Raw genomic sequence first — 133832 nt, 5'->3', positions numbered from 1 at the left:
ACGTCAGCAGATTAGATTTGTGTTAATATTATTCTCTCTGTGGCAATAGTGGAAACTTATTTTGTAGAGCCGGACACTACTCTTGGTGTTTACAAACTTTTATGAAGAATTTGGAGGAGGAACCCGCCTTGCAATGCCGAAGACAATCTACGCGCCGGACTCGTCGTCATTGAAGCCTGATTCAGGGGCTACTGAGGGAGTCCTGGATTAGGGGGTGTTCGGGTAGCCGGACTATACCTTCAGCCGGACTCCAGGACTATGAAGATACAAGATTGAAGACTTCGTCCCGTGTCAGGATGGGACTTTCCTTGGCGTGGAAGGCAAGCTTGGCGATGCGGATATTCAAGATCTCCTACCATTGTAACCGACTTTGTGTAACCCTAACCCTCTCCGGTGTCTATATAAACCGGAGGGTTTTAGTCCGTAGGACAACTTCATCATACAACAATCATACCATAGGCTAGATTTTAGGGTTTAGCCTCCTTGATCTCGTGGTAGATCTACTCTTGTACTACCCATATCATCAATATTAATCAAGCAGGACATAGGGTTTTACCTCCATCAAGAGGGCCCGAACCTGGGTAAAACATCGTGTTCCTTGCCTCCTGTTACCATCCGGCCTAGACGCACAGTTCGGGACCCCCTACCCGAGATCCGCCGGTTTTGACACCAACATATACCCAACAGTTTCTTTAGGGTATCCTATGAAGACGCATTTTTCCGACTTGGGTTTGAGCTTTTCAGGTTGAAGTTTCTTGACATAAGCATCACATCCCCAAACTTTTAGAAACGACAGCTTAGGTTTCTTCCCAAACCATAATTCATACGGTGTCATCTCAACGGATTTCGACGGAGCCCTATTTAAAGTGAATGCGGAAGTCTCTAAAGCATAGCCCCAAAATGATAGCGGTAAATCGGTAGGAGACATCATAGATCGCACCATATCTAATAGAGTGCGATTACAACGTTCAGACACACCATTACGTTGAGGTGTTCCAGGCGGCGTGAGTTTTGAAACTATTCCACATTTTCTTAAGTGTGTGCCAAATTCATGACTCAAGTATTCTCCCCCACGATCTGATCGCAAGAACTTGATTTTCCTGTCACGTTGATTCTCAACCTCACTCTGAAATTCCTTGAACTTTTCAAAGGTCTCAGACTTGTGTTTCATTAAGTAGACATACCCATATCTACTCAAGTCATCAGTGAGGGTGAGAACATAACGATAGCCACCGCGAGCCTCAACACTCATTGGACCGCACACATCAGTATGTATGATTTCTAATAAGTTGGTTGCTCGCTCCATTGTTCCTGAGAACGGAGTCTTGGTCATCTTACCCATGAGGCATGGTTCGCACGTGTCAAATGATTCGTAATCAAGAGACTCTAAAAGTCCATCTTCATGGAGCTTCTTCATGCGTTTGACACCTATGTGACCAAGGCGGCAGTGCCACAAGTATGTGGGACTATCATTATCAACCTTACATCTTTTGGTATTCACACTATGAATATGTGTAGCATTACGCTCGAGATTCATTAAGAATAAACCATTCACCATCGGAGCATGACCATAAAACATATCTCTCATATAAATAGAACAACCATTATTCTCGGATTTAAATGAGTAGCCATCTCGTATTAAACGAGATCCTGATACATTTTCATGCTCAAAGCTGGCACTAAATAACAATTATTGAGGTTTAAAACTAATCCCGTAGGTAAATGTAGAGGTAGCGTGCCGACAACGATCACATCGACCTTGGAACCATTCCCGACGCGCATCGTCACCTCGTCCTTCGCCAGTCTCCGTTTATTCCGCAGCTCCTGCTTTGAGTTACAAATGTGAGCAACCGCATCGGTATCAAATACCCAGGAGCTACTACGAGTACTGGTAAGGTACACATCAATTACATGTATATCACATATACCTTTCATGATGCCGGCCTTCTTGTCCGCTAAGTATTTGGGGCTATTCCGCTTCCAGTGACCACTTCCCTTGCAATAAAAACACTCAGTCTCGGGCTTGGGTCCATTCTTTGGCTTCTTCCCGGCAGCTTGCTTACCGGGCGCGGCAACTCCCTTGCCGTCCTTCTTGAAGTTCTTCTTACCCTTGCCTTTCTTGAACTTAGTGGTTTTATTCACCATCAACACTTGATGTTCCTTTTTGACTTCTACCTCTACTGATTTCAGCATTGCAAATACTTCAGGAATGGTCTTTTCAATCCCCTGCATATTGAAGTTCATCACAAAGCTCTTGTAGCTCGGTGGAAGCGACTGAAGGATTCTGTCAATGACCACGTCATCCGGGAGATTAACTCCCAGCTGAGTCAAGCGGTTATGCAACCCAGACATTTTGAGTATGTGCTCACTGACAAAACTATTTTCCTCCATCTTACAGCTGAAGAACTTGTCGGAGACTTCATATCTCTCGACCCGGGCATGAGCTTGAAAAACCATTTTCAGCTCTTCGAACATCTCATATGCTCCGTGTCTCTCAAAACGCTTTTGGAGCCCCAGTTCTAAGATGTAAAGCATGTCGCACTGAACGAGGGAGTAATCATCAGCACGTGTCTGCCAAACGTTCATAACGTCTTGGTTCTGTGGGACGGGTGCGTCACCTAGCGGTGCTTCTAGGACATAATCTTTCTTGGCAGCTATGAGGATGATCCTCAGGCCGGACCCCGTCCGTATAGTTGCTGCCATCGTCTTTCAGCTTGGTTTTCTCTAGGAACGCGTTGAAGTTGAGGACAACGTGGGCCATTTGATCTACAAGACATATTGTAAAGATTTTAGACTAAGTTCATGATAATTAAGTTCATCTAATCAAATTATTAAATGAAGTCCCACTCAGATAGACATCCCTCCAGTCATCTAAGTATAACATGATCTGAGTTAACTAGGCCGTGTCCGATCATCACGTGAGACGGACTAGTCAACATCGGTGAACATCTTCATGTTGATCGTATCTTCTATACGACTCATGCTCGACCTTTCGGTCTTCTGTGTTCCGAGGCCATGTCTGTACATGCTAGGCTCGTCAAGTCAACCTAAGTGTATTGCGTGTGTAAATCTGTCTTACACCCGTTGTATTCGAACGTTAGAATCTATCACACCCGATCATCACGTGGTGTTTCGAAACAACGAACCTTCGCAACGGTGCACAGTTAGGGGGAACACTTTCTTGAAATTATTACGAGGGATCATCTTATTTAAGCTACCGTCGTTCTAAGCAAATAAGATGTAAAACATGATAAACATCACATGCAATCAAATAGTGACATGATATGGCCAATATCATTTGCTCCTTTTGATCTCCATCTTCGGGGCTCCATGATCATCGTTGCACCGGCATGACACCATGATCTCCATCATCATGATCTCCATCATCGTGTCTTCTTGAAGTTGTCTCGTCATCTATTACTTCTACTACTATGGCTAACGCTTTAGCAATAAAGTAAAGTAATTACATGACGTTTATGTTGACACGCAGGTCATAAATAAATAAAGACAACTCCTATGGCTCCTGCCGGTTGTCATACTCATAGACATGCAAGTCGTGATTCCTATTACAAGAACATGATCAATCTCATACATCACATATATCATTCATCATTCATCACAACCTTTGGCCATATCACATCACAAAACACTTGCTGCAAAAACAAGTTAGACGTCCTCTAATTGTTGTTGCAAGTTTTTACGTGGGTGCTATAGGTTTCTAGCAAGAACGTTTCTTACCTACGCCAAAACCACAACGTGAATTGCCAATTTCTATTTACCCTTCATACGGACCCTGTTCATTGAATCCGATCTGACTAAAGTGGGAGAGACAGACACCCTCCAGCCACCTTATGCAACTAGTGCATGTCAGTCGGTGGAACCGGTCTCACGTAAGCGTACGTCTAAGGTTGGTCCGGGCCGCTTCATCCCATGATGCCGCCGAATTGTAGGATCGAAAGTATGTCTAGAGGGGGGTGATTAGACTACTTGATCAAATAAAAGCTTAACCTTTTCCCAATTTTAGTTCTTGGCAGATTTTAGCTATTTTAGGACAAGTCAAGCAATCATCACATAATTCAAGCAAGCATGAAAAGAGTATATTGGCAGCGGAAAGTAAAGCATGCAACTTGCAAGAATGTAAAGGGAAGGGTTTGGAGAAATAAAACGCAATATGAGACACGGATGTTTTTCCCGTGGTTCAGATAGGTGGTGCTATCCTACATCCACGTTGATGGAGACTTCAACCCACAAAGGGTAAGGTTGCGAGAGTCCACACAGGGCTCCACCCACAAAGGGTAATGGTTGCGCGAGTCCACACAGGGCTCCACCCACGAAGGGTCCACGAAGAAGCAACCACCCACAAAGGGTCCACGAAGAAGCAACCTTGTCTATCCCACCATGGCCATCGCCCACACAGGACTTGCCTCACTAGCGGTAGATCTTCACGAAGTAGGCGATCTCCTTGCCCTTACAAACTTCTTGGTTCAACTCCACAATCTTGTCGGAGGCTCCCAAGTGACACCTAGCCAATCTAGGAGACACCACTCTCCAAGAAGTAACAAATGGTGTGTAGGTGATGAACTCCTTGCTCTTGTGCTTCAAATGATAGTCTCCCCAACACTCAACTCTCTCTCATAGGATTTGGATTTGGTGGAAAGAAGATTTGAGTGGAAAGCAACTTGGGAAGGCTAGAGATCAAGATTCATATGGTAGGAATGGAATATCTTGGTCTCAACACATGAGTAGGTGGTTCTCTCTCAGAACATACGAGTTGGAATGGTGTATGTGTTCTGATGGCTCTCTCCTCGAATGAAGAGGAGGTGGAGGGGTATATATAGCCTCCACACAAAATCCAACCGTTACACAGTTTTCCAATCTCGGTGGGACCGAATCACAAACTCGGTCGGACCGAAAATGTAAACCTAGTGACCGTTAGAGATTTTCGGTGGGACTGACATGCAACTCGGTAGGACCGATATGGTTAGGGTTTGGGCATAACGTAATCTCGGTGAGACCAATTACACAAACTCGGTGAGACCGAATTTGGTAATTAGCTAACCAGAGAGTTGGTCAGGCAAACTCGGTGGGACCGCTTTGCTCTTTCGGTGAGACCGAAAAGTTACAAAGGGGAAACACTGAATTTACATTGCAATCTCGGTGGGACCGATTCACTCTTTCGGTGAGACCGAAAAGTTACGAAAGGGAAACAGAGAGTTTGCAATCCCATCTCGGTGAGACCGAGATCCCTATCGGTAGAACCGAATTGCTAGGGTTTGGCAGTGGCTAATGACAAGTGAAACTCGGTGGCGCCGGATAGGAAGAATCGGTAGGACCGAGTTTGGCTTAGGGTTTAGGTCAAATGTGGATATGGGAAAGTAGTTGAGGGTTTTTGGAGCATATCACTAAGCACATGAAGCAAAAGGCTCATTAAGCAACACCTCATCCCTCCTTGATAGTATTGGCTTTTCCTAAAGACTCAATGTGATCTTGGATCACTAAAATATAAAATGAAGAGTCTTGAGCTTTTGAGCTTGAGCCAATCCTTTTTCCTTAGCATTTTGAGGGTTCCACTTTCACATCCATGCCATGCCAATCATTGAGCTTTCCTGAAATAATCATCTTGGAATAGCATTAGCTCAATGAGCTATATGTTGTTATGAATTACCAAAACCACCTAGGGATAGTTGCACTTTCATGAATCAAGATAAGACTAGTAACGGCAAGCAAATTGACAATATCGACGCCCACAACTACTTTGTGTTCTACTCGTGCATAGTAACTACGCATAGACCTAGCTCATGATGCCACTGTTGGGGAACGTAGCAGAATTTTAAAATTTTCTATGCATCACCAAGATCAATCTATGGAGTCATCTAGCAACGAGGGAGAGAGGAGTGCATCTACATACCCTTGTAGATCACGAGCGGAAGCGTTCAAGAGAACGGGGTTGATGGAGTCGTACTCGACGTGATCCAAATCACCAAAGATCCTAGTGCCGAACGGACGGCACCTCCGCGTTCAATACACGTACGGAGCGAGGACGTCTCCCGCGCCTTGATCCAGCAAGGAGGAGGGAGAGGTTGAGGAAGAGGGCTCCAACAGCAGCACGACGGTGTGGTGGTGATGAAGCTGCAGTACTCCGGCAGGGCTTCCCCAAGCTCTTATGGAGGAGGAGAGGTGTTGGGGAGGGGAGGGGCTGCGCCTTGGATGTTCCCTGCAGCCCTCCCCTCACCCCTCTATTTATAGGGGAAACACTACAAGAAATATGTCAACTTGTGACCACCACTATTGGTCACTGAATGGTCACAAATTTCCATTTTTGATCTTTTTGTGACCAAAAACATAAGGTCAAAAGCTGACCGTCATAAAATGACTATAGCAACCTTTCTTCTGGAATGGTCGAACACGTTTATGACCAAAATACGTCTACTGTGGCGTTTTGGTCACTAGCAACCTCCCCAGGCCACGTAGGCATCCAGCGTGGCAATCTGACGTGGCACAAGATTCGGCCCGGTCCAATTCGATTTTCTACATGGGCCTAGCCCAACAATTCAGCCTATTTGTGTTTTTTTCGCTACTAATTTTGGTGAACTACACAGGCCTAGCCCAGCAATGCAGCCTTTTTATTTTCTGGGCCATGGCCTTTTTGGCTCAACAATTCCAGATTTTTTATAATTACTTTTTTCTTTTTTTACGATGGGTCAATTAGTCAGATGGGTCCCAATTGTAAGTTCTGGTAATTGGTCCCATTTTTCAAGTTTTAGTAAGTGGGTCCCAATTGTCAAGGTCATATTCTTCAGATTTCAATTTCATAGTAAATAAATAGCATGTATTTAAATTGGCCAGACAAAAAAAATACAAGTAGTAATTCAAATAACAGCAGCCAAAATCAGTATGGAGCTGCTACTCTACAAATAACACATAATACATTTTCAATCACGGTTTTACAAGCTCTATGTGTAATAACTAGAGAATATACAAGCTCTACAAGTGTCTTCAATCTTCTTCAACATGGAGCTCCTTCGGAAGCACAGTTTAGAGAGAGCACAAACTGGGCACCTGCATCATCACAGGAAGGCAATTTTAGATCATAAAAGCGAATGTTCCAAGCACAGTTTAGAGAAAAGAACCAAGTAAATTTGCCCTCAATCATACAAACAAAGTTTAGAGAAAAGAACAAGCACTTATTATGCAGGACACATACATACACATGTCAGGAAAATCTCGGAAAGGGAGAGAGAGCAGCAGCAGCAACAGGGGGTTCAGACTTCAGAGAAGATAAGCAGCGAGGTGAGGAGAAGAAGAAGCAAGCATGGGAATGAAGAGAGGAGTAGCAGCAAGCAGCAATAAAGAGGTTCCGAGAAGAAGTGCAGCAGCAGGTTTAGTGGATTCAGAAATGGAATGCCATCATAAAAAACAAAGGACTTTCCATGGTGGTGGTGGACTGGTGGTGATGGTGAGAAGGAGCAGAGCGGCAAAACAAAGGGCATTTGATTAGGCGAAGGACAACCTGAAGAAGGGACAACCTATGCTCTCCTACAACTTTGACATCTGTGTTCATATGCTGAAGGAGCTTGACGAGGACACCGGGCACCAACGACGCCTTTGATGCAAATCCTTAAGCGCATTACTCTGCAATGTTCAAAGAGATTCAGCAGTTACATAAATCACATGAGTGTCTAAAGAATCAGAACCAAGCTAAGTTAGTTATCAGTTCACTGCTAGCCAACCTGGTCGGCTAGCCCTGTTCAAAAGTGAAATCCATGAACCCGGTTACAATAATGGCTGCAACTTTTCGTGAATGTATTTATAGGGAAACATGGGTCACAAGGAACTTAAAGCAGGAACCTCACAATAGCAAGACCGGCTGCATTTCCTAATATAACCGGTGAACCACAATAACAAGTGGATCAGCTATTGTTCCTTCCTGTTGGAAACCATCAGTTGTTTTGCTCCAGAGTGTTATGTCAGAACTATCAACAAGATGATGACTCGAGGAAAACAGCATGATGATATTCTAGCGCACAGAGTATATATACAAGTATATATATACAAGGATTCTAACACCACATCATTGACAGTAGGAAGCTAACTAGCATCTGATAATTTCTCGACAGATGATAATCTCATCTAGCATCTGAATCTAAACTCAAGCAGCATGCATCGATTGTAGGAGGGGGCAAGCAATTAAAAGCTACAGATAGAACACAAGTTATATGTACCTAGATAACAAAAGTAAGAAAGAAATTGATGAAATGTACAATGGAAATTTACTATTGTTACAGAGCAAACATTAAAAATCCATGCTCAGTTATAAACCAATTATTGCAACTGATGATGCTGCACCATTCATAGGCAATCAGAGATGAAGGAAACAAAGCAAAGAAATGTCATCACCTTAAGCTCCTCAAGGGTAAAGCCTCTGCCAGCCCTCACCTTAATGTTGTACTTGTGGGTCTGGCATTGCACGATGGGGCGAAGAGGTCCAGAGGTAGGGTAGGGGAAGATCTTCACAGCCTTCTTCTGGCGAGCTGTATACAAAAAAGAACAGAATGTAAGATGGCAATTAGTTAAGCAAGCACCACAATAACAGAAACATGTTGTCAGTGGATTGGATGGAAACACAAACATCTACTTTGTCCTGCTGTAACAAACATGTACTTAACTCCTTCATACACCAGTGCAAGTGTTGTTCACATGTTACTACTTGATTCGACTTTATACAGTTCAGCAACATGTTGTACATACAGTATGAGCAGCACAGGACAGTAAAAACAGTGAGCAATCTGCAACTCTATTTTGATGATGTGGGTGCATCCACATAATAGAATTTATTTATCCGTGTGCATCGATCACTAGTCAATTCGTATCCATTGATGACCACAGTGTTGCTGCAGCAGGAAACATTCAGTCAATGTTGGTGCAGTGTCACATAACAAGATTCTTATGTATGGACTGAATTTTTGTGCATATGTAACTAGAATCAAACTGTATCCAATAATATATGGCGACATGTCACAGCAGGAAATTTGAGCAGGGGTTGGAGAAGAAGGGCGGGCAGTCAGTACCTTGTAAGAAGAGATGTTGCTGGGCAGAGGCCTAGTCATGGATTACCCGTGGAGGTTCATGGAAGAAACATGGAGGGGATGTGAGAACACTCGTGAGATTGCATTAGATTGAAACGAGATGAATGGGATAGTGGAGTGGAGTGGATGCTTACGGGAACTCAATATCGAGGCGGGTCCTGCCGTCGTTGATGGCGGCGGCGAGGGAGCGGGCGGTGTCGGAGACGAGCACTTCGTAGGAGCGCGGCTTGTAGACGGACACCCCGACCCTGAGCTCCCCCACCTCCGCCTCCTTGGCCGCCTCCGCGCGCACCGACCGGAGCCGGCGGCGGCACCGGAAGCGCGCTGGCGCCCCGGCGAGGCGGGCGGGCGGGGAAGGGACAACGCGCGGAGCCGCGGGGGAGCGCAAGAGGTGGACGGCGGTGGAGAGAGGCGCCATGGCCGCGCGCGGAGGAGGAGGGGAGGAGGAAGAGGCGAGGCGGTGCTCTGCTCTGCTCTCCGCCAGCGTGTAGCCCGTTGGTCCTGGATTGCGCCCCTCCCAGTCGACCTCGAGGTCGGAGAGAGACGGATCTCGCAGCTCTGGATCTGCGAGGAGGAGAGGGGGAGGCCCGGCGGCGAGCTATGGTGGGAGGATGTGGTCTGAAACGGGAAGAAGGGGGCGGGGGCAACAGCGGCGGCGGGAATGGATCTCCTCGCCGCAGCGGGATGGGGAAGGAGGGGGAAGCGACAGGGGGGCCGTCGTCGTCGATCTGGAGTGAAAGAATGGAGGCGGGGGAGGGAGGAACGAGAGAAAGAAGGGGGAGGGGGGGGTGGGTGGAAAATGTGCCTGAGGACAGACCTAGGGTTTCGGCTCGGGTGGGTTTGGGCCATTGGATCCGAAAGCATCCGACGGTGGTTGATGCGTGATCCGCATGATATGCCCATGGCCCAATCAGAACACACCAATCCATTTGATGACCTTATGACCATATAAATTGGTCATGATCGATTCAAGATAAAAATTTTCATTCCATTTTTCAGTGCTCAAAATGAGTATTTTTGTGAAAGTCCTATCAAATATTTGTTCAAATGATATCATATTTTGCACAAGTTTACATCATGGATTTGTAAACAATATTGACAAAGGGAGTTTTTACTTCCTTTGCACGAAAAAATAATTTTCCATTTTTCGAGTGGCCAAAATAAGTTTTTTTGTGAAGGACCCATAATATATTTGTTGCAAAATTGGACCAAATCATTTTTATAAAATACTAGGCCATATTTAATGCACAATTGACCAATTGGTTGGGTGTAAAAGGTTTTGATCCACCTCTCGTGAAAAAGACAAATTTCCGCCGATTCAGCTGGAAGCGGGTCAAATTTGAACAGTAGCTGCCTTGTAGTTTGCTCTTTATTTTTCCAAAAATAATTTCTAGGTACATAAGTATCTATTTAATTAGAGAAACATCAAAAAAATTCGAAGACTCAACCACTAGCTAGGAACGGTCATTCCCGCCGTTTTGACCGCATTTTGAAACGGGCATAAAAAATTCAAAAAAAATCAAAAATTGGGAAACCTTCGCATTGTGTCATTATATGTGGCCAAGTTCCCAGGAAAAATAGTAAACTTTTAATAAGACAATTATTTTAAAAAGTGTTCTCAGAAACGAGCTATCACGTATGGAGATCAATGGCTTTCAAGCCAAATGATCAATCTTATGGCCACATTCATGGCATAGTTTGTTCAAATGATCTCATGTTGTGCACAAAGGTGCATATTGGAATGGCAAACAATATTGCCTAAGGAAGTTTTCACTTTCTTTGGACGAAAAAACCATTTAACATTTTTCGAGTGCCCAAAAGGAGGTTTTTTTTGTGAAGGACCTCGCAAATATTTGTTGCAAAATTGGACCAAATCATTTTTATAAAATATTAGGCCATATTTAATGCACAATTGACCAAATGGTTTGGTGTAAAAAGTTTTGATCCTCCTCTCGTGAAAAAGACAAATTTCCGTCGATTCAGTAGCAAGCGGGTCAAATTTGAACTGCAGCTGCATCATAGTTTGCTATTTATTTTTTACAAAAATCATTTCTTCTAGGTACATAAGTACCTATTTAATCAGAGAAACACCAAAAAAAATCCAAGATTCAACCACTAGCTAGGAACGGTCATTCCCGCCGTTTTGACCGCATTTTGAAACGGGCATAAAAAATTCAAAAAAATCAAAAAATTGGGAAACCTTCGCATTGTGTCATTATATGTGGCCAAGTTCCCAGGAAAAATAACAAACTTGTAATACGGCAATTATTAAAAAAGTGTTCTCAGAAACGAGCTATCACGTGTGGAGATCAATGGCTTTCAAGCCAAATGATCAATCTTATGGACACATTCATGGCATAGTTTGTTCAAATGATCTCATATTGTGCACAAGGGTGCATATTGGAAAATGGCAAACAATGTTGCCTAAGGAAGTTTTCATTTTCTTTGGACGAAAAAACCATTTTCCATTTTTTGAGTGCCCAAAAGGAGGTTTTTTTTGTGAAGGACCTCCCAAATAATTGTTGCAAAATTGGACCAAATCATTTTTCTAAAATACTAGGCCATATTTAATGCACAATTGACAAAATGGTTGGGTGTACAAAGTTTTGATCCACCTCTTGTGAAAAAGACAAATTTCCGCCGATTCAGCAGGAAGCGGGTCAAATTTGAACTGCAGCTGCGTCATGGTTTGCTATTTATTTTTTTAAAAAATCATTTCTAGGTACATAAGTACCTATTTAATCAGAGAAACACCAAAAAAAATCCAAGATTCAACCACTAGCTAGGAACGGTCATTCCCGCCGTTTTGACCGCATTTTGAAACGGGCATAAAAAATTCAAAAAAAATCAAAAAATTGGGAAACCTTCGCATTGTGTCATTATATGTGGCCAAGTTCCCAGGAAAAATAACAAACTTGTAATACGGCAATTATTTTAAAAAAGTGTTCTCAGAAACGAGCTATCACGTGTGGAGATCAATGGCTTTCAAGCCAAATGATCAATCTTATGGCCACATTCATGGCATAGTTTGTTCAAATGATCTCATATTGTGCACAAGGGTGCATATTGGAATGGAAAACAATGTTGCCTAAGGAAGTTTTCATTTTCGTTGGACGAAAAAACCATTTTCCATTTTTCGAGTGCCCGAAAGGAGGTTTTTTTGTGAAGGAACTACCAAATAATTGTTGCAAAATTGGACCAAATCATTTTTATAAAATACTAGGCCATATTTAATGCACAATTGACAAAATGGTTGGGTGTAAAAAGTTTTGATCCACCTCTCGTGAAAAAGACAAATTTCCACCGATTCAGTTGGAAGCGGGTCAAATTTGAACTGCAGCTGCCTCATAGTTTGCTATTTATTTTTTCCAAAAATCATTTATAGTTACATAAGGACCTATTTAATCATAAATACATGGTTTGGTGGCGATACGTCGAGGTTTGGGCGGTGGCCGAGGGCCCCAACTCTAGAGCGCGTAAACTCGCATGCCCGTCGCGTGGTCACCGCGTGACCGTAATGTTGCCATGTGTTCTGGGCGGCCTAGGCATGTCTAGTGGGTTGGGCACTCCCCAGGTTGGTGCTAGGAAGAAAATTACAACATAAGATTCTCACGAGGAGACCGATCGATGCTCAAACATGAATTAGCAGCCAAGTGTTTGATTAGCGGTACGGGAAATGCACATGGCCAATGGGCTTGAGTTTTGGCTGAGGATGATCATCTACTAAGGAGAATGTCTTCACAAATTTTTAGCTCAAAAGGAGGCTCCTAGGTGGTACTTGCTTTGCAAAGTACCACGCTGGACAAAAATATGAATGTTGAAGATGGGCTCAAAATAATGAATGGAGTGAGCTGAAATTTTGTGGAGGATGGTTATTTGGGCATAGGAAAGCATTGTAGAAAATTGATACCATTTGGACATGCCAAAGTAGTACTAACTTCACAATGCTCTTCTATGGACAGAAACTTGGGAAAACTAGTGAGAGAGATTGGATGAATGAAATGAGCTCAAAATTGGTGTAGGTAAGTTACTTAGGTATGGTCATGCGCTGGTAAATTTTCAGATCATTTGGGTAAGCCTAGCTAGTACTTACTTCACAAAGCTTCTCTCGAGGTAGAAACTTTGGAAATTTCCCGAGAAAGATCTACTAGGAAATTGAGCTGAATATTATCATGTGGCAATGATTTGGGTATGGAAGAGTGCCCGAAAAGTTTGAGGGTAATAGGAGGGGTCTATATAACACTTGCTTTGCAACGTGCCAATTTGGCCATAAAATATAAATTGAACCTGGGCTCACATAGATGATTTGACTGAGCTGCAATTTGGAGGAGGGTGATAATTTGGGCATATGAAGGAACTGTATAAATTTCATGTCATTTAGAGATATAAAAAAGGTACTTCCTTCACAATGCTTCTAGGTGGACAAAAACTTTGGAAATTTGCCGAGGAAGATTTGCTAGGCAAATGGAGCTGAATTTTGTCATGCGGTAATTATTTGGATAGGAAAGAGTGCCCAAAAATTCCGAGGGCAATCAAGAATATATAAATAGCACTTCCTTCATAAAGTGTTGTTGTGAACAGAATAGGAAAATGAATATTGTTGAATTAGTTTTGAACTAGGAAAGGAAGGTTTTTTACATATTTGATGAAGATATGCCCCAAAGAATTTATGAGATTTTTTTGGGAATTTTGGGAATGATAGAAATATAGGTTTCTTCACAACCTAGGGCAAAAACTGCCACATGGACATGACACATAGGCAAAACTGATGAGATGGCGCCTAGTCATCACAACCCACCACAATCTACAAGGCTATGACCATCTATATTGGTCATTAACAACTAGAAATAAGGCAGCGGACTAGCACTGTTTGCTTTGTGACCATTTCGTGTAAGGAAATTACGACCTTTCTGACCAAAATGGTCGCAATGGTTTAGGGTTTGGAGCCCCCTGAACAGCTTTTGACCAATTAGTCTAAAATGGTCATAAATTTATGACCAATTCTTCGAGGGTCACTGACAGAAGGTCATAAGTTGACATATTTCTTGTAGTGAAAGGTGTCGGGTGGTAGGTGCGACATATGCCAACGGGTGGCTTATCATTGTGGGAGCCAGTAAGACATCGCCGGTGCCTGGAAACGGGATAAGGCGAAGACATGCGCGTCGGCGGATCTTACCCAGCTTTGGGGCTCTCCGTGGAGATAACACCCCTACTGCTGCTCTGCGGGGTCTCCGCATGATCACTAGATGAACAAGTAGCTACACAATGCTCCTTGAGCTGTTTGGTGGGAGGAGGAAGAAGGGCACGGCTAGCCTACTTCCTCTCCTTGTGTGGTGTCTAAGACTAGCAGGGGGTCGAACCCTTTGCATGGGTGCCCCGGGGGGTTTATATAGGCCCACCCCCCGGGGGTACAATGGTAATCCGACTGGGCGCGGGGCCCAACCGTCAGTGACTGCGCTCGCCGGCTCCTGCGCCGGCTGCTGGGGCCTGCCGACTGGTGGGTCCCGCCGGCTGCCGGCCCCTTGGTCGACAGGCAGGCCCCACTGTCCAGGGCCTGGTCGGCGGCTGGGTACTGTGGCTCCATCTTGGTGACGTGAGCCTCGTCGTGGTAGGCGCGGCTACAGTGCCGCCGCCCGTCGGGCGATCGCTGTAGCCTCACCGCGTTTTGTCTCCTTAATGGGGCGTCTCCTTCGAGGGAGGCGGCAAGCCGGCTGCGGGGAGCCGGCTCTGTCTTGGGCCGACTAGTTGGAGGCGTGGCCGCCTTCGGGCGTCTCTCTGCACGAAGGGGCCCTCCGTCTGTGGGCCGCGTTGGCGGCCCGTCGTGGGTGACATCAGGGTCAACATGGCAACAGTGCCGCGCCGGACGGGTCATGGCTACTCCGTACGGCGCACTGTGCCAGGCGTGCTCCGGGATACGGGGGTGGCAGGCTTCACTGTAGCCACGCCCCGTCGCACTGCCGTTAGGTGGGTGCAAACTTTGAGGGTACGGTCTCGACCGCTTTATGGGAGCCGGCTTCTTGGAGTCGGCCTGCCCCTGGCCGGCTTCCCGAAGTCGGATCTCCCGTGGCTTCCTTCATGAGGGCTAAAGTCGGACCGCCTTCCGAAAGCCGGCCTGGGTGGCAGCCAGCAAGGGGAAGGCGGCTCCATGTCTTGGATTCTTGAGAGCCGGACGGGCTCATGATTTTTTCAGAAGGGCCAGGGGAAGCCGACTAGGCTACCCATGGCTATTTACTCCGACAGTAGTCCCCGAAGCTGATCGAGCTTCGAGGCGGACAAAGGGAAGAGAAGCTTGGTCAGCTTCCTATCCTGAAGAGCCGGCTTTGCTGATGTATGCCGATTTCAGGGAGCCCTGCGTCTTGCAGGCGGGAAAGTGGTCGACCCGCGTGCTGTCCGCGGGCCCTCCCGCGGGCCACGTGGCAGCGAGACCCTGCCGTCGCACGCGCGCGACGGGACGCCGCTGCAGGCCCGGGCCCGCCACTCCTAGGCCTCGGCCCGAACGCTGATCTTCTGCGGCCCAGGTGGACCGCTCGCCTTCCCGTGGCGATTTTATTTCGCCATTAGGGCGCAACAAGCGCAGGACGTGGGGGAGTGGGCACGATCGATCCCCACGTTTCCCCACGCCGCGCCTCCTCGGCTCCGCCACGCGAGCCTATAAGTAGGGGGAGGAGGGGGAACGACAGAGGTTCGCACGCTTCCTCTCGCTCCGCCCCCTCTCGTCCTCGTTTCTTCTTCTCGTTGCCGCCGCAGCCTCCCGTCTCAGCGCCGCCGCGCCTCCACATCGTCTCGCTCCCATGGCGCTGTCAAGCACGTGGGACGGCTCCAACGTCCATGAGGACCACGTTGAATTCCTCCGCCAGACTCGGCGCCTGCCCGACGCCAACCTCGTGCGGGTCCGCCTGGCTCCGAAGACGGAGATTTCGCCGGCGCCGGAGGAGGGCGAGCGGGTCGTCTTCCGCTCGCACTTCCTACGCGGCTTCGGCCTTCCGGCGAGCGGATTTCTGCGCTCCTTCCTTGAGTTTTACAACCTTCAACCGCATCACCTCACGCCCAATGCGGTGATGCTGCTGTCGGCCTTCGTCTCCCTCTGCGAAGGTTTCTTGGGGCTGCTCCCCACACTGGAGCTTTGGGGGGAGTTCTTCCAGAGCAAGCTCGGCACCGTCGTCGCAGGCGTGCCCGCCCCCTGCGGGGCCTTCATCGCCATGAGGAGGGCGAGCGAGAACAACCCATTTCCGCCCATCCCCCTGATCCAGTCGGTGAAGATCTGGCAGAAATCATATTTCTACGTGAAGAACGTCGCCGAGCAAGGAGACCACGTCAACCTGCCGGCTTACGTAGCCGGCCCGCCGGCTGGGAGGCAGCCCTCATGGAGTTTCCGGTCCCGATCACTGTCTCAGGCCGGGAACGCCGCCGTCTCCCGGCTTCGGGTGATGATCCAGTCGGAAAACCTGAACGGGGCCGACTTGGTGGCCGCCTTTGTGGAGCGGGATATCTCCTCTCCAAAGCCAGCCCCACATGATGTGCCAGATGAGCGGCCGCTTCGACCCAAGCCGGCTGAGCACCAGGGAGATGCCTCACGCGGAGGTATCGTATATGGTAAACTATATCTCCAACTGCAAGCTCGCCGAGGACTAGCGATATGGCAAGGCGCCGTATTCTCGCGCCAACCCTCCGCCCGTGGTAAGCTTTCTTTTCTTCCTTCTTTTCGTTGGTACCCGGCTTTATGATGGCCGGCTTCTGATCAGTCGGTTCTTCTTAGCAGAACCCCCTTCTCCCGCCGACGACCGGGTCAGCGGGGATAGAACGCCAGTATGCCCCCGACCGCACGGCGGACGACGTCGACGATCCGGACTTGGGGGCGGCCGCCATGGAAGACGCCGTCGTGGGGGACGACGCCGAGCCCGGGGGCTCAAGGCTCACCGCGAGCTTCGAGGACTGGCCGGACGATGCTGAAGCCAAAGTCGCCCCGCGTCGCCAGCCGGCGGCCGACCATCAGGGCGCGGGCTCGTCCATCGTGCCGGCTGCCGGTGGTGGCGCACAGAAGCGCCGGGCCGCTTCAGGCCTCTTCGGCAGTCGGCCGAAGAAGTCCAAAGCCTCCACCGCGGCGACCAAGCGAGACGAGGCGGCCGCGAAAGCGGCCCGCTTCCGCAAGGCGGTGAAGCAGCCTCAGGCGGTCTCAGCGTAAGTCGTCAATTGCCTTGTCGCATGCTCTTCATCATTCTCTTCTTGTTCGAGCATTCTTCTTAATTTCTTCCGCTTGCTGGACAGGGCGCCGCTTTCCCTTGAGCGTGGTCCGGGCGGCTCCGTAGTTGGGCCGACTGGAGGTTCTTCAAGCTCCCGCCGCATGGACCCCCGCGCCGATCTCAGGGAGGCCACAGAGCGGAACGCCCGTGAAGCGCGGGAGGAGCGCGAGGCGACGGAGAAAGCGGCCGCCCAAGCGGCGAGGGAGCAGGCCGACGCGGCGGCCAAGGCCCAGACGGAGGCGGCGACCGCGGAGCTGGAGGTGGAGGGTTCGCGCAACCAGCCTCCGCTGCTCGCCATTCCCCTCCGAGCCGTGGCCCCCGACACCCCATTGCCCTTGGCAGAGGAGATCGCCCTAGACCCGCCGCTGATGGAAAGGGGGAGGACCCCGTGGCCTTTGCGAGGAAAGCGCCGCCAGCAGCGCCAACCGGAGCGGGCCAAGGCAGCCAATCGTCAGCGGCGCCAGAGGGGCCGACCGGGGGTGAGCCGGCCTTGAGATGCAGCCGGTGACGGGCCGGCACGCAGGAGGAGGCGCCGCTCCGCCGGAGTTGCGCCGAGTCGCGGGCGCAGGCCAGTCGGCGGAAGATCTGGAGGCGGCCAGCACTGCCACGTCCGAGTGGACTCCCAGCGGGGGGACTGGCGAGCTGAATGTGGCAGCTCAAGGGGTCCGGAGCCGGCTGCAAGCTCAGGCCGCCCTGCTGCAACAGTTCACCCAGGAGTTCTTGTCGACGCGAGCGACCATCCGGGTGAGTCCTTCGTTCTTGGCTGCTTTTCTCTCTTAATTTCTTCCGTGGGGGCGTGTCAGCGCACCCACTGGGTGTAGTCCCCGAGATTCAGGCCGACTGCTGCGCAGTCGGGTCGGATCTTTCTTGACGGCTACCTTATTTTTGCCTCTTGTCTGAATTTCCAGGAATATCACAACCTTCGTGCCGCCGCCTTCAACTCCCAGGCTCGGGAGTTGAGCCGGAGGACCGACGACCTGGCCGACAGCCGAAGTAAGTACTCGATCTTGTCTGTCTCATGTGGGGGCGCGTCAGCGCACCCACTGGGTGTAGTCCCCGAGATTCGGGCCGACTGCTGAGCAGTCGGGTCGGATCTTTCTTGACGACTCTTTCCTTATTGGTTTTTCTTTTTCTTTGTCTTCAGGGGCCAACGCCGACTTGAGGAAGGAGCTCGGCGAAGCGAAGGCCGCCCTTCATACCAAGGACGCCGAGTACGCTGCCTTGGTCCAGGAGCGTGATCGCCTGGCCAAGAAGCTGGCCGACCAAGAGAAGAGCCACAGGGCGGCCCTGCAGGCGGCGGAGGATAGCGAAGCCGCCCTGAAGGCAGAGTATGAGACCGAGGCGGCGAGCTGGGCTGAGACCCGGCGAGCCCTGGATGAAGGCTTCGGCCGGATCGAGGATTTGATCGACGGTAAGCCGCCTTCCTCGCCCCTCTCCTGCCCCTTGCCGCCTAGGCTTTTGGCTTAACTTGAGCTGTTGCTTGTTTTTTGGTGCAGACTACTTCCCCGTCTACTCCGCCTTCGCCGCCCAAAGCATTGAGGCCCATCGCGAGGCGCGCCGCCAGGCGGGGGCCAACATCGCGCCGGATGCGAACCGGACGCTTGAGGAGCAGCTCTTGGCTGTCCAGGCGCGGTTGCAGCCGGCTCATCGGATGCTTCGCCGGCTCCAACGTGCCGGGGCGCAAGTGTTGGCCGCCCTCAGGCCCGGCGAGACGATCCCCCGCACCCCAAGCCGAACTGCCGACTGGCTAGAGGTCGCGGTCGGTCGCTTTGAGGCTTGGAAGGCGTCGGCGGCCCGCCTCGGAGCCGGGCGGGCGTTGGAGTTCGTTCGGGCTTGGTACCCAGGGCTGAGCCTGGACCAGCTGCGCACTTGGCGGATGGAGGCCGACGCGGAGCTGGAGGAGGTGAGGCCGGCTATCGCCCAGCGGGCTTCGACGATCACCGAGTGCACCGACATCAGCGTTTTCGCACCCGAAATCGATGATGACGGTGTTGCTCAGCCGGAGGAGTGGTTCGGGCTGAACCCGGCGGTGGGCGAGGACTCGGTGGAGGAGATTGCCTCCAGCAACGAGGGTGAGGATGACAAAGAGGAGGATGGCGAAGACGTCGAGCCGGCTGGTGGAACAACCGGCCGACCTCAGACCGACCGTGCCTCCAGCAACGAGGCGCATGGAAGCGCGCCCTCTGCGGGAGGCGGTGACCAAGCCGAAGTTCGCCAGCCGGCCGCTCCTTCAGCCGGCACGACCGTCTCCGCCAACCAGTCCGGCTCGTCGGTCGCTCCGTCAGCTTGACCTGCCATCTTTGTCTTTCCTGCTTGTTGTCTTTTGAACAATCTTCATTAAGTTTTCGCAGTTCCACCCACTGGGGGTGTATCCAAACTATGTTGAATGCTGGCCTCTCGGAGGTCTTTTATGTAAATATTATTATGTGCATGTTTGGTTTCCATTCGCGTATGCTTTTTATCCTTAGGCTTTTTCCTTTGCCGCCTTCCCTCTTTTGGGGAGGCAAGTACTTGAGCTTTCTTGGATTGAAGTGAAGTGAACGGAAACCGGCCGGCCGGCTACTCTGGTAGCCATTCGGCGGTGGGAGAAAAACCGGCTTTTGTTATATTAGTCCATTAGTCCCTAGCCGTTTTTTGTGTGGGCGCCCGTTCCTGCCTTTAACTCTTGCCGGCCGGACAGCCGGTTCTTCGAACTGCGACTTTTGGTGAGAGAAGGCTTGGGAGCCGGCACACTACTTGTCTGACTGCGGGTAGGACTTCTAATATAACTCCAGTCGGTGAGTCCCCGAGCCGACTAGTCGAACCCGGTGCCGGACGGAACAAGTAAATGAAATGACAAGGTCATAAGCATGATACTTTTCATTCATAAATAAGGGATGGCAGTCCCCGAGCCCTCCTCGGGGGGCCTATTGTTTCGAACTTAGTACAAAAGTTAGCGTGATACATACTGCATTTCAACTGTAAAATCTTCGAAGGAGGTTGGCGTTCCATGGTCGTTCCGACTCCTTGCCGGAGTCGTCTCTCTTGCGTACCTTCGGCTTCTGTGCATCGATCAGGTAGTAGGAGTCGTTACCTAGAGCTCTGCTGATGACGAAGGGACCTTCCCAAGGGGCTGAGAGCTTGTGCTGGCCGGCTGTTCGCTGGATCAGCCGGAGCACAAGATCGCCCTCTTGGAAAGATCTTGGCCTGACCTTCCGGCTGTGGTAGCGGCGCAAACCCTGCGGGTAGATGGCAGACCGGCTGAGGGCTAATAGCCGGCTTTCTTCCAGCAGGTCGACGCCGTCTTCCCGTGCTTCCTTGGCCTCCGCTTCCGTGTACATGGTTACTCGAGGCGAGTCAAACTCGATGTCAGTTGGGATGACCGCCTCGGCACCATACACAAGGAAGAAAGGGGTGAAGCCGGTTGACTTGTTTGGTGTAGTGCGCAGACTCCAGAGGACAGCTGGCAGCTCATCGAGCCAACAGCCGGCTGAGCGCTCCAGAGGTACGACCAGTCGGGGCTTGATGCCGGAGAGGATGAGGCCGTTGGCTCGCTTGACCTGTCCGTTTGACTGCGGGTGGGCGACGGATGCTAAGTCCAGTCGGATACCTTGGGCTGCGCAGAAATGTGCCAAGGCTCCTTTGGCAAAATTTGTGCCATTGTCGGTGATGATGCTGTGTGGCACGCCGTACCGAGTTGTTATGTCTGCAATGAACGTCACAGCAGTCGGCCCATTCAGCTTCTTGATCGGCTTTGCCTCAATCCACTTGGTGAATTTGTCCACGGCGACGAGCAAATGCGTCATGCCACCGCGCGCCGTCTTGAATGGGCCCACCATGTCCAGTCCCCAAACGGCGAAGGGCCAAGTGAGGGGAATGGTCTTGAGTGCCGAAGCCGGCATGTGTTGCTTGGAGCTGAAAAGTTGGCACCCCTTGCAATGTTTAACTAATTCTTTGGCGTCATCCAAAGCAGTCGGCTAGAAGAAACCATGGCGGAAGGCTTTGGCGACAAGTGATCTTGAGGCCGCATGGTGGCCGCATTCTCCTTGGTGAATGTCTCTGAGGATTGCAATGCCCTTCTCTTGCTCGACGCACCGTTGGAGGATTCCAGTGACACTGCACTTGACTAGTTCTCTGTTGACGATTGCGTACGCTCCGGCTCGACATTGGACCTCTCTTGCTTCTGTTTCGCCAGTCGGCAGATCTTGGTTTACTAGGAAGTTGAGGATAGACTGAGCCCATGACGGAGTCGCGACTTCTTCTACCGCCAACGTGGCTACCGCCACCAGGGTGGGCGGGCTGGGTGGTGAGATGCTGGAGTCGGTCGCCGACTGTTGTGCTGGTGCAGTCCCCGGGCCGGCTACCGCAGTCCCCGAGCCGGGTGTGGCAGTCCCCGAGCCGGTTGCCGAAGTCCCCGGGCCGGCTGCGGGACTCTCGGGGGCGCCTGCTAGGTTCTTCGAGTCGGACCCGGCCGCATCGGGGTCAGGCGGCATGAAGATGGAGTTGGACTCTGGAGACGGCTTGATGGACGGCTTGAGGAGGCGTTGTAGAGCGACGCCGGTTGGAATTGCTTGCCGAGTGGAGCCTATTCGAGCCAGGGCATCGGCTGGCTCGTTGTCGGCTCGCGGTACGTGGAGGAACTCGCATCCTTCAAAGTATCCGCTGAGTTGTTGAACCAGGAAGCGGTAGCTCTCCATGTTTGCGTCCCTGGCATCCCAGTCGCTGGATGATTGCTGGACCACCAAGTCCGAGTCGCCATAGCATAGGATCCGGCGAATGCCGAGTTCTTTGGCAAGCCGGAGCCCGTGTATGAGCGCCTCGTACTCGGCCACGTTGTTGGAGGCGGCAAAGTGAATCTACAGCGTGTATCTGAGCTTGTCGCCTTTAGGAGAGGTAAGGACGATGCCAGCTCCCAAACCGGTGCGCATCTTGGACCCGTCAAAGTGCATGCGCCAATGGGTGGAGTCAGGAGCCGGTGGCAGGTACTGGGTCTCGGCCCAGTCGACGAGGAAGTCGGCCAGTGCTTGGGACTTGATGGCGGTGCGGGGCTGGTAGAAGATCGTGTAGGGGGGAAGCTCGATGGCCCATTTCGCCACCCGGCCGGATGCGTCCCGGCTGCCTATGATCTCGGCCAGCGGGGCGGTGCATACGACCGTGACGGGATGCTCTTGAAAGTAGGGCTTCAGCTTCTTGGCGGTGAAGTACACGCCGTAACACATCTTCTGGTAGTGCGGGTAGTTCTGCTTTGAGGCGGACAGCACCTCGCTCAAATAATACACCGGCCTCTGGACCGGCTGGGCTCGGCCTTCTTCTGGGCGTTGGACTACGATGACGGTGCTGACCACCCGGCTGGTTGCGGCGATGTAGAGGAGCATGGGCTCTTTCTCAATCGGCGCCGCCAGAATGGGCGGCGTGGCCAGCATCTTCTTCAGCTCGTGAAAAGCTTGGTCGGCCTGGTTGTTCCACTCGAAGTGAGTGCTCTTCTTCATGAGGCGGTAGAGGGGGAGAGCTTTCTCTCCGAGCTGGCTGATGAAGCGGTTCAAGGAGGCCAAGCACCCGGTGAACTTCTGAATGTCTCGAAGCTTGGTGGGGATCGCCATTCTCTCGATGGCCTTGATCTTCACCGGGTTGCATTCGATGCCGCGTTCGGAGACCAGGAAGCCTAGGAGCTGGCCGGCTGGCACTCCAAACACGCATTTCTCGGGGTTGAGCTTGATTTGGAACCGGCGTAAGTTCTCAAACGTTTCCTTGAGGTCTCCCAGCAAGGTGCCGCGCTTCTCCGTCTTCACCACGATGTCATCCACGTAAACATGAGCGTTTCGGCCGAGTTGCTTGAGGAGGCACTTCTGCATGCAACGCTGAAAAGTGGCACCGGCATTTCTCAAGCCGAATGTCATAGTCAGGTAGCAGAAGGCTCCAAATGGCGTGATGAAGGAGGTCTTCAGGCAGTCGTCCGGATCCAGCTTTATCTGGTGATACCCGGAGTAAGCATCCAAGAAACTCAACAGCTCGCATCCGGCTGTGGAGTCTATCACTTGGTCGATCCTTGGCAGGGCAAAGGGATCTTTGGGGCAAGCCTTGTTGAGGCTCGTGTAGTCTATACACATGCGCCACTTGTTATTCTTCTTTAGCACAAGGACCGGGTTAGCGAGCCACTCTGGAAAGAAAACTTCCATAATGAAGCCGGCCGCCAGAAGCTGGGCTATCTCCTCCCCTACGATCCTGCGTTTCTCCTCCGACAGTCGGCGAAGGGGTTGTTTGACTGGCTTTGCGTCTTCTCGGACGTGTAGTCTGTGCTCGGCGAATTTCCTCGGAACACCCGGCATGTCCTTGGGGGACCATGCAAAGATGTCCCGATTCTCACGGAGGAAATCGGCGAGCTCGCCTTCCTATTTGCTGTTCAGACTTGCCCCGATGACGGCAAACCTCTCTGGATGCTCGGGGTCAAGAGGTATCTTCTTCGTCTCCTTGGCCGACTGGAAGGATCCTTGAGCATCGTGCTCCTTGGGGTCGGGGGACACGGCCGACTGCTTGCCGGCTATGGCCATGACTCGGTCCAACATCTTCTTTTCCTCGGCAATCACAAGGGACTCGGCCAGCCGGCTGCTGGCTGCCGCGCACTCAGAGGACTTCTTGTAATCGCCGGCTACGGTGATGACGCCTTTGATTCTTGGTATCTTCATCTTGAGGTACGCATAGTGGGGAACTGCCATGAATTTGGCCAAGGCAGGTCGGCCAAGCAATGCATGGTAAGGGCTCTCCAGGTCCACCACTTCAAACCAGATCGCTTCCCAGCGGAAATGCTCCTTGTCCCCAAAAAGTACATCGATCTTGATCTTGCCAATGGGGGTGCAGGATCAGCCGGGTACGATGCCATGAAACATTGTCCGAGTAGGCATGAGCTGCTTCATCTTGACGTTTAGCTTCTCGAGGGTGTCACGGTACAGGATGTTGATGCTGCTCCCGCCGTCTATCAACACACGGGAGAAGCGGGCGGCGCGTCTGTCCGTTGTAAGGGTGGCTTCCAAGACCAAAGCATAAGAGCCGGGAGACGGCATCACCTCTGGATGGTCGGCCCGACTCCAGCTGATGGGCTTTTCTGACCAATGCATGTGTCCAGCGGGGTTGGCAGCGAGCACGCTGACTTCCGGGTGCTCTCGGCGTTTGCTGCGCCGGTCTTCGGGCTGGCTGGTAAAGACAATGTAGGTTGCTTGCTCGTCGGGGAATTCGTCGTGCACGGCTCCGACTGCGGGCCGAGCGGCCGGAGGCGGCGGGCCGGCAGGCGGAGGTGGCACGAGCCCCTCGCCTTTAGAGATTCGGGTGAGCCAATGGCACTTCCGGGTTGTGTGGTTGGACGGCTTCGCGCCGCTGTGGAACTTGCATGGGGCGTCGAGAGTTTGCTCGTAGGAGAAAGCCGGCTGCCAAGTCGGCCGGCCGCCCTTGAGTTTCTTGGGCGCGGGCCACCCTTCAGGCGGCACGTCTTCAACTGTGGCCACTTGCCAACTGGCGGGAGGCGGCGCGGGGCCCTTGCGCTTGTGGTCGTTCGAGTGTGGGCGTCGGCCGGAATCCCCAGCCGGCGTCCTGGGCGCCGGGTTGAGTACTTTTCCAGACGCGTCTACCCGAAGCTCGGTCTTCATCGAGGAGTCGGCGGTGGCGTACTTGTCCGCTATGTCCAGCAGCTGGTCGAGGGTAGCCGGCTCGTCGCAGAGGAGCTTGTGCTTGAGGAGGGTGCCTTCTCGGCATCCGGCTGTAAAGTACTCGATGGCTTGCACCTTGTGCACCCCCTCGCAAGAATTGCGGAGCTCGGCCCAACGCGTGAGGTAGTCGCGAGTGGACTCGGCGGGGCCTTGTACGCACAAGGAGAGCTGTCTGGGCTTGGGAGTGATGCTGAGAGGCTTGAGGCTGTTGAGCCAGGTTCGCGCCGTGCCTTGCAGCATGAGGGGCACGTACTTCACGGCAACGCGCCGGTTGCCGTTGGCTATGCTGACCGCCGTGGAGTAGTCGATCAGCCAATCTTCCGGCTTCACGGAGCCGTTGTACTTGGGCGTCTCTCTTGGGAGCGAGAACCCTTTGGGGAAAGGCTCGTCGCGGATGCGGGGGCCGAAACAAGGCGGGCCGACATCGTCTTCTTCTTCCAACGCCAGGGATCGCGCCAGGCGGTCGATCCGATGGCGGGCGTCGTTCTCGCCGACTCCTTCGCGGCGACCTAGTCGGCCGCTGAGAGTCGGGTGCGCCACTGGCGGCGGGGTGGGATATCTCTCTCCACGGGGTCGAGGCGGAGGCGGGTTGCCCCGCCATTCCATGGCTCGGGGATGGCCGTCCGCGTCTCGCTCGATGTAGATTCGGGTCCGGCTGCGGCTGGCAGCCGGCTCTTTCTCGCGCCGCGCGCGGGTGTTGCTCGTAGCCGGCGTCCGGGACGTCGCGCCGTGATCTCGGCGCGGGGGAGTGCTTCCCACGCGGGCGTCTGCTTCGTGCCGCTGCGCGGCTGCATCGATCAGTTGCTGGATGTGCCGGATCATGTGGGGGAGGTCTTCGGCCTCCAAGCCGTCCAACTCGTCTACGACCGCCTGGGCGGCACGCAAGTTCTCGAGCGGAGTGGCATAGACCGGGCGGTCGACTCCCAGCGTGTCGGTGATGACGGCGCCGCGTTGCTTGACAAGGCCGGCCCGGCTTGGCCCGCTCGGGGCCGGCGTGCCGAAGGCGGCGTGGTCAGCTTCGCGCTGATAGGCCTCAGTGAGGCGTCTCACGGAGGCCAGCCTCCGGCCCTCTGCGAGGAGGGCGAGGCGGCGTGCCTCCAGTGCTTCGTCATCGGCATTGGCCAGGAGGGGGCGGACAAGTCATGGGCGCTCTCGTCGGCCGAGCCGCCGTGGCCAACAACCATCACTTCGGTGGCGACAGCATCGCAGCCGTCGGCTCGAGGAAGCGGGTCGTTGTAGATCGTGACGTTGGTGGGGAAGGTGTCGTAGGAGGCCGTGTCGGAGTCGACAGGCATTGGGTCGGTGGAGCCAACCGACTCCAGATCCGCAGCGGGCTCGCTGGAGACATGGAGCTGACCGAGAAGGTTGGCGAGGTGGTCGGTGCCTGCACCGGAGGCGAGCTCGTTGGAGATGAGGGTTTCGTCGAAGAGATCGGCGAGGCTACTCGCCGCGCAGATGTTGGTGACGCCCTGTAGCGCGTCGTGGCAAGCGCCATCGGGCGTGCCGGGCTGGCTACGCTCGCGGGGGAGGAAGAAGGTTCCCGTCCAGAACAGGTCTCCGGACGACGGTGCACCTGGCCCCACGGTGGGCGCCAAATGTCGGGTGGTAGGTGCGACATATGCCAACGGGTGGCTTATCATTGTGGGAGCCAGTAAGACATCGCCGGTGCCTGGAAACGGGATAAGGCGAAGACATGCACGCCGGTGGATCTTACCCAGCTTCGGGGCTCTCCGTGGAGATAACACCCCTACTGCTGCTCTGCGGGGTCTCCGCATGATCACTAGATGAACAAGTAGCTACACAATGCGCCTTGAGCTGTTTGGTGGGAGGAGGAAGAAGGGCACGGCTAGCCTGCTTCCTCTCCTTGTGTGGTGTCTAAGACTAGCAGGGGGTCGAACCATTTGCATGGGTGCCCCGGGGGGTTTATATAGGCCCACCCCCCGGGGGTACAATGGTAATCCGACTGGGCGCGGGGCCCAGCCGTCTGTGACTGCGCTCGCCGGATCCTGCGCCGGCTGCTGGGGCCCGCCGACTGGTGGGTCCTGCCGGCTGCCGGCCCCTTGGTCGACAGGCAGGCCCCACTGTCCAGGGCCTGGTCGGCGGCTGGTTACTGTGGCTCCATCTTGGTGACGTGGGCCTCGTCATGGTAGGCGCGGCTACAGTGCCGCCGCCCGTCGGGCGATCGCTCTAGCCTCACCGCGTCTTGTCTCCTTAATGGGGTGTCTCCTTCGAGGGAGGCGGCAAGCCGGCTACGGGGAGCCGGCTCTGTCTTGGGCCGACTGGTTGGAGGCGTGGCCGCCTTCGGGCGTCTCTCTGCCCGAAGGGGCCCTCTGTCTGTGGGCCGCGCTGGCGGCCCGTCGTGGGTGACATCAGGGTCAACATGGCAACAGTGCCGCGCCGGACGGGTCATGGCTACTCCGTACGGCGCACTGTGCCAGGCGTGCTCCGGGATACGGGGGTGGCAGGCTTCACTGTAGCCATGCCCCGTCGCACTGCCGTTAGGTGGGTGCAAACTTTGAGGGTACGGTCTCGACCACTTTATGGGAGCCGGCTTCTTGGAGTCGGCCTTCCCCTGGCCGGCTTCCCGAAGTCGGCCCTCCCGTGGGTTCCTTCATGAGGGCTAAAGTCGGACCGCCTTCCGAAAGCCGGCCTGGGTGGCAGCCAGCAAGGGGAAGGCGGCTCCATGTCTTGGATTCTTGAGAGCCGGACGGGCTCGTGATTTTTTCAGAAGGGCCAGGGGAAGCCGGCTAGGCTACCCATGGCTATTTACTCCGACAAAAGGGGAAGGGGGCCGGCCCCCTCTAGATGAGATCTAGAGGGGGGCGATGGCCAAGGGGAGGGGGGCTTGCCCCCCAAGCAAGGGGGCGCCCCCCCTTAGGGTTTCCCCCAACCCTAGGCGCATGGGCCCTAGGGGGGTGTGGCGCCCCAGCCCACTTGGGCTGGTTCCCTTCTCCATACAGCCCATAAGGCCCTCCGGAAGAGGTGGACCCTTCCGGTGGACCCCCGGAACCCCTCCGGTGGCCCCGGTGCAATACCGATATGCCCCCGAAACTTTCCGGCGACCATATGACAACTTCCCATATATAAATCTTTACCTCCGGACCATTTCCGGAACTCCTCGTGACGTCCGGGATCTCATCCGGGACTCCGAACAACATTCGGTAATCACATACAAGTCTTCCTAACAACCCTAGCGTCACCGAACCTTAAGTGTGTAGACCCTACGGGTTCGGGAGACATGCAGACATGACCGAGACGACTCTCCGGTCAATAACCAACAGCGGGATCTGGATACCCATGTTGGCTCCCACATGCTCCACGATGATCTCATCGGATGAACCACGATGTCGAGGATTCAATCAATCTTTATACAATTCCCTTTGTCAATCGGTACGTTACTTGTGCGAGACTCGATCGTCGGTATCCCAATTCCTTGTTCAGTCTCGTTACCGGCAAGTCACTTTACTCGTACCGTAATGCATGATCCCGTGATCAACCACTTGATCACATTGAGCTCATTATGATGATGCATTACCGAGTGGGCCCAGAGATACCTCTCCGTCATACGGAGTGACAAATCCTAGTCTCGATTCGTGCCAACCCAATAGACACTTTCGGAGATACCTGTAATGTACCTTTATAGTCACCCAGTTACGTTGTGACGTTTGGCACACCCAAGGCACTCCTACGGTATCCGGGAGTTGCACAATCTCATGGTCTAAGGAAATGATACTTCACATTCAGAAAAGCTACAGCAAACGAACTACACGATCTTTGAGCTAAGCTTAGGATTGGGTCTTGTCCATCACATCATTCTCCTAATGATGTGATCCCGTTATCAATGACATCTAATGTCCATAGTCAGGAAACCATGACTATCCTTTGATCAACGAGCTAGTCAACTAGAGGCTCACTAGGGACGTGTTGTGGTCTATGTATTCACACATGTATTACGATTTCTGGATAACACAATTATAGCATGAACAATAGACAATTATCATGAACAAAGAAATATAATAATAACCATTTTATTATTGCCTCTAGGGCATATTTCCAACAGCTTCATGTTCAAGATAACATCAGCCACACCAAGGTCTTTCATCTCAAAGTTCTGAGACAGAAACGACTTGACCTCCTCAACGACTTTGAGGTTGGATCCGAATATCAGTATGTCATCAACATACAAGCACAGTATAACTCCTTCTCCCCCACCATGGCGATAGTATACACATTTGTCAGCCTCATTAACAACGAAACCAACAGATGTCAGAGTTGTATTAAACTTATCATGCCATTGCTTAGGTGCTTGCTTCAGGCCATATAACGATTTCAACAACCTACACACCTTTCTTTCCTGACCATCTATCACAAAGCCATCTGGCTGTTGCATATAGATTTCGTCATTTAGCTCTCCATTTAGAAAAGCCGTCTTAACATCCATCTGGTGGACGAGAAGACCATGCGAGGCCGCCAACGAGAGTAATACTCTAATGGTGGTCAGTCTAGCCACAGGTGAATAAGTATCGAAGAAATATTCCTCTTCTTTCTGGTCATAACCCTTGGCCACAAGCCTAGCCTTGTACTTTTCAATCGTACCATCGGGCCTAAGGTTCTTTTTGAACACCCACTTACATCCCAATGGTTTGCAACCATAGGGACGCTCAGTTATCTCCCATGTCCCGTTAGCCATGATGGAATCCATCTCGCTACGGATCGCATCCTTCTAGTAGTCAGCTTCTGGAGAGGCATACGCTTCTGAAATAGAAGTAGGAGTATCATCCACGAGGTACACGAAGAAATCATCACCAAAGGTCTTTGCAGTCCTTTGTCTCTTGCCCCTACCAAGGGTTTCCTCGTCATCCTCCTGAGGATTTCCATAATGTGTGTGTTCATAATATTCCATAGGAATGGCAGGTTCAGGAGTCTCCTCAGATTCCTGTCTAGAAGTGCTTTGCATATCTCTCATAGGAAAAATATCCTCGAAGAATGTAGCATCTTTAGACTCCATAATTGTACCGACATTCTGGTCAGGTACCTCAGATTTCACTACTAGAAATCTATAGCCAACGCTGTTCTTAGCGTAGCCCAAATTAACGCAGTCCATAGTCTTTGGTCCAAGCTTACGCTTTTTGGGGATCGGCACATTGACTTTCGCCAAACAGCCCCAAGTACGCAAGTACGAGAGTGTTGTCCTTCTCTTTGCCCATTTCTCATAGGGAGTGATTTCATTATCCTTTGTCGGAACTTTATTCAGGACATGACATGCCGTCAATATAGCCTCCCCCCACCATGCCTTGGATAAACCCGATGTATCTAACATGGCGTTAACCAAATCAGTTAGAGTACAGTTTTTCTGCTCGGCAACCCCGTTTGACGGGGGTGAATAGGGAGGCGTCCTCTCATGAATAATGTCGTGTTCCGCACAGAAAGAACCAAACTCACTCGAGAAGTACTCTCCACCACGATGTGACCGGACTCGTTTAATTTTCTTTTCAAGTTGATTCTCAACTTCTGCCTTATACTCCCTCCGTTCCAAATTACTCGTCGCAGAAATGGATGTATCTAGAACTAAAATACATCTAGATACATCCATACCTACGACAAGTAATTCAGAACAGAGGGAGTAGATTTTAAAGTAGTGTAGAGCCTCATCTTTAGTGTTTAACAAATACACATAGCAATATCGAGTGGAGTCATCTATCAATGTCATGAAGTATTTCTTTCCACCTTTAGTCAAAACACCATTCATCTCACAAAGATCAGAATGTATGAGTTCTAATGGTGCCAAGTGTCTCTCCTCCGCGACCCTGTGAGGCTTGCGAGGTTGCTTAGCTTGCACACATGGAAGGCACTTAGAACCTTTGGCTAAGGTGAAACTTGGGATTAAATCCAACTTGGCTAGCTGCGTCCTAACACCGAAACTAATGTGACAAAGACGTGAATGTCAAACTTCGGATTCATTAACATTCGAATGAATATGGTGCACGACTTTATTACAGAAATCTGCGAGGGAAAGGAGGAACATCCCTCCGCTTTCATAACCTTTTCCAACAAAGAGTCCATATTTCGTAACAACTAATTTATTAGACTCGAAAACCAACTTAAACCCTTCTCTACATAGAAGGGAGCCACTAACGAGGTTCTTCTTGATGGCGGGGACATGCTGCACATTCTTCAGCTGCACGATCCTTCCCGAAGTGAACTTCAGATCGACCGTGCCAACACCATGAACAGAAGCACTCGCGCCATTCCCCATCAATACGGACCCGTGGCCTGTGACCTGGTAAGAAGTGAACAATGAAATGTCAGCACACACATGTACACCTGCACCTGTGTCTACCCACCAATCGGTGGGTTGAAACACTGAAAAAACAGTAAATAAATTACCGTACCCAGGTGCACCATTCTCATTGTTGTCCACAATCATGTTGACGGACTTGGAGTCCTGTCCTGACTTCTTGTACTTGTTTGGGCACTTGTTGGCGCAATGTTCAATCGAACGACAAGTAAAGCAGCCCTCATCCTTCTTGTTCTTCTTGAAGGTCTTCTTACCCTTATTCTTAAAGTCGGTATTGTGTTAGACACCGTTCTTTCCCTTGGGCTTGTGGGAGTTGAAGTTCTTCTGGTTCACCATGTTGGCGACAGAAGTCTCTTCGGCCCCTTTTCCGTGCGAGTCCTTTGCCCTTGAATTCTGCTCAACACTCAGATGGTCAATGACATCCTCCACAGAGAATTCACGCCTCTGATGTTTCAGAGTGGTGGCAAAGTTCCTCCAGGAATTAGGGAGCTTAGCGATTATGCACCCCGCGACAAACTTGCCCGGTAACTCGCACTTAAGAAGTTCAATCTTCTTAACTATGCATATTATCTCATGAGCCTGCTCCAATACAGGACGGTTTTCAACCATCTTGTAACCGTGGAACTGCTCTATAATATACATCTCGCTCCCGGCATCGACTGCCCCGAACTTAGATTCGAGCGCCTCCCACAAGTCCTGGGCGACATGCACATGTAAATATGCGTCGACCAGTTTATCTCCGATCACACTTAGAACTGCTCCGAGGAACACAACGGTGGCCTCCTTAAACGCCTTCTCCTGTTCAGGAGCAATCATTCCCGTGGAGACACCGGTGACCCAGAACACGTTCATAGCCGTGAGCCATAAAGTGGTCTTAGTCTGCCAACGCTTAAAATACGAACCGGTAAACTTATCCGGTTTCAGTGCAGTGGCAAAGCCACTTGCCAAAAAATTCCTACACATAATAGGTTTTTGGATTGTTGAGTAAATAAACAATTTCTTGATTACATTAATCCACGAGTAAATCACTAGCATGGCATTGACACAAATAAACACATACTCATATTCAGTCAAGCTAGCACATACTACGCTAATTGCAGAAAGATCTACGTATAACGCTAGCATGGCTAAAACAGAAAACGTAGGAGGGGGATAAACGAGTTATACCCTCCAGTAGGCCATGCAGAGGCCGCGGCTTTGGTGGCAGCAGCGGCGTCCTCGGTGGCCTTCTTGTCGGCTTCAGCTTTCTCGGTGGCGGCACGTTCGGCGTCAGACATGGTGATGATGAAGGCGACGCAGACGTAGAGTAAGTAGATGATCGGAAGTGAGCAGTCGCGTAATCGCTGCCCAAAAACCTATTCGCCCCTCACCCCGTACATGAAGAAGAAGGGCATGGTTTCGGACACCTACTCTCCCGTTGACCGTGTACGCGGCGGACGAGATGGAGTCACCGGCGGCGGCAGCAGCAAAGGAACGACGGTGGGCGTGCGTGTGGAGCAGATGTGATCTGTTCGTGGCGGCTAGGGTTAGGAGACACCGCACACTTATATAGGCGCAGCCGCGTGGAGAGACGTGGGCTCGACCCACGTCTGAGTCCGTGACGGCCCACGATCTGACGTCTCACATCATGGCCCAGCTGTCAGAGAATTATCCGTTAGTGACAGGCAAAAATAAGCGCGTAGGTGTGAGCTCGGCTCGGCTCAATCCCGCAACCCACGTCGCATCGTGACAAGGCGAGGCGAGGCGAGGCGTGGTGTGGCGTGGCTAGGTGGGCGGCGGAGGAGTGCGTGAGGGCCTCTTCTCTTCTCAAACTCCAATAGCATGTAGAAGATAAACCCTTATATGGAGGTCCAACTCCTCTTCCACTTCCGGGGTGGGACTAAACTTCCCACTACACCTAGTGCCATATAACCCACATGGGCCCTTAGAGATTTTTCAGAAATTGCTATATGGGCCTAGAGCCCATCTCAAATTTCAGCAATCCCCCACCAGATCTCGAGGGCCCATTGTGTTCTCTGTTCCAATTACTGTTTCGATATACCAGTGTTTCAGTGAAGAACTATTAAGGTTGAGCTTCACCTAGAGCAAGTAGTTACACTCCTTCACAACTGAACAATGGACTATGCCTTGAATTGTCAGTTTGGCGTAAAGAAGTTGCACCACATGTCTTACTAGTACTAGGCTGCCGAAGGCTGACCCCTCGGGTGGAGCATATAAGTCACACTCCCTGGCCTATTCATGAGCTTACTAGAGATCACCCCAATCTCATAGACTGTGACCAGCAGTCGGGCTCATATAGGTGTCTTCCTCCAAAGATTGCTCTGTAGGATAGCATCTTGCTTATATAAGCTTAGGAACACATTAAGACAGTAGTCATCCTACCATACAGTATCAGAGCATTGAATCTCCAACGGAGTCGGTTAGTATAGTTACTCTCCTCAGTTCACCACTGGCTTGTTTTCCCAGGTCCTAATTCACGGGATCTCTAATCACATAGGTTGGGTTACTACCATGGCAACTTATGTGGGTCTCATACCCATCTCTGTCGATGCATTATCTATCACTACACGTGATAGCCCTTTCGTAAAGGGATCTGCCAGATTCTTAGCCGTATGGACATACTCCAATGCTATCACTCCGGAGTTTCTTAATTTTCTGACAGCCTTTAATCTCATTCTTATGTGTTTGTTGGACTTCATGTTGTCCTTTGAACTTTTCACCTTGGTGATGACAGTCTGATTATCGCAGTTCATAAGGATAGCCGGAACCGGTTTATCAACCAATGGCAAGTCCATCAAAAGATCTCGAAGCCATCCTGCTTCGACACTAGATGTGCCTAATGCTGTTAATTCTGCTTCCATAGTCGATCTCGCTAAGATCGTTTGCTTGCAAGACTTCCAGGAAACAGCGCCACCTCCAAGAGTAAACATATACCCAGTTGTGGCCTTCAGCTCATCAGCATCAGAGATCCAATTTGCATCACTATACCCTTAAAGTACCGACGGGTATCCGGTATAGTGAAGTCCATAGTTCATAGTACCTTTCAGATAGCGCATAACTCTTTCAACAGCATGCCAATGTACATCACTTGGTTTGGAAACAAACCGGCTCAGTTTGGTCACAGCAAACGCGATGTCAGACCTCATTGCGCTTGCTAGGTACATCAGTGAACCAATGATTTGAGAGTATCTCAATTGATCTATGGCCGCGCCTTTGGACTTACGAATCAACACACTAGGATCATATGGTGTTTGAGATGGTGTGCAGTCTGAATATCCAAAACGACTCAACACCTTCTCAACATAGCGGGATTGCAGAAGTGTAATCCCACCCTCATTATCTCTCAGTAGCTTGATGTTTAAGATAACATCAGCCACACCAAGGTCTTTCATCTCAAAGTTCTGAGACAGAAACGACTTGACCTCCTCAATGACTTTGAGGTTGGTTCTGAATATCAGTATGTCATCAACATACAAGCACAGTATAACTCCTTCACCCCCACCATGGCGATAGTATACACATTTGTCAGCCTCATTAACAACGAAACCAATAGATGTCAGAGTTGTATTAAACTTATCATGCCATTGCTTAGATTTTTCAGAAATTGCTATATGGGCCTAGAGCCCATCTCAAATTTCAGCAGACTGGGCTCGATGTCATGCTCCGGCTCAAGCCGCTTCCCAGACTAAACCTCAAGTTCAGTGCTTTCCTGATATGGAGAGGGTCGACAAGGAGCAGCGGTCCATCCGGATCGAGGACGAGACCTCCATCCGTAAAGTTACTTAACCCTCGTAATCTAATCCTCTCGGCCCCCCTGATTTTCGCGGGATGGGGGCCCGGGAAAATCTTTCTTTCAATTAAATCTTGACAAGTCAGCTTTTACGTAGGTTTACGTAGAAACTCTACATAGATGTAGCAAAGCCCGGTTCTCCCCTCAGGACATTAGAAACGTCTTCGGCCTGCCGTGTGGGGCTAGGACCATATCACCAAACCCGGTTCGTCTGGCGGAGGCCTGCAAGGAATTCAGGCGCGCGACGGCGGAGGTCGGCGGCACGGGCACGCATAGCCTCAAGGCGGTCGAGGCCATTGTCCTGAGAGAGCTGAGCGAGGCATCGATGACGCAGGTCGAGATCGACTGCTTCAAGATCGCCTACGTAGTCTTCGCCGTCGGGCATGTGCTCTGCCCTGCCTCCAAGCATGATTACACCCATCGACTACTGGCAAGCACTTTGCAACATTTCAAGCATCGCTGAGTTTAACTCATGCGAGTATGTCCTGCGACACCTCATGCTGGCTGTCGAGAAGCTCAAGGCCGACAAGGAAAGAGGGTACTCCCCGATTCACCTTTCAGGATGCCATCTCTTCCTTCAGGTATCTAGCCTCTGTTTTAATTTACAACTCATTGCAATTGTACTCTTACTGTAATGCCATTGCCCACTAAGCATTTCACCGATGGATAGCAGATTTTTGTCCTGGATAACATGGACCTAGGCGCCGTCACGCTTCGGCAGCATGCTTCTCCAAGAATTTCCCTGCTTGACTGTGCCACGCCGAGGAAGATGATCAGCACACTGACCACATGTGTCACCGGGCAGAATTCTTTCTTCTTAGCCCGTGTGAGCAATCTGATACTAACATAATACCCCCATCATCCATCAATGCATATATAGTCTTGCTACTATGATTATGACATGATTCCGCCAAAACATGCTCAAAAACACTCTGGATATTACGGCAGAAATCACATATTTGACCTGAAGGCGAAATCAAATCACAAACTAACCTGCTTCAGAAAAATTTCACTCTGCTAACCCTTTCGTGTGGCGCCCGACAGCTAGGCGTCGCACACTACTATGCAGCGCCTCTGCCTTAGGCGTCGCACCTCCTACCAGCGTGGCAGCCCTGGTCCAGTTGCGGCCCCACAGACAGCACTGCAGCGCCTAAGCCTTAGGCGCCACACTTGTAATGTGCAGCGCCTAGTGCTTAGGCGCTGCACAGTCTGTGTGCCACTTAGGCTGGCCCCACCCTCTCTCCCCTCCCCTCCCCCCCCCCCCCCAACCCCTTGCCCTTCCCCCCCCCCCCCCTCCCCCCCCCCCCCCCCCAAATCCTTCTCAAATCTAGCAAATCCAGAGTATTTGACCGTGGATTTCGAAGCCAACCCCTCCCTTAAGGTAATCTCCTCTGATCCCCTCGTTTTCATCCATATGAATTGTCACATTTGCTCAAACCTAGCTAGTTTGGGGAAACCCTAGTTTTGGCTTGGTTTTGGAAATTTGTGTTAAATCATGTTATGTTTCTTTGCTAATTTGGTATGGTTAGGCTTTCATAGTATGCTAGGGTTAGGGTAATGTGTGTTTGATGTTGGTGTTAGGGTTATGCTATGTTTAGGGTTGTGGTAATTGTTATGTGGGGGTTATGGTTATTAATTCATATATATGTTAGGGCATATGCATTTTGTGCAAATATTTTTGTTAAGTACTTACTTGATATATGTGTGTTTTTGATTATTATAGGGATGGGGAGAACATGTGTTTATATTCATCATGTGGATAAAGAGGCCTTTTTGAAAGGCAATGTTGAGACGGACCCGGATGAGCTTGACATGGTGTTTGAGAGTAGTCCTAGCTATGCGGAGCTCTTGGAACAAGTGAGGAAGGATTTGAATTGGATGGACCCAAGTGACATTGTTGAGTTCGAGGGAAGGCATAATGTTGGTTTTGGAATGCACATCCGTTGGAAGACAATGCGTGTGAACTTTGAGCAACGTTGGGTTGCATACAAGGAGACGGTTGCCGAATCTCTAGACAAGGCTCTTGAGTTATTTGCCTCCAAGAAGGTTGAGTCTACTTTGAATTTGGACTTGAACCGGAACCCCTCCCCGTTGGTTGCTAGCACTCCCCCACCCATTAACCAAGATCAAATGAGTGAACCTCATTTCACGCAACAAGATTGGCCAACATTGAGCCCGACTCCAAACAACCAAAATGAAGATTTTAAAGAGGAGAATGATGAATACGAGGAGGATGACAACGAAGTTGATCTCCATGACAACAATGTGGGTGATCTCGACCAATATCATGTGCAAGAGACAATGGACCAATCCATCCCTTTTTCCCGTGCATATGCATCAGACTCGGATGACGATGGTCCCGATGAAGAAGTTGATGAGGAGGGGTTCACGCCAAAGGAGGCCCATGCATTCAAGAAGGTATGCGGGCGGGATCACAAGACACCATTGTTCAAGGATCTTAGTCTCGCGGATGAAGCCATTGTGGATGGTGGCAAATGCATATCTCTTGGAGCCAGGCCAAGTTCTCACCGTGATTTGGAAGACGGCAAGAACGGGATATATCCCGGTTGTGAGTTTCAATCCTTCTTGGAATTGAAGATGTGGCTCGACAACTACTCGGTTACACATTACCGTCCACATAAAGTGGCCAACTCGGACGTCAATGTGCGTTACATGGTCAAATTTTGCGTGCAAGGCCATGGAAAGGAGGTCCCACTTGGCGCATAGTGAGTTGTCTACCAACTCACATGTGCCGGCACAAGAATGCGGATGGCGAGCTTGTGTACCAACAACACAGACAACTCACGTCCGAGTTCATTGCTTACAAGTTATCCAACCAAATATCCACACTTCCAATAATGAGCATCAAGAGTGTCATTGACCTTGTGAAAGCCATCTTTCATTACAAGGTGAAGTACGGCAAGGCATGGAAGGCGAAGCAAGCCGCATTCAAGATGTTGTATGGCAATTGTGAGGAAGCATACAACCGACTCCCTAGGTTGTTGTTAGCTATGGCCGCCACAAACCCAGGCATGGTTCACGTGGTTGAGCCTCATGGGCACCAAACATTGATTCATAACAGGAGGACCGTCCAAGTATTTGGCCGTGCATTTTGGGCCTTTGAGCAATGCGTGAGGGCATTTGAGCATTGTCGGCCCGTCATCGCCATTGATGGCACGTTCTTGACTGGACAATACAAGGGCACTTTGTTGGTTGCAATAGCAAGTGATGCCAACAACTGGGTGTTGCCTTTGGCTTTCGCTTTGGTTGAGGTGGAGAACAATGATAACTGGGAGTGGTTCTTGCGTCAATTGAGAACAAGGGTATTACTGGCTGAAAGGGAAATTTGTGTCATATCGGATCGCCATCCAGGAATTCTAAATGCGGTGGTGGTTGACATTCCCAGACATATAAAATTGCACCATTGATGGTGCATGAGGCACTTCTGTGCAAACTTCTATAGGGCATGTGGTATCAAGGAGTTGGCCGATGATCTTCAAGATTGTTGTCTCGCTTTCACCAACGAGCGGTTTGCCACATTGTTCAATGCATTGCTCAGACACAAGAAACTTGACCCCGGTGGTCTTGAATTTCTCAATAGGAACATTGTCGAAAGGAATATGTGGGCACGTGCTTTCGATGAAGATGGCCGGAGGTACGGTCAAATGACAAGCAACATGGCAGAATGCTTCAATAAGGTGTTCAAGGGTGTATGTGTTGGGGAACGTTGTAGAAAACAAATTTTTTCCTACGGTTTCACCAAGATCCATCTATGAGTTCATCTAGCAACGAGTGATCGGATTGCATCTACATAACTTTGTAGATCACGCGCGAAAGCGTTCAAGGACGGGGATGAGGAAGTCGTACTCGACGTAATCCAAATCACCGGAGATCCTAGCGCCGAACGGACGGCACCTCCGTGTTCAACACACATACGGTCAGCGTGACGTCTCCTCCTTCTTGATCCAGCAAGGGGGAGGAGAGGTTGATGAAGATCCAGCAGCATGACGGCGTGGTGGTGGATGCAGGGCGTCACCGCAGCAGGGCTTCGCCGTTATACTGCGAGAGGGAGAGGTGTAGCAGGGGAGAGGGAGGCGCCAAGACTCAAAGGTGTGGCTCCCCCTCCCTCCCCCCCTTTATATAGGCCCCCTAGGGGGGCGCCGGCCCTAGGAGATGGGAACTCCTAGGGGGGGAGGCGGCCAAGGGGTGGAGTGCCCCCCAAGCCAGGTGGGGCGCCCCCCCACCCTAGGGTTCCCAACCCTAGGCGCATGGGGTGGGCCTAGGGGGGCACACCAGCCCATTATAGGCTGGTTCCCCTCCCCACTTTGGCCCATGGGGCCCTCCGGGATGGGTGGCCCCACCCGGTGGACCCCCGGGACCCTTCCGGTGGTCCCGGTACAATACCGGTGACCCCTGAAACTATCCCGATGGCCGAAACTGCACTTCCTATATATAATTCTTCACCTCCGGACCATTCCGGAACTCCTCGTGACGTCCAGGATCTCATCCGGGACTCCGAACAACTTTCGGGTTACTGCATATTCATATCTCTACAACCCTAGCGTCACCGAACCTTAAGTGTGTAGACCCTACTGGTTCGGGAGACATGTAGACATGACCGAGACGGCTCTCCGGTCAATAACCAACAGCGGGATCTGGATACCCATGTTGGCTCCCACATGCTCCTCGATGATCTCATCGGATGAACCATGATGTCAAGGATTCAAGCAACCCCGTATACAATTCCCTTTGTCAATCGGTACGTTACTTTCCCGAGATTCGATCGTCGGTATCCCAATACCTCGTTCAATCTCATTTCCGACAAGTCACTTTACTCGTACCGTAATGCATGATCCCGTGACTAGACACTTGGTCACTTTGAGCTCATTATGATGATGCATTACCGAGTGGGCCCAGAGATACCTCTCCGTCATACAGAGTGACAAATCCCAGTCTTGATCCATGTCAACCCAACAGACACTTTCGGAGATACCCATAGTACACCTTTATAGTCACCTAGTTACATTGTGACGTTTGGTATACCCAGAGCACTCCTACGGTATCCGGGAGTTACACGATCTCATGGTCTAAGGAAAAGATACTTGACATTGGAAAAACTCTAGCAAATGAACTATACGATCTTGTGCTATGTTTAGGATTGGGTCTTGTCCATCACATCATTCTCCTAATGATGTGACCCCGTTATCAATGACATCCTTATGTCCATAGCCAGGAAACCATGACTATCTGTTGATCAACGAGCTAGTCAACTAGAGGCTCACTAGGGACACATTGTGGTCTATGTATTCACACATGTATTACGATTTCCGGATAATACAATTAGAGCATGAACAATAGACAATTATCATAAACAAGGAAATATAATAATCATTTTATTATTGCCTCTAGGGCATATTTCCAACAGTCTCCCACTTGCACTAGAGTCAATCATCTAGTTACATTGTGATGAATCGAACACCCATGGAATTCTGGTGTTGATCATGTTTTGCTCTAGGGAGAGGTTTAGTTAACGGATCTGCTACATTCAGGTCCGTATGTACTTTAGAAATCTCTATGTCTCCATTTTGAACACTTTCACGAATGGAGTTGAAGCGACGCTTGATATGCCTGGTCTTCCTGTGAAACCTGGGCTCCTTGGCAAGGGCAATAGCTCTAGTGTTGTCACAGAAGAGAGTCATCGGGCCCGACGCATTGGGTATGACTCCTAGGTCGGTAATGAACTCCTTCACCCAGACTGCTTCGTGTGCTGCCTCCGAGGCTGCCATGTACTCCGCTTCACATGTAGATCCCGCCACAACGCTTTGCTTGCAACTGCACCAGCTTACTGCCCCACCATTCAAAATATACATGTATCCGGTTTGTGACTTAGAGTCATCCAGATCTGTGTCGAAACTAGTGTCGACGTAACCCTTTACGACGAGCTCTTCGTCACCTCCATAAACGAGAAACATTTCCTTAGTCCTTTTCAGGTACTTCAGGATATTCTTGACTGCTGTCCAGTGTTCCTTGCCGGGATTACCTTGGTACCTACCTACCAAACTTACGGCAAGGTTTACATCAGGTCTGGTACACAGCATGGCATACATAATAGAACCTATGGCTGAGGCATAGGGGATGACACTCATCTCTTCTATATCTTCTGCCGTGGTCGGACATTGAGCTGAGCTCAATTTCACACCTTGCAACACAGGCAAGAACCCCTTCTTAGACTGATCCATATTGAACTTCTTCAATATCTTATCAAGGTATGTGCTTTGTGAAAGACCTATGAGGCGTCTTGATCCATCTCTATAGATCTTGATGCCTAATATATAAGCAGCTTCTCCAAGGTCCTTCATTGAAAAACTCTTATTCAAGTAGGCCTTAATGTTGTCCAAAAGCTCTATATCATTTCCCATCAAAAGTATGTCATCTACATATAATATGAGAAATGCTACAGAGCTCCCACTCACTTTCTTGTAAACGCAGGCTTCTCCATAAGTCTGCATAAACCCAAACGCTTTGATCATCTCATCAAAGCGAATGTTCCAACTCCGAGATGCTTGCACCAGCCCATAAATCGAGCGTTGGAGCTTGCACACCTTGTCAGCATTTTTAGGATCGACAAAACCTTCCGGCTGCATCATATACAGTTCTTCCTTAAGATAACCGTTAAGGAATGCCGTTTTGACGTCCATTTGCCATATCTCATAATCATAGTATGCGGCAATTGCTAACATGATTCGGACGGACTTCAGCTTTGCTACGGGAGAGAATGTCTCATCGTAGTCAACCCCTTGAACTTGTCGATAACCCTTAGCGACAATCCTAGCTTTATGGATGGTCACATTACCATCCACGTCTGTCTTCTTCTTAAAGATCCATTTATTTTCTATGGCTCGCTGATCATCGGGCAAGTCAGTCAAAGTCCATACTTCGTTTTCATACATGGATCCTATCTCGGATTTCATGGCTTCCAGCCATTTGTCGGTATCCGGGCCCGCCATCGCTTCTTCATAGTTCGAAGGTTCACCGTTGTCTAACAACATGATTTCCAAGACAGGGTTGCCGTACCACTCTGGTGCGGAACGTGTCCTTGTGGACCTTCGAAGTTCAGTAGGAGCTTTATCAGAAGTATCTTGATCACCATCATTAACTTCCTCTCTAATTGGTGCAGGCACCACAGGAACATTTTCCTGAGTTGCGCCACTTTCCGGTTCAAGAGGTAATACTTCATCAAGTTCTACTTTCCTCCCACTTACTTCTTTCGAGAGAAATTCCTTCTCTAGAAAGGATCCATTCTTGGCAACAAAGATCTTGCCTTCGGATCTGAGGTATAAGGTATACCCAATAGTTTCTTTAGGGTATCCTATGAAGACGCATTTTTCCGACTTGGGTTCGAGCTTTTCAGGTTGAAGTTTCTTGACATAAGCATCGCATCCCCAAACTTTTAGAAACGACAGCTTAGGCTTCTTCCCAAACAATAATTCATACGGTGTCGTCTCAACGGATTTCGATGGAGCCCTATTTAAAGTGAATGCGGCAGTCTCTAAAGCATAGCCCCAAAATGACAGCGGTAAATCGGTAAGAGACACCATAGATCGCACCATATCCAATAGAGTGCGATTACGACATTCGGACACACCATTACGCTGAGGTGTTCCAGGCGGCATGAGTTGTGAAACTATTCCACATTTTCTTAAGTGTGTACCAAATTCGTGACTCAAGTATTCTCCTCCACGATCTGATCGCAAAAACTTGATTTTTCTGTCATGTTGATTCTCAACCTCACTCTGAAATTCCTTGAACTTTTCAAAGGTTTCAGACTTGTGTTTCATTAAGTAGATATACCCATATCTACTCAAGTCATCAGTGAGGGTGAGAACATAACGATAGCCACCACGAGCCTCAACACTCATTGGACCGCACACATCAGTATGTATGATTTCCAATAGGTTGGTTGCTCGCTCCATTGTTCCTGAGAACGGAGTCTTGGTCATCTTACCCATGAGGCATGGTTCGCACGTGTCAAATGATTCGTAATCAAGAGACTCTAAAAGTCCATCTGCATGGAGCTTCTTCATGCGTTTGACACCTATGTGACCAAGGCAGCAGTGCCACAAGTATGTGGGACTATCATTATCAACCTTACATCTTTTGGTATTCACACTATGAATATGTGTAGCATTACGCTCGAGATTCATTAAGAATAAACCATTCACCATAGGAGCATGACCATAAAACATATCTCTCATATAAATAGAACAACCATTATTCTCGGATTTAAATGAGTAGCCATCTCGTATTAAACGAGATCCTGATACAATGTTCATGCTCAAAGCTGGCACTAAATAACAATTATTGAGGTTTAAAACTAATCCCGTAGGTAAATGTAGAGGTAGCGTGCCGACAGCGATCACATCGACCTTGGAACCATTCCCGACGCGCATCGTCACCTCGTCCTTCGCCAGTCTCCGTTTATTCCGCAGCTCCTGCTTTGAGTTACAAATGTGAGCAACCGCATCGGTATCAAATACCCAGGAGCTACTACGAGTACTGGTAAGGTACACATCAATTACATGTATATCACATATACCTTTCATGATGCCGGCCTTTCTTGTTCGCTAAGTATTTAGGGCAATTCCACTTCCAGTGACCACTTCCCTTGCAATAAAAACACTTAGTCTCGGGCTTGGTTCCATTCTTTGGCTTCTTCCCGGCAGCTTGCTTACCGGGCGCGGCAACTCCCTTGGCGTCCTTGAAGCTCTTTTTACCCTTGCCTTTCTTGAACTTAGTGGTTTTATTCACCATCAACACTTGATGTTCCTTTTTGATTTCCACTTCGCTGATTTCAGCATTGAATATACCTCAGGAATGGTCTTTTCCATCCCCTGCATATTGAAGTTCATCACAAAGCTCTTGTAGCTCGGTGGAAGCGACTGAAGGATTCTGTCAATGACCGCGTCATCCGGGAGATTAACTCCCAGCTGAGTCAAGCGGTTATGCAACCCAGACATTTTGAGTATGTGCTCACTGACAGAACTATTTTCCTCCATCTTACAGCTGAAGAACTTGTCGGAGACTTCATATCTCTCGACCCGGGCATGAGCTTGGAAAACCATTTTCAGCTCTTCGAACATCTCATATGCTCCGTGTCTCTCAAAACGCTTTTGGAGCCCCGGTTCTAAGCTGTAAAGCATGCCGCACTGAACGAGGGAGTAATTCAGCACGTGTCTGCCAAGCGTTCATAACGTCTTGGTTCTGTGGGACGGGTGCGTCACCTAGCGGTGCTGTAGGACATAATCTTTCTTGGCAGCTATGAGGATGATCCTCAGGTTCCGGACCCAGTCCGTATAGTTGCTGCCATCGTCTTTCAGCTTGGTTTTCTCTAGGAACGCGTTGAAGTTGAGGACAACTGTGGCCATTTGATCTACAAGACATATTGTAAAGATTTTAGACTAAGTTCATGATAATTAAGTTCATCTAATCAAATTATTCAATGAACTCCCACTTAGATAGACATCCCTCTAGTCATCTAAGTAATAGATGATCCGAGTTAACTGGTGTCCGATCATCACGTGAGACGGACAGTCAAGTCAACATCTGTGAACATCTTCATGTTTACGTACCGATATTCTAATACACGATAGATAAGACCCAGACAACAACCCCAGAATATATAAGATAATATCTTTGTTACGACATGATTATACAGCCTAAAGCAAAACCATAGCAAGACATCAACTACAAAACAAGTCGATAATTTAGCATGATAGATACAACATCAATACTAACAGTATGATAAGATAGATTAGCAAATAGCAACAAAAACGATCAAAATACACGTGATAGATAAGAAGAAAAAAAAGAAATAGATAGCAAAAACGAAATAAAAAGATTAGGAAGGGAACACTATTCTTAGAAGTAAAAATATGAGAGGAAATCAAAATTAGTATTAAACTAAAAAAAAACAAACAAAAAAAAAAAAAAAAAAAAAAAAAAAGAAAGTATCTAAGCAAGATGCAAAACATGATAAACATCACATGCAATCAAATAAATAGTGACATGATATGGCCAATATCACATAGCTCCTTTGATCTCCATCTTGGGGCTCCATGATCATCTTGTCACCGGCATGACACCATGATCTCCATCATCATGATCTCCATCATCGTGTCTCCATGAAGTTGCTCGCCAACTATTACTTCTACTACTATGGCTAACACGTTTAGCAATAAAGTAAAGTAATTTACATGGCGTTTCTCAATGACACGCAGGTCATACAAAAAAATAAAGACAACTCCTATGGCTCCTGCCGGTTGTCATACTCATCGACATGCAAGTCGTGATTCCTATTACAATAGCATGAACATCTCATACATCACATATATATCATCATTCATCATTCATCAACAACTTTGGCCATATCATATCACAAAGCACTTGCTGCAAAAACAAGTTAGACGTCCTCTAATTGTTGTTGCAGTTTTACGTGGCTGAGAAGAGACGATAAGCCAAGCAACGCTTTTCACTTGCCCTCCGTAACAACAGAAAAACACACAAAAACCCGCCCCCCCTCCGCCCACCCACCCACCACGCCCCCACCACACGGATTCCTGTCCCGCAATTCTTCAAGCTATACCTAATACATACCACACCGACACACCTTTCTCAGACGAAACTCACGTCCAAACATAACGATGGGCCAGAGAGAGCACGACCCCACCAGCTACGCCACACCCTTCATGCACATAATGCATCGATAGCCTCCGATGGACCCACCAAGATCTCGCTAGACGTACATGTAAAGAGCCACGCCCTCAGCGCGAATTAAATCACACATACACCCCCCCCACCACCCCACAAACAGCATCCGAAAACGCACCAGCATAAAGACTCAGTAGCAGCAGAAACGCTTCGAACAACCCACCTACGCCACAAAACGAAAATTGGTCGTCTACTCATAGCAAGAGAACTACGATAGACTACTATAGATACCCATCGTCTGGGGACCCGTGTAGAACACAATTTTCCTACGGTTTCACAAGACACCTTAATGAGTTCTCTCGCACCGAGTGTCGGATTGCACCATACACTCACACACCTCTCTGCCAGCACTCACCACACCCCACCCCGCCCCGCGAACGACCACAAGCGTTCAACAAGGCAGGGATATGAAGGAAGTCGTAACACCGAAGCTGATACACCCAACATAACAGGACGATCTAAGGCGCCCCACACCGAAACTGGACGAGCACACAACAAACAACACCCAATCACGATGACATACCACCAAAACCAAAACCTACGCACTCAACCGTGAACGATCCCTCCATCCTCTTGATCCCAAGCAGGGAGCGGAGAGCGAACTTCGATGCAACGACGCCCACGCCAGCAACGTGAGACGTCGGTGGTGGCCTGACGGGCAGTAACACCGACGCACACGGCTTCCAGTCAGCATCAAATAACAAAAAGCCCCATCGCGCAAACGAAGCGGAGACCGGTCCGTACGCAGCGGGAGAGGACGAACGAGAACATCGACCAAGACACACTAACAACAGCTAGTGCAATCGACCCCAACCACCTCACACCCCCAAACAAAACCCCCCCACACCCAACACCCTCTCACACATACTATATAACATCGGAAACAACTACGGGGGCGAGGAATAAAGGAAAAAAAATAGAGAAAATCCCATAGGCGCGGCGGGCACCACGAGACAACAGGAAAGAGATACGAGAAAGTGCACAACGAAGGTAGGAAAGCGACCAACCAACATAGCGGATATCCACCTAGAGAAGAAATGTGAGAGGAATAAAAGGAGATAGAGAGGGAAAGCAGAAAAAACAAGCCATCAATAGAGAAAGATAGGTATCCAAACAACCAAACAATAAGATCCATAGGAGATCGGGATGGAGTGGCACCACAACGTGAGAACACGGAGAAAAAAAAACAAAAATATCAGGTAAGAAGATACCAAAGGTAAAAAATAACAAAAAAGAGATCGAATCACACAAACGAAACTATCAAAAAAAACAGATAAGAGAAAAAACTAAGAAACAATATCTATAATACATAAAATAAAATACATTAACACCGGAATACGGACTACAGCAGATAAGAGTCCAGAAGATATACTATAAAATTAAGGACAAAAAAGACTAAAAAAAAACTAGGACAAACGAAGTTCAAGAGATTAGCTAAGATAAATTAATACTACATCTCTACCTAAAGCGAATCACAAAAAAAAAAAAAAAAAAAAACAACAACATTCGGGTTACTGCATATACATATCCCTACAACCCTAGCGTCACCGAACCTTAAGTGTGTAGACCCTACGGGTTCGGGAGACATGTAGACATGACCGAGACGACTCTCCGGTCAATAACCAACAGCGGGATCTGGATACCCATGTTGGCTCCCACATGCTCCTCGATGATCTCATCAGATGAACCACGATGTCGAGGATTCAAGCAACCCCGTATACAATTCCCTTTGTCAATCGGTACGTTACTTGCCCGACGATCGTCGGTATCCCAATACCTCGTTCAATCTCGTTACCGGCAAGTCACTTTACTCGTATCGTAATGCATGATCCCGTGACAACGAGAAATAAAAAATAGATAATAAAATCAGAAAGATTACCGCAAGAATAAATAAAATAACTGTACCGATATGAAATAATCAAAACAGGACAAAGAAAAACTTCGGTAAATTTGAGATCAATACATGATATGCTTACCCACCCCAGAGTGGGCAGAGATCCCAAACTTACACGTCATCGGAGTGACAATCCCGTATTGACGTGTCAACCAAGAAATAATTCCGAGATCCAGACACTTTCGGAGATACCCATAGTATACCTTTATAGTCACCCAGTTACGTTGTGACGTTTGGTACACCCAAAGCACTCACTACGAGTATCCGGGAGTTACACGATCTCATGGTCTAAGGAAAAGATACTTGACATTGGAAAAACTCTAGCAAACGAACTATACGATCTTGTGCTATGTTTAGGATTGGGTCTTGTCCATCACATCATTCTCCTAATGATGTGATCTCGTTATCAATGACATCCAATGTCCATAGCCAGGAAACCATGACTATCTGTTGATCAACGAGCTAGTCAACTAGAGGCTTACTAGGGCACATTGTGGTGTCTATGTATTCACACATGTATTACGATTTCCGGATAATACATATAGCATGAATAATAGACAATTATCATGAACAAGGAAATATAATAATCCTTTATTATTGCCTCTAGGGCATATTTCCAACAGTACCCATATACACCGTGCGGCATCCCAATTGATTTAGATCAAATAAGTGTGGACATAATAATATTCCAATCAAGATACATCCCACAAATAGGAGATAGGATAAGAACAGCATTCGATACGGACGAGACAAGGTAACGCAGTCAAAACTATAAACAAAAAGGTTGAAAGAAGAGTATGACACTTCCAAATACCAAACAAAAGAGAGATAAAATACGAAAGAGATGTATATAAAAAAATGAGAAAACGAGTGAAGATAAGAGAAGATGAAAAAGAGCCTGGAGGACAAGAAAAGATAGGAACAAAGGATGAAGATTTACAAAGGTACCCTACAAGTAGTGATAAGAACTAGAAATAGAGGAATAAAAGTTGCTAAATAATACATGCTAAGAAATGATTAAAAAACACAATAGATGTATAGGAAATATAGAGACAAGCAATAAAACACACTACTACAAAAGAAAGAGGGAAGAAACGATAATCTCAAAATAAGAGAAGAGAAGATAAATAGGAGATTACGAGATATTACAAGCTAAAAAAAAAAAAAAAAAAAAAACTGGACCATACAACAATGAGACGGAGTATCGGGTATAACTATAAAGAAACAAGGAAAAACCAGGAATAGGAGAGTCGTTAGAAAAAACGAGGCGAAAGATTAAGACAAGCGTATATAGAGAGATGACAATAGAGAAGAAGAATGGATGACCAAGAGTAGGCGACTCGAGAGAAATAAAAGGACAAAAAAAAAAACAAAAAAAGATAACAAAATAAAAGAGACTCGTAAAAAAAAAAAGCATACGATGTAGAGGAGACATAAGAAAGTCCATAAAAAAAACAGGGGAACCCACCAATTGACAAAAAGAGATAAGAATGAATGAAAGCAAGCAAGCAATGATAGCCAGATAAAAAGTACACGACGGAAGTAAGACAACACAAAAGTAAAACAGAAAAGGAAGGAAAAGGAAGAGAGCAGATAACAACCTAGGATCTATAGAGAGGCAGTAGGATGATAAGGTACTTGAGATGATGGATGGAATGTAAGAGAGATAGATAAAAGGAGGACTAAGGACTAGACAGACAAAAAAGATAAAAGATAGATAGGTCAACTTTAAAAAGCCGAAAAAGGTGATGGAAAGGAGATAGGGGAGAGAATAATAGGACCGTAAAGGAAAAAATGAAGAGATAAGAACAGTAAAAAAAGGTGATAGGATCTAATAGGCCGTAAGGGATAGAAGATAAGAAGCAGATAGGTGAGAGATATTGAAGATGCGAAAGAGACATAGGACATAAAAAGAGAGAAAGGAATAGAGAAGAGGAGATAGAGTGGTGCTAAAAAAGAGAAGTAGGTGAGAGAGATAAAAGAGCCACGCTCGGCATGAGTGGACTAAAAGAGACACGGAGCTAGAGTAGGATAGAGGACAAACACACACCACCGCCCCCGATCGCTCGGATCGAGCACAGAGACAGTAGAGAATGGTGATACCTTAGGAACTTGGCGGCGGCTGTAGTGGAGGAATGTTCTCTTGGCTATGGACCATTGTCGTATGTGACTTACTATGATCTTGTTCTTTTGGCTCAATCTTGTGTTGTCATTTTGCATTGTGTGACTAACTATTATATTGACATTTTCATAGGTATGGAAACAATGAAGGGGGTGGAGGACACGGAGGGGGAAAGGTGAGATCCCTTGGTGGTGGGAGGAGGGAGAAGAAGAAGAAGAAGAAGAAGAAGAAGAGAGGAGGAAGAAGAAGGGACAAGGACCTTCTTATGAACCAAATTGTGTGCTACTATGTGCTATGAGACGTAAATGACTATGTGTTTTGGCTCAATGTTTGTGTATGACTATGTGATTGGACTACTCTATTGCTATGTGTGTATGACTATGTGAATTGGAGTACTATATGTGCTATGTCTTCTTTCTGTGTTTTGGACTACTACATGTGATTTGGATATGATATATGTGCCATCTATGTGAATCACAAAACATAAAAAGCACTTGGAATTTGAAAACAGCTGACAGTGCACGCCTAAGGCAACGGCGCCACACTACACAGTGCAGCGCCTTGCCCTTAGGCGCTGCATAGCTGGACATGCCAGTCCAGAGCAACATAACCATTCCAGTAGCTTTTGCACCCAAAATTGCTAAGTCAGTGTGCAGCGCCTAAGGGAGAGGCGCGCACTACACAGTGCAGCGCCTTGCCCTTGAGGCGCTGCACACCTGGACATGCCAGTCCAGAGAGCAACAACCGTTCCAGTAGCTTTTGCACGAAAAATTGCTAAGTCAGTGTGCAACGCCTAAGGGACAGGCTGCACTATACTGTGCAACGCCCTGACGTTAGGCGCTGCACAGTACAGTGCAGCGCCTTGGCCTTAGGCGCTGCACGCTGACTTAGCAATTTCGGGTTGCAAAAGCTACTGGAACGGCTCTGTTGCTCTCTGGACTGGCATGTCCAGGTGTGCAGCGCCTAAGGTCAAGGCGCTGCACTGTGTAGTGTGGTGCGTGCCTTAGGCGCTGCACATCTGGACATCTATTAGGCTGCACTCACCCCCTCCCACCCATCCCCACCCCACACACCCCCACCCCCACACAAACCCGAAGCTCAGTGCCTCCCCTCTGCCCTCCTCTCTCCCCCTCTCAAATCCTTCTCAGATCCGGAGTATTTGACCATTGATTTTGAAGCCAACCCCTCCCTTAAGGTATTCTCATACAATCCCCTCGTTTTCATCATAGGAATGTCACATTGCTCAATTCTTGCTACTTTGGGGAAACCTAAGTTTTGGCTTGGATTTGGAAATTTGTGCTGAATCATTATGTTTCTTTGCTAATTTGGTATGGTTAGGCTCATAGTATGCTAGGGTTAGGGTTATGTTGTGTTTGATGTTGGTGTTAGGGTTATGCTATGATTAGGGTTGTGGGTTATTATTAAGTGGGGGTTAGGGTTAAACCAAGAATACTCGGTTTTGTAGCATGGCTTCATCCGGTTCCATGACGAGGTCACCGTGTGCTAACCAAGAAGACATGCCGAACAAGTGGGAGGACGCATCTTTGGACAAGGTGAAGGAGAAGATGTCAATATCCGCATGTTGGTGTGGAGATGGTTTGCAAGGTGAAGGTGTCCACGACCGAAAGAAAATCATGGACGGAAGGGTAGAGATATTTTGTATGCCCGAACTATGCTTATGATCGTGCACTTCCAACTAACGCCTATGACCAACCACCAGTAAGCTCAAGAAGTAAAATGTTACTATCAAATGTGTGTCAACACTAACAAAATTTTTGTATGCAGTCACCGCCTCCTCTATGCAAGTACTTCACGTGGATAGATCTTGAAGTGCCAGAAGATGTCAAAAAGGACCAATACCAAGATTGTCTTAGGCGGCAACGGCGGTTTCGGTGCACTCGTCGTCAACTATCTTCTAATGAATGTGCCGTGAACTTGTGAGGGCATGTGAGATGTTGGTGAACTATCTTCTAGGGCAAGCTGTCATTTGTCATTTGTAATGAATGTGTCGTGAACCATGTCGTAGTAATGTTTGAATTGTCTTAAGTTATGAACTCATTGGCATAAAATTTGTGTTTGTTCAAATTGCTGTGATGCTGCAGTCATTGTAAGTATTATGATGTTCCGATGAAATGAACGTGTTGTAAACTCAGTTTTTCCAGTACAGTGCAGCGCCCAAGGGATAGGCGTCACACAGTACAGTGCAGCGCCTTGCAGTTGGGCGCTGCACTCTGACTTGGTATTTTTCGTGGACGGTCAGTGCTGCAAGCCTTCTGTGGCTCTCTGGATAGCCATGGCCAGTTGAGCAGCGCCTACGAGACGGGCGCTGCACTGTATGGTGCGGCACCTAAGCGTTGGGCGCTGCACAGTACAGTGCAGCGCATGGGTGTTGGGCGTTGCAGTGCTGTTAACTGTGAAACTATAGAAACAGATGCCATTTTGGCCTCATGCAGCACTCACATAACTTGCTTGAACATCGCTAAAATTACTGTAAACTGCACATACTGAACAAAGACAACTAATAACTTGAACATCACATCATTTAGGACAATTCAACATTACTACTAGTTCACAAAAACAAATACCACACTAGTAATAGTTCACCAACATATAACATAACGTCACAAGTTCATCAACCTAATGAAACGGCTAAAAGAGCACTAACAAACACAAGCACTAATGCCTTCCGCGCGTGTTCCTGGTGCCATGCCTGCAGGCAATCTTCTTCTTCCTGGGTGGAGGAGCCACCTCTTCTTGCACTTCCTCCTCCGCCTCCGCCTCCGCCTCATGATCCAAGCTAGCCATCCGCGAGGTCCCTACGACCACCTTTGGGTTGCCCCTATTGTCAAAGTCGTTGGGCGTGTACCGGCGTCTGGGCTGCCTAGGCTTGAACACATATGGGGACTGTCATCATCAAGCTCATCACCCTATCACACAATCAAACAATATGGCGAAGACCGATGTCGTAATCAAGTGAGAATCACATCTAAAGGATTAGTCATACCTCTTGGGTGACCGCACCCTCATCATCCAGATAAGCATATGAGGAACTCACATCGTCCCTCTGATGGTGATATGAGGGGTCTGATGGTGTACCAGACCTAGAGGCAGATGGTTCATCAAATTTGGGATCGCGGCAACCGAGAAGATTCGATAACCGCCTTAACTTCTTGGCCTGACGCTGTAACATGAACAAGTGTATACGATATCAAACTCCGCAACATAGACTGGCTCTCATAGTGAATGCGATATGTACCTTGAGAAATGCTCATAGTGAACCATCATCATTGCCTTTTCCAACCGGTGTTTCCTCCAGAATAGACTGGCTCTCATCAACTGCTTTCTTGATCTCGGTGCGCTGCGGATGAGAAAGAATGAACACGTTAGCCATTCAAACATGTGTAATACGGCCAACGGGAAAGTAAAGAAGGAACACTTTACCACATAGTTAATCACCGGAACAGCGGGGACTCCGTGCCCTACCCTGACATCTCCGTTGTACTTCCCCTTTAATAGATCCTCAAAGTTTATGGGTTCTTCAAGAATATCCTCATTATATGTCGGCGGGCATATCTCAACTCGAGTATTTTCAAGAAGCCATCGTATGTAGTTATCAAAAGCAAGTGGACTATGCTCACGAAGCTTGGCGCGTGCACTGCTACGAGCTTCCTCCACACAAAGCTGGAAGCGGGTAACATACGAAGCATGATGCTTGTCCCAGTCCTTTATCTTCCGCTGCCTTCTCCTGTCCAACCTGCATGGTACAAAACCAAACATTAGCAAAATCAAGGAGTGACGATGCTTAGTCAATACGGTTCATGCTCTCTTACCTATGAAGTGCTTTGTCCGTATCCACCCATTCCGGCGGGTGAGGCTGGAACAGACCAAACTGACGACACACGCGATGTGGAAAATGAAACTCAACAGCCCAGTTGCATATTAGTGGGCACCGCATACACCAGAGATCCCTATCCCGCAAGCACATCACTACTAGGGAAAAGCTAGCAGGCAGCGTGGGTTTAGGCTATCAGCAGCGCGGGTACTGCTCTACCAATAAGGTGCTACAGCTAATAGTTAGTAATAGCGTGGGTTGAAGCCGCGCTACTAACAAAGTTAGGAGTAGCGTGTGCCACCCACGCTACTGCTATTAGTACGCGCCACTTTACAAAAATAGTAGCAGCGTACTACTACAACGCTACTAGTATCCTAATACTAGTAGCGCGCAGTCTTTTCCCACGCACTACTTAACTAATTATAATTAAAAAATAAAATCCACTAATTCCATTTTATGCATACAGTTCCCAGTAAACACAACAATAGTGAGCACTGCTGGGCTCCTATTTCATGGTTAACCAGAAACCGAAGGAAATAAATCAGCCAAAAAACCTCATTATGCATTGCAACTCACAAATGACCACTTCAAAGAACATGCAAGTATCTATGTCGTTAACAATTGCAAACATAAGTTTCTTTTTACTACAGTTGTTGTATGTACTATCACACAGTTCCTCATTCTGTTCTCACTCAATAATAAGAAAAATGAAAAGAAAAGATAGAGATAATCTGCCGCAATTGCACTTCAGTGTCATGGATTCAGTCTGCCGCTTCAACATCTCATTATCCAGCAGCACTCTGTCGCTATCTTCTACCTATGAATAAAAACAGACCTTGTCAGAGAAGCAAATGTGAAACCTTATTACAACATGTATGCTAAGTCGCTAACCCATAGAGACAGCTAGAACAAATGTGGAAACTTTCCATGTTGCCGAGTAAGTATATTAACTAGACAAAGTTAGATGACAGTGAAGCTTAAAGCTGCAGTAAGAAATATTAGATATACACATTTTGAAAATCAACCTCAGAAGTGGATACTCTAGTAGACCTGCAAGAGCAGATATGGTAGTAACAAAAATCCTATAAAGATTCGAGGTTAAAGATTATAAATCCAATTTGTCATTAGCATAAAAATATTAGTTCCATGAAGAAGTTTGTCAAGAGATATTTTCTAGTGTTTCTAAGACAGTGACTGAAACATAATGAAAGAAAACATGTTTCTGCATTTTAATTAGGGGGAGCTTTAGTTCTAAAATACTGGAACTGTGACTGAATGATCATATATACTATTAGAAAAACAGACCAAAATCCCCGCAGAACAAAACAGACCAAAAAAATTAACTTCCTACTTACAGTGGCAAGAAAATCTTATATGAATGTGTTATAATAAATAATGCTAACCATGAAGTCTTCTTCCATATAACAAAGGAGTGACGAAACCAAAAAACCTGTAATTCAAGTACGACATGCAGTTAGTTAATTATTTGCATGTCAACAGTTCTAACGTCTAGCTACAGATCTTCAAAGTAAAGATTGTGAACTCTATTAGACATGATTATATCAATTAGACCAAATAGAAAATAATTCAATATGTTGTATATCCATTAAACGAAGTTCAATCTATCTTCTGATTATTAGTGTTTCAGTTAGGTGATTAGTCCTTCTACGGCCGCCGGTTAATAGGTGAGCCATGACTTTTTATAGTAAAAATGCAAAGGAAATAATAAGTTAGTATTTTTCCAAATCTAATTATATGGCCACGTTGATCACACCTTCTAATTCTGGCCGGACACTAGTAACACAAGAAAAACTCCCATGCTTTACCGGTGCACATTCACCATTTGATAGTGTGATCATTTGAGATCACTAAATCATCTTCTATACGACGTAGGCTAGTAACATTTACATCAGCTTGCTCACTTGTAGCTGCTGGAGCAACCAAATCATCCTGAGCCAATACAGAGTTGTTGCTCAGGCCAAGAACAACAGCTGTAACAAGACTGGAATTAGGATTACCATGGTACCAAATATGATATTTATTTCATTAAATCAAATGGAGGTGGCTGCATATGCAGAGAGCAGACCTGCTTGCCCAATCAGTATAGCGGCACATGTTGCCGTGCAGGAGCACGCGGCACCTATGACCTTCGCTTGGGTTGATGATGATGCCTCGCTTGATACTCCCTTGTCCGCTGAGACGGCACTCTATCGCCGCTGCGGCCACCAGCGGCATTCTGCTCAATGGCGGCCAAGGCATGCCTTGTGGATGTCCAGGAAGCTTGAATCAGGCTGGACCTGAGAAGAAACAGAGCATGGCCGTGTGATGCCCTGGCTGAATCAGAGTACATTTCCTAAGGAAATAAAATGGGCAAAAGGAGGAGCGTACAATAAGAAAAAGTGCAGAACAACATTCTTAATTAAATTTAACCCTGACAGAATACTTGGTTATCCAGTGCAAAATGGTTGCCTTTTAAACTATGGAACACAAAGAATCATCATTAGCCGTCAATGCAAATCAGCTTCTCCCCATAGAGAAGAGAAGACGTCTTGGTCTCTTGGATGCATGAAGCACACCGTATATGCTAATCTGATCAGAGCATTTTCTTTTTCAATTTAATCGCGCAATGCCAACATCCCCACCCATAGATGTTTTGTTTGTGTACGAATAGTACAATGTTTTCTTTTCAATTTAATGAGCAAAGTTTAAGGTCCATAGGCTCCTTTGTATCCTGTGGAACACAGAATTCTACATTGATTGAACAAATTGACATTTCAACATTCCTAGAGGCATTGTTGCAAACACCTTGCGAGCGAGCTCAGAGCGTGCACCTGCTGCATAGACTAGACTAATCTAATCGCAAGCCGTCCTACTAGTAGCAGTTCAGCAGAAGGATCCTACTAGTTCATCTACTAAGCTTACATAAACTAAATCTTACTAGCTCAATCAGAATACTATGGTTTCTACAAAACTGTACTTTTGAGTATTGTGAGGTGTTTGCCTAAACCAACAAAACTGTACATTTGTAGCACTCATTTGCTCATACAATCATTCAAAATTCAGAAGTAGGAATAGAAGCTTATGCATTTGCCAATCAACCGTAGCTAATGGACTATAGAATTCACTGCTCCTCGCCTGTGATAAATTAGGCTAAAAAATTGCATGTTCAATTTTGCATCAACCGAACTTAAGAGAACGGAGAAACCGGACCTTGGGCTGTAGCTCTTGGCGACATATCTCCCGACACCAGGGTTTATCCGCACAATCCTCCGGATTGAGTCATCGGTGTCATTAGCATATCCCACCCACCAACCTACCTGAAAATGAAATTGGCTAGAGTCAAACCCAACAACGCGTGCTGCAGGATGGCATCAAAAGCCCACTTGATGGATTATCTAGTATTACAACTTTGGCCATATCTGGAACAGACATGTGTGTATTCTTTTGCATATATAAAGGATCGAACAACAGAGGAATTATCACTAGCCATGGTTTGTTATTACTTATATTAGGACCAGCACCTTACTTATATTACACCTCATGGATAGTTGTTCAGCAAACAGAGACCACGCTTTACATGATGATGTCCCCTTTTTGCTGAGCTTTTACAAAAATAGGTACTCACATTTGACATAATTTCTCATCTTTAGATGCCAATCCCTTTTGCTGGATGTTTATTATATATACAAAACAGCACAATGGTACACACGCAACTGGGACGATCATGTTTAGGTACAAATATAGTTTGCTGGGTATTAAGGAGCACCATGGACTAGAATTCCTAACTGAAGATTCACAAAATCAAGACCAGCATGAAGCTAATTGAGCACTTGGACTGGAGCAATGCACTCACACATGGGCGAAAGCTAACGAGGCAAGAGCTTGCGACAAGATGTATGTCCAGAACTGCTTGTCCTTCATGTGGCGTGGGCACAGATCATAGCAGACCTTAGCGAGTTCCTGCAGGGATCACAAATTACAGTTTGAGACCTGAGAGCCATCTCTGTCTTGGGCGAAGCGGAGGACGAGATCCGCGGGAGACCTACCTTGGCTCTGGCGAGCACGAGGACAGTGTGCCGCTGCTGCCAGTCCGAGAGCTCGGCCGCCGACTCCGCAAATCCTCCTACGACAAAGCATAGCACCGCCGGTAATTGAGAGGGAACTAGCAGGGGAGCGGAATCGAGAAGGGAGGAAGGAGGGGGTGCCTTGGTGGAGCTGGAGGGGAAGGACTTGAACGCGTCGGGGGAGAGTGTCCGGAGGAACTCAAGGAGCTGCGGTGTGACGCCAAGCTCCTCCGCGTCCTCCTCCTTCCCCTCCGCGGCGGAGGGTTTGCTTGGGCCGGTTCCGCCGCTGCCGCTGCCACCGGCTCGGCGGTGGAACGGCCATGGGAACGAGGAGAAGGCCATCGGCGGGCAGGTGGGCTGGGACGGGATGCGGCCGGCGACGGCGATATGATGGATAAGAGATTCGTCGGCGAGCTCGCTGGACTGGGGGGAGGGGAGGGCAGCGGCGCGAGACGGGGAGTGGCGGCCACGCGGCCGCCGGCGTGGCGCACGCAGCGGGGGATGGAGGCGGAGGGGATCTGGATCGGCGTTGGTGGATTTTTTTAGACAGACATGGGTTGAGTGGTGTGGGACGGTTGCGGGTGGGAGTGTATCCGGCGGGGGTGGGTAGCGTGGGAGACTAGTAGTAGCGCAGGTGTCTGACCTGCGCTATGGCTATCCACGTAGTAGTAGTGTAGGTTTTACAACCCGCGCTACTACTACGGCTGGTCCCGGGAGGCACGGTGGAAATAACTTAGTAGTAGCGAGGGGTAAAAACCCACGCTACTACTATCAGGTTATTAGTAGCGCGGTTTTCTCAAGCTCGCTACTGCTAATTAGCAGTAGCGTTTGTTTTTAAACCGCGCTGCTGCTAAGATTCTGTGTATAAGGTTTTCCCTAGTAGTGATCGGGTTGATGGTAAACTCCGGGGTGTACCCAAGTCTGTCATCGGCGCCATATGGCTGCCATTCCACCTATGAAATAGGGCAACAATGCAAAATTGGTGAATTTTTTTCAGGCAAACATGAGAAATGACTGAAGTAACGACCTCGTTACCTGCTCAGGCGTAATCGTATCCAACTCGGCAATGTACTTCTGGTACATGAGATTGACATCGTTCGTCATCTCGGAAACCACATCCCACTTGTAAGCCCAAGTGGGGCGCCGTAATTCGTCATCTTCATCTTCATACCAAGGATTAAACCTGACGCTCTTCGGGCGTCCAACAGGCAGACGCTCCCAGCTCCATATAGAAAGTAGAAGCATATTACCACCAATTCCTGCACTACCTGTGATCCTGCAACACGCATCGTTCAGCTGCATATAAAGAAAAACAATGTTAACTTGACAGCAAGCTTGCATTGCTAATGAAGAAATGAGTTGATCACAAAACAGACCAACTACCTGTCGGTACAAGTAGGCAAGAGTCGCTGAACCGCAGCTCCATTTGCTATCGAAGATGGTCAACGCCTTCAGCCACATCCATGGAGCGTTCTTGCCAGTGGTGTCAGGAAACAAAGTCCTCGACACAACATACCACATGTAGACACGAGCATGTGTCTGGATCACATCATCAGTGGCATCCGGAGGGCACGTCACAAAGTGAGTTTGAATCCATGTGAAAGCAGCTCCGGCTGCTTTCCTTTCCCTCTTCTTCTTCTCTTCTCCCTCCTCTACATCAGCCTCAGCCTTGGTAGGAGCCATACCGATAAGAGCAATCATCTGCTTGCGCCACCCATCAGCATCGGTGCTCATACAGAGAGGCATCCCGTCGATAGCAAGACCGGTGATCAACGAGACATCCTCGAGCGTCACGGTCATCTCCCCAGTCCGAAGATGGAAACTATGCGTCTCCGGCCTCCACCGATCAACAAGAGAGGACACCAGTGGAGCGTTCAGATTCGGCGTGGACCGGCTGACCAACTAAATCCACGGGAGTAGTCCTGCCTGCTTGATGTACGGTGTGTACCGCTCATCGTAAGGCATGGCAGGACCAGAGACCCCGTGATACCGAATCTTCAAAGGTTCAAGCTTCTGCAAAAAACAAGTAATGACAAATCTTAGGGCATGTAAATTTCAACTTAAGGCAAATTTGCAAAATATTTAGATTACTTGTTATTACCATCTCCTTCTCGCGCATCATGTAGGCCCGGTGTTTCGTGTTGTAGACATCGTCGACTTCGAGAAGCCAAACCATCCTTACAAAGTTCAAACAATAAACATATATGAGTTCATCTTCATCTCAAATATCGGTATACACTAAACATCTAATATGTGTTCAATTACAAGAATCTCAACATCTCATTCTCACACAATGAATATGTTATATGTGTTCAAATAAACTCAATATCTAATATTTCAATAAACTCAACATCTAATATATATCTAAACAAACATCTCATATATGTCTACAAAACTCAACATCTCATAGTTATCTATAAAAATAGGCATCTCATATATATCTAAAAAAACTAAACAATCTAGGGTTTCACTAACAAGAACCATATATTGTGAACTAAGCAACAACACTACGGTACTATCACTATGACTACACATCCTAAATCAAGCAAATCAAGCAAATCAAGGGTTCCATCAAATCTTGGACAAATCTCTAAAATGGCAACAAATTTACGGAGGAAAAGAAAAGGAACGGAGGACTTTACCTAGTAGGATGGATTGGAGATCGAATCCACGGATCAAATCTTCAGATCTGAGAGGGATGTGTGTGTGTGGGGGGGGGGGGGGGGGGGGGGTTGGGGGGGGGGGGGGGGGGGGGGGGGGGGGGATTCGATGGGGGCGCCGCCGCTGCTCTCTGGGCCGATGCACTTTAAGTCACTGTGCAGCGCCTAAGCGCTAGGCGCTGCACATTACAAGTGTGGCACCCAAGCCTTAGGCGCTGCAGTGCTGTCTGTGGGGCCGCAACTGGACCAGGGCTGCCACGCTGGCAGGAGGTGCGACGCCTAAGGTAGAGGCGCTGCATAGTAGTGTGCGGCGCCTATCTGTCGTGCGCCACACGAAAGGGTCAGCAGAGTGAAATATTTTCGAAAGCATGTTAGTTTGTGATTTGATTTCGCCTTCAGGTCAAATATGTGATTTCTGCCAGATATTGCTGATATCACCAATGCCCCAGCAGGGTCTACGCTGCGACGATGTTGGATACACTGTCAGCAATGCTGAACGCATCGCAAGTGCCCGTGCCCACAACGAGCAGCACCCATTTATTTCCAGTGATCAAGAACTAAGTTCAGAGCAGTATCCATGCTCTGCAGAAGAATTTGCAGAACATGTACGCAGACTATATCCGGAGATGGTAAGATCAGCACACCCCCACCTATCCATTGTCTTTTGTTTGCTTATTACCAGCACTTGTCGATCCACATCTTATTTGATCAATTGTTGCGGCACTTTGGGAATTTGTGTTCACCAGGATGCTAAGGCGGTATGCACACTGTTGAGGGAGTGCAATGCTCGCATGTGTGCCCACATGGACGAAATGGAGCAGAAATGCCAAGTTGAAAGGCTTGATTTTGTTGATAAACTAATGAGGCTTGTCTCCAAGAGCAGATGCACGTGCAAGCCGTCTAATTAATATCACACAAGGTCTGTTTATTTGTTACTCCCAGCGAACCAATTCATTCGGCATGCATGCCACATCTCCAGCACACATCTCCGTGCTAGAACCGACGATCACGATAATGCAGCTTTCCTCACACAAGTCACAGTATCTGCTATTTATTTCGTATTCAGGAATCAGATGGTCTTGCTAACTTTCTGTTGATATTTGCGTGCAGGTTATGGGTTCTACTCAAGGAGCAGAGCTCTGTTCTGCCGTTCCTCAGGGCTCAGGCAGACAAACTTGCATATGGCTATCAGAAATATGAACCTCCACTGCTATTTATTTCGTATGCAGGTTATGGGAAATATGAACCTCCACTGCTATTTAAAATCATCGTGCTGCCTATCAGAAATCAAATGCACATCTGGAATATCCTACTTTTGTTTTACATTCTTCGAAGTTACACTAATCTTGACCAGCCTTAATTAGCCTTTGCGCATGATTTGTAGTACAAGGATGTGCAGTATCAAACCAGTGTGCTTATTCTTTTCTCTTCACACCGGTTGATGCTCAGCCGTATTCAGAGTAATTCGTGTCCAAATTTTACACCAAGGATCCGTTCACAGCAACATTTTGTTCTGATGGCATTTTGATCTAATGATGACAACAAGGTTGTTCAAGTGCTTCATGATAGACCCACTTGGATCGTGTAGGCTAGATCTTTCCGGTAACCTACCTTCCTTGGGTGCGGATGAGCTCGATCCAGAGCCGGCTATGATGAAGTAGAGGCCGGTGGTAGCAGAGAGATCGAGATGGAGAGGTGGCCGTGGTGCTTCCCGTGAGCACTGCGATTGCCCTAGATCGGAAGGGGATATCGGTGGGGAGTCTGGCGGCGCGGTGAACCTTGTACCGTGCGCCCCGCCCCCCACCTCTTTATATATCGCAGGTCACAGGGGCCCACCAACCATAGAACGGTTGGGCGCCCCCGATCAGGGCGAGAATAGATCAGGGCCCGATGGGCCGTTGAGCCCACTCGGTGGAGAGATCAACCTAACATTCTCCCCCTTGATCTCAACTTTTACTTTTAACCTTATACTTTCTAGTTTATTTGTTTCATCACATATTGGTACATAGAGCATGTTTCATCGTCACAGCTTAATTGCCGTTAGAATCATACATCTACAACATACGTTATGATCAGAAGCAAATTATGTTCCTTTTGGGCCTATCCAGGAATCATAAGGCTTTCCCTTAAACCCATGTTGGCTATGTGTTCCTTGAACACATTGGGTGGTAAGCCTTTCGTTAGCGGATCCGCAAGCATATCCTTTGTTTTTATATGCTCGAGACTTATAGTTTGATCCTGGATTTTATCTTTCACAACATAATACCTTATCTCTATTGTTTTGGCAGCATTACTCGACTTGTTGTTGTGAGCGTAAAATACTGCGGGTTGGTTGTCGCAGTACATCTTTAGTGGTTTGTGAATACAATCTACCACTTTCAAGTCGGGTACAAATTTCTTTAGCCATATCGCCTGCCCCGTGGCTTCGAAGCATGCTATAAATTCTGCATACATCGTGGATGATGCAACTATCGACTGCTTGGAGCTTTTCCACGAAATAGCTCCCCCAGCGAGAGTGAAGACGTATCCTGACGTGGATTTTCTATCATCTCTGTCCCCTGCAAAATCTGCGTCTGAATACCCTTTTATCTCTAGGGAATCACTTCTCATGTATATTAGCATGTAGTCCTTCGTGCCTTGCGCATAACGCAATGCTTTCTTTACCATCTTCCAGTGCTCCATGCCTGGATTCTCTTGATATCTACCGAGTACCCCGGTGATAAAAGCTAAGTCAAGGCGAGTGCACACTTGTGCATACTGTAAGCTGCCAACTGCCGAAGCATATGGTACTGCTTTCATTTGATCGATCTCGTACTGGTTTTTGGGACATTGGAATTTCCCAAAACTATCGCCCTTGACTATAGGAGAAGGTGTAGCTTTACTCGCATGCATATTATACTTTTTAAGAACCTTTTCTAAATATGCTTTCTGCGATAGTCCTAAGACTCCATTGTTCCTATCTCGGTGAATTTCTATGCCCAAAACATATGATGCTTCACCAAGATCTGTTATGTCAAAATTTGAGGATAAGTATTTCTTTGTTTCTTGTAGTAGACTAACATAGCAAGCAGGGTATCATCCACATACAAGATTAGGAAAATATATTTCCCATTTCTAAACTTTGCATAAATGCAATTATCCTCAATATTTTTAAAATCCAAAACTTTTAATCGTTTGATTAAACTTTAGATACCACTGCCGAGAGGCTTGTCTTAATCCATAAATGGATTTCTTCAGGCAGCATCCCATATTTTCCTTGCCTTCCATGATAAAACCCTTAGGCTGTTTCATGTATATATTTTCTTTTAAATCACCATTCAGAAATGCCGTCTTAACATCCATTTGATGTAACTCTAAATCAAAAAGAGCAACTAATGCCATTATGATTCTGAAAGAATCTTTACATGAGACTGGAGAAAATGTCTCATTGTAATCTATCCCTTCTCTTTCTGTAAATCCTTTTGCCACGAGTCGTGCTTTATACTTTTCTATATTCCCTTTAGAGTCATACTTAATTTTGTAGACCCATTTACAGCCTACTGTTTTGGCTCCTTTAGGAATTTCCTCTAAGTCCCAAACATCTTTGGAACTCATCGATTTCATCTCGTCTTCCATTGCCTTCATCCACTTCGATGAATGAGGGCTTCTCATGGCTTCTTCATATGAGGTGGGATCTTTTTCCATATGAACCATTTCTGTGTTATAAACTTTAAAGTCAGTAGAAATAGCTGACTTTCTTGGTCTTGTAGACCTTCTAAGGGCCTCAGTTTCTGGCACATTCTGTGCCTCAACTTCTGGCACTTCTTCTAAAATTTGCTGTTGCACCTCCCTTTCATACTCAACAACAGATTCAGTCGGCTCCTGACGGACAGGTTCCAGGTCTACCCCCATAGTTGTCATGGGTGGAGTTGCAACTGGTAGTGAGAAAAATGGCTCCTGAATCATCGGATTAGGTGCATGCACCCTCTTCTCCTCAAGATCAATTTTCCGAGCTACCAAGCTCCCCCTCATCATTTCGTCCTCAAAGAAGACTGCATGTCTCATTTCTACAAACTTTGTATATATGTATGGGCAGTAGAAACGAAAACCTTTTGATCTGTCTGGATAGCCAATGAAGTGGCAACTTACTGTTTTGGGATCTAACTTTGCAATGTTTGGATTAAACATTTTGGCCTCAGCAGGGCACCCCCACACCCTGAAGTGTTGTAGGGAGGGCACCCTTCCTGTCCATAGCTCGTACGGTGTTTTGGGCACTGACTTGCTTGGTACTCTATTGAGAATGTGAATGGCGGTTTTAAGCGCCTCGATCCATAATCCCAATGGCAAGTTGGAATAACTCATCATGCTGCGCACCATATCCATAAGTGTACAGTTGCGCCTTTCAGCTACCCATTTTGCTGAGGTTTACCCGGCATTGAATACTGGGCGACTATGCCAGTCTCCTGTAAGAACTTTGCAAAAGGTCCAGGGACTTGGCCATATGGAGTGTGTCGACCATAGTACTCTCCCCCACGGTCGGACCTTACTATCTTTATTCTTTTATCATGTTGATTTTCAACTTCAGCTTTGAATATTTTAAATTTATCCAACGCTTCAGATCTTTCTTTGATTGGATAAATATAACCATAGCGAGAGTAATCATCTGTGAATGTTATGAACGAGTCATATCCATCCACACTTTTCACCGGAAATGGTCCACAAATGTCAGTGTGGATGATTTCTAGTGTGCTTGTGCTATGGATTGCACCTTTTTTTATTTATTTTATATACTTTCCTTTAATGCAATCTACACATTGTTCTAAGTCTGAGAATTCTAACTGTGGAAGAATTTCACTTTTGACTAATCTTTCTATTCTCCCCTTTGAAATATGGCCCAAGCGACAGTGCCATAATTTCGATGAGTCGAATGTTCTCTTTATTTTCTTTTGTTCTTTATTCGACGCTGAAACATGTTCATTCACATTTCATACGGAATGCACTTTTTCACGAAGTGATAACAAATAAAGCTCATCATGTAGTAAAGCATTACCCACATAAGCATTATTATACCAGATGGCACACTTGTCATGTCCAAAATAACACTCATAATTTTCTTTGTCCAAACATGAAACGCTAATTAAGTTTCTATTACATGAAGGAACATAAAGAACATCTCTAAGTAGAAGATTGAATCCATCAGCTAACTCCAAGGAGATGTCGCCGACAGCTTCAACTTCCTCTTTTATTCCATTGGCTACTTCAATGCCTCCTTCGCTTCTTAGCGTAGTCCGGGTCGAATGGAATCCCTATAAACAATTTGCAACATGAACAGTTGCCCCTGAGTCAATCCACCAAGTAGATTTCGAAAACTGTGTGTACAAGGATTCATTAACTAAGGAAACAATGTTGTTACCTTGCTTTGCCATTAAGGACTTCAGCCAAACAGGGCAGTCTTTCTTGTAATGCCCGGTCTGCTTATAGTGGAGACAAGTGTCTTTGTCCACTGGGAAAGATTGTTGCTGACGCTGATGCTGATAGGGAGCTTTTCCTTGTGGCTTTGAAGGAGAACTTTTGTTGTTTTGATTGTAGTTCTTTTTCTTATGATCCTTCACATAGTTGAGTGTTCCACCATGTGAAGCTTTTAGTCTGTCCTCTTCTTGGACACACATAGCAATTGTCTTTTCTATGTCCCATGTTCCAGGTGACATATTATAGTTCACAAAAAAAGTTTCAAACTCCTTTGGCAGTGAAGCCATGACCAGGTGGACCAGGAGCTTTGGTTTGATCTCCAGATCCTCATCCATGGGCTTTAACTTTGCTGCCATATTGCTCATCCTCAGGATGTGCTCTCTTATTCCACCACCTGTGTATTGTTCTGTCACAAGTTGTTTTAACACCTGGGTGGCATATATCTTGGAAGAGCCAGTGAAGTGGCTCTTTATCTTTGTCAGCAACTCCGCTGCTGAAGTGCACTCTGCAATGGGGCCCACAATGGTGCTCTCAATTGTATTCTTTATAAAGGCCATGCATTTTTTATTTGCATTGACCCACTTTTGATTGTCTATGATGTAGGACATCTCCAAAGGAGCATAATCCCCCCCTCTTTTATCCCATGCATCATCATCAGTAGTCTCTCTTACTGGCTCTGTAGGTCTGACCGGCTGTGGTTCATCCAAAACCCAGTCCAGATTAGCACAAACAAATGCCAGTTCAACTTTCTTCCTCCACTCAGTGTGGTTGTCACCTCTGAGTGTCGGAACTTCTTTTAGGCAACTCATCAAGTGAAAGCCTCCTGAAATCACAATTTAAGTGACATCAATATAACAATCATATGCATTAATCTAACGTTGGTCAAATTAAACATATAATTGTCTATGCAATTAAATCTATATTACCGTTGGGCAAAATATTAGAAATAAATGCACCTTTAAATTTCAATAATAAAACATGATCATGTTATTAAACAACGTTGGTCATAAAAAATAACATAATCATATTCATTTTAATAATCACTTTAACATGCTCTTAAAAACATAATTCTATTTAAACTTTTATTTTCTGTGTAAAAGAGCATTAATTATTTACGCAGTGGAAAAATATTCATGAACTTTTAATTCTTTACAGAAACTTTTCCTTAAAAAATTCATGAACTTTACTATTTTCTTTATAAAAATTCATGAACATTTCTTTTCTGAAAATTTTCTGTTTGCATTTTCAGAAACTTTTCTGTCACTTTTCTATTTGCTAAACAAAATTTTTCGTTGGAAAAGAAAATTGCATAGAAAAACTATTGTAAATCTGCCCAAAATATGGACAAAAGCACTGGAAATATATATACAGAAGCGGCAGCTGAGCCCCTGCGTCAGCCTGGCGCGCAAGGCCTGCAGCGAAGGAAAGCGGCCCACGGCCTGCTCTCTGAGCCGCTCGCAGCCTGCTCAGCGCGCCAGCCAACCAGAGCCCAGCCGCGCGAGTCCACTTTCAGCCCAGTGGCCCATCCTAGCGCTAGGGTTAGCGTCATAGCCGTCGGATTGGATCTGACGGCCACGCGTTCGTTGCGGGCGAACAAAACCGACCGAAACGGCAGGGGAGAGGGGAAACCCTATCCATTTCCTCCCCTCGCGCGCCGCTCATCTCCCTTTGTTCTCTCCGGGCGTTGCTGTCCCGTTCACCGGGCCGCCATGGTACTAGGCCGGCCGCCGGCCATCGGAGACGGGGCTGATAGCCACCGCTCCCGCGAGCTCTCCTCCCTCCCCCTTTTTCTCTTTGCGTGAGCCTCCTGTGGCAGAGAAAGAGAGAGAGAGAGAGAGAGGAGCCCGTCTCCGATCTGTCTCCTCGCCCGGTCTGTGATGCAGCGGGGTCGGGGCTCCGCCGGCCGCCGGCGACGACAACGCGCCACCGCGCCGCGCGAGCACTCTTTTCCTCTTCCCCTTCTTTTCTTTTTATTTCCTTCTTCTCTCTATCCACCAAAACCAGTGAGAGAGAGATCATCGACGCCAACAGAGCCCTGCTCTGCTCTTTTGTGCGATACAGTGGCGCCTCCCCCGTCCCCCTTGCCGGTGCGCGCGAGCTCCCGAAGGAGAGCGCGCCGCCGTCAAGCGGTTCGGTGGTGGTGCCCTTTGCCCCTTGCGGGGTAGTGTTCTTCGTCCCGGATCCTCGACATGCCGATGCGATTCGGGATTGAGAGGAACGGCGCGGCCGGAGCGGCGGCACAACTTTTCTTTGAGATTTCTTTGCCCTCTTTTTGCTGTTAGGGTTCTTTGGGGAGGGGATCTCTTTTTCTTTCTCTGTTTTATCTTTTTACCGAAAAACATCTAACCAAGATGGCATGATACCATTGATAGACCCACTTGGATCGTGTAGGCTAGATCTTTCCGGTAACCTACCTTCCTTGGGTGCGGATGAGCTCGATCCAGAGCCGGCCATGGTGAAGTAGAGGCTGGTGGTAGCAGAGAGATCGAGATGGAGAGGTGGCGGTGGTGCTTCCCGTGAGCACTGCGATTGCCCTAGATCGGAAGGGGATATCGGTGGGGAGTCTGGCGGCGCGGTGAACCTCGTACCGTGCGCCCTGGCCCCCACCTTTTTATATATCGCAGGTCACAGGGGCCCACCAACCATAGAACGGTTGGGCATCCCCGATCAGGGCGCGAATAGATCAGGGCCTGATGGGCCGTTGAGCCCACTCGGTGGAGAGATCAACCTAACACTTCAAGATTGACAATGATCACAACCGAATCCTTACCAACTCGTCTGAAATCAACTAATTCTTGCTAGATAGTTGAATGAGAGTGATGTAGGGCATAAAGAATCTGCTAAACCACATGGGGCAGAGGTGCAGATTGGGCTATTTCCAACTGATTGGCAGCAGTGACACGGCTTTCGCTCATCAACTCCTCTTCAGTTTACTCCTTGCCGTCAGCTTGGCACAAAAGGGACCCAGCTACGCGCAACCAAACTAGGTTCTCATTTAGTTCATGCTGGGATGGGGTTTATGAGTATTTCAGTTAGTGTAGCAGCATACACCAGTATGCCCTCGATATATTCATCGATGAAAGTGAAGGATCAGTTGTGGAGATCATCACGGTGGAAATTTGAGCCTTTCTGCAGCCGGTGCCTCCTTGCAAAAGATTGTTATATAGTGTAGCTCCTGCTGGGATGGGGTGCTATATAGTGTCCGTGTCACAATAACTTTGAATATCAGTCGTTGGATATGCTCCATCCAACGGTTGAGAGATGACAAATCAGAACAATATCATCCATTGGATAAAGTTTTCGTTTCACAAGATTCTGCCACATGGCCTTTTAATTGAATTCTCACTATCGTCTCATATTATTCTATATAAGTATCTTTTTCCCATGCCAAGAACTGATTCTCAAAAAAAGCAACAGAACAAAATCTGATATCACATTGTGCTTTACACATATTCACATATTCTTTGTAAGTGAGTAAAATTTTACATGAGTGTTCCACAACAAACAACCAAAGCAACTGAAAAGAGAAACAAAAAAGGGAATGGCTAGAGGCATGTCGGCTGAAATTTGTTTTCGGGTCAGTCGATTTTGCTAGGATCAGTATGAAGCATTAATAAAAGACGAACGGTCTGGATTACGTCTTCTACCTTCAATCGTTTCCTTCCTTCATGAAAAACAGATCGCTCGCGCCCATGTTCTTCGTGCCGCCACCTCTTGCTGCCCACCCCCACCCCTAAGATAGACAAGGGGAAGCTGCTACACCCCCTGAAGCCTAAGATAGACAAGGTGGCTACTTCTCCCCCTAGACGAGATCAAACCTGCCTCGGTATAATGCCATTATTGCTTTCTTCTCCACAAAATCGACTGACCAAAATTCCGTTTCGTATTCCGTTTTCAGGCGACTGACACGAACCTAAACTGAACAAAAAAACAAAGGAGGAGGGAGGAAGGATCCTTTAAACTACCTAAGTTCTTCTCACATCTTCTTACTATGGAAGTTTTCCTTTTAAGACGGCAAAACAATGATGTTCCCCGTCCCCCGCCAAGTTTGGTACTTGACGAAGGTACTCTTTTGCCGAATGCAGCTCTCGGCAGATGTGTCGCCCGGGAACAACTGACAACATCAACACTTTCCAGCTGAGAGCTACAAAACACGGCACAATAGGCCACACGGGAGAAGACCTATACCACTGTTAGAATTGTGTCGAATATTATTGTACAAGGTAGGTTACAGTTGGACTTGGTTTTGGACTGTGTGTAGACAGGGTAGGAGTTGTGTCCTAATAGGACACTTGTATCCTAGGCCTCTCATATATAGAGGGGGTAGACACACGATGTAACATATGCCAACATAATAGCACGGGCACGCGGGGGAGCCGGCGGCGTGTGCCGGCGCCCGGGCGGCCGGAGTGCGGTATTGTAACGGTGTCATGGGGAGGAGCGCCCGTAGTCATGCCCCGGGGATGTAGCCATGATGGTGAACCTTGTTAACAAATCTCGGTGTCGTGCTTGGGTGATTGCTTGGTCCTCGGTAGATTGACGGAGCGCCTCGAATTTATTCTAACAAGTGGTATCATGAGCAAGGTTCGAAAAGGCCGTTGAATTGATCTAGAGGTGATGTCGCCGAAAGATTAGATCGGTTTGTTCCGCTGTTATGTCCTGCGATCGGTGAGCATGGAAATTCCGCAGAGATCGAAGGTCAAAAGTTAGCTTGGAGGAACGATGGAATTGAGAATCAGTCAGCGAGATTGGAAGCGATCGGAAAAGCATGCAAGCGATAGCAGCAGCTGTTCGGGAACTCGGCGAGATCGATCGAGGGTAGATCGGATTCGATCGAAAGCGACGGCGAAATGTGCGGGCAGAGTCATCGGCGTACTTGACACGGACAGCGTGGGTGGCGGCTGCGTGTGCGGGCAGACACCAAAGGCAGGCTGGGGAATTGTTCGCTACAGGAGGCAGCGGCCCGGCTCGGCGGCCCACATGAGGTTCAACGCGGGCGTGTCTCTGCAAAGACGCGCACATGGGCGCTGGTGGTGCGTGGTGCGGCCAGAGTGCTGCAGGCGGACGAGCTGTTTGGCAGCGTCGAGGAGTTCCTAAAAGTACGTAAGCTGCAAGGCAACTAGAGAGATTTGTTTGAAAAAAAAAGGAACATGATTCGTTTCCAAGAGCTGCTACAGCGTCTTACAACATGGGAGTCCCAACTATCATCAAGTTGATCTAAAGCGTGGAAAAGTAAAGTACAAGAAAAATAGTCAAAGAAAGTCACGTGGTGCTACATGCATGAAGCTGTTTGAGCTTGTTCCTAGAAGTATACGAGAGACTACAAGGGGACTACTACTTCTGGTGTTCTTTGCATTGTTCGCTGAGAAGATGACATGATGTTAGCAGGTGTTGTTGTTTGGCATAGCAGCAAGGGGAATCGAGGCTGGCGTCGTGCGTATAAGGCTTGGAGGATCGAGTCTGAAGCGCGTCGTGGCAAGATCATGCATACACAGGGCGTTAAGCAATGCACGGAGATGTGTGGGCGGACACGACGCAGGGTGGAGTATGGTTGCAGTCGGATAATTTCGGCTGGATCGGACTGGATTGTCTGATGGACTAACATGGATGTTGGTCAAAGTAGAAGAAGGCGGTGATTTCAGCGACGACGACATATGAGCGTGATGCTGATGGTGGCCGACTTCTGGGGCGTGGAAACACGTGGTGCAGGCCTGAGGGCTTGTGCGGCTTCGATAGACTATGGCGCGGGGTTGACTCAAGACGGTGCACATGAGAGCTTGGAGTCGACAGGGCGCGGGAGGGTGGCACGTACAACCACCATGGAGTCATGTTGAAGGTGGAGTTGGAGTCTGATGGACGACTTCACTCTGTGCTGATGGAGGGGCTACGGCGTAAATGCATGGAGAGTCGAAGCCTATTTCAGCGGGATAGCGAGAGACATGTGGTTTCAGACTGGGTACCAGTGGTCTGATGGAGACGTGATACTCGGCATCGGTCGGTGATGATCGGTGGTTCTCTGCAGTGGGGGTTGAGGCAGTGGGGGCTAGCTACCCGGGAGACTCGACCAGGACAACAGAGGCTCGACGCAGTGATAGCGACGAGGCATGCGGTAAGCACGGGACACAGCGACAGGCCAATGCACTAATGGTGAGACATGTGGTCAGACAAAGTGTGCAGGGGGTGCTGAAGCAGTGTTGATGAGTACCGGATTCAAGTTGGTGACTGGGTCTATCGGTGTCGGTTGATGGACAGGAGTTGACCATGCAGAATCTGAGAAAGTGATGGAAAGTCTGAAATTGTCAAAAGCTGAGAGAGTACATGGCCATATGTTCTGTGGTGTTCGGTGCACATGGCAAAGTGCAGATGACAATTACAGAAGGAGGCGGAGTGCTATAGCTGTGGGACATGTCAGAGACTATCCGGGAAAAGGGTGAGGCAACTGCGAATTTGACTCGGGTTGACTACAAGCGACAGTGAAATTCCTTCAAGTTTTAGACAGGCAGTCAAGAAAAAGCGGAGATGTTGAGTTCAGGTAACTCTTATATGTGGCGTTCAATACGTGAGTTGTTCACTTTCACGCAGACAACGGTCGGTGTGTGATGGCGTTAAATGGATTATCCGGAAGTTGGGAGCACGGACTAGAGTAATAAAGAACTTAATTTTGCTTGAGTGTTGACTGTGGTCAAGAAAAGAAGGGACTACAAGTTGCAGGTGGAGTCATATGGAGGCTGGGAATAGCAGCGGTGCTCATGGTGTATCTCAAGTCCAATGTACATGGAGGTTCGACGCATGAATGAATTCAAGGTGGTGAAGAATATTCGTCAAGGTGGAGTTTGTTAGAATTGTGTCGAATATTATTGTACAAGGTAGGTTACAGTTGGACTTGGTTTTGGACTGTGTGTAGACAGGGGAGGAGTTGTGTCCTAATAGGACACTTGTATCCTAGGCCTCTCGTATATAGCGGGAGTAGACACACGATATAACATATGCCAACATAATAGCACGAAAACGCGGGGGAGCCGGCGGCGTGTGCCGGCGCCCGGGCGGCCGGAATACGGTATTGTAACAATGTCATGGGAAGGAGCGCCCGTAGTCATACCCCAGGGATGTAGCCATGATGGTGAACTTCGTTAACAGATCTCGGTATCATGCTTGCGTGATTGCTTGGTCCTCGGTAAATCGACGGAGCGCCTCAGATTTATTCTAACAACCACTATGCCAATTTTTTCGGCTAGGAACTTGACAAATCTTTACCGCATATAAAGAAGTATTTGCAGGGGATTGCCAAGTACGGTTCATAGGAACCTTGAGAAATATTTACCACACGTTATAAAAGTATTTGCAGAAAATGATTGCCAAGCACAGCCAAATGCGAACATGGTAAACCTTTACTGCACGTGGAAAAAATATTTCCAAAAACTGGTTCCCTAGTACTCTCTTCGTCCTAAAATTCTTGTCTTAAATTTATTTAAATACGAATATATCAAGTCACGTTTTAGTATTAGATACATCCGTATTTAAATTAATTTAAGACAAAAATTTTGAGACAGAGGAAGTACCATGTATAAGAGCAAGTATAATAGAGCCTAGTTAGCAAGCTATAAGCTGTTTTAGGTCAGCAAAATCTTAGCTGGAGGAGAGAGAAGTGAGGAAAGAAAAGCAAGCTGGTGCTTCAGCTATCGCCGGGCTCTAGTGCAGCACACGAGTGGAAAAAACTTGCATGCAACCGAGCTGCTTCCTCCCTTCCAATGAAATGCGGTTGCCAACTTCTCCATGCATGTAAACATTTGTTACTACAGTCAATGTCTGCAGTCAATCTTTTAGTATACTAAATGATACCCTACACGTTATTGCGGAATATTTGCAATATATTCGGTGGGAATTGGTTATATGAAACATGAATATGTAGAGTAATAATATGAGAGTTAAAACTAAAAAATGATTTGTGGTGTTTGGTTATTATATAATATAAATATCATAATAGTGTGTAAATTCTCATCCATGTTTGCATGTTGAGGTGGCTTTTTATTATGCATGGTTGCATGTTGTGGTTGACCTTTCTTCATGCATGTTGAATGATGAGGTGGCATACTTGCATGTTGAAAAAAATAAATTAATGAAGGCTAGCTATTTAGATATAGAAGATGAGATTTTTTTTTATGAAAGCTATAAGTAACATGGCCCGAGCATAGAGCCAACAGTGGGCTCTTATATTAACCATGCTTTAAGGTTCTCGACAAAGGTGCACTCAACGTTACGGAGCCGTCGACACGGACCAGTTGTGCCACGTGGCACCTAGTTGCGAGCTCTTTGCAAAGGTCGTATGGACTGAGTCCTTTTTATTGCGCGGAGTTTATTTAGATTGGCTCTCGACCAACTGGAGTCTCTGAAGTGGTCTTCTGTTCATAAGAGCCTGCCACTCGGCATACTGGTTGTTTGCCGCAGTCCCTTGGAATAGAACTCGTCAAACACATATAAGAACTTGTAAAGACTGATTGTACAGTAGTGACACTCATACCAGAGCGCTTGTGCACGTAGGACAGTGCCAAAAATACCACGGTCCCGATCACCAGCCCGATAGATCGTTGATTGGTACTCCATCTGTCCAGAAAACTTATCCCAAGCTTGTTCATCAAATGGATGTATCTAACACTTATTTGATGCTAGATCATCCATTTAAGGGACAAGCTTTTCTAGACGGAGGAAGTACGTATTACTTATCATGTAATAAAGCATCGATATTCACCTTGATCACTCCGTTATCAGGAGGTGTCCATTTAGCTTTCATCATCTTTTTTTGAGGGACATTTAGCTTTCATCTTCAGAGGCTTTGCTCTGCTTTCTTTTCCTGCCGTGGCCAAGTCCATCACATATTGCCCATTCTTGTTTTTATCTCCAACGTGTCTTGTTCGGCCCTGGATAAAACGTGAAGGTTTTCACTTTGATTTGAAGGGAAAAAACGTGCAGGGTTAGGTGAATCCTTTGGCTTGTCTGAAATGAACACACGTTTTTCTTTTGACCGGAAATTAACACACGTTGGTTTCCTGGCGTTTGCGGGTACGTTGCCTACCGAAACACTGTCGAAGTCTCCAAAATAATCACGTATACATGGAGCCCATTTTTCCCTTTACAAAACGTGACCGATATCTAGCAACTTAAGAAAATTTGAATTATTTTCCGTACATTATAGGAGTATATATAATACTACGTGGATGTAGACGTTCCCTATAAAAACGAGGGCAAGGAAAGCATCTGCGAGTGTTCCAGTGAGAGCGGTGTTTCTAGCCAAGGAGGGCGGGTGTTTTCCTAAGGATTCTGGCCTTCTTGCTTCTAAACAAGGGGACGCCCTAAACACCATGGCCTCCTCTTCTCCCGCCGTCACAACGCTTAGGCGAAATGGCGCAGACATACTCGTGGAGGCCCTCGAGCGCTGTGGAGTTCGCGACGTGTTCGCGTACCCGGGCGGTGCGTGCATGGAGATCCACCAGGAGCTCACGCGCTCGCCCACCATCCGCACCCACCTGCTCCGCCATGAGCAGGGCGAGGCCTTCGCCGCGTCAGGCTACGCGCGCGCTTCCGGCCGGCCCGGCGTCTGCATCGCCACCTCCGGCCCCGGTGCCACCAACCTCGTCACCGCGCTCGCCGACGCGCACCTCGACTCCGTGCCACTCGTCGCCATCACCGGCCAGGTCCCGCGGTGCATGATCGGGACGGGCGCCTTTCAGGAAACGCCGGTCGTGGAAGTCACTCGCCCCGTCACCAAGCACAACTACCTGGTTCTCGATGTGGACGACATCCCCCGCATTATCAAAGCGGCCTTCTTCCTCGCGTCGTCCGGTCGTCCAGGGCCTGTTCTGGTGGACATCCCCAAGGACATCCAGCAGCACATGGCTGTGCCGTCCTGGGACACGCCCATGCAGCTAACCAGCAGGTACATTGCGCGCCTGCCCGAGCAGCCGGCTACTGACCTGCTCGAGCAAGTCATCCACCTTGCGGCCGAGGCCAGGAGACCCGTTCTCTACGTTGGTGGCGGATGCTCTGCGTCTGGTGATGAGCTGCGCCGCTTTGTTGAGCTCACCGGCATCCCGGTGGCAACTACTCTGATGGGTCTCGGTAACTTTCCTAGCGACCATCCGCTGTCACTCCGCATGCTTGGGATGCACGGGACAGTGTATGCCAATTACGCCGTGGATAAGGCTGACTTGTTGCTTGCATTTGGTGTGCGGTTCGACGATCGCGTGACCGGGAGGATTGAGGCTTTTGCGAGCAGGGCCAAGATTGTGCACATTGACATTGACCCCACGGAGATCGGGAAGAACAAGCAGCCACACGTCACAATTTGTGCAGATGTCAAGCTTGCTTTGCAGGGTATGAATGCTCTGCTAGAAGGGAGCATTGGGGAGAAGAATTTTTACTACCGTGATTGGTGCTTGAAGTTGGAGCAGAAAAAAATTGAGTTTCCCCTAGGTTATCAAACATTTGGTGAAGCCATTCCACCGCAATATGCTATCCAGGTGCTGGACGAGATGACAAATGGGGAGGCAATCGTTGCCACCGGCGTTGGGCAGCATCAGATGTGGGCAGCTCAGTATTACACCTATAGGAGGCCTAGACAATGGTTGTCGTCTGGTGGGCTTGGGGCAATGGGCTTTGGGTTGCCGGCAGCTGCTGGTGCCGCAGTGGCCAACCCAGGTGTCGCTGTGATCGACATTGATGGAGACGGTAGCTTCCTCATGAACATCCAAGAGTTGGCAATGATCCGAATTGAGAACCTCCAAGTGAAGGTCATGGTTCTTAACAACCAGCATCTGGGTATGGTGGTGCAGTGGGAGGACATGCTCTACAAGGCCAACCGAGCACACACCTTCCTAGGCAACCCGGAGAAGGAGAGTGAGATTTACCCAGACTTCGTCACAATTGCCAGAGGCTTCAGTATCCCTGCGGTCCGAGTGGCAAAGAAGAGCAAGGTTCGTGCCGCCATCAAGGAGATGCTCGAGACACCAGGCCCGTACTTGCTGGACGTCATCGTCCCACACCAGGAACATGTGCTACCCATGATACCAAGTGGCGGATCTTTCAAGGACACGATCCTGGATGAAGATGGTCGAACTCTCCATTAGTCTTTGATCTTTCTTGGCAAAGTGCATTTCCCATCCATTGGCTTAAATGATGATACTATGATATGCTACAGTTGTATGATTCAGACACTGGAAGTGCAACCATCACCATCGTAATGTTTGTCTTGTGTTCAATTGCGGTTCGGTAATCGGTTTGCTCAGTCTGTTTGTTATGGATAATCTTATTAGTTTTGTGTAGTTGTACCGATCAGAAGCCAGTAATAAGAGATTATGATATTGTGTTGTGCTATAGATAATTCAATAAAGGCTCGACCAGAATATTATGTTGCAAATGCCCGTATATCTCTTTATCTCAGCATTGCTTTTACAAATTCTTTTGAATTGATTTATGGTACTTCAAAGTGGTTGTGCTTTTATTTTGGACCTCTTTAAGATAAGCTTGTCAGAGAGGAGCTTGGTACTATGGGAGAAGAGTGGAGTGAAGTGGAATGTCGCTAGGGTTTCGTTTGGAGTGCGGACAGGGTCCAATTTATGAGGGAGTCCGGTTGGGCGGCTTTTTCTCATCCGGACAGCGTATGGGGCAGATATGGGCGGTCCGGTTGGAGATGCTCTAATGGTCCAGATATACACATAAGTGAACGTCGTGCGTCGAAGGAGCTTTCAGATGGTCCATAGACTATATGCGAGCATATTGCGGTGGTAGAGGTATTCAATTTTTGTTCGAAGCCTGATGGCCAGAAGTTTGAGAGATCTCTTGGTGTAATTTTTTTAATGTTTGGCATATTTTTCACTTCTGGTATATTTTATAGTTCTTTTAATACAGTACAATCATACATGCTTACATACATGCAAATACATCTTTCACTTTTGATACTTTTATAATACATTTGAATCCTTTTCATGAAAAAGGAAATATTGTTGGAGTGAGGCTTTTTGGCTCCCAGGCTCCAAGGAGCATGTGTTTTTCAAAAATTCAATAGTCAACTTTTTAAGTTTAAGAAAACTAGAAAAATACACACAGGTTTCTGCCCCGTTATAAATATATAAAACAACCATCAAACAGAGTACACGACCGTATGATACAAGATGGAGAAGTAGTCCACGTACAACGCCGATCTCAGAATAACCATATCACATAGGAACTACCCAACCGAATGAGAAAATAGGAGAAACTGAGGGTGTTGCCACGGAGCCTAGGTGTGTCATTAGATGTATACTTGATGTTAGATGTGTACCATGAGGTTATTATGTATGTACCACAAATATTCATAACAAACAGTGTGGCATGGAGCCTTGTTTATAATATTTTTTAAATAATATATGGACACAAGAATATTTGAATCTAACTTTATTATTACATACCTTTTCTTTTCTAAAAGAAATAACTTGCGCTAAATGGGTTGCGATAAATTTTCATATACACTACATTAAGAGCAACTTCAATGGAGCGACCCATTTCGTCCGCGGCCGTCCGTTTGGGTCGGTGCGGACAAAAAAGCCGGCCCAACGCGCCGACCCAAACGGAAGCGCGTCCGCTTTCGTCCGCCTGCCGACCCATTCTCAGCCTATTTTTGAGCCTGATTTGCGTCAGCGCGGACACAAGACGGACGCGCGCGCGCTCGCCCTCTTTCCTCACCGGGCCCGCTGGTCGGTGGCACATTGAATTCACACACTCGCCCGCCTGCTACGTCGCCGACGCCGCCGGCCATTTTTTCAGATTAAAATGGATACGTAGATAGTTCTAGCGTATACAGATAAAAGAAAAAGACCACTACTCGTTGCTTTCTGACTCCGACTCGGTAATGTCCTCCTCCGACGTTTGAAGGTAGGCGTCAGCAAGCTACTCGTCTTCAAAGTCCCAACCCGAAGTTTCTCGTAGCTTCAGTTTTAATTGAACCGCCTGCTTCCGCGAACGCTTGTCCTCCCGATAGGCGGCTCGCTCCCTCCTCCTCGCGTCCCTCTCCGATCTCAATTGCTTGTAGAACTGGCGCTCGTCGACGATGTCCTGCGGGTAGCCTCCGCGCCACGCCACCAAGGCTTCCACGTCCTTCCAAGGCCAAAACCAGCGCGCGCTAGGCCGCTTTCCCCCGCGCACGAACCTTTCCCGCGCGCTGGAGCGCCAAAACCAGGGCGACGGCACGATGTTAAACACGCGCGGTCATGAAAATGGGTCGGCCCGTTGGGCGCACTGCCGACCCAAAACTAAAAGAGGGCGGACGGCCGACCCAAACGAACAAAAAACGGACAAAAACGCCGTCTGTTTGGGTCGGCCCGTTGGAGTTGCTCTAAGAGTCGGGAGCTACATTAGACAACACGACTAAGTTGGCGTGGTGGCCAGCACGCGGTTCTCTTTGTCCGCATCATTTTTCATTCAATTCCCCTGAAAAGTAGGGCCCACTAGTCATATAGACATATAGTATTTAAATAATTCTGTTTCGTTGCTACAAGTGGGCCCCATATCATGCCAGTGTCATGTCAGCCATATACAGTGCCACGTCGACGTGCTTTACGTATACAGATGGAATTAGCACCGTATTTACACGTTCGTGCCAAGTTTTAGAACAGTTCGACGTATTTTTCAAGTTTAGACTCTAAAATGAACATTTGTGGCAATTTCAAGCATCTCTAAAACAAAAGTAGGATGTTCCAGATTGTGCATTTGATTTCTGATAGGCACTGTGATGATTTAAAATACTCTATCCATTCCATAATATAAGAGTTTTTTTGACATCAGTGTAGTGTCAAAAACACCGAAAATGCCGTTTGGTGGCCGAGCACCATGCAGGCCGTAATCTGGCTCGTCGGTATTCGTAGGGATTGGCCGCAGTCCCTTGTGACTCACGCGTATTTGACCTGACACCTTTTTGACACCACAACGTATTCTCCATTTTACGCAGTGTCATCCCATGTTAACGTACGGGTAACGACACTGCCCGACCAGGCTGTTCACAGGTTCCACCGTCTCACCCATCATGCACAGGCAGTGCGTCATGTACACTTCCGTGCCACAGGAGTATGCAAGTTCTGAGAACATGATCATCCTCCGTCATACACTAACTACTACCTTGGTTTTGGGATTAGCAGTACTAGTTCTTAAGGGAAAGCTTTTGCTGGAGGCACCTCAGATTTACCCATGATTGAGAATCCTTTATGACACTAAGCTCTTTAGTCTCTATCTCTACTACTATTAATCTCTACTACTATTAAAAGAGCAAACTAGAGTTATTTTACAACCACCCAAACAAGTGTACACAGAACAATCAGAACCCTCAGATCTAATCCATTTAGTCAAATCTTCTAACAGTATATAATGACCCGATGGTCTGCCAGCCAATTGAACGGCTGTGATTCAATGTTCTGCCGCGGCAGACCATAGTCGGGCACTCCCCCTGATGACCGATGTGATCCGTAATTTTAGGATCATCCTCAACCTCCCTCCCCTTGAATTCGCACAGATTTGCTCCATCCCTAACCTCCCCGGCGCCCTACCGCCTCCTCCCCTCATCACCGCCCCTCGCCAGCCGTCCGTCCTGCATGCAGACTCTCGCTGCCGACCCCGTCTGGTCTACCCGCAGACCCGCCGCTCCCTCTTCGCCGTCCTTCAGTTCTGCCCCTGCCGCCCCTCTCTCTTGCAGCGGAGCAGAAGCGGAAGCGCCGGGAGAAGATCAACCGACAATTCGTTGAGCTATCCACCGTCATCCCCGGCCTCAAGAAGGTTGGCTCCTCTTCTTGCACATACGTACATATGCAATAAAATAATTTTCTGAACTGATTGACCAAATATTTTTCTGAACTGATTGGCCAACTAAGTACGTCAAGCAGTAGCAGGAAAATCTCAAGGCACTCGAGGACGCAACCTCCAGAGCATCCAGTCCACGGTGCTCATCAGGAAGTTGTGCATAGCTGCGCCCTTAAGACGTCGGCGGCTGCTGCCCGTCATCGTCTGCAGCGGCCGTAGCTGGAATCACGACGCCAACGACCGGGAAAGTGCTGATGGAGGTAGAGCTCCCCTCTTATTGTTTCCCACATCCCCTTTCTTTCAAAATTCTGAACCCAAAGATATAGATCCACCGGCGTTGCGCTCGGTCATAAATATTACATCCTTGCACACCTGCATCAACAAGATTCTATAATATCTACCTGCATGCTTAGGCTAGCGCTTGTGTACGCCCATGTTGCCGTATGCTTCCAATCGGTTCAGAAGAAATCCATCTTATATGTGCATACCTGTCATAAAGCATAAAGCACTCTGGTGAATCACTTTGGGAGTTCATGGTTGTGCCAAAAATTGGTACCAGATCACAGGTTGTTCGTCCATGATTTTCAAAAAGCAAGTACAAGATCATGTTGTTACTGAAGTGGGAAGATAATTGATCTATAACCCAGTTGCGCGTCAAGCCTGCGTCAATGGTGTTTCCAACGATCAACTATCCCCCTCTTTTGCAGTATTGACAAAACCGGGCCAATGTTGCTACAGTTTCATCACCAAAAAAGAGAATCCAGTTTTGTTAAATTAATTTGTGTAATAATATGTTCATTACTGATACTGAACAAGGAGTAGACAGATTATAGTTTCTAAAGCTTCTCTGTCGGGATGCATAGGCGAGAAGGACAGTTGGAGTCACCGGCGTCGCTTATGGAGCTCCACACCATTGCCCAGTTGTACAATAGCATGTGCAATCTTCTCCATTCAAGACTAAGTGCAAATTGTGAACTCTTTGCCAAACAAGAAGATATGAGGATCAGGCATATAGGCCCCCATAAGGTAGCTATATAGTAATTCATGTGTAGTAGTGTGGATTATGGTCACATTTTGTCTAGGACTGCAGATAGCTATGTCAATAAAAATGGATATTCTGCATATTTTCCGAATTTTGAGTAAGGGCTTCATATATAAGGCATGCAGTAGTTTTGACTTGGGGCAATGATCAATTCTTCACATGCAGGAACGTGGAGAGATGAATCTGGTCGATTGTAGCCACAAGGTGAGTGGCTTGATCCTTAATTAATCCAGTTAAATTTCATGGATTATTGATTAGTTTTTTAGCAAGCAAATTTTTGTACATCTGATTGTAGGGATACTGCTGTAGTATTTGGGAGAAAGAGTACGTCTGCACGTGATGGTGATATGCCAAAGTTTTGTATTTCCTAGATAAATTTGCTACATGGGAAGATTCCTCAATGGCAACAATACACCATGATAGTGATAATGATATACATCCTATGCTGAACAAGAGCAAGACAGAAAAGAGTAAAAGATTGTCTCCGAAGTAATTACGGATTGCTTCCAGTGATTTTCAATTCCAAGTAATAAGGAATATAAGGTTACAATTCATCACCTGAAAAAACAGATCTTTGTAGTCATAGTAATGTCTTCTCCAATTGACCATACCCTTAAGCATTTGATGAAAGTGGATATATCATCAAGAGCCTTGCAAGCAAATTTATCTACAATAGGAAACACACGATGATGACATATCAGATATTCCAAATCACTATATGAAATGTTTAATGTTTACTTCCCCTTGTAACGTTAGCTTATCTAGCAAATTTCTGTTATTCTGTACATCTGATTGATAAGTTTCAAATAGTACAGGAACCAGATATCCTAGAGTAGGGATCAACACTAATTACACCTCTTGACACGCTCATTTGAAAGTCAAGTATATTTATGCAGCAATGCCTTATTACTCCTACAGAAGATACCATTACTGCTGCTCATAGGAAGAGATATTACACCATCAGTTGTGTTTAGCTAAATCTGCAGTTTTCATTACAATGCATGAATCTTATTTATCTTGCTTCAAATGAACAAACAAGAGAGGATGAAGTACCCATCTTCCAGTCATCTGGCAATCAACAGTCCAGTGCATATTGCAGACCTTCTTAGCAAGCATCATCGAGTGCCATTGTATCTTGAATAACACAATTGTACAGGGATCTTGAATAGCACATCAAACAGAGGCACGCCTAATTGAAATTACATTGGTACATTAGTACACGGTAAACTGCACAGTACGAATTAAAATTTAAGTGCAAAGGTAGGATAATCCAGAGTTGACACGAAGTACTGTCTAAGGACTAAGATCAAATCAGAATTAATCCTGACAGTCAATACAGCAATGAGAATTCATTTCACAATAACATAGCTCATACCAGTGGAGGCATCGAACTGTGACCATATATTTTTGCGCACCCACGCCTGCTCCTTGTCGTCTTGTTGCGGGCATCCGCGCTGGGTCGCCCGTGAGCATGCTGAGCTCGAGCGCATTCTTCGGCACTTCGGCGAGCAGATTCGAAGAAGGACGGGGAAGAGCAGGGGCGTGGAAGTCTCGCACCTCCGACGGAGCCTAGCGCTGGGATGCTCCCGTGCATGCCGAGCTCGGGGACCTCCTCGGCCACTTGAGCGGCCGGATTCGACGAAAAAGCGGGGAAGAGCAGGGGTTGCGAACCTCTTGGTGGCGGTGGGTACGAAGGGGAGGGGTGGCCCGAGGAGGCGGGGAGAGGGAGCTGGCGACGACCAAGGAAGAATGGGGAACGACGGGGAGAAATGTGAGGGCCGGTGGGATTTTTTTTTAGGTGTGGTGGGGTTTTTTTTTGAGCATAGGTGAAGCGGTGGATGGGTAGGTAGGTTGACGGTGTGAGGGCCTTAACTGGAGGGAACCGCTTCCTTGGTCCATTGATATGGGCCAGAAATTATCAAAAGTTCCGATCAATCCAGGCAGCAGTTCATCTTTTACCTGCTAATTAGCGATTGCGTTCTTGAATCGGAAACCAAGCTAGCTGCTAGTAGGCAACGAATGAATCAATATCCAAAATTAAAGTATTTGTAAAGGTGTAGTTAGATTTCAGTTGTCTTAGAACAGTTGAGTGATATTAGCATGTTTATTTTTTAAAAAGGTCACCTTTTTTTATTTGATTTATGTTTTTCTAAATTTTAATACATGAATATATTTGTCATTTTTCAATCAAGACTCAATAATTATTTTTATCTCTCTAAAAACAATCCAATATTTTATTATCCCTCTAAAAAAATACATGAAGATGGACGAGGATTCTCCTCAATAAATAATTACCTCTGTATTAATTATAAGACATTTTTTTTCAGTTTAGTTTACAGAAGGGCGTAGTAAATAATATTTGTTTAGTTGTTGTTTAAAAAAAAGTTAATGTAACAAATTATAATAAAGTTATGTTGATTGTGAATTTATTGTGAAGACATGTTGTCGGTTCGTGTATTACCGCACTCTCATGTTGGGCATGAGACATATTTCGATGCTTCGGTAAAAAATCACTAAAAATAATATTAAAGTGGATATTTTATAAATTATGATACGTGCGTTGCACGTGCACGACTAGTAATAAATTAATTGCAATTTTTCTTTTGATGATTACATTCAATTTTCATAATTAAGTCACTAACCATAGTAGATTTGGCCCAACTAGTACAAAATCGTTCAAAAACATACTAAAAACAGCAACAAATGTACAAATAAATCGTTTTTCTTGATTGAGAACTAATCATTAGACTGCCCCAAAGAATCATTCCATTCCAAACATAAAAACTTTTTTTTTGAGGAACCAAACATAAAAACTTAATTACCCATGGATTCAACAAGAAATGCCAAGTGTCTGTATTTAGTGCACCCATATTTATCATCAGGTACTCACATGCGTACATGTTCCAATGTGTTAAGACCTTTTCTTGGATGGGTTATTGGACAAGTCCTTAATCAACCAGATTGAACAAATATATGTTGCACCTTCTTATTTTTTACCATGCGATCACCTCAGTAAAAAAAAATCACAATTTTACAATTGATGAAAAGTTATGGAAACAATTTTGTAGTACCAAAAAAACACTTCTAATTTTAAGTACTCTAAGTAAGTATCAAAGTTCCGTTCAAACGAATCATGCTGCCGCCTCCCAACCCAACCCGCAGCCTCGGTGCCCCTCATCTTCCCCGTTTGGTGGCCTCATTGGCGGCAAGAGGAGTGGGGGCCCGTCCGTCTCGTTTTATTTTTCTTAGGTTTTTGCTTCTCCGGCATCATTGACGAGGTGGTGGTGATGATGGCGTGTTAGAATAAGGTCACTCTGGTCTCTCCCTACCTTGACGATACTCGATCCGGCACAACGAAGGGCCTGTGAGAGTTTTTGTCCACAGATCTCTTGGTTTCCTTCGTATCTTGATATTTTGCAAGTGTAAAGGTTGATGCTCCAGTGATTAATAGATCTCATCTCAAAGGACAAGTCGCTATTGCCGTCTTTAAAGGCCGGTATGGTGAGGGCATTTGCAGGTGTTAGTTTTCTTTGTTGTTGGTTGAGTGCAATTTTTAAATTTCAGCGGCGGCATACAATCAGAGGAAGGATACTATTATGTATTTAATGTAATTTATTTTTTGTGGTCGTTCTACATCCAGTTGTTTATCCATTGTACCGATCTTTGTTTTCCTCGATGTTAATCAGAACTAATACGCCCTTTGAGTGTCTGTATTCAGAAAAAAATAACGCTTCTAATTCTCATATCCAAATTTGAAACATAGTTGTAGAAACAATAATCAGAAACATTTACATGGCCAACAAAATGGTCCGAATCCACAGCCCGGCTCTCATCACCAAAATACCAGCTTGTGATTGTATTGCTTTGTTTCAACATAAACTTTAAAATTTTAGAATGCAACTTTAACCTTTCATCTGCACAAAACTTCAAGAATATTCAACCCCAAAAATGAGATTTATTGAGAATAGGTGCACTGGATACTTTCCCCTCGGGGAGTAGATATATCGGCAGTGTCTCTAACAAAACGATAATCATTTTCTCTAAATTGTTTTTGAATATGGGGTGAATTTTTTAAAAATATGTAGGAACATGTTTTAAATACACGATGAACATTTTTTATAAAACGAGACATGATCCAAATACGTAATGAACATATTTTCAAATATGCGATGAACTTTTTCGCATACGCGACAAATATTATTCCAATATGCGGTGAACATATTTTAGATACATGCTTTCATTTTCAAAATTGGTGAATACTTTTAAAATACGTGATGAACATTTTCTAAATATGTGATGAACAGTTGTCATATATTTCTGAATATGTGGTGGACTTGTTTTGAATACGGGGTGATTATTTTAAATGCACGCATGCTGCACATTTTTCAAATACACGATCAAGATTGTTTGTAATATGAGTCCGAACAATTTAGCAGTGCCTTCAAAATGTTTTTCACTATTTTATTTTTTTATAAATGAATGAAATATAACAACCAAACATAACTTTTACAGAATACGTGCAGCTAGAGAAAGAAAAAAAGAGAAGAGAAAAAGGAATAACGACCAGCCTTGCATGTGAGGACGTGCGCTGTGAGCGACTACAGGTGAGGAATAGCAGCACCAAAATTCAAACTCAGCCAGCGAGGCACATCATGTTCTTGCATCATCGCCCAGAACGGAGGTTGACATACAAATACAGAAGACGAGAGAATGGCACCCCTGTATTAGCATCTCTATATAACTAAGAAGTAAGAAGGAATGGATTCCAATCCTTCATTGTCCGCACGGGATAGCGGCCGCCAAGCAGCTCGGCCTTCCAAACCGCTTCACTCCAAAAATACTCTTATATTATGGGATGAAAAAAGTAGTTGTGAAGGTTGGTATTTTCCATTTTACGAAAGCTAGTTCCTAGTACTCAGACACCCAACACAGCTCGTGCCCAGCCTAGATACTTGGTGAGCTGTCTGTGGCTGCCCGAGAGCATTTCCAGCCGCACCCCTAACAAGACCCTCCAGTCGACTTTTCGGTCACTGACGCCAAAAAATTGGCCCAGTCGCGTCCCTAAGGGCCCAATTTTCATCGGCTTGGACCGAAATTGGCGCCGATGGACCCAATTCGAACCCGGCGCGCTGGGGGCGCTCGGGGGCGCCGGGCGAATCGTTTTTGGCGTGAAAGAGCCGCGAGCCCTCCTTACCAGCGACTCGTCTCGTTTCTCGCCGCTTCGTCGTCCTCATCGCCTCATTTCCCGCGGCGAATCAATGCCAAAGCTGTCGCGCGCTGCCGCGCCGGTCAGCCTCCGCCATTGATGCCTCACGGGCAGCGCAGTGAAGGCGTGACGACACACGTCCCCGCGCATGCCACGCGTAGACGAGGCCGCCACGCGTGCTCGCGCCGCCTCCGCCTATATAAACCGACCACAACGCGCCGGTGGCACGCACAGAGTCCCCACTCCCGACGCGCCCTATATCCCTTCCTCCCTCTCCCCTCGCCGTCCCAGTTCGTAGAAATGGCCGAACAATTCCCAGGCGATGGCGCGGCGGCGAACGGCTTCGGCCGCCGCCACCTTCACGAAAACGAAGCCCGGCTCCTCTACGAGGCCGAGTACCTGGTCCCGCCGGACATGCGGGTGCCCGGGGCGTGGAGAATCAGCGCCGGCGGGGTCCCGGTGCCACCACCGCCCACCGGGGCGGCGCGTCGTGAGGAGATCACGCATATTCGCGCCCCTCTGCCGCGGGCGACGAGGGAGGGGCCGCGCTACGTCCCCGATAGCCCGCTTTGGGAGCCCTACTTCCGCCGCCGTCACGCCGAGTAGCTCGAGGCCACCAACGGCGTCGTGCCCTCTGGCAGGCTCAACTCCGAGGGGCGGCCCGATGGTGGGGCGTGCCCGGCCGCACGCTGGAGGCCGTCCTCGAGTACATCGAGGGCGGCAACACGCCGAGGCTGGAGTACCCCTCCCCGTCGTCCTTCTCTCGCCGCCGTGGGAGCTCGTGGACGCCTCGCGCATGGACCCCGGGGCGTCCTCCTCCTCGTCCGGTCGGTCAACCGGCTCTCCCTGCCTCCGCCCTGTCAAGCCGGAGCCCCAGGAGCCCCAGGACACGCCTGTCAGCCGGCGCACCTGCAGCTCCGGTATCCGCATCGCCGACTCCACCCCCGCTTCCGGGCGCCTCGTCCTCGTCGCGCCCAAGCCGGAGCCCAGTCTCCCCCGGAGTACGAGGAGATAGCCCGGCGCGGCTTCTCCGACGCGAACGCCCTGCGGTGAGCGCGCGACGACTACCTCCGGACGGAGATGACCCGGCAGACCCAGGCCCTAGAGGAGATCGCCGCCCGCAAGCGTGGGCGCGAGGACGAGCATGACGTCGTGATCCTCGACAGCGACGACGACGAGGACGCCGCCGGACCGTCCAACCCGCCGCGCCAACCGTGGGAGGGTTGCAGCAGGGACGGCGGCCACGACGGAGGCGGCGACGACAACGACGACGACGGTGACTACACGCGGTTCTACAGCCTCCTCGGCATGTAGAACTGCAAGGGCGGCGGCCGGCGAGGAGCGGCGAGGCAAGCGAGACGGCGGGCGAACCTAGTAGTGTGTTTTTTCTTTTTGTAAAATACTTTAAATATGCATGAACTCGCCGTGTTTGCGCCGTGTTTGGTTGAATTTGGTTTAAAGTCGCCGAAATATGCATGAACTCGCCGTATTTGCGCCGTTTAAAGAAATCCCGTGGACGCCACGACTGGGTGGCATTACGCCCCCAGCGCGCGTTTTGCGCCGGTACACCCTCAGGGAGCGATTTTTAACGCCTCCTGGGAGGCCAACGGCTAGAGATGCTCTGAGCCCTGAGGAACGGCAAAACAGAGCTCTGCTCCTTGATTAGAACTAATAATCTGCACGTGAATATCAACACAAAATTAGCAAGACCGTCTGATTTCTGAATACGAAAGAAATACTCTCTCCCGTTTGTAAATATAAGTCTTTTTAGAGATTTCAACATGGATTAAATACAGATGTATATAGACAAATTTTAGAATGAGATTCACCTATTTCGCTTCATATGTAATCTATATTGAAATCTTCTAAAAAGACTTATATTTAGGAAAAGAGGGAGTAGCAGATATTGTGACTTTGTGAGGACAGCGGCATTATTGTGGTCTTCGGTTCTAGCGTGGAGATGAGTGCTGGAGACATCTTGCATGCATGCCGAATGAATTGGTTCGCTGGGAGTGCCGAAATCTACTATATCTAAATAGGAGCCCCCACTATTTGAATTCTCTGCGCTCTCATGCATCCACGTCACCATAATTATTTTCGGCCATTTGATTCACTACGATGGCTCAGATCTGCAGCTCGAATTGATCCCGGTGCTTCACGCGGTCACGCCCCTCGGGTTGACTCCTCCTCCCTCGACCCCATGGAAGCGAAAGTGTGCAAAAGCGAACCGTCGTCCTCGAGTGGGAACGTCCGTGCAGAATGAATCCCTCGCCGTCTCTCATTCCCCATCCGTTTCTCCCCAACGATACAAAACCCCATGCGGGAACGGACGCAGCAGAATGCAGCTTCATCTAGGGTTTGCGGCCACCGTCAGGGGTAGAACCGGCGGCTACGGTGGCGATGGCGCGGCAAGATCGCAAGGTGATCGATGTAGAGGATGGGCGGAGCCGCAGTTCAGCCGCATCAACAAGCTCACCAACATCTTTGAGGGCAACCTGGAGCGCAGTTCAGCTTAGAGTACTCGTGATTCTCTACAGGTAAGTCACCTCTCTCCCCCCCTCCATCAGGCCATGCCTGGCCCGATCGGATCTGATCTAGGGTTTGCAGACGCCCCCCCCCCCCCCCCCCCCCCCCCCCCCCCCCCGCCCCCCCTGTTTGTCTCTTTTTGCGGCGCAACATGATATACCAACAGCACCGCGAGCCCTTCATTTTCTTCCTTAAATTTGCCAAGCCAAAGGAGAGGCCACCCTTCGATTCTATCCTTTGGGCCACCTGCTTCTGTTTACATTTTTCCTACTGTATTTGATTACCAATTAGGAAAGCCTCCGCTGCTGCTATGCTATATGTATGGAGATTATCTGTATGCTATGATCAAAGTTTCAATTAGTTTTTCGCGGGACCTTAAAACATCGACGTTTCCTATCTGCAGGCTGCATTGAGTGGCAGCGATCTGAATGACTCCCAGCCCACGAAGGTCATGGTACGATGGTCAGATGACCTTAAAACATTGACGTTTCCTATCTGCAGGTTGCCAAGCATGACATGATTGAATGCCCGATGGTCATGGTACGATCCGGTAGGTCCGTGCCCTATCTCGACTCTACTATTATAATTTTTTTAGGTTGCTTTTCTGCATATGTTTTTCTTGATATATTATTGTTAGTGCATAATTTATAGATTTTTTATTATCTTGCGGCAAATACTCTATGTTTGATATGTAGATTACTGGAACGTCTAGGAACTGCTCGATATGACAGCTTACACAAGAAGGTATGCAATGAATTTTTGTAGGATAAACATTCTTGATGTTTTAAGCAGCAACAATGTCCAATACTGTGTTGTTGGACCAACTACGGTCTTGAGGTTTGTGCCAAGATAATATGATTTCCATTCTCTGTCAATTTGTTACTGATATTATCTCATGAAAATTCTTGCCTATTAGGCTTAATGCACAATTCTGTCATCTGTTACCCTGTTAAAGGAGAACGTAAACTTCTTGCAGAAGAATCATTTTTCCATGTGGGATGCCATCTTCTGAATACACTACTAAGCGAGTTGATCCTAAGTTTTCCCCTCCTAATTCTGTGGTTGTATCTCTTCTCTCCTATACCCATCTTTCAATTTTTATCCATTCCCTTATTGTTCCATCTTTATCTGACATTTTTATTTGGTAAGTTTCACTTTTAGAGAAAAAGCTTGAAGCAAGGGCGCATGTATACCTGAGCGTCTATGTTAGCCAAGATGTACATATAATCTTTTGAGCTAGCAAAAAAACTGCATATGCTTATTTGTTTTATAGAGTTCTATCTGATGATATATTGATATGTAGCCAAATTATGAATGTAGCTCGCCATGCTTGCCAGACATGAAAAACTACGGGATTTGTTGTTATATAATAATAATTTCAGTTACTAACAATTACCAGCTGTTAATTTGTGTTTCATCTGACATTTCATGCTAACATGCTTAGAAAAAGTAAAGATATCCCACACCAATGTCCCGCAGCAACGCGCGGGGCATCATCTAGTTAAAAGAAATAAACAGACCTTGTGTGATACTTAATTAGATGGCTTGCATGTGCATCTACTCTTGGAGACAAGCCTCATCAGTTTATCCGCAACATCAAGCCTTTCAACTTGGCATTTCTGCTCCATTTCGTCCATGTGGGCACACATGCGAGCATTGCACTCCCTCAACAGCGTGCATACCGCCTCAGCGTCCTGATGAACACAAATTCCCAAGTGCAGCGACAGTTGATAAAATAAAATGTGGATCGACAAGTGCTGGTAATAAGCAAACAGCAGAGACAATGGAGAGGTGGGAGTGTGCTGATCTTACCATCTCTGGATATAGCCTGCGTACATGTTCCGCGAATTCTTCTGCAGAGCTTGGATACTGCTCTGGATCTGGAGTTTGCTCTTGATCACTGGAAATAAATGGGTGCTTCTCATTGTGGGCACGGGCTCTTGCGATGCGTCCAGCATTGCTGACAGTATATCCAACATCATCGCGGCGTAGACCCTGCTGGGGTAATTGTGATATCAGTAACACTCGGAGTGTTTTTGGAGCATCTTTTGGGGCAATCATGTCATAATTATAGTGACAAGATTATATATGCATTGGGGTATCATGTTAGTTTCAGATTAAATGCTCACACGGGCTAAGAAGAAAGACTTGTCCCCGGTGACACCTGTGGTCAGTATGCCAATCATCTTCCTCAGCGTGGCACAGTCAAACAGGGAAATTCTTGGAAAAGCATGTTGCCGAAGGGTGACGGCGCCTAGGTCCATGTTATCCAGGACAAAAATCTGCTATCCATGAAAAAAAAAGCAACCAGTGAAATGCTTAGTAGGCATTACATTACAGTAAGAACACAATTGCAATTTGTTGTAAATTAAAACAGAGGCCAGCTACCTGAAGGAAGAGATGGCAGCCTGCAAGGTGAATCGGGGAGTACCCTCTTTCCATGTCGGCCTTGAGCTTCTCGACGGCCGGCATGAGGTGCTGGAGGACATATTCGCACCAGTTGAACTCGGCGATGGTCGAAATGTCACACAGCGCTTGCCAGTAGTCAATGCTGGTGTAATCATACTTGGAGGAAGGGCACAGCACATGCCCAACCGTGAAAACCACATACGCGATCTTGAAGCAATCGATCTCGACCTGCGTCGCCGATGCCTCGCTCAGCTCTCTCAGTAGAATGGCCTCCACCGCCTTGAGGCTATGCGTGCCCTTGCCGCCGACCTCCGCCGCCGCGCGCCTGAATTCCTTGCAGGCCTCTGACAGACGGACTGGGTTTGGTTATATGGTCCTGGCCCCACACGGCAGTCCGAAGACGTTTCTGACGTCCTGAGGGGAGAAGTTGATGGAGGTCTCGTCGTCGATCCGGATGGACCGGTCGTCGACGTCGACCCTCTCCATCAGGAAGGCGCTGAACTTGAGGTTCAGCTTGGGCAGCGGCTTGAGGTGCAGCATGCCGCCGAGCCCGGTCTCCGTTGCCAGCCTCGTCTTGAAGCCGTCGAATCGGGCCACGGCGGCGCAGAACCTCTGCACGGATATCCTGGACGTGACCGCCGCGGGAGGGGATCGGGCGCCATTGCCTGCCGGCAAGAGCTCGAAATCGAGGCCGAGCCCGTCGCGAGGGACGGCGGGCGGCGTGGTGGTGCTGGACGGATCTTCTCGGGCGTCAGGCGAGACTATTAGATCCTCCAGCCAGAAATCGGCCGAATCCATCCTACTACGTTGGATTAGAATAAAGTGGCACTGGAATGCAATCGAACTAGGGTTTTGGGCACGGTGGCCGGCCGGCGGACAGCCCAAATACAGAGCAGACTTTAAGCGTGATGGACGCGGCGAACGTACCTTGCTTGATAACCAGGGGTGCGGCGGCGTTACCGACGGCCGGGTTGCTTCGCCGTCGTCCCTCGCCTCGATCGATTACGGCCGGCGGTGTGCTTGTGCTGCCTCTGCGCGGGGGGCGATGGATGGGTTGGTCAAATGCGGCGGCGGAGTGTGAGAACGGAGAAGAGTCAGAGGTGGCTAGTAATAACGGCTGAAGTGACTGAACAGCTAGAGTAAAAGTGTGGAAGCTGCGCGCACACGCTTGTTGCAAGCCCGTAGCCTTAGGTGGATAAAACAAACAGCAATCACTACCGGAATAACCCTATATGCCTACGGCCTTATCTATGCCGACGGCTTTTTGTCGAGGCCGTCGGCATAACTCGAGCTACGCAGACGGCCTGGGAAAAGCCGTCGGCATAGAGAAGCCGACGGCATACCTCCATCTATGCCTACGGCAGCCGTAGGCATAGTTAGGCCGTCGGCATATATCGATCTATGCCTACGGTGGCCGTAGGCATAGTTAGGCTGTCGGCATAGATGTGGCCCTGGTGGCCCAGGGACAAACGGCGGGCTGACGCCGTCAAATCTATGCCGACGGCCTTGACGGCGGCCGTCAGCATAGATATTATCTATTTTTTAACTAGGAGCTGCCACGTGGCAGATCTATGCCGACGGCAAAGCCGTAGGCATAGTTTTCCATCTATGCCTACGGCCTTGCCGTAGGCATAGCCCCGCCACGTGGCACCTCCTGGCAGCCCCTGGCCGAGAACTATGCCTACGGCATGGCCGTAGGCATAGATATTATTTGTTTTTATTTTAAATTATTTTTATTTTTTAAGTTAAATTTTGTTTAATTTAAATCTAACTTATCTAAACTTAAACATACACAAATTATACATCGATTTAGGGTAGAATTTTCCATAGATTATGAATATCCAGTTTGTTTTTGTTTTTGAGTATGTTAGAAATGTGGCCTCCTGTACTTTTGCATATAGGTCCTTCTGCTTTATTAAAATCATAAGTAATTGATACTTGGATTGATTTTGATGAAATTCATATGGTTTTTTATCAGAATCTTGAAAGGATTATGTGCTATACTATGTTTCAAATTTGAACAAACTTAAATCATGTTTGCTTCATCAGACTGTTTCAAGGATTGTGGTGGCGGGTGCAAAGGCAACTGGCTCAGGAGTGTGACCCTTCATGGACGCCAATGCCGTTGTCACTTGGAGGGAGGAAACGGCCATGTCGGGTTGACACGAAGGGAATCTTATGGTGGGTTTGTCCCAGACCTTGTTCTCAAGGGTTCCTATGGGCCGACCTATCACAACCAGGTGAAAACGTCCATTGGTCAAAGATCGTCCGGTGAAAGTCAAAGGCGTAGATTTCCGGGTCAACTTGTCCAGGGTTCGGCTGACCGGGGGCCTTGGGGGGGGGGGACAATGCCACCAGAGCATCGCGCCGAGTCCTCATACATGTCGAAAGATGTGGTGCCATGTCTAAAGAGGCAATACGCGGCTCCGGTGTGAGGTTTGCCCTCATGAACGGCGATGCAATCGAAGTAATCCTTCTGCAGTTTTGGCGTTGCATGAATATTCCTGAACACTTGAAGCTCGAAGTAATCCTTCTGCGGTTTTGGCGTTGCATAAATATTCCTGAACACTTGAAGCGTAATCAATTCATGAGATTTTTACACAGTGAGACACATATGATATAATATGTGTGGCAATTTCTTATATTTTTGTAAGATGCAGGAGTATGTGAAAAAATCCCCCACCATGGATTGTTCTTCGCATGTCTACGAGTGTGGTCGGGGGCCTTTGGGGGCTAGCTATGCCATCAAATCTTGCGCCAGGTCCTCTTACATGTCTGGAAGTGTGCTGTCAGGTGCAAACAAACGACACGCGGCTCCGGAATGTGACCCCCTTCACGGAAGGCGCTTTGCTGTAGGCATAGCCCTGCCACCAGGAGTACCAGGGGTTGCCACGTGGCAGAGGTATGCCGACGGCATTGCCGTCGGCATAGCTCTGCGACGTGGCGTTGCGTGATTCGTCGGCGCTTTTGACGGCGCCGTCCGTTGCCGTCAGACGAAAAACACTGCCGACGGCTATACTATGCCGACGGCTGACGTCAGGCCGTCGGCATAGGCCCCTATGCCGACGGCTATACTATGCCGACGGTCTGACAAGACTACGCTGACGATATCTACGCCGACGGGCCTATGCCGACGGCAATCGTAGGCATAGATCTATGCCGACGGCTTAGGGGCCTATGCCGACGGCCCGTGGCCGTAGGCATAGAGCGCGAGTCCGGTAGTGAATATCAGAAATTGTGAATGGATCTGGAGCTCCATGGAACCTGAAATTTCAAAATTTCAAAGAAAAAGTCAAACTTTTAGGTTTCAAAAAATTGTGAAAAACAAATACACACATACCTATAGATGTATACCACTTGTCTATAAAGTCTCGTGGCGAATACATTTATGTGCGAGCTGCAAAAAATAACAAAACCATGTATTTCTAGCACATGTAGTACTATTCACTATAATAGGACGTGATTTTTTTATAAACTTACATCAAAATGTATTTCATAATGAAATTTTACACACGTCTAGTATACATCTATAAGTACTTGTGTATTTTTTCAGTTTTTTTTAACTTAAAAAGTTGATTTTTTTTTGAACTTTTGAAAATCTCAAGCTCCATGGGGCCCTAGAACCAAAAGGCCTCACTCCAACAATATTTTCTTTCTTTCGTGTAAAGGACAAGAATATATTATAAAAATGTATCAAAAGTAAAAATTGTATGTGCGTGTATGTGAGCATATGCAATTTTACTGTGTTAAAATAATATAAAAGTATACCAGAAGCGAATAACAGATCAAACAAAATATAAATTACACCGAGGTCTCTCGAACTTCTGGTTATGAGGCTTCGAACAAAATCAAATACCTCTATCTCCACAACATGCTTGCATATAGTCCATGTACCTCCTTCCTAGATGTAGATGCAATATCTATCATGTTTTGTCTCTAGATTGGCAACAAACATGTTCTCACCCACTGAGCTAAAAACAAGCCCATTGGATTGCCCTTGTGTTGACATGCATCACTCTTCAATACATAACTTTTTGAATCATCACACAACTTGGAACCCTCCCCTTCTATGTCATCCACGACCAATTTTGGCTCCCCCTCTCGGTCAGATTCATTATTACTACCTTATCTACCCTCTCTTTCTTCTTTCCTGGATTACAGGAACTCATCATCTTCACCTATCTCTCCAAACCCTAAACCTTCTTTCCATTCAACGCTCCAATGGTGGGAAAGATCTCTAGACCCCCTGCCCCCGGTTCACCACGCAAGTGGCAAATCAAACACGATTGAAGGATGAGAGCAACGATGGAATACATGGGCAAGAAAAAAAACGCATCATGGGAGATTAGAAATCGCTCCATGCACTCTCTTTGTCACTTGAAACCCTAACAACGGTTCCAGGCCAACTCCACCAATATATTTTCCCAATGTCAAAGATGTAAATAGTGAGTATGACAAATAGTGGCGGAAGCGTTTATGCGCTAAATTGTCCTATAACACACATGCCCCTCCAAATGCTACAAAGTGCTATTTAAAACATCGCTCAATATTCAACAATGCTGGTAAAAGAATACTAGCCTTCTCACTTAACTCAATGTGGAATTATTCTTATTATTGATGTATGTGAAGGGGAGTCGTTGATGTGGAGTTTCACTCGAGGAAGTAATACTTCATGTGTTAAGGACGACTATGCTGGAATACAAATAGAGGAATTTATTATGGTCGAGTCTACTGAAATGTTTTATAGATGCAATGTTTTTCCTAAGATAGCACATGGCGAAAGAGTTGGGTTTGTTTTGCAGACTGTTGACCACATGATTACATTGAAAATTGATCTTATACATACAATCTTATCATGGAATATATGACTTACACATATGTGCTAGACTTGAAAACTGGCGTGCCTGATTGTGGTTGGTGACATTGCTCAGGAATCATAAGAATTTTTCGAGAACTGATGGTAATAATATTAAAAAAAACCCTAAAAATAGAGTCTGTAAATATGTCCATGCTCACTAGCCTTATTATGCATTGTGAACGGTACCACAGAAAAACAAAGAAACTAGAGGATAGCCTATATAATTTCCAACAATCATAACTTCATTTCTCATTGTGTGTTGTTGCACTGCAAATTGGACACTATGAGGATAACAGTCATCAGAACGATTCTTCTTTCCTCTATGTCATAAGAAGAAACATATAACAAGAGAAAATGGGCGAAGAAAGAAGCAATTATGTGGTGAGAGGCAGCAACAAAAGAATCAAAGAAATTATTTGCCGTCTGCAAAACAGCCCTCCGAAACCAGTTTAAGAGGTGTTTTTTTATACGTTCGGCTACTGGGCTCGAAATCATAAATTAGCACCCAACGTGGGCTTTTGTGTCCAGCCCAGTTCTGGGCCCTTGACGACTTCTTCTTCTCTGTTACACGGCCTGCTCTTTATTTCACCAGATCCCCCATCGCGTCAGTGACTAGGGCGAGATGAGCAGCCGCCGCTGGATGACGAAAACCTACTCCCCGAGATCCTCCTCCGCCTCCCGCCGCAGCCCTCCTCCCTCCCCCGCGCCTCCCTCGTCTGCAAGCGTTGGCGCCGCCTCGTCTCCGACCCCGGCTTCCTCCGCCGCTTCCAGATCCACCACCGCCGCAGCCCTCCCCTCCTCGGTTGCTTCGTCCAAGAACCTCACGGTATCTCCTTTCTACCTGCTCTCAAGGCCCCCAACCGTGTCCCTCCTGGCCGCCTCTCTTTCCAGTCCGGCCACTATAACGGCTTTAAGCTACTCAACTGCCGCCATGGCCTCGTGCTCATCGCCGACAAGACGCGGCACCACCGATTCCTCGTGTGGGACACCATCACCGGCGACCAGTACCACCTAGCCATCCCCGCGCTATTCGACACGGAAGAGGTGGTGCTGATCAACGGGGCGGTGCTTCGTGCTGCGGGAGACACCCATCACTTCCAGGTGGTCTGTGTAGCAACACGCAGACTCGATCTGCATCGTCGACAAGCAGCGCTCGCCTGCTTTTACTCGTCGGAGACCGGCGCGTGGGGTAACCTCATCTCGACACCCATTCCGTCCGACCTCGACTCCCAGTCAAACCTTCATATCTACTTATTTGGCATCACAATTATGGAAGCGCCCGCAATGCTTCTCGGGGACTCTCTTTACTGGACTCTTACTGATGATTCATCAAGCATCCTTGAATTTGATCTTCAGAGGCAGAGTCTGGCTGTAATACGGATGCCCGAGGATGTGTATAAGTATGAAGGTCACATCACGGTTATAAGGGCAGATAGTGGTGGGCTGGGTTTCCTCATGCTGACAGACTTCACCCTGCAATTATGGAAGCGGAAGATTCATTTCGACGGTGTTGCCTCATGGGGGCTGGAAAAAACTATTGAATTGGACAAGCTACTTTCCCTTAATCCAGAGAAGGGCAGCATTATGATACTTGGGTTTGCTGAGGAAAACAGGATGGTGTTCCTGGGGACATTTATCGGCCTCTTTGCACTCCAGCTTCACTCATTGCAGTTCAAAAAGCTATCTGAAACCAAAAGAAAATCTCACTACCATCCATTTGAAAGTGTGTATACTGCAGGTAATAGCATGCCTTTCACAATGTGGGCATGACAAAAACAGGTTATTTTTTGGATAATTGGTTGATGGAATGTTGTTCACATCCTTTGGTACTAAGCTAATAATTCTAAGTAGTGTCATATCGGTTATTTATATTTCTGCTTCATGATCTCTTCATTATGTAGCGCTATTGTTCTGTGGTGGCATTCTATGTAATGCTTCTGAGTTGGACAAAGTATTTGTCAGCGGTATCTAGTACAGTACTACATGTCACCAGTTTTTATGTAGCCAGGTGGCAGGTTATCATTGTTCTAGTGTGGCGTGATTATTGTGATTGAAGCTGAGGGGGATTGGGGATTCCTTCTTTGTCGAGAAAAAGTAGCAACATTCTTTCGAATATTCTGACACTATTATTATTACTACTACTATTGTACAATTGTTACTATCATTGGATTTTAAGTCTAGCAGGCTTTCTGTTTGCAATTTTAGCATATGAAGATCCATAGAATAAAACAGGTAACACCAAGTTGAAAATTATCCGTATAATAATTGAACTAAATGTCATTTTTGCCTGCCTATTCACATATGCAAGAACATTATATGGTAGTGGTAGTGCATAGCTGCAGTGCAGTTTTTTCCCCTCACGATGAGATACTACATAACAGCTGGAAGTTGAAGATAACGACATGAAAACTAGAATGTCAAATGTATATAGCTTAATACATGCAGTTGGAAGCTTAATGCTAGTTACAGTTCGGTCATTCAATATTGTTAACCCTGCTGATCTTCTAATATTTGTAAATCCACAAAAATGAAAGGGTTTCAAATTTAGGAATGTCAAATGTATATAGCTTAATACATGCAGTTGGAAGCTTAATGCTACGTACAGTTTCGTCATTGAATATTGTTATCCCTGCTAATCTTCTAATGTTTGTAAATCAATAATAATGACTTGTTTTCAAATTTACGAAACAATTGAGGATTTTATCACTTGGAGGCGAGTCCTGCTGTGAGTGGCAAGTCCATTGGCACCAGCATTTAAAAAAAAAAGAGTTCATTTCATATTTTCAGCCTAGATTCATTTACTAATATAATCTTAATCTGAATTTTCATGATCACTTCTGTTGCTAGGATGTATTAGTATGAGCATATCTGTTATGTTTGATATGGCGTGAAATGAGTAATTCTAGATAACTTATCTTTTCTGATTAGCCAATTGTCTGAGGCTGCATGTTCTTCATTTTTATGTTATTTATGAATATAATGCTGTTTTGAGGGATATTCCTCGAAGTTGACCAGAAGTGTGGTTTTGTCTACCCATTCCTAATGTTGTTTAACCCAATTTTTTTTTCCTTTCTAAAATTACACCCATAGGTTTATCTGAATATCTCCTTGATGTCTTCTCATATCTACTCGTTTTCTTTTGGAATATAATTGGTTATTTGACTTATTATCCTTCTAGAAACAGATGTTGGAGGTGAACATGGTCGAGCTGAACTTTTGAACAATGCTTAAGGTGACTGGCTGATCAGATACACTATCATGATATATTGGTTGATCAGGTAAGCTTATCTTCTGCATGTAAGTTGATGTATCTGAAATGTTACTTTTGTTGTAAAAGATGCTACTTCTACAAGTACCAAATGTAAAGAGAGGACTCCCAAGATTCTCCATACGAGGCTTTACTAAACCGTTCCTCACCTGGCTACCTCCTGTCATGCTCTCATGGCAGTCTGCTTCCTGGATCTCTTCTGTATGTGCTGCTTCCTCATCCCTTCCCCAGCAGCTTTCCATCCGCTTCGTAATGTGCCTTTACCCAGCTACTGGATTTGCTTTTTAGCTTGCCCTCCCTTCTATCATACTGCCTTGTTGCGGGTTTACTTCATCCTTAGTTCTCTAGTTCCTTCTGATAATGCAAGCGCTTATCTCCCTCTAGCTTCCCAGATGACAGTTGACTTGGGACCCTTTCCCTTTCCCATTCCTTATTGCTGTGTTCGTGCCTCCTCATAGATGAGAATGCAATGCTAAGTAGTACTCCCTCCGTCCAGAAATAGTTGTCATCAAAATGAATAGAAGGGGATGTATCTAGACATATATTAGTTTTAGATACATCTCTTTTTATCCATTTTGATGACAAGTATTTTCGGACGGAGGGAGTAGTACTATGCTTCTTCAACATTTTCTGGTCTTACTTTTACTGGTTGGTACATTACCTTTTGATTTTTAAATTCTTTATGTGTTCATGGATCTATCAAGTCCTCAGTTTTGATTTATATATTATCCATCTACACAGTTTATTGATAACTAAAAATCTCTTAGCATTTGGTTTTGAATTCCTTTGGTTATGCAGGCTTATAGCTATGCCATTTAACCTTGCTGCTCATTTAGGAATGTTATAATGCCTAGTGCTACATTTTAGACTGTCACAATACTCCAAGAGTATGTCCTCATTAGATCTTATACTACTATTTGTCGTTTTTCCTGCATTACTAATTTCTTATGGACAATTATGCTATTTAGCCTGCTTGCTTAAATATTTTCTCAACATATACTCCCTCCATCCCAAAATAAGTGTCTCAACCTTAGTACAACTTTGTAAGGTTGAGACACTTATTTTGGGACGGAGGGAGTATTAGTTTGTCTGTCTAGCTGCACACACGTAATTGGTCATTTGGCCATTAGCCTACAATATAGCTTGTCTAATCCAAACAGATTATTACATGGTTTATGTGCAGTCTGATTTCTTCTGTTTTAGTTACCACAGGTGCTTAATAAATTTTATTGAACACATGATATAAAAATTACATGGCTAGATTCATCACCAAAAGTGCTTTCAACAAAATTGCACTTCTTCATGTTTTATATCATATTATCATCAAGACTAATGGTTAAAGTTTTGCCTTTTATGCTGTGCATAGTCTTATAAAAATGGACTTCTATTTGGAGTTTTGGACCAAAGTAGTATCAACATATATGCCAATCAGATAAAAATCAAATGTTTCTGTTTACTATTACATGAGCTCCTCATAGTCAGTCATATCCACATGCACATCATAACATAATGTTTCAAACTATCTCATAAGGTAGGCTGTTCAGTGTTTGACTCCAAGGCCACTGATCATGTAGCTTCTCCTTTAGTCAAAGCAAGAAACTTGAGGATATGTTAACAATAGAAGGCATACCAGTACAAAATTACTTATTTATTTTCAACAAACCACTGTCTTATTGATGTTCGCAATTTCTATTGTTGGTTTTGTCCAGTAATGCTGAGAAGATTCAGCTTTGTGCTTTTGGCACTAGTTCCACAGTGATAATTAAGGAATGCTAACTACCTAAGTCATACCAAAGTTGTGAGATGACTGGGCCTGGGATGCCTCAGGCGAAAGCCTAGTGCCAACCTCGTCGGCAACGTCGATGGTGACGCCTTCGGGAGCCGCTTCCCTTCATGGAGGCGTCATTGGGGAGCTACCGTTGCCCGCCCTTTCCTGTGCTCTGGGCGAAAGCCTCAGATCCTTCTCTTGTGCGGTGGAATGATCTGTGGCGGCGACCGATGCCTTGGTCATCGTGGTGCTGATGGTTGACCTATCTCTTGGGGTCTCATGGCGGTGGTGAGGTCTTGGTGTTTAGTGCCCTTTGAAGGCGCCTGAGGTTTTGTTGCATTGCATAGTGCTCTGGTTCCCTCTATTTGTGATGGTGGTTCCCGCTCTTCGCGATCTGCCCAGTGGTGATGGGTGCTAAATTCTTGGTGTTCGCTGCTTGTCGTAGCTCGTTTCTGGTTGTTCCTCTGTTGTTCCCTGTCACTTGTGTATGTTGGGTGCTACGTGCTGTAGCTACTGTGTTGTATCTCAATCTTGTTTTATGGAAGTGAAAATGTTTTAGGCCGGCTTTTGTCCGCTGTAGCAGCTTCAATAAAAATTTACATATTGGTCTCGGTGTTTGGCTGATGATGTTGGTTGCTCTGCAGGTACCTGGAGTTACCGTTCTGGTGGCTGAGATGCAGACGGCTTGTTTGCTGTAGGTTCGCTGTAGTGGACTTGTAGGAATTAATTTGAACATTTTGTTCGCTCATGACTATAATGTAATCTGAACATCATGTTAATTCACGCATGTAATGTATTTTCTGTAAAAGTTAGTTAATTGGCATGAAGACACAGTGACTTGCTTGGATGAATTAGACCCGTGATGTCCCATGTGTGTGTGCTGAATTTTTATCCGCTTCTCAGTCTCAGTAATGAACGTTCAGTTATTCTGCTTTCTTTCTTCAGACACGTGGAATCAGATGAGTTATGTTATGTTTGAACTATTTTAGTCATATGGATTAGCTTCTGCACATTGATAACCGCCTTTATTTTTTAGATTCCGGGATAAAAATTGCAGTGCTCGGCCCAGGTGAAGCCCAGTTACATTACACACGGTCGCATTACACACCACAATCTGATCATGCACACGGATCAAGATGAAAGCATATTGGTAGCTTGTTATGAAATTGTTGTTTGTTAACATTCAGCTCTGATTTGATTTGATCTTTAAATGCTTCCTATATGTAGATGTAGCTTCCCATTTGACTTGGTTGTAAGGACAGGTCAAGTCTGAAACATTCAGAGATACATAGTTAACTTTCAGCTCTGATGCGGATTCAGAGCTGAGAATACAAATTCTATACCACACCAACTGATTCTTGACGTGCATGCATGACTCGTTTAATTACTTACATCCAAGAGATATCTTAAGCAGAAGCATGGAGCATCCAATTTGTACATTCAGCCGTTACCTATTGGGTCCATTGGGTCGATGTCACCCATTGGGAGATTGGTCCGACCCAAAATTTCAAGGCCCTATCGAGGTGTATGTATTTTGCAATATGGAGGTCAGATGCACTATGCATTAGTACCCTAGTGATTGTTCCCGGTCGCCTGATCACTGATAATGTCCTAGTGGCATATGAAAGTGTGCACACTATGAAGAGGAGGAAGAAGGGAAAAAATTACTCTTGCGCAGTCAAGCTAGATATGATGAAGGCCTACGATCGTGTCGAGTGGCATTACTTGGAAGCTATACTAATCAAACTTGGTTTCAGCATGATTTTCGTCAGGCTAATTATGAAGTGTGTGACCTCTGTACATTTCTCTGTCCGGGTAAATGGTGAGCTCCTGCCGTGCTTCACTCCTACCAAAGGACTTCGACAAGGCGATCCTATTTCGCCTTATTTATTCCTGCTTTGCGGGGAAGGTTTTTCCTCATTGCTCAAGAGCTACAATGGAGGTACTGTTGACCGGGGATTGCGTGTTAGCTATCGATCTCCTTGGGTCACTCATTTGCTGTCTGCAGATGATAGTTTGATTTTCATTAATGCAAAGGATGAAAGTGCTCTAAGATTGAATGAGATTCTGAGAATATACGGTGACGCTTCATGTCAGCGTGTTAATTGTGACAAAAGTTCCATTTTCTTTTCTACTAACACACCTGATTCTGTTAAGATTGCGATGAAGGCTTCTTTGAATATTCAAGTGGAGGCTTTCAGCGAGAAGTATTTGGGTTTGCCCACTGCTGTGGGGCGCATCACAAGCGGGACTTTTGATCATTTGGGAGAGAGAGCTCGTGGTAAAATCCAAGGGTGGTCGGAGAAGCTCTTAGCATGTGCTGGACGCGAGACACTTCTGAAATCAGTCATACAAGCTATTCCGACGTACCCAATGAGTACTTTTTTGTTGAACAAGAAGGTTCGAAAGAGTTTAACTTCTCCCATGGCGAAATATTTTTGGAGTAGTTCACTTGACAAAAGATCGATGCACTGGGTTTCTTGGAAAGAGTTAGCTACACCCAAGTGTAATGGGGGTATGGGGTTCAGAGATTTGCAGCAGTTCAATCTTGCAATGTTGGGCAAACACGGATGGCGTTTTTTAACAAATCCAAACTCTGTGTGTGCAAGAGTTCTAAAGGGGCGATATTTCCCAGATTCTGATTTCATGCAAGCAACGACACCAAAGACGGCTTCGGCTACTTGGAGAGCCATTATTGCGGGAAGAGATGCCCTTAAAGTTGGTTTGATTACACGTGTAGGAGATGGCTCTACCATATCAGTGTGGACTGATAAGTGGATTCCAGGTACGATCACTATGACTCCTATCTCAAGACCAGTAAACACAGGTGTAGAGAAGGTGTCTGATTTGATAGACACGGCTAACTGGACGTGGCGACAGGAATTGATTCAGGATATTTTTGTTGCCTCCAATGCGGCTGCCATTTTGAACATACCAATTCGGCAAGGAGGGGGACATGATTTCCCTGCGTGGGCGTTTGACAGATCGGGTAACTACACTGTTAAGACGGCGTACCGTGCTCTAGTGACTCAGAAAGAGCGTTTCGCTCTGGAAGAAGGGACGGCTACCGAGACCTCAGAGACTGATAAGCAGATGTGGAAAGCCCTATGGAAACTAAATGTGATTCCAAAAGTTAGAGTGTTCTGGTGGAGAGTGCTTAGGGGGATTTTGCCTGATGAAAGTACGCTCAAGTATCATCATATTGCAGATATCAGTAGCTGCAAAGTGTGTGGGTCTGGGGAAGAAGACCTGCAACATGCTCTCATCTCCTGCCCACATGCTCGTCCATTCTGGGAGGAGGCATGTGCATGGTTCAATCTCCGACTACCAAACCTCTCTCAGGATTCATGGGCACGTGATATCACATGTGGCCCAATTTTCACTGTGGATGACCGGGCTAAGATCACAACTATTATGTGGTCTATATGGCATTCCAGAAATCGGATTAAACATGGGAGATAGGACGGGATCCAGTCTCAACCATGCGAGCAACAAAAGAAGCGATAGCTTTGTTACAGCTTCCTAGGAAGGAGGCTTTGGTCCTGCCGGGCTTTGGATGGTGTCCACCTGATGTGGGTGTTGTTAAAATCAATACAGATGGAGCGCTGAATTTGGCAGAAGGACGAGGGGGTGCAGGTAGAGTCGCCCGTTCGTCTAATGCGTTTCTGGGAGCATGGAGTAAACCATATTTAGGGGTGTCTGATCCCCTCATCATTTAGGCCTTTTCGCTGCGAGAAGGAGTTCTTTTTGCTACACTTCGAGGCTTCCGGCATGTGATAATAGAGGTTGACTGTTTGGAGCTGGTGACGCTATGGAAAACTCGCCACAATTCCCGTTCTATTGTGGCTCCGATCTTGTTAGAAATAGGAGAGCTTATTAGTTTTTTCACTTCCTTTGATATTGATCATGTACACAGGGCAGCTAATGTGCCGGCACATCTTTGTGCAAAACATGCGTGCACTTTGAATGTGACCGAAACTTGGCTTGCTGAATCCCCTAGCTTCCTTATGACCAGCCTTCTGGCTGACTGTCCGGGGAATGCGTTTATCTGAATAAAGCTCTCTGATTTGCCCGCAAAAAAAAAGAACAGTTGGAAGCAGCAGGGTTTCCCTGCTGTAGCCAGGGTTTCTTCCTCTCGGGGCGATTCCGATCGCCGCCGTTGAGACTTTGCCTTCCCTGCCCCCGTACTCCTCCCTGGTCCTCCTCTGACGATCGAGAGCTGCTAGTCTCTTCGGTCCTGGGTGGGGCGGGGGAGTGGGAGGTGCCTAGGGTTCCTGCAGAGGCCCGGTTTCATTGTTGATCGGGTTAGGGTTCGAGGAGTAATGGCGTCAGACGGAGCATCGGGGTTGCGTTCAGGACCTACGGATCCGGATGATGTGACGGCACTGATGAAGGAACTAGGTCTTCGGGAGGAGGATCTAGATGACGTGGTGTTTGATGAAAAAGAGGCCCCGGTAGAGGCGGCACAGTGGATTGCTCTCACTAGGGTTCACTCGCCAAAGACCTATAGCCAATATTGGTTTTTCAAAAACATGAGGGCCGCTTGGGATCTTGCTCAGGAGGTGCAGTTCAAGCCTTTGGAAGATAATCTATACACGGTGCAGTTCTCTTGCTTGGGTGATTGGGAGAGAGTAACACGTGATGGTCCATGGCACTTTCGAGGGGATGCTGTTATTATCAAACCGTATGATGGATTGGCTAAACCATCAACGGTTTTGTTGGATACAATTGAGATTTGGTTGCAGATCCATGATGTACCACCCTTATACGCTCATCTTGTGCCATCTTTAGCAGCAAAAGTCGGAGAAGTCTTATATGCCGAGCCACAGTCACAAGATTTCACGGGCAATTTCCATCGTGTATGGATCAGGATCAATGTCGACAAGCCGCTGAAGAATGTTGTGTCGATGATAAGGGATGGGAAGCGTCAAATATATAGGCTAAAATATGAGAAACTCCCGATTGGTGTGCGGTTTGTGGTATGCTTGGACATCAGTTCAAAGAACATGGCAATGGAATCCACCCTCCGTCATCCTTGGTTTTCAAAGATTTGCGTGCTTCTTGGGTTTTCAGAACCGGACAGGGGCCGGGAGGTGGTCGAGGCCGTAGAGGCGGCCGGAGAGGAGGTCGTGCTGGTCGTGCAACCGAGCCGCGCTATGATCATGATAAGGGCGGCGACGGGAAAGAGGGTTTTGGCAGTGCGTCAGATACGGTTATGAATGATGCAGACAATAACAGAAAGAGAGCGCCGGCCCAAACACAACATGTGATACAGCCGGGGAACAATGCAACGAGCGACACAAGCCAGGGAGCGATGCTCTCGCTTCCAGCTCCCTCAACGGTTCCAGCTAGTCCGAGCAGTAAACAGGACCAAAAGAGGACCAAGATGAGTACAGATGCAGGGGAGGATGATTTGGAAAACAGTGCCGGTCTTGGCAGGATCGTCTCTTCATTGGCGGGCTCCTTCGAGGGGCGCTGCCGAGCCCAATGAATATTTTCTGTTGGAACTGTCGCGGTGCGGGCAAAGCCGCGACAGTTTGAGATCTTCGTGATTTCGCGAGGCAATTTGCCCCTACCCTTTTATGCATTGTTGAAACACAGTTGGAAAGTGGTAGGGTAGAAGCATTAGCTGGCACGTTGGGTTTTGATAGCGCTTATGCTGTGATCAGTAGAGGAAGAAGTGGAGGAATAGGTTTGTTTTGGAACAATTTAATAAATGTTGAAATTCTTGGTTATTCTGATTATCATCTAGATGTATCCGTCGAGGAACCAGGCAAAGAGCAGTGGAGGATGACATGTGTATACGGGGAGGCGCAGACACACTTGAGGCATCAAACCTGGACAACTCTGAAAAACGTCAGTACTTTGAGCACCCTTCCTTGGCTCTGTTTGGGTGATTTCAACGAAGTTTTGCGTCCAGATGAACATCATGGTATTGGACAGCGGAGTAATGCTCAAATCCAAGCTTTTCGTGATGTTTTAGATGTTTGCATGCTGCTCGACTTAGGCTACAAAGGTAATTTTTGGACCTTCGAGAAGAAAGTAATGGGAGGAACTTACACACGATGTAGACTTGACCGAGCTCTAGTGAATTTTGATTGGCTGTCAACATTTCCCTTGGCATCGGTAACACACTTGACGGGAGTCACTTCGGATCACTCTCCATTGCTGCTGAATCCGGATGCCGGGACCAACGATCGAGTCAATTGTCCTTTTAGATATGAAACAATGTGGGAGAGACATGACAGTTTTCGAGATGTAATAAACCAGGGATGGGGTGCAAGCCCGCCATGCTCGACAGTGGATGAGCTGCGTCAGAAACTATAGAACCTTGCAAGCGACCTGGGAAGGTGGAGCCGTGACACGTTTGGAAGTGTGAGAAAAGAGATAAAATCTTTGAAGAAATCTTTGGATGAACTAAAGAACGATCCCTTGAGGACAGGCCCCTCACATGCAGAGCTTAAGATCAACGAGAGGTTGATCGAGATGTATCATAGAGAAGAAATTATGTGGCGTCAGAGGGCGAGAATTGAGTGGCTTTCAGCGGGAGACAAAAACACAATTTTTTTTCATCTGCGAGCCAGTCTCAGGAGGAAGAAAAATATGATCAAGGTGCTTCAGAATTCATTGGGAGTGGAGATATCCGATCCTGGAGAGCTAAAGGCGTTGGCTCACGATTTTTATCAGTCTTTGTATCTCTCCGAGGGGGTGCAAAACATGGACGCTGTATTAAATCACGTGCCACGCAAGGTGACAGCAGCAATGAACATGGAACTATGTGCTCCATACACTAAGTAGGAAGTCAAGACTGCTCTGTTCCAAATGTTCCCAACCAAAGCGCCGGGGCCTGACGGTTTTCCTGCCCACTTCTATCAGAGACATTGGGACGTTTGTGGTGATGAGGTAACAAACATAGTGCTGAGAATTGTAAGCGGTGAGGAGAGCCCAGAATCCATCAATGACACCGTGCTTGTATTAATCCCAAAGGTAACTACTCCTACGGTGCTTGCTCAATTTCGTCCTATAAGCCTGTGCAATGTTTTGTATAAAATAGCCTCAAAAGTGATAGCCAATAGATTGAAAGTGATATTACCTGACATAATATCGGAGGAGCAATCTGCTTTTGTCCCCGGAAGGCTCATCACTGATAACATCATTTGCGCATATGAATGTTTGCACTTCATGAAGAGGTCCAGATCAAAGTCCAACAACGTCTGTGCTTTAAAACTGGATATGATGAAGGCGTATGACAGATTAGAGTGGGACTATTTGCGAGGTATCATGACAAAATTGGGTTTTGATGGTCACTGGATAGATATTGTCATGCGCATGATTTCCTCAGTTTCATTTTCTGTGTGCTTCAATGGAGAAAGGCTAGAATCTTTCAAGCCTACACGAGGTATCCGACAAGGAGACCCGATATCCCCCTGTTTGTTCTTGATCGCAACAGAGGGCCTCTCGTGCCTCCTTAAATCAAGTTCTCAGTTGTCTTCGACAGGTATTCAGGTGGCTCCTACGGCTCCTACCGTTAACCATCTCCTGTTTGCAGATGATAGCTTGTTGCTATTCAAAACTAGTGGGGAAGGATCAGTTCAGGTGTCAAACCTACTTGATATTTACTGTAACGCTTCGGGGCAGAGGATTAACAATGATAAATCTTCGATTTTCTTCAGTAAGGGATGCCCGACACAGTTGAGAGAGACTATAAAGAACAATTTGCAGGCCCAGAATGAATTATTGAGTGAGCGCTACCTGGGTATGCCAACAGATGTTGGTCACTCGAAGAATGGTACGTTCAAATATCTCCGAGACAGTGTCTGGGAAAAGATTAAAGGTTGGATGGAGAAGTTATTATCTGCAGCTGGCAAGGAAATTTTGATTAAATTGGTTGCACAAGCGATCCCAGTCTACTCGATGGCATGTTTCCGTCTGCCAAGAGGTCTTTGTGATAGCATCACATCGATCATTCGTCAGTTCTGGTGGGGCTCAAAACAAGGGAAGAGGAAGCCGAGCTGGGTAGCATGGGATACCATGACTTTGCCGAAGCACTTAGGAGGATTGGGGTTTAGTGACTTGGAAATCTTCAATCTTGCATTGTTAGCAAGGCAGGCATGGCGTACACTCACAGACAGTACATCTCTCAGCGCTCAGATTCTCAAGGCAGTATATTTTCCGAATGGCTCTCTACTTCAGGCTGAGCTAGGAGCCCACCCATCACAGATATGGAGGGCGATACTGGACGGGCGTGACATATTATCACAAGGTTTGGTGCACAGAATAGGAGATGGTGCATCCACTAACATTTGGCAACACAACTAGATACCGCGAGACAATTACAAGCGCCCTATAACAGCTCTCGTCCAAAATCCACCGGACAGAGTATCACAACTCATTGATGTCACATTGGCTAGCTGGAATGAGGGCCTGGTCCGAACGGTTTTCACTACCTTCGACGCCGAGGCAATTCTCAAGATCCCTTTGTGCACGCGTCGTGTTGATGATTTTTGGGCGTGGCATCATGACCCTAGGGGGAGATTCAGTGTTCGGTCTGCCTATCACATGATTCTCAAGACTAAGCACGACAGGGAAGCATGGTTGCATGAGGAGGGAGGCACCTCATATGAGTTCAGTGAGACCAACAACTGGTCCATGATTTGGCATATCCAAGTACCCTCGAAACTCAGGATGTTTCTATGGCGATTGGCCCGACAATCTATGCCAACTGGGACCGTTTTGCATCACCTTCATATGTCAACTGAAAACTCTTGCTTACTCTGTGGAGCCGTGGACACATGGAAGCATGCACTGATTACATGTCCTATGTCTGCGAGTATATGGGCGTTGGCTCCGGAGGATTTGGTGCAACACATGATAGAACGAGGAGAGGAGAACCCGAAGGATTGGCTCTTTGATATACATGAAATATTAACAAAAGAGCATTTTGATCGTTTGGTGGTGTTTCTTTGGGCAATATGGGGAGTCAGGAGGAAGGCCATTCATGAGAGTATCTTCCAATCTCCTCACTCGGTCGACAGTTTCATATCTAGCTACTTGGGGGAGTTGCAGGTGATCAATGCCAAAATCCCGGTTGTCACGACGCAGAGACACGTGAACACAAGGGAGTGGTTGGCCTCGTCAGCGGGGAACGCCAAGATAAACGTTGATGCGGCTGTGTCCAGGCAAGGGTTCAGCTCAATTGGAGTGATTTGTAGAAATCATGAAGGCATGTTCATTGGCGCATCGACTTGTGGCTTCAGCAACATTGTAGACCCACCGACCCTCGAAGCTCTAGCCATTAGAGAAGCCTTGGCACTGGCAGATGATCTATATTTGAGGCGGGTTGAAGTTGCATCGGATTGCAAAGTGGTCGTGGAAGACTTATAGAAGGACAATCTTGCGAGCTACGGTGCAATTGTACATGAAATAATAGCTCACTCTTCAGTTTTTGAGTTTTGTAATTTTAAACATGAGTTTAGGAGCTCCAATTATGAAGCTCACAACTTAGCGAGGCATGCTTTATCTCTCGGTGGTGGCCGCCGTGTCTGGTTAGGCCATCCCGGGAACCTACCTTTCGTCCCTGTAAACATTGTGACGAATTAATAAAGCCTTGTGACGTTGCCTCAAAAAAAAGTACCCTAGTGAACTTCATTTTGCAATTCAGACTGTAGCTTCATATGTATCTCTGCATAGTGGAGCCACATCATCTCTATGAACTATGAAGATGTCTTGATTTCTCATCATGGTGTCGATGTGTTTGGTATAGAATCTACAATCCCTTGTATTTGCAGAAGTATTACATATTTGGTGTGATCCAGACCTCTCAAGGAACATGAATTCTTGAACTTTTAGGCATCCCTTCAAAGGGAAAAGCATGCTCGAAGACCCTTGTTTCCATGTCATATGACCTTACACCTCCCCATCCACGACAACGGGCAACTAAATCAAACGTCTCTGTCACCCAGGGAGCTGAGAAATAGATGCATTTCGGTCTCAAACCAGGGAATTTCTTAGAGGGTAAGCACGCCGAGTGATTCAGTCCAACAAATATCGCATGCTCCACCAAGTCGTCGAGCGATACCTGTTGGGGAACGTAGTAATTTCAAAATTTTCCTACGCACACGCAAGATCATGGTGATGCATGGCAACGAGAGGGGAGAGTGTTGTCCATGTACCCTCGTAGACCGAAAGCGGAAGCGTTAGCACAACGCGGTTGATGTAGTTGTACGTCTTCACGATCCGACCGATCAAGTACCGAATGCACGACACCTCCGAGTTCAGCACACATTCAGCCCGATGACATCCCTCGAACTCCGATCCAGCTGAGTGTTGAGGGAGAGTTTCGTCAGCACGACGACGTGGTGACGATTTTGATGTTCTACCAACGCAGGGCTTCGCCTAAGCACCGCTACAGTATTATCGAGGTGGACTATGGTGGAGGGGGGCACCGCACACGGCTAAGAGACGATCAACTTGATCAACTTGTGTGTCTAGAGGTGCCCCCCTGCCCCTGTATATAAAGGAGCAAGGAGGGAGGCGGCCGGCCTAGGAGGAGGTCCCACCGGGAGTAGGACTCCTCCTTTCCTTGTTGGAGTAGGAGTGAAGGAAAGAGGAGGAGAGGGAGAAGGAAAAGTGGGCTGCACCCCTTGTCCAATTCGGACCAGAGGGGGGGGGGCGCAGGCCTCCTTCCTTTTGGCCTATCTCCTCTATTCCCGTATGGCCCAATAAGGCCCATATACTCCCCGGCAAATTCCCGTAACTCTCCGGTACTCCGAAAAATACCCGAATCACTCGGAACCTTTCCGAAGTCCGAATATAGTCGTCCAATATATCGATCTTTATGTCTCGACCATTTCGAGACTCCTCGTCATGTCCCTGATCTCATCCGGGACTCCGAACTCCTTCGGTATATCAAAACATATAAACTCATAATATAAATGTCATTGTAGCGTTAAGCGTGCGGACCCTATGGGTTCGAGAACTATGTAGACATGACCGAGACACGTCTCCGGTCAATAACCAATAGTGGAACCTGGATGCTCATATTGGCTCCTACATATTCTACGAAGATCTTTATCGTTTAGACCGCATAACTACATACATTGTTCCCTTTGTCATCGGTATGTTATTTGCCCGAGATTCGATCGTCGGTATCTCAATACCTAGTTCAATCTCATTACCGGCAAGTATCTTTACTCATTCCGTAATACATCATCCCACAACTAACTCATTAGTTGCAATGCTTGCAAGGCTTATAGTGATGTGCATTACCGAGTGGGCCCAGAGATACCTCTCCGACAATCGGAGTGACAAATCCTAATCTCGAAATATGCCACCCAACAAGTACCTTCGGAGACACCTGTAGAGCACCTTTATAATCACCCAGTTACGTTGTGACGTTTGGTGGCACACAAAGTGTTCCTCCGGTAAACGGGAGTTGCATAATCTCATAGTCATAGGAACATGTATAAGTCATGAAGAAAGCAATAGCAACAAACTAAACGATCAAGTGCTAAGCTAATGGAATGGGTCAAGTCAATCACATCATTCTCCTAATGATGTGATCCCGTTAATCAAATGACAACTCATGTCTATGGTTAGGAAACATAACCATCTTTGATCAACGATCTAGCCAAGTAGAGGCATACTAGTGACACTCTGTTTGTCTATGTATTCACACATGTATTATGTTTTCGGTTAATACAATTCTAGCATGAATAATAAACATTTATCATGATATAAGGAAATAAATAATAACTTTATTATTGCCTCTAGGGCATATTTCCTTCAGTCTCCCACTTGCAGTAGAGTCAATAATCTAGTTCACATCGCCATGTGATTTAATACCAATAGTTCACATCATCATGAGATTAACACCCATAGTTCACATCGACATGTGACCAACACCCAAAGGGTTTCGCTATGTGATTAATACCCAAAGAGTACTAAGGTGTGATCATGTTTTGCTTGTGAGGGAAGTTTAGTCAACGGGTCTGCCACATTCAGACCCGTATGTATTTTGCAAATTTCTATGTCAACAATGCTCTGCACGGAGCTACTCTAGCTAATTGCTCCCACTTTCAATATGTATCCAGACTGAGACTTTGAGTCATCTGGATCAGTGTCAAAACTTGCATCGACGTAACCCTTTACGACGAACCTTTTGTCACCTCCATAATCGAGAAACATATCCTTATTCCACTAAGGATAATTTTGACCAATGTCCAGTGATCTACTTCCTAGATCACTATTGTACTCCCTTGCCAAACTCAGGGCAGGGTATACAATAGGTCTGGTACACAGCATGGCATACTTTATAGAACCTATGGCCAAGGCATAGGGAATGACTTTCATTCTCTTTCTATCTTCTGCCGTGTTCGGGCTTTGAGTCTTACTCAACTTCACACCTTGTAACACAGGCAAGAACTCTTTCTTTGACTGTTCCATTTTGAACTACTTCAAAATCTTGTCAAGGTATGTACTCATTGAAAAACTTTATCAAGCGTCTTGATCTATCTCTATAGATCTTGATGCTTAATATGTAAGCAGCTTCACCGAGGTCTTTCTTTGAAAAACTCCTTTCAAACACTCCTTTATGCTTTGCAGAATAGTTCTACATTATCTCCGATCAACAATATGTCATTCACATATACTTATCAGAAATGCTGTAGTGCTCCCACTCACTTTCTTGTAAATACAGGCTTCACCGCAAGTCTGTATAAAACTATATGCTTTGATCAACTTGTCAAAGCGTATATTCCAACTCCGAGATGCTTGCACCAGTCCATAGATGGATTGCTGGAGCTTGCATATTTTGTTAGTACCTTTAGGATTGACAAAAACCTTCTGGTTGCATCATATACAACTCTTCTGTAATAAATTCATTAAGGAATGCAGTTTTGTTTATCCATTTGCCAGATTTCATAAAATGCGGCAATTGCTAACATGATTCGGACAGACTTAAGCATAGATACGAGTGAGAAACTCTCATCGTAGTCAATACCTTGAACTTGTCAAAAACCTTTTGCGACAATTCTAGCTTTGTAGATAGTAACAATGCTATCAGCGTCCGTCTTCCTCTTGAAGATCCATTTAATCTCAATGGCTCGCCGATCTTTGGGCAAGTCAATCAAAGTCCATACTTTGTTTTCTTATACATGGATCTCATCTCAGATTTCATGGCCTTAAGCCATTTCGCGGAATCTGGGCTCATCATCGCTTCCTCATAGTTCATAGGTTCGTCATGGTCAAGTAACATGAACTCTAGAGTAGGATTACCGTACCACTCTGGTGCGGATCTCACCCTGGTTTACCTACGAGGTTCGGTAGTAACTTGATCTGAAGTTACATGATCATCATCATTAGCTTCCTCACTAATTGGTGTAGTAGTCACAGGAACAGATTTCTGTGATGAACTACTTTCCAATAAGGGAGCAGGTACAGTTACCTCATCAAGTTCTACTTTCCTCCCACTCACTTCTTTCGAGAGAAACTCCTTCTCTAGAAAGGATCCATTCTCAGCAATGAATATCTTGCCTTCGGATCTGTGATAGAAGGTGTACCCAACATTTTCTTTTGGGTATCCTATGAAGACGCACTTCTCCGTTTTGGTTTGAGCTTATCAGGTTGAAACTTTTTCACATAAGCATTGCAACCTCAAACTTTAAGAAACGACAGCTTAGGTTTCTTGCCAAACTATAGTTCATACGGTGTCGTCTCAATGGATTTAGATGGTGCCCTATTTAACATGAATGTAGCTGTCTCTAATGCATAACCCCAAAACGATAGTGGTAAATTGGTAAGAGACATCATAGATCGCACCATATCTAATAGAGTACGGTTACGATGTTCGGACACACCATTACACTGTGGTGTTCCAGGTGGCGTGAGTAGTGAAACTATTTCACATTGTTTTAACTGAAGGCCAAACTTGTAACTCAAATATTTTACTTCTGCGATCATATCGTAGAAACTTTTATTTTTGTTACGATGATTCTCCACTTCATTCTGAAATTCTTTGAACTTTTCAACTGTTTCAGACTTGTGTTTCATTACGTAGATATACCCATACCTTCTCAAATCATCTGTGAAGGTCAGAAAATAACGATACTTGCCGTGAGCCTTAACACTCATCGGACCGCATACATCAGTATGTATTATTTCCAATAAGTCAGTTGCTCGCTCCATTGTTTTGGAGAACGGAGTCTTAGTCATCTTGCCCATGAGGCATGGTTCACAAGCATCAAGTGATTCATAATCAAGTGATTCCAAAAGTCTATCAGCATGGAGTTTCTTCATGCGCTTTACACCAATATGACCTAAACGGCAGTGCCACAAATAAGTTGCACTATCATTATTAATTTTGCATCTTTTGGTTTCAATATTACGAATATGTGTATCACTACGATCGAGATCCAACGAACCATTTTTATTGGGTGTGTAACCATATAAGGTTTTATTCATGTAAACAGAACAATAATTTATTCTCTTACTTAAATGAATAACCATATTGCAATAAACATGATCAAATCATATTCATGCTCAACGCAAACACCAAATAACACTTATTTAGGTTCAACACTAATGCCAAAAGTATAGGGAGTGTGCGATGATGATCATATCAATCTTGGAACCACTTCCAACACACATCGTCACTTCACCCTTAACTAGTCTATGTTCATTCTGCAACTCCCATTTCGAGTTACTACTCTTAGCAACTGAACCAGTATCAAATACCGAGGGGTTGCTACGAACGCTAGTAAAATACACATCAATAATCTGTATATCAAATATACCTTTGTTCACTTTGCCATCCTTCTTATCTGCCAAATACTTGGGGCAGTTCCGCCTCCAGTGACCAGTCCCTTTACAGTAGAAGCACTTAGTCTCAGGCTTAGGACCAGACTTGGACTTCTTCACTTGAGCAACAACTTGCTTGCCGTTCTTCTTGAAGTTCCCCTTCTTCCCTTTGCCCTTTTCTTGAAACTAGTGGTCTTGTCTACCATCAACACTTGATATTTTTCTTGATTTCTACCTTCGTTGATTTCAGCATTACGAAGAGTTTGGGAATCGTTTCCGTTATCCCTTTCATATCATAGTTCATCACGAATTTCTACTAACTTGGTGATGGCGACTAGAGAATTCTGTCAATCACTATCTTATCTGGAAGATTAATTCCCACTTGATTCAAGCGATTGTAGTACCCAGACAATCTGAGTACATGCTCACTGCTTGAGCTATTCTCCTCCATCTTTTTAGCTATAGAACTTGTTGGAGACTTCATATCTCTCAACTCGGGTATTTGCTTGAAATATTAACTTCAACTCCTGGAACATCTCATATGGTCCACGACATTCAAAACGTCTTTGAAGTCCCGATTCTAAGCCGTTAAGCATGGTGCACTAAACTATCAAGTAGTCATCATATTGAGCTAGCCAAACGTTTATAACGTCTGCATCTACTCCTGCAATAGGTCTGTCACCTAGCGGTGCATTAAGGACATAATTCTTCTGTGCAGCAATGAGGATAATCCTCAGATCACGGATCCAATCCGCATCATTGCTACTAACATCTTTCAACTTAATTTTCTCTAGGAACATATCAAAAATAAAACAGGGGAGCTAAACGCGAGCTATTGATCTACAACATAGATATGCTAATACTACCAGGACCAAGTTCATGATAAATTAAAGTTCAATTAATCATATTACTTAAGAACTCCCTCTTAGACAGACATCCCTCTAATCTTCTAAGTGATCACGTGATCCATATCAACTAAACCATGTCCGATCATCACGTGAGATGGATTAGTTTCAATGGTGAACATCACTATGTTGATCATATCTACTATATGATTCACGCTCGACCTTTCGGTCTCTGTGTTCCGAGGCCATATCTGTTATATGCTAGTCTCGTCAAGTTTAACCTAAGTATTCCGCGTGTGCAACTATTTTGTACCCGTTGTATTTGAACGTAGAGCCTATCACACCCGATCATCACGTGGTGTCTCAGCACGAAGAACTTTCGCAACGGTGCATACTCAGGGAGAACACTTGTACCTTGATAATTAGTGAGAGATCATCTTATAAAGCTACCGTCGAACTAAGCAAAATAAGATGTATAAAAGATAAACATCACATGTAAAACATGTGACATGATATGGCCATCATCATCTTGTGCCTTTGATCTCCATCTCCAAAGCATCGTCCTGATCTCCACCGTCACCGGCATGACACCATGATCTCCATCATCTTGATCTATATCAATGTGTCGTCACATGGTTGTCTCACCAACAATTGCTCTTGCAACTATCGCTATCGCATAGCGATAAAGTAAAGCAATTATTTGGCGCTTGCATCTTATGAAATAGAGAGATAACCATAAGGCTTTTGCCAGTTGCCGATAACTTCAACAAAACATGATCATCTCATACAACAACTTATATCTCATCACGTCTTGACCATATCACATCACAACATGCCCTGCAAAAACAAGTTAGACGTCCTCTACTTTGTTGTTGCAAGTTTTACGTGGCTGCTACGGGTTGAGCAAGAACCGTTCTTACCTACGCATCAAAACCACAACGATAGTTTGTCAAGTTGGTGCTGTTTTAACCTTCGCAAGGACCGGGCGTAGCCACACTCGGTTCAACTAAAGTTGGAGAAACTGACACCCGCCAGCCACCTGTGTGCAAAGCACGTCGGTAGAACCAGTCTCGCGTAAGCGTACGTGTAATGTCGGTCCGGGCTGCTTCATCCAACAATACCGTCGAACCAAAGTGTGACATGCTGGTAAGCAGTATGACTTATATCGCCCACAACTCACTTGTGTTCTACTCGTGCATATTACATCAACGCATAAAACCTGGCTCGGATGCCACTGTTGGGGAACGTAGTAATTTCAAAATTTTCCTACGCACACGCAAGATCATGGTGATGCATGGCAACGAGAGGGGAGAGTGTTGTCCACGTACCCTCGTAGACTGAAAGCGGAAGCGTTAGCACAACGCGGTTGATGTAGTCGTATGTCTTCACGATCCGACCGATCAAGTACCGAACGCACGGCACCTCCGAGTTCAGCACACGTTCAGCCCAATGACGTCCCTCGAACTCCGATCCATCCGAGTGTTGAGGGAGAGTTTCATCAGCATGATGGCGTGGTGACGATTTTGATGTTCTACCGACGCAGGGCTTCGCCTAAGCACCGCTACAGTATTATCGAGGTGGACTATGGTGGAGGGGGGCACCGCACACGGCTAAGAGACGATCAACTTGATCAACTTGTGTGTCTAGAGGTGCCCCCCTGCCCCTGTATATAAAGGAGCAAGGAGGGAGGCGGCCGGCCTAGGAGGAGGGCGCGCCAAGGGGGGAGTCCGAATCACTCGGAACCTTTTCGATGTCCGAATATAGTCGTCCAATATATCGATCTTTACGTCTCGACCATTTTGAGACTCCTCGTCATGTCCCCGATCTCATCCGGGACTCCGAACTCCTTCGGTACATCAAAACATATAAACTCATAATATAAATGTCATTGTAGCGTTAAGCGTGCGGACCCTATGGGTTCGAGAACTATGTAGACATGACCGAGACACGTCTCCGGTCAATAACCAATAGTGGAACCTGGATGCTCATATTGGCTCCTACATATTCTACGAAGATCTTTATCGTTTAGACCGCATAACTACATACTTGTTCCCTTTGTCATCGGTATGTTATTTGCCCGAGATTCGATCGTCGGTATCTCAATACCTAGTTCAATCTCATTACCGGCAAGTATCTTTACTCATTCCGTAATACATCATCCCCACAACTAACTCATTAGTTGCAATGCTTGCAAGGCTTATAGTGATGTGCATTACCGAGTGGGCCCAGAGATACCTCTCCGACAATCGGAGTGACAAATCCTAATCTCGAAATATGCCACCCAACAAGTACCTTCGGAGACACCTGTAGAGCACCTTTATAATCACCCAGTTACGTTGTGACGTTTGGTGGCACACAAAGTGTTCCTCCGGTAAACGGGAGTTGCATAATCTCATAGTCATAGGAACATGTATAAGTCATGAAGAAAGCAATAGCAACAAACTAAACGATCAAGTGCTAAGCTAATGGAATGGGTCAAGTCAATCACATCATTCTCCTAATGATGTGATCCCGTTAATCAAATGACAACTCATGTCTATGGTTAGGAAACATAACCATCTTTGATCAACGATCTAGCCAAGTAGAGGCATACTAGTGACACTCTTTTGTCTATGTATTCACACATGTATTATGTTTTCGGTTAATACAATTCTAGCATGAATAATAAACATTTATCATGATATAAGGAAATAAATAATAACTTTATTATTGCCTCTAGGGCATATTTCCTTCAATACCTTCTTGCATCCTTCGGGATGAACCTTTCCAACTAGAAACCTAACACGATCCACACGGTTTGCGGAAATGGCCCGGACTTGCAAGAGATCGCCCCATGGTGTGGTGTGGAAACCAAGTGCCTGGTAAGAACACTTGAATAGGTCCTATGTGCAATGATCGCCTCCTTTGTCGGTCCATTGGATCCATCAAGATGATATTTTTCTACTATTCCACGGTATGTCATAGTGTAAAACCTCCCATTGTGGTATGCATAGTCCGCATACCGATCTAGTTCCCTTCTAGCTATAGTTGAGACCACTTGCCACCTGCCCCCTCCTGCCCTAGCGAAAGAGAGACAATTTCTATCATAATGAATGATCATGACAATGTAGTCACCACCTTTGGATGGAGCACAGGACAGCACTGCCTTTTGGTAGAACCATGTTGCCAGATATTTCGCATCGTCATATAATTTATCGTCAAAAAGGCGATAACCTTCTATGTTTCCTTGACTATCATACACTGCCTCCATGAATGAGAAATCGGTGATCGGCGGTAACGGGACCATGTCCGAGGTGATGGGGTTGAAGATAAGTAGATTGGAAAGGTTGGTTCACCAGAACCAGCAATCCATGAGAAGCTCCGTCACATGCAACGAAACAATCCTCAGGAAAATCGACATCGTAAGACTTGTTGACGTCCAGGAGATGGCGGAACTTGCAGGTCGCGGCCGAGCTGCAGTTTTTCTTGTTGGTTTGGCTCTCCTCCTCCACGAGATGGGTCCAAGACATGAGCCACGGTCTGCAAGAAGATGGGACGCCGGTGGTCACCGCGGCCCGGCGCCATGATGCGCAGACTGACGCGAAAGCGAGGGATTCCAGGAGCTGGAGGCGTTGGAGGATTCCGAGGAGGAGATCCGTCGGGAGGTCCGACCAACTCGACCTTGCGTAAGAGCCGTCCATTGTTGTAAACAAAATATTCTTTTTTTAAGACAAACAAACGATCCGATACCATCAGTGACACCAACTCGTGGGCTCCGATACCATCATTGACATCAACTCGTGGGCTCAGACAATGAACCTGTCAATAATGCTAAACATACAAAGAGTTACATGCAATTACACGCTGATTAGGATTTTTTCCATCTACTAACCAATCACAAACTTGCCCCCCTAATTTTCAGGGGGGTGGGCCATCTCCTCACCTATTGACCAATCAAATTAACCCTCTTTGTAAAACCTTGTAACTCGTTTTTACGTGTAGCATTACTCATGAACCTGTTGTGACGAGGGCACGAACTCGTGGGCTCTGCGTTCAGCGAAGCCGGGTTGCGAGATGACCAGCCGCCGCCACCGCTCGCTGACCCCGGCAGCGCTCGACGACGACGACCTGCTCTTGGAGATCCTCCTATGCCTCCCGCCGCAGCTCTCCTCCCTGCCCCGTGCCTCGCTCGTCTGCAAGCGCTGGCGCAGCCTCGCCTCCGACCCCGGCTTCCTCCCCCGCTTCCGGATCCACCACCGCCGCAGCCCTCCCCTCCTCGGTTGCTTCGTGGAGGGAGTCCACGGCGTCTCCTTCCTACCTACTCTGGAGGCCCCCAATCGTGTCCCTCCCAGGCGCCTCTCTTTCCAGCCCGCCAACGAAGACTGCTTCAGGCTACTCAACTGCCGCCATGGCCTCGTTCTCATCTACAACCGGACACGGCGCCAACTCCTTGTGTGGGACCCCATCACCAGCGACCAGTACCACGTAGCGATCCCCTTGGTGTTCCATAACTTCCTTTTGAAGACGACGGAGGTCAGCAGGGCAGTGCTTCATGCTAGGAAAGACGTCCAACACTTCAAGGTTGTTTGTGTGGCAACATGCTACGACGACGTACAAGAAGCTCTAGCCTACGTTTACTCCTCAGAGACCAGCTCATGGGGCTAGCTCATCTCAACACCGATTCCACGGTTGACCATTTTTGACACCAGAATTTCTTGGGATCAGCCTGCTGTGCTGGTTGGGGATGCCCTTTACTGGTTGCTTATTGGGGGTTCATGCTGAAATTTGAGATGGGCTCTAGGCCCATATAGCAATTTCTGAAAAATCTTTAAGGGCCCATGTGGGTTATATGGCACTAGGTGTAGTGGGAAGTTTAGTCCCATCCCGCTAGTGGAAGGAGAGTTGGAGTGGTTTATAAGGGTTTCTCTTCTACATGCTATTGGAGCTTGAGAAGAGAAGAGGCCCTCGCGCACTCCTCCTCCGCCGCCCGCCTCGCAACGCCACGCCTCGTCACGACGCGCCGCTCCGCGGGATTGAGCCGAGCCGAGCTCACACCTACGCGCTTATTTTTGCCAGTCACTGAGACGTCGGATTGTGAGCTGTCACGGACTCGGACGTGGGTCGAGCCCACGTCTCTCCATGCGGCTGCGTCTATATAAGTGTGCGGTGTCTCCTAACCCTAGCCGCCACAAACAGATCACATCTGCTCCACGCGCACGCCCACCGTCGTTCCCTTGTTGCCGCTGCCGCCGGTGACTCCATCCCGTCCGCCGCGTAGACGGGAGAGCAGGTCTCCGAAACCACGCCCTTCTGGTCCCTGTACGGGGTGAGGGGCGAATAGGTTTTTGGGCAGCGATTACGCGACTGCTCGCTTCCGATCGTCTCCTTCCTCTACGTCCGCGTCGCCTTCATCATCACCATGTCCACCGACGCCGAACGTACCGCCACCGAGAAAGCTGAAGGCGACAAGAAGGCCGCCGAGGACGCCGCTGCCGCCACCAAAGCCACGACCTATGCATGGCCTACTGGAGGGTATAACTCGTTTATCCCGCTCCTACTGTTTTCTGTTTTAGCCATGCTAGCGTTATACGTAGATCTTTCTGCAATTAGCGTAGTATGTGCTAGCTTGACTGAATATCAGTATGTGTTTATTTGTGTCAATGACGTGCTAGTGATTTACTCGTGGATTAATTTAATCGAGAAATTGCCTATTTACTCAACAATCCAAAAACCTATTATGTGTAGGAATTTTTTGGCAAGTGGCTTTGCCGCTGCACTGAAACCGGATAAGTTTACCGGTACATACTTTAAGCATTGGCAGACTAAGACCACATTATGGCTCACAGCTATGAACGTGTTCTGGGTCACCGGTGTCTCCACGGGAACGATTGCTCCTGAATAGGAGAAGGCGTTCAAGGAGGCTATCGTTGTGTTTCTTGGAGCAGTTCTTAGCGTGATCGGAGATAAACTGGTCGATGCATATTTACATGTGCATGTCGCCAAGGACTTGTGGGAGGCGCTCGAATCTAAATTCGGGGCCGCCGATGTAGGGAGCGAGATGTATATTATAGAGCAGTTCCACGATTACAAGATGGTTGAAAACCGTCCTGTATTGGAGCAGGCTCATGAGATAATATGCATCGTTAAGGAGCTTGAACTTCTTAAGTGCGAGTTACCGGGCAAGTTTGTCGTGGGCTGCATAATCGCTAAGCTCCCTAATTCCTGGAGGAACTTTGCCACCACTCTGAAACATCAGAGGCGTGAATTCTCTGTGGAGGATGTCATTGGCCATCTGAGTGTTGAGAAGAATTCGAGGGCAAAATACTCGCATGGAAAAGGGACCGAAGGGACTTCTGTCGCCAACATGGTGAACCAGAGGAACCATAACTCCCACAAGCCCAAGGGAAAGAACGGTGTCCAACAGAATACAGACTTCAAGAAGAAGGGTAAGAAGACCTTCAAGAAAACAAGAAGGATGAGGGCTGCTTTACTTGTGGTTCGGTTGAACATTGGGCCAACAAGTGCCCAAACAAGTACAAGAAGCCAAGACAGGACTCCAAGTCTGTCAACATGATTGTGGGCAACAATGAGAATGGTGCATCTGGGTACGGTAATTTATTTACTATTTTTTCAGTGTTTCAACCCAACGATTGGTGGGTGGACACAGGTGCAGGTGTTCATGTGTGCGCTGACATTTCATTGTTCACTTCTTACCAGGCCACAGGTCACAGGTCTGTATTGATGGGGAATGGCGCGAGTGCTTCTGTTCATGGTGTTGGCACGGTCGATCTGAAGTTTAATTCGGGAAGGATCGTGCAGCTGAAGAACGTGCAGCATGTCCCCGCCATCAAGAAGAACCTCGTTAGTGGCTCCCTTCTATGTAGAGAAGGGTTTAAGTTGGTTTTCGAGTCTAATAAATTAGTTGTTACGAAATATGGACTCTTTGTTGGAAAAGGTTATGAGAGCGGAGGGATGTTCCGCCTTTCCCTCGCAGATTTTTGTAATAAAGTCGTGAACCATATTCATTCAAATGTTAATAAATCTGAAGTTTGGCATTCACATCTTTGTCACATTAGTTTCGGTGTTATGACGCGGCTAGCCAAGTTGGATTTAATCCCGAGTTTCACCTTATCCAAAGGTTCTAAGTGCCTTTCATGTGTGCAAGCTAAGCAACCTCGCAAGCCTCACAAGGCCGCGGAGGAGAGACACTTGGCACCATTAGAACTCATACATTCTCATCTTTGTGAGATGAATGGTGTGTTGACTAAAGGTGGAAAGAAATACTTCATGACATTGATAGATGACTCCACTAGATATTGCTATGTGTATCTGTTAAACACTAAAGATAAGGCTCTACACTACTTTAAAATCTATAAGGCAGAAGTTGAGAAACAACTTGAAAAGAAAATTAAACGAGTCCGGTCAGATCGTGGTGGAGAGTACTTCTCGAGTGAGTTTGATTCTTTCTGTGCGGAACATGGCATTATTCATGAGAGGACGCCTCCCTATTCACCCCAGTTAAACGGGGTTACCGAGCGGAAAAACCGTACTCTAACTGATTTGGTTAACGCCATGTTAGATACATCGGGTTTATCCAAGGCATGGTGGGGGGAGGCTATATTGACGGTATGTCATGTCCTGAATAAAGTTCCAACAAAGGATAATGAGATCACTCCCTATGAGAAATGGGCAAAGAGAAGGAAAACACTCTCGTACTTGCGTACTTGGGGCTGTTTGGCGAAAGTCAATGTGCCGATCCCCAAAAAGCGTAAGCTTGGACCAAAGACTGTGGACTGCGTTAATTTGGGTTACGCTAAGAACAACGTTGGCTATAGGTTTCTAGTAGTGAAATCTGAGGTACCTGACCAGAAGGTCGGTACAATTATGGAGTCTAAGGATGCTACATTCTTCGAGGATATTTTTCCTATGAGAGATATGCAAAGCACTTCTAGACAGGAATCTGAGGAGACTCCTGAACCTGCCATTCCTATGGAATATTATGAACACACACATTATGGAAATCCTCAGGAGGATGACGAGGAAACCCTTGGTAGGGGCAAGAGACAAAGGACTGCAAAGACCTTTGGTGATGATTTCTTCGTGTACCTCGTGGATGATACTCCCACTTCTATTTCAGAAGCGTATGCCTCTCCAGAAACTGACTACTGGAAGGATGCGGTCCGTAGCGAGATGGATTCCATCATGGCTAACGGTACATGGGAGATCACTGATCGTCCCTATGGTTGTAAACCACTGGGGTGTAAGTGGGTGTTCAAAAAGAAGCTTAGGCCCGATGGTACTATTGAAAAGTACAAGGCTAGGCTTGTGGCCAAGGGCTATGACCAGCAAGAAGAGGAAGATTTCTTCGATACTTATTCACCTGTGGCTAGACTGACCACCATTCGAGTATTACTCTCGTTGGCGGCCTCACACGGTCTTCTCGTCCATCAGATGGATGTTAAGAAGGCTTTTCTAAATGGAGAGCTAAAGGAGGAAATCTACATGCAACAGCCTGATGGCTTTGTGATAGATGGTCAGGAAAGAAAGGTGTGTAGGTTGATAAAATCTTTATATGGCCTGAAACAAGCACCTAAGCAATGGCATGATAAGTTTAATACAACTCTGACATCTGTTGGTTTCGTTGTTAATGAGGCTGACAAATCTGTATACTATCGCCATGGTGGGGGCGAAGGAGTTATACTGTGCTTGTATGTTGATGACATACTGATATTCGGAACAAACCTCAAAGTCATTGAGGAGGTCAAATCGTTTCTATCTTAGAACTTTGAGATGAAAGACCTTGGTGTGGCTGATGTTATCTTGAACATCAAGCTACTGAGAGATAATGAGGGTGGAATTACACTTCTGCAATCCCACTATGTTGAGAAGGTGTTGAGTCGTTCTGGATATTTGGACTGCACGCCATCTCAAACACCATATGATCCTAGCGTATTGATTCGAAAGTCCAAAGGCATGGCTAAAGATCAATTGAGATACTCTCAAATCATTGGTTCACTGATGTACCTAGCGAGCGCAACGAGGCCTGACATCGCGTTTGCTGTGAGCAAACTGAGCCGGTTTGTTTCCAAACCGGGTGATGTACATTGACATGCTGTTGAAAGAGTTATGCGCTATCTGAAAGGTACTATGAACTATGGACTTCACTATACCGGATACCCGTCGGTACTTGAAGGGTATAGTGATGCGAATTGGATCTCTGATGCTGATGAGATGAAGGCCACAACTGGGTATATGTTTACTCTTGGAGGTGGCGCTGTTTCCTGGAAGTCTTGCAAGCAAACGATCTTAACGAGATCGACAATGGAAGCAGAATTAGCAGCATTAGACACATCTTGTGTTGAAGCGAGATGGCTTTGAGATCTTTTGATGGACTTGCCATTGGTTGATAAACCGGTTCCGGCTATCCTTATGAACTGTGACAATCAGACTGTCATCACCAAGGTGAAGAGTTCAAAGGACAACATGAAGTCCGCCAAACACATAAGAATGAGATTAAAAGCTGTCAGAAAATTAAGAAACTCCGGAGTGATAGCGTTGGACTATGTCCATACGGCTAAGAATCTGGCAGATCCCTTTACAAAAGGGCTATCATGTGTTGTGATAGATAATGCATCGAGGGAGATGGGTATGAGACCCACATGAGTTGCCATGGTAGTAACCCAACCTATGTGATCGGAGATCCCGTGAATTAGGACCTGGGAAAACAAGCCAGTGGTAAACTGAGGAGAGTAACTATACTAACCCACTCCGTTGGAGATGCAATACTCTCGATACTGTATGGTAGGATGACTATGGTCTTAATGTGTTCCAAAGCTTATGTAAGCAAGATGCTATCCTATAGAGTGATCTTTGGAGGAACACACCTATGTGAGCCCGACTGCTGGTCATAGTCTATGAGATTGGGGTGATCTCTAGTAAGCTCATGAATAGGCCAGGAGTGTGACTTATATGCTCCACCCGAGGGGTCAGCCTTCGGCAGCCTAGTACTAGTAAGACATGTAGTGAAACTTCTTTACGCCAAACTGACAATTCAAGGCATAGTCCATTGTTCAGTTGTGAAGGAGTGTAGCTACCTGCTCTAGGTGAAGTTCAACCTTAACAGGTCTTCACTGACACACTCGTATATCGAAACAGCAATTGGAACAGAGGACACAATGGGCCCTCGAGATCTGGTGGGGGATTGCTGAAATTTGAGATGGGCTCTAGGCCCATATAGCAATTTCTGAAAAATCTCTAAGGGCCCATGTGGGTTATATGGCACTAGGTGTAGTGGGAAGTTTAGTCCCACCCCGCTAGTGGAAGGAGAGTTGGAGTGGTTTATAAGGGTTTCTCTTCTACATGCTATTGGAGCTTGAGAAGAGAAGAGGCCCTCGCGCAATCCTCCTCCGCCGCCCGCCTCGCCACGCCACGCCTCGTCACGACGCGCCGCGCCGCGCCGCGGGTTGCGGGATTGAGCCGAGCCGAGCTCACACCTACGCGCTTATTTTTGCCAGTCACTAACGGAGAGTTCTCTGACAGTTGGGCTACGATTTGAGACGTCGGATCGTGGGCTGTCACGGACTCGGACGTGGGTCGAGCCCACGTCTCTCCACGCGGCTGCGTCTATATAAGTGTGCAGTGTCTCCTAACCCTAGCCGCCACGAACAGATCACATCTGCTCCACGCGCACGCCCACCATCGTTCCCTTGCTGCTGCTACCGCCGGTGACTCCTTCCCATCTGCCGCGTACACGGTCGACGGGAGAGCAGGTCTCCAAAACTACGCCCTTCTGGTCCCTGTACGGGGTGAGGGTCGAATAGGTTTTTGGGCAGCGATTACGCGACTGCTCGCTTCCGATCGTCTCCTTCCTCTACGTCCGCGTCGCCTTCATCATCACCATGTCCACCGACGCCGAACGTGCCGCCACCGAGAAAGCTGAAGGCGACAAGAAGGCCGCCGAGGACGCCGCTGCCGCCACCAAAGCCGTGACCTCTGCATGGCCTACTGGAGGGTATAACTCGTTTATCCCGCTCCTACTGTTTTCTGTTTTAGCCATGCTAGCGTTATACGTAGATCTTTCTGCAATTAGCGTAGTATGTGCTAGCTTGACTGAATATCAGTATGTGTTTATTTGTGTCAATGACGTGCTAGTGATTTACTCGTGGATTAATTTAATCGAGAAATTGCCTATTTACTCAACAGTTCAGAGGGAATTCTTGAATTTGATTTCGAGAAAAACATCTTAGCTGTGATACAGTATCTTGTGGATGTGTATGGAGATCAGTTAATGGTTATAAGGACATATAGTGGCGCCCTGGGTTTCCTCCACGTATCGAACTTCACCGCGCGATTATGGGAGAGGAAGCCTGATTACGATGGCGTTCCTTCATGGGAGCTTGGAAGAACCATTGAACTAGACAAACTACTTTCCCTGCATCCAATGGAATTGTACCCAGTAATACGAGGCTTTGCCGAGGACAACAATGTGGTGTTCTTGGGGATGACAATGGCTGACATCTTTTCGGTCCAGCTTCAGTCATTACAGTTCAATAATCTACCCCAAACGGACGTCAGATCATACTTCCATCCATTTGAAAGTGTTCATACCGGAGGTAATAGCATGTCTTACAGTGTGGGTATAATTAAAACAAGTTATTTTTTATAATTAGTTTATAGAATGTTGTTTATATCCTTTGTAATTCCTCCGTCCGAAAATACTTGTCAGATAAAAAGAGATGTATCTAGAACTAAAATACGTCTAGATCCATCCCCTTTTATCCATTTTGATGACAAGTATTTCCGGACGGAGGGAGTATAAAGATTGAACTAAATGCCATTGTTGTCAGCCTATTTACATATGCAAGACTTTGTATATGATAGTGCTAGTGCAATGTTGCATGGCATTTCTCTCTTGAGATGGGATACATGACAGTTGCAAGTTGAAGACAACTAAACCTAGACTGGAATAACTAACTGACAAATAGATAGCTCCATACGCACATTTGAAAGTTTAAAGCTGAATATATTTTTGTCATTTGATAGTTATCTCCGTTGATCTTTTGATAATAGTAAATTAATAAAAATTTTGCTTTAATTTCTGTGAAACAATCTCATTTATCACATGGAGGGGAGTCCTAAGGCTAGTATCAACTATCAAGTCCATTTGGATCAGGATTTTATAATACATAGAGTTCATTTCATATTTTTCGGACACATATATATAAAGATAATCTCAATCTGAAATGTCATGATCACTTATGTTGCTAGGAAGTAGGATTAGTTTGGGCATATATACTTACTTTTGGATATGGCATGAAACAAGTTTAAGAATAATTGTAGCTAAATCCTCTCTTCTGATTAGCTAATAGTCCGAGTGTGCTTGTTCTTCATTTTTAGGGTATTAATGAATAGAAAGTCTTTTGAGGGATATACTTTGAATTTGACAATAGGTTTGGTTTTGTGTATCTATTACTAATGTTGTACCAACCCTGAGTTTTTTTCTCTAAAATACAACCGTAGGTTTAGCTGAATATTTTTTGGATCAAAACCTGCCTAGTTCTATACTTATGTTTTCCAATAAAACCCCAGCTTAAAGTTTAGCTGAATATCTCTTTGATGCCTTCTCATATATAGCTGGCTTATTTCTATAGAAATTCACTGGTTGTTTGAATTCTTATCGTTTCAAAAATAGATATTGGCGGTGAACGTGATAGAGCTAAACTTTTTTAGCAATACGCAAGGTCTGGTTAGATATGCATAAGATGACTTTGACGAGGTAAGCTTATCTTTTGCATGTAAGTTGAGGTATCTGAAATGTTTAAAAAATTGATTTGGTTTTCTTCATTTCTCAAGTACAAAATACCAATAGCGGACCCCAAGATTCCATCTATGACCCTTCATAAAACTCTTGCTCATCTGGTTGTCTCCAATCGTGTTTTCATAGCCGTCAGCATCTTGGGTTCTTTTCTGTAGTGCAAGCCTTTTCCCTATAGCTTCTCAGACGGCTCGATGACTTGGGGCCCTTCCCAATTCCCTATTTTTGTATGTGTTCGTGACTACTCATATATGAGAATGTTGTCATACTAACTTGATGTGATTTGCAGATATTTGTCAGTCTTATTTACTGGTTGCCATGGATATGATTTTTTTGTGTGGTTATGGGTCTATCAAGTCATAGTGTGATTTGCATTGTTCCTCAACACAAGTAACTCATTGATAACTAACAACACCCGCACATACGGCTTTGAATTTCTTTTACTTAGCCCAGGGCTTATAGCTATGCATTTTCACATTGTGCTTCATATGGGACCATTGTAATACGTAGTGCTACATTTTTGATTTTCATATATAATGCTTGAGGAGCATGTGCTGATCAAATATTATAGTACTATTTATCATTTTACTTCTAGTTATTAAAATTTTATGGACATTATGGTATTCCTAGGCGGTTCACTTAATGATTTTCTCATCATATATCAGTTTGCCCGTCCAACTCTCACATATGTAATGGGTCATTGTGGCAATTTTCCTATATTATAGCTTGTCTTATCCAAACTAAATGTTGTAGTGGTTTGTAATTCCACTTTTAGTCTCAAATTGACCTCTAGTCCTACAACCAATTTAAACCACTCCACTTATAAAATGATATTGTAGCCATAAAATTATCGGGAATTATATGCCAAGGGAAATGATGAAACAAGTACTTCAGGAGGAGATTATCCGAAAGAAAGACATCAGCAACCTCTCTTAGGATGATCATGTCATGGACAAGAACATGAACTCTCGTGAAAGATCCCAGCAGGACATTAAATTTGCCGTTGCCGCATTTGGGGCGGCGAATAGTTTATTCTATTGCAGTTACCATAGATGATTAATTAATAATGAGAAAAATTCACCATAGGTCACAAAACTTGAGCCGGCTGACACTTAAGTACCACTACTTCAAAATACCCGAAATACAGTCCATCTACTTGCACAGGGGGTTCACTTTGGTCCGTATATACGATTAGAGCTACGTATTTTCTGACTTGGCCGAGTCAGCCGTTGCCAGCTGTGCTTTGACCGCCACTTGTGCAGCACCTGTCGGGGGGGGGGGCGTTAATACTGGATGGCTGGAGTTTTTTTTTTTGCAAATATGCGCGCACCTGGTCGGACCGCACCGGGTCGCTCCTATCTCCTCCCTCCCGCAACCCATATCCTCTCGCTCTCCGCTTCCTTATCCTCTCGCTCTCCGCTTCCTCTCCTCCGAACCCTAGCAAACTCCCGTCCGCGCCGCCGCCGTCGCCTTCTGCCGACGCCCTCCTCCGCCTCCTCTGTCTCCTCCTTCATGTCGTCTTCCAGCTCCATGCGCTCAGCGCTGCGTGGCCGCTCCGTTGCTGTACCACTGATCGGGTGCCCGGATTGCGGCGAGCAGGTGAGGTTCTACCGGTCTAGCACCGATGAGCACGATGGATGGATCTTCTACAAGTGCGTGAACCACCATGTAAGTTCCAGTTCAGTAGATTCATGCCGTGTCAGCTCACTTTAGTAATGAAGCAGAGCAGCTGGTTAACTAATGCGGTAGTTTAGAGCAATGCAGTAGTTGAATCATTAAATCTGTAATTTTCTGGAGTTGGTTAACTAATGTTGCCACTGATTAATCAGGTCACTTGTGATTTCTGGCACTGGGAGCTTGAGTATGTGCAGCATCTGGTTGAAACAAGGCGTCTGGTTGGTGATGCTGCTGTAGATGCAATTGGTGCTATTGAGGACAAGAGGGAAGAGCTTGAGAGGCAAAGGACTGAATCAATGGCAGGCAGAGGCACAGCTGGAAGGGTCATGGCTGGGAGAGGCAGGGCTGGAAGAGATAATTATGGCAGCTTTAGTGAGAATAAGTATGCTACCAAGCAGCAAATTGCTATGCTTTTAGGGTCAGGCAGAGAGATTTTGATGCTGCTGAAGCTGATGATTGGTTTTTTATAGTGCTTTATGTGATGTGTTTCACCTTAATTATGAAGAAGTGAAGTGTTGTTAATTCAGTAGGTGCAGGTGTGTAAACTAAGCATACTAAAATGGTTGCTTTTGTTTGCTCAGTAATGCTTAGTTGTAATGGTTGTTGTAATGGATAATATGTCAGTAATGTGAAGCCTGCTTGACCTACTTGCTTTGAAATGCTAGACCTAATTGCTTTGAAAAAACCGACAGATGTATTTCATGTCAGAAGTGTAGTTAAACTAATTCTGACAGAATGTTTGCAGTTCACTGAATTTTTATAGTTAACTGAATTTAGTTTGCAAAGTTAACCTCATTGCTTTCAAATTAATTGCTGTACTGAACTAACTTTGCAAACTTTGCAAACTAATTGCTGTACTAAATGAAGTAAGTGAATCTCAACACAACTGAACTCAAAAGCAAGCATGTACTTGCACCTGCTGCAAACACCCACCCAGCAACTTGCACTCTACATGTAGCTTTGGTCCACCAGTCGACCACCACCACCACCACCAGATCCCCTTCTTCCTCACCATTCATCTTCAATTTCGTGCACCACCAGATCCCTTCTCTCCTCTGTCCAATAGCACCAACAGATCCCCTTCTCATCTTCAGCTAGCAGCAACCATGGTGTCCTGGGATGATCTTCCCACTTCTTCTGAAGATGACTCAGTGACCAGCAAGGTTAGTGTGCTCCTCAATCTCACACAAATCCAGTCTAGGGTTTCTCAGCTAGGGTTTCTCTCTCAATTGATTCCAAATGTCTCTCTTTTGTTTAGCCACCTGCCACAATATCCTGTGAGGAATGGAGTGGCTTGGCTACATATCTGCCTAGCTTTAGATGTGGGCATGGATCTTTGTGTGAGAAGAATGTGGCATTTGAATCTGCTGATACTGGCAGAAGGTTTCTAGCTTGTGCACAAAAGGTTAGTAATTTTTTTGCATTTGGCATTGTTAAACATTTTTTTCTTTGCAGTATGTCTTAAGTTCCATCATCCAGCACAGTACTGAATACTGGCAGTTAACTGAATCTCTTTTTTGTATGTTCTAAATTGTTAGGAAGTACCCAAATGCAGATATGTTGAGTGGGTTGACCCTGAGTGGCCTGATGCTCTGAAGATGAGCCTAGCTACTATATGGACCATGTATGAAGAGGAGAAAAAACAGAGGCTCAGACAGAATGTTGTGAGTGCTGAAGAAAATTTGAAGGTTCTTGAAGAGAAGAACAAGATGGAGAATAAGTTGAGGCATTTCAAGCTTGATTTTGCTAAGATGGTGGCTGAGAAGGAGCAGGCAATGAGCCAACTAGGCAGCACACAACTTACTCTGACTGATCTAAAGGAAGAACTTGAGAAGAAGAAGATTGCAGACAAGTCAGTAACCAACATTCATCAGGTATTCAGGGTTAAAGCAGAGAAAGAGAGGGACCAAGCAGTGCAAGAGAGGGATGACTTGAAGCATGAGAAAAGGA

The 133832-nt window shown here is 46.9% G+C and overlaps 3 protein-coding genes and 1 long non-coding RNA gene across 4 annotated transcripts; 3 read left to right on the top strand and 1 right to left on the bottom strand.

Annotated features, from left to right (window-relative positions):
- Positions 1-57554: 57554 nt before the first annotated feature.
- LOC125516488 lies at positions 57555-58111 on the bottom strand. Its single transcript, XM_048681915.1, has 3 exons — positions 57936-58111; positions 57752-57851; positions 57555-57665 (listed from the first exon to the last, which is right to left on the bottom strand). The coding sequence occupies exons 1-3, from the start codon at positions 58109-58111 to the stop codon at positions 57555-57557; spliced, it is 387 nt and encodes a 128-aa protein (XP_048537872.1).
- Positions 58112-75183: 17072 nt separating this feature from the next.
- LOC125516036 (acetolactate synthase 1, chloroplastic-like) lies at positions 75184-77196 on the top strand. The gene has a single exon (XM_048681523.1). It carries the CDS (start codon positions 75234-75236, stop codon positions 76995-76997), a length of 1764 nt encoding a protein of 587 aa, XP_048537480.1. The 5' UTR covers positions 75184-75233; the 3' UTR covers positions 76998-77196.
- A 3088-nt stretch (positions 77197-80284) lies between these two features.
- On the top strand, positions 80285-82642 carry LOC125515107. Its single transcript, XR_007286818.1, has 5 exons — positions 80285-80670; positions 80766-80954; positions 81558-81720; positions 81902-81940; positions 82032-82642. It is a non-coding gene; the product is annotated as an uncharacterized LOC125515107 (long non-coding RNA).
- A 14008-nt stretch (positions 82643-96650) lies between these two features.
- Positions 96651-102622, top strand: LOC125516487. The gene is made up of 4 exons (XM_048681914.1): positions 96651-96666; positions 97352-98473; positions 99920-100013; positions 102416-102622. Exons 1-3 carry the CDS (start codon positions 96651-96653, stop codon positions 99964-99966), a joined length of 1185 nt encoding a protein of 394 aa, XP_048537871.1. The 3' UTR covers positions 99967-100013; positions 102416-102622.
- The last annotated feature ends 31210 nt before the right edge of the window (positions 102623-133832 follow it).

This window comes from Triticum urartu, chromosome 6 (assembly GCF_003073215.2).
Source record: "Triticum urartu cultivar G1812 chromosome 6, Tu2.1, whole genome shotgun sequence".
Taxonomy (NCBI): domain Eukaryota; kingdom Viridiplantae; phylum Streptophyta; class Magnoliopsida; order Poales; family Poaceae; genus Triticum; species Triticum urartu.
Note: the sequence above shows the minus strand (reverse complement) of the source record. Positions and strands in the feature narration are given on the sequence as shown.

Bases quoted from the DNA above. Each gene is read 5' to 3' on its own strand.
- LOC125516488 (XM_048681915.1), bottom strand. From the start codon at position 58,111: ATGGCCTTCTCCTCGTTCCCATGGCCGTTCCACCGCCGAGCCGGTGGC. The intron at 57,852-57,935 runs GTCCTTCCCCTC...CTCTCAATTACC, and splicing joins CTCTCCCCCGACGCGTTCAA to GGCGGTGCTATGCTTTGTCG. The intron at 57,666-57,751 runs GTAGGTCTCCCG...TGATCCCTGCAG, and splicing joins TCGTGCTCGCCAGAGCCAAG to GAACTCGCTAAGGTCTGCTA.
- LOC125516036 (XM_048681523.1), top strand. From the start codon at position 75,234: ATGGCCTCCTCTTCTCCCGCCGTCACAACGCTTAGGCGAAATGGCGCA.
- LOC125516487 (XM_048681914.1), top strand. The intron at 98,474-99,919 runs GTAATAGCATGC...TTCTAGAAACAG, and splicing joins TGAAAGTGTGTATACTGCAG to ATGTTGGAGGTGAACATGGT.